The sequence below is a fragment of the Haliotis rufescens genome, unplaced genomic scaffold (genome assembly GCF_023055435.1).
Source record: "Haliotis rufescens isolate VD_foot unplaced genomic scaffold, xgHalRufe1.0.p SCAF_8, whole genome shotgun sequence".
NCBI lineage: Eukaryota > Metazoa > Mollusca > Gastropoda > Lepetellida > Haliotidae > Haliotis > Haliotis rufescens.
Window position 1 is genome coordinate 31,561,116 of NW_025964372.1, and position 121,896 is coordinate 31,683,011.

At 41.0% G+C, this 121,896-nt stretch overlaps 4 protein-coding genes across 4 annotated transcripts; 1 reads left to right on the forward strand and 3 right to left on the reverse strand.

Annotated features, from left to right (window-relative positions):
* Window positions 1-8,264: 8,264 nt before the first annotated feature.
* LOC124145499 (polypeptide N-acetylgalactosaminyltransferase 6-like) lies at window positions 8,265-10,294 on the reverse strand. The gene is made up of 2 exons (XM_046515279.2): window positions 10,143-10,294; window positions 8,265-9,171 (listed from the first exon to the last, which is right to left on the reverse strand). The coding sequence occupies exons 1-2, from the start codon at window positions 10,292-10,294 to the stop codon at window positions 8,265-8,267; spliced, it is 1,059 nt and encodes a 352-aa protein (XP_046371235.1).
* Window positions 10,295-15,012: 4,718 nt separating this feature from the next.
* On the forward strand, window positions 15,013-20,732 carry LOC125377005 (polypeptide N-acetylgalactosaminyltransferase 5-like). Its single transcript, XM_048389779.1, has 3 exons — window positions 15,013-15,185; window positions 15,955-16,605; window positions 19,811-20,732. Exons 1-3 carry the CDS (start codon window positions 15,013-15,015, stop codon window positions 20,730-20,732), a joined length of 1,746 nt encoding a protein of 581 aa, XP_048245736.1.
* Window positions 20,733-40,155: 19,423 nt separating this feature from the next.
* LOC124145520 lies at window positions 40,156-79,947 on the reverse strand. The gene is made up of 5 exons (XM_046515302.2): window positions 75,080-79,947; window positions 70,129-70,363; window positions 47,347-47,718; window positions 45,780-45,991; window positions 40,156-42,752 (listed from the first exon to the last, which is right to left on the reverse strand). The coding sequence occupies exons 1-5, from the start codon at window positions 79,629-79,631 to the stop codon at window positions 42,559-42,561; spliced, it is 5,565 nt and encodes a 1,854-aa protein (XP_046371258.2). The 5' UTR covers window positions 79,632-79,947; the 3' UTR covers window positions 40,156-42,558.
* Window positions 79,948-80,802: 855 nt separating this feature from the next.
* On the reverse strand, window positions 80,803-115,639 carry LOC124145498. Its single transcript, XM_046515278.2, has 4 exons — window positions 115,569-115,639; window positions 104,919-105,959; window positions 82,275-82,374; window positions 80,803-80,983 (listed from the first exon to the last, which is right to left on the reverse strand). Exons 2-4 carry the CDS (start codon window positions 105,940-105,942, stop codon window positions 80,803-80,805), a joined length of 1,305 nt encoding a protein of 434 aa, XP_046371234.1. The 5' UTR covers window positions 105,943-105,959; window positions 115,569-115,639.
* Between the last annotated feature and the right edge of the window lie 6,257 nt (window positions 115,640-121,896).

The window sequence follows — 121,896 nt, forward strand, 5'->3', positions numbered from 1 at the left end:
GGAAATATAATGAGCTGACAGAAGAGGAACTGAAACTGACATTTGTCGACAAAACACTCATCTTTCAAGTCAAAACCTGCAGTAATGCTAATTTCATGTATGGCGAATACCCTCCTAACCAACGTTTTAAGGATAAAATATCCATTGGAGGAGGGGGAAATACTTATTGGAAGGTTGTCGGCTGCTATCAGAAGAAGGAAAAGAACATTGTATCCTGCACGGAGTTCAGAACCTTCTGGATCAGGTTTCGTGGCAATACAGTTGCAGTAGGAAAGGGGGAAAGGGTGGGGGAGAGAGAAGTTTTATTGTGTTCCCAAAAAAGGATAAATTTAATCCATTTGAGGATTTCAACTTACGTTAAAAATGCAGGGACGTGGCTTTTCAAAATACATAAGGGGTTAGGTTAAAAAATGTATATATCAAAAATACATCAATGAGTCAAGGCAATGTCCTGTTTGATTGTCGTTGCTAATTAATAAAATTCATTCACTTTAAATTGCTGGACTTCCTGTAGTCTAAAAATTGTAATGGTATCTACCTTGAGGTTGACCAGCATCAAAATGTGTGACTTGGAGGCTTTGTGTATACAAGGTACATGTCATTTTTTCATCTTTATGCGTTGTTGCTACGATTCTTCCTCTAACGTGTTCTTATCAGGTTTTTACATGGGGTAGGCTAGGATATGACATTCGTATTAATATGGCACTTCCCGTGCTATGCTTGTATCCCGATAGCAAATATACTCATTGATACTGCATAATTCATAAGTTGATATTTATTGCATTGGGCATAGAAAATATATATCAACACCTATCAAGACTTAATTGGTGAAACAAATGGTCCTTTTACAGAAGCGGGTTTAGGACATGTCTGTGTGTGTGTGCGTGCGTGTGCGTGCGTGCGTGTGTGCGTGCGTGCGTGCGTGCGTGTGTGTGTGTGCCTCATGCCTGCGTGATCATTGGAATGTCGGCATCATACACGAGCAGTGTGCAAACGTCTTTATTACCCTCGGATGAGTGAGTAGAGGAGTAATGTCGGCAAAATGTCAGCCGTAATGTTACTTGAAGGTGTTCAACAGTTATACCAGATACAAATCTTTGAAGGACAATGCAAAACGTTTTAATATTTTACATATACATGTTTTTACTTATTTTGAGAATATTTTAAAGAGGAAACTATTACCCAACAACATAATACAAAAAAGGCTATAGATCGTCGGCAACCAAGGTTAGACCACCATACTAGGGACTTATGGTACTTGCATGGCTCCTCAGCAGGATTTACACCATCACTTTAGCTACTGTCGATGGCAGACAATTTTAGCCAGCAAATATAATTAACAAGATTAAAAGAGTGGTATGCTTAAATATACTTTGGGTGATTTGGAACTGAAATAGCCTGTCAGAGGGACAATATTTGTACACTTCTTTAACCTATTTCGGAGATATAGCCAGCTGCACCTTGCACCTTTGTCTTTCACACTTCTTGACATACGTGTAACACCAGTCAGCAACCACTCCCATAAAACAAGCCGTTGTCTGATGTGGGTAGTTTTACAACAGGGAGCTGTTTGATTTTCCAGACAGTATGGTAGATAAACAAGTCAAATTATCATTATTGATTCTGAGGATGTTTTGTGAAGCTTATTACAAGGGGGAAAGCGCTTACAAAATCATCAGTACATGCAGTATGGGACTGAACCATTTCAATATTGAATAGGATAACATGTGTGCTATGTCAAGTCAAACTTTACTGAATTGTAATGTATTTCAGGCTAACACCTCTATCTGAAACACCTGAATCTATCGCACCACTAAGAGGAGAAGAGTCACACTGAAAGTTATGTTTTAAATGAAGAGGTGTACCGATGATTGCAGAAAAGTCAAGTGAAAGGCCATGTTAAATAATGATGCAGGGATTAGAAGCCAAAAAGATATTTTGAAATATACATTGACTTTCGATTTCTTTTAATCCTATCATTTTCAGTCTCTGGGTGATGAAATAGAACATAAAAATCTTGGGAATTCGTTATCATAATATAATAAACGGAAAACTAATTGTAAAATGCCATTTTACACATCGACTGTAACATACACAATTAATTACAATAAGTTTGCATTTTTGCTCGAGACACATCCACATTGTTTGAAATAAATATTGTGTAAACCAAAAGCTTTTTGTGTGTGTTTTTATTTTATTTTAACAGTAACATATTGACAATTTACTTAAGGTTAGTTGTGCTATGTACACACTAGTCTGTGCATTTTGATTAAATGCAACTATGAACAATATTTCAGTTATATAACGATATATAGAGGATATTATATGAGTGTTCGTGTTATATGACACACGTGTCTAAATTCCGGTGTTTCCCGGGCGTCAAATAAGATTCGAATGACGTCAACAATGCCATCCGGATGACGGAAACAAAACACTGTTTCGTGACGTGATATGACCCCAGGGCACATATAACTTTTATGTTTGCCCTCGTAGGTAATAAATATGCTTAATGTGGGGGGAGGAACACTGGAAGTGATGCTTGTTTTACACCTTATATGTACACATTCACAAATATACACATGAGCATTAACTAAGCACCACCACCACCACCACAAAAAATTACAAACCTTGGTGTCAACCCAATTGTACACCTTTTAGATTACCTTGGCTGCCAAGTGATAGCACGATTTCAGTGTTGATGAAATGGACGTTTTTAGGCATTTTAACTCAGAGGAATGCGTACCTATTGTTGGTGTCAGTTTCATTATTTGTGTGATGGTATGGTAGTGCCAGGCCTTCTGTTTGTCACCTTACTACTCTTTTGTCGTGTTTCTACCAATGAATGACACTAGCCACTTTGTAATGGGCACATGGGGAAAAGTGGGTGGTGGTTAATTTGTGCGAGATGATATGAGTTGATACAAGATGTTGGTAACATATGTATATAACAACTTTAACTCTACTGGTACAAAATAGGTATCAAGGAACTGGTCATGTTATCTTCAACCCACAGACTGCTTTTATTACTTAGACGGATACAACTTCTGTAAAATGTATGACAGGAGGGATGACTTCAACGTTCGAGTAGTACACTTTCCCTATGTCGAGCAACATTCCAGTAGCCTTTGGTGTCTACATTGCACAATATTTGAGGTACAAGGTATATCATGTCAAACTCCTGATGATGAAGGCGCTCTTGACAGGCCGGTGTTGACTGCTCCAGGGTATAAGTGGTCGCAAATTGTGGACATTCGATTCTCTTTGAAGTTACTCACACATGATATATCTTGAGTGGGTGAGTTGGGTTTAACGCCGCTTTTAACATTATTCCAGTTATATCACGGCGTGTCAGCTTAATGTGTGAGGAAAGCCCGAAATGATGCAGGTCTCAGACATTTACCACTTCGGTGAAACCCACGAGCACGGGTATGGTGCTGACAAACCTAGAAACATAATCGGGGCGAACCGGGATTCGAACCCACAATCATTGGTTTCTGGCGTGCCCAAGGGACGCAACTCTGCACAGCGAATCGCGGCGCCTTAGACGACTGGGCCACCCGTGCCCCCTACTCACGCATGATATACCTTGACTTCTGTCAGAGTGGGTGATGTGTGGGGTGTAGAGATTGGGTGTATATACATGTGTGTTTCCTGATATGAAAACCACCAGAAAAGATATATGGTTGAATGGAAACCAGCCTTAAACCAGCAGTAAACTTGACATTTGTAAGTTTCTGGATATACAGGAACGACAGAAACCTAATATTAACTAGAAATAAACTGGTCTGAAAGTGGGTAATAAAATCAAGTCATAATCCGAGCAACGTAAATTCCGTAAACCCACAGCAGCATGATCGGAAATCCACAGATAACCGGGTAATTTTCCCAAGATCATAGAAACCGCCACCGTGCTCTAGTGGACAGAGAGTCTGCCCGGAGAGCGGAAGGTCCAGGGTTCGATCCATGGCTACGTCATAACACTTCTCAGTTGTTAAAAGACGTTAACAGATGATACTTGTTGTTACCCTGCCTGGGCTAAAACAAGGACTGTCGGCTCAGAGTCAGTATAGTGTGTCTGAGTGGGTATTCATGTTAAACTGCGGCATGGTATGTAAGTCGGCATTAATCCGGACTAGTACAAGCAGCCACACGAACACACACACACTTGCATGCACGTCGCAATATGAGTGCAATAAGCTTGAACGTTTTTTAGCTTGAATAGTTTGATAGTGCTAGCCCACTGAGATACCATTCAACCCATGAATACCCCACTCAGACCCAGCATACAGAGTCCGTACTTAAACAATAAAGTCTTATCCCAAATATAACATTGGACAAACCAGTAAAAGAACATCAAAAGCAAAACAAAATCGGCCGTGAAGCACGAGAAAGCTGCCTTCTGATTGGCTAATGTCGACTTCTTGTCAGTCATTCCATTGGTCGGTCAAAGTTCGTGCAATGTTAGTCTGACGTGACCCGTAATGGGGTGTCCTCAGATCTTTGTTTAGCGGTAGCGAGAACTAAGATCTGATTTTAATGAGATTGGTGAAAATCCAAAATGAAACAGGTTTTCAGCAACCCATGTTTGTCAGGCTAGCTGACTTTGTTGAGTATGTAGCCGTAACTTAATTGCTCGGATCGATGCTAGTAATATCAATCACTTGATTGTCTGGTCCAGACTCGATTTTATTACAAATAATAGATTGCAGCGACAAACAAACAAACAAGCTAAGCACGATATGACGATTGACATCATATCTTTTCATAATCACGATTGGTCCAACAAGTATCAAGTTGAAAAATAAAAACAATCATAAAGTGGTCAAACAGTTGTTATTAGTACTCGCATAGCAAATAACCAGGCATTTCAAACATCATTTTCTGCACATGTTCACACAAAATAAATTTTAAGTTCGTTATAACCGTAATTCGTTATAAGTTTATATACAATATATATACAGCATGAGATCGGTTCTTTATATCCGTCAGTTGGTTATCAGCGTGTTCGTTATAAACGTAGTTAACTGTATTTATCATCCAAAACAGGCTCACACAGGAGATATCGTTTGGGTGAAATCAAGTGTTATTACCCAAGTGGTGAGGATACAGGTAGTAAGAAACTTATTCCGTACGTCACACGTGTGTCGTACAAGGTTGACCTCGTTTTATTCGTTTTGATTGGATAAACGTGACCTCTGACACACCGAGACTACTTATTTCACCTGGAAACATATGGAACAAGTCATGGGACTTCATTTTTTCTTTGATGCGTCAAATTTGGAAATGTCTTCCATAAAGCTTTACTGGGACCTTGAATGTTGTAACCTTGGTCAAACAACTTTGAAACAAGAGTCGTATGACGTCCTTTGAAATATTCGTAGAAAGAGCATGCTCAAATGTACCTCAAAAGTTGTGAAGTTTAAACACCAAAGGCTTGAGCTGCTGGAGTATTACTCGATATACGGGGAAAGTTGACTATTGGCCTTGTGGAGAGTGTTTTGTCACTTTGAATCTTTTTGAAAAGATGAGGCAGTCCCACTGGTCTCCTTGGTTCAGGTGGGTAAATCACTGGAAGGGAATGGCTATATGATGGTTATTGAACAATATCAGATCATCGATGTACCTGAAGCTTTCGTTAAACTTCTTTGCCAGATTAACTTTAACGTCTTTGATAGGCATTTAGAAGTTGGAGTACTAAGTAAAGATAAGAATTTATGGATGAACAACTTCTTTATATTATGTATAAAGAAGTTGTTCATCCATAAATTCTTATCCTTACTCAGATTAACTTTCTTGGACTTTGCCAATCAGAGGACAAATTCCGATTCATGAAGAAACAGATCAGCAAGAAGGGGAGCATATGGGGACGCCTACTTCTTGGCTAAATGTCTTATCCCGTATTTTACATAAATGTTATCAATGAGGAAGTCCAGCATTTCACATAATGTTTTCTCCACCAACATCCGATGGCATTTGCTTTCATTTTTGACAAATTGCCCTGAACCTCTGAAGATTGAGTGATTGAGTGAGTGATTGAGTGAGTGATTGAGTGAGTGATTGAGTGAGTGAGTGAGTGAGTGAGTGAGTGAGTGAGTGAGTGAGTGAGTGAGTGAGTGAGTGAGTGAGTGAGTGAGTTTGATTTTACGCCGCTTTTAGCAATATTCCAGCAATATCACGGCGGGGGACACCAGAAATGGGCTTCACACATTGTACCCATGTCGGGAATCGAACCCGGGTTTTCGGCGTGACGAGCGAACGCCTTAACCACTAGGATACCCGACCGCCCCTCCTGAACCTCTGAAGATAGATATGTTACCATGGATCAAGGAATGGAGTTTTCCTTTAGTTTGCCATGTGGTATATCGGTGTACAACGTTAAAAACTTAAATGTTTCGACAGAATTGAACTTAGTTCTTTTCTGAGATTGCAAAAGGTCAAGCAAATCCTTTGAGTTTTGGGGAATCCACAAGGTTTTTTTGTCTATTCATGTTGTAAACATATACAATGTTACGAATAGGATTCCAACAGGTGAATGGTGAATGCATTTGTATGTATAATATAGACTTGACCGCTACCTTAATCCCCATTTCAAGTCAACGCACTTTATCTATGGGGTCACATGTAAATTTAAAAGAGTTAGCAAAAGAGAACCATTGAGTCATTGAGTCATGTGCTAATAACCTTCCCATATTTATATCCAATATACCAGTTAAAGGTTGTTAACACAGACCAAACCCGAAAAATGTGATGACAAAAAAAGCCGAAAAAGCCGGAAGTATAAATATATTTAAATATATCATTGTAAAAACATGGACTAAAAAGGACTGAAATCCACATTGTCCTCGAAATTGATTTCACGTAAAACAAATTCTAAGAATGAGGGTGTCCCCCGCCGCGATATTGCTGGAATATTGCTAAAAGCGGCGTAAAACCATACTCACTCACTCACTCACTAAGAATTGAGAGAGGGATCGAATATATGTATAATTGAATGGTACTTTCCTAGTTCAAAATCAACCAGCAACAAAAGCATTTTGCGACTGCCTACCTATTATGGAATCCTAGAAGAGACACTTAGACGTTGTCGCTTTTTGCTAAAGATGACGTATTATGGTTAGAACGTTTTCTAAAATGTCTTCTTAATTTTTTTTAGCTATCTGGGCGCTTTTTATTCAATAATAATTTGAATAGTATTTCAAATATATCACGACCACCACCACCCATACACCCAGGTCACATTGGCGACTAAATGGATCTGGTGGTCAGGTCATAACAGGCGACCAAATGGATCGTGTGGTCAGTTCACAATGGCGACGAAATGGATCTGGTGGTCAGGTCATGACAGGCGACTAAATGGATTGTGTGGTCAGTTCACATTGGCGACGAAATGGATCTGGTGGTCAGGTCACATTGGCGACTAAATGGATCTGGTTGTCAGGTCATAACAGGCGACCAAATGGATCGTGTGGTCAGTTCACAATGGCGACGAAATGGATCTGGTTGTCAGGTCATAACAATTGACTAAATGGATCTGGTGGTCAGGTCATAACGGGTGACTAAATGGATCTTGTGGTCAGGTCATAACAGGCGACTAAATGGATCTGGTGGTCAAGTTATAACAATTGACTAAATGGATCTGGTTGTCAGGTCATAACAATTGACTAAATGGATCTGGGGGTCAGGTCATAACGGGTGACTAAATGGATCTGGTGGTCAGGTCATAACAGGCGACTAAATGGATCTGGTGGTCAAGTTATAACAATTGACTAAATGGATCTGGTTGTCAGGTCATAACAATTGACTAAATAGATCGGGTGGTCAGGTCACATTGACGACTAAATGGATCGAGTGGTCAGGTCATAACAGGCGACTAAATGGATCTGGTTGTCAGGTCATAACAATTGACTAAATGGATCGGGTGGTCAGATCATATTGGCGACTAAATGGATCGAGTGGTCAGGTCGCAATGGCGACTAAATTGATCTGGTTGTCAGGTCATAACAATTGACAAAACGGATCGTGTGGTCAGGTCACATTGGCGACGAAACACCATACCTGTGCTCGTTGGTTTCACCAAAGTAATAAACATCTAAGACCTGCATCCTCTCGGGCTTTCCTCCCACATCAAGCTGACACGCCTTGTAAAATGACGACTGCCCGAAACGGCGCTAAACTAAACTCACTCACACATCAGGATACACAATGTTTATTTCGGTAAAAACACGTGCAACCATAATACCAGAAATGGTAACTGATTTCTTTCATTAACTATCATCTTTGAGATAATATAAACTAGCCCACATTTGTTCCAGATCGTTAACGTCACACACATTTAATCGTATTTGTTCAAGGTCAAGGTCGTGTGTCAGACACAACTTGCCTTCAGCGTCCGAGTACACGATTGGTCCCGTTGTGTTAACTCCGTACCAGAAGTGCTCAGTGTTAAAACAGTGTTCCTCGTTCATTATTAGATTCATCGTGTTCTTATTAGGTACAATACACCTCCCTTTGTGCCGAAACCTCCCCTGTGAGTCTACAGTAAAATGATTTTCAGGGACAATCACAAAGCTACCACACTTTCTCTTTGTCGGGACGAGAGTGTTATTTTCCACAGTTAAACAATGAGATGTGTTCACGTTGAGAAATTCACCAAAATACACGCTGTTGTTCGCCGGAACCTCTGCTTCAGGAAAGATGTGCTCCAGGTACCATGTGAAATTCTTACAATTCAGTTGTCGCCGTAAAGATCGTCGTTCATCAATTGTAACCATCTCCTGCTGTGAGAACAGGGGCAGGAACCCAAGCAAGCCTCTGATAGATCTCTCGACAATGTGTTTATATTCATCCATCCACACATTCGCGACTCGCAACAAGTTCTTGGCAAGAATCACCAGCGCCGGTCCCCCGAAGGAGTACGGAAGAGGTCTGTACAGATGTCCCACTGTCGAGCAAGGGATGGTCTCGACAAGTCCCCCACACATCCAGGTTCGGAACGCCAGCTCAAAGTGTTCCCCGCCCCAGATCTCTAGGTTGGGATCGAACCCGCCCATGGCGAAAAAGTGTTCCCTGTTGACAGCTATGGCACAGCCAACGAGTGAAGGGGAGGGGTACGGCTCACTGTCTGTACTCCGTATCTGTGACAAGTAGGGGGGCGGGGAATACCAGGCAAACCTGAAACAGAGTACACATGATTATTGTTCAACGCCACTCTCAGCAAAATTAAAACAATATGACGGAGGTCTGGAAATAGTCGAATCTGGACCAGATAATTCAGTGATTGATATTATGAGGAACGACCTACGCTTTCGGCGTATGATGACACCCTATCAAGCAAGTCACCGAGTCTAACCACCCGATCTATTAAGTCAACATTGACGTCCAGTATAGACTGCTGGAGATCTGTTCTAAGCCGGAATCCCCACTCGATACGTACATGTGTCAGGACAGGTGGGTATACCAGTGACTCGGGTACAATGTGAAAGGCCAATTTCTCGATATGGCCAGTGCCGTAGCCAGCCGGGGGGCAGGGAGGGCAGTTGCCCCCCTAGATTTTTTATAGAAAGCAGTTTTATTTCAATAAAGTTGGGGACAAGTGATACTTGTACAAATATTGGACCGAGCGCCAAACAGGGTTACAACAAGTACCATCTTTTAACGTCTTTTGGTAAGACGCGGCCGGTATCGAACTCCGGATCTTCCGCTCTCCGAGCAGACGCATTGAGACTGGACTACCACTCACTAATGCCAGCCATAACCGTGGGTTTCACCAAAGATTTATAAATCTAAGACTGCATCGTTTGTGGGTTTCCTCCCACATTAAACAGAAACAGCTCACTCACTCACTCAGAGACCCGTGAAGATCCGGGGTAGATTTGGTCTTCAGCAACCCATGCTTCCCGTAAATGGCAACTATGCTTGTCGTAAGAGGCGACTAACGGGATCGGATGGTCAGGCTCGCTGACTTGGTTGATGCATGTCATCGTATCCCAATTGCGTGGATCGATGCTCGTCATGTCAATCACTGGATTGTCTTGTCCAGACTCGATTATTTACAGACCACCGTCATACAGCTGGGATAGTGCTGAGTGCGGCGTTAAACAACAAACAAACAAACAAAACTCACTCAGAGCTATCTCGTTTACCTCAGATCCCAGCCGAACCCCGCTCTCATCTGCCGCTGTGTTATCCCGGCCTCCACACGCTCGAGCGTTGGCACCAGGGGCTGCAAAACTTTATTGGGAAAACTCCTGAGTCTATCAACCAATGGCTCCAGCCAGCCAGGAGAACACCGCATGTGCGCATCCAGAAACACAATTATCTCCCCTTTAGCTAACTTGGCACCCGCCAACCTTGACCTTACTACACCCTCACGTCGTGAATTTTTTAAGACTGTTATTCGTGAATCTAATATTTTTAAGTATTTATTCAAATGGGGATATGTCAGAAAACTGAAGTCATCGACGAGTATTATTTCTGTCAACAGTTCGCTAGGGGAGTTTTTAATCATGAGGTGTATGTGACGTAAGAGCATCGTCAAAGCCTCGTTGTGAAACACAATGACGACGGAAACGTTAGGCATGCCCGCCATTCTATAATGCACCTGCTTACACCAACTCGTCCTTGCATCGGGAATATTTTCGTCTATAGGGTTGCGGTCAAACTGGCTGACGTTAAAACCAAAGGAAATATTACTTGGAGGCTGGTATTCTTCCTGCATCAGGCGTAGTAGTTTCGTGAGAGTGGCGGTCCTGGTTGCCTCACTTGTGAAAGTCGAACTGTGGAAAGTAAACAAATAACATTATCATAACTTTGCTAAATATACATTTGGGTTTGGGGTCAAGGGTGGCCCAGGCGTGCCAGAAACTTTGGATTGTGAGTTCGAATCCCAGATTCGCCTTGATGATGTTTCTAGATTTGTCAGCACCATACCCGTGATCGTGGCTTTCGCCAAAGTGGTAAACGTCTGAGACATGCATCACTTCAGGATTTCGGGGGCACGGGTGGCCCAGTCGTCTAAGGCGCCGCGATTCGCTGTGCAGAGTTGCGTCCCTTGGGCACGCAAGAAACCTATGGTTGTGGGTTCGAATCCCGGTTCGCCCCGATTATGTTTCTAGGTTTGTCAGCACCATACCCGTGCTCGTGGGTTTCACCGAAGTGGTAAACGTCTGAGACCTGCATCACTTCGGGCTTTCCTCCCACATTAAGCTGACACGCCGTGATATAACTGGAAAACTGTTAAAAGCGGCGTTAAACCCAACTCACTCACTCACTCACTCACTTCAGGATTTCCTCAAATACACGCCGTGATATTACTGAATTACTGTATAAAAGCTGTAAATTGTGAGAATGATTTTTGTGATAATCACATCGGACCTCTTTAACCCGGGCGGTAACGTGTTGCGTGAAATTGTCCGGAAAAATAAGTGTCCGGAGTGACGAATGACTGGAAAGAATTTATTTTCCTTCAGACATTAACAGGAGTTACCAACAATGTCGCCCGAAGTGGTAAACGTCTTACACCTGCCCCCCTTTCCTCCCACGTCAAGCTGCAATGCCGCGATGGAACTGAAATACTTCTCAGGGAAGCGTCACACCAAAGTCACTCACTCCAGCCACAATGTTACAACAACCTGCACTCCTGATGTCAGTGTCAACGTTTGGTGAGTCGCTGGGTGGGATATATTTTGTATCGAGTACAGAAGCTCGATGGAGACATTTTGCAAACACACATAATACATCCCCAAAATGTCATCTCGAGATTATTCTGTAAAAACTTATGAGTGAGTGAGTGAGTGAGTATGGTTTTACGCCGCTTTTAGCAATATTCCAGCAATATCACGGCGGGGGACACCAGAAATGGGCTTCACATATTGTACCCATGTCGGGAATCGGACCCGGGTCTTCGGCGTGACGAGCGAACGCTTTAACCACCAGGCTACCCGACCACCCCAAAAAGTTATGACTAATATTTAGGCATTAACATTAGTTTAACCCTAGAAGCAGTGAAATACGGCGCCATCTGTAGACATTCGGATATATCATGTTACATCATACAATGTCTCCCCAAAGCGTCTTAAGGCAGTGTTTAGAAATTCTGATTATTAGTTCTATATAAATCAACAATAAAAGTCATCTCTTATATGTAACTGTTGCGAAGAATGTCTCAAAAAGAACAGCTTCAAGGTGACAAACAGCACACTGGAATCGTAAAATGAGTATCGGTATAATAAATTGTAATTCTCTCGCCTTCCCTGTATGTGTGGAATGTCCTTGGGAACAGGAATCGGTTGGACAAAATGGCGTCTGTGCATGAATTGCTACAATGTCCTAGAGCTCACCAATCTACTGTTGTGCCCTGGGTCCATTTGCAGAAAGCAAATTTTAGAGCTCTGACTCTATGTAAAAGAATGAGCGTTACGGTGGCTTTGTGTAAGCGGGCCCTGCTTGCTTGCGTGACAACCCCAATTACTTGGATCATGTGCTGACTCGGCAGGTTTTTGTTTTGTGGCATGGACGTTGCTGACTGTACAATATACCTATTTGCACCAGACAGATACGGGTGGCCCAGAACTTTATGCAGCTGCGTTCCCTTGGGCCATCCAATGATCATGGGTTCGTATCAAAGATTCTCCAAGATTGTGGTTCGTGGTTTGTCAGCACCATAGCCGTGCTGGTGTATTTCACCAAAGTAGCAAACGTATCTTACATTACCGTGCTATCAATGAAATAATAATCGCTAACTCACTCACTATTTGACACACAGAGAAGCTCTGAACACTTTGCTTGAAGTCACATACCTGAGAAACGAGTTATTCCCCTTGTCTTTCTCATACTTCAATCCAGTGCTCGGGTAACTTGGTTCAGTTTCTGATTTCGGTGATATGAAACGTCTTTGAACCGCCTCCTTCTGGTGAACCGAAATAGTTCGATCCCCTAAAGGCTCATTAAAATTGGTGAAGCTGACATTATACCCCAGCATATATACAGACCATAGCGAAATGCATATCAAAGCAACCATATGTGGCTTACACGTTGCCATTGGTAACTTGATTTTCTAACTAGAAATCAGAGATTGTCACTTATGTGTTTCATGATAGAGCTCTGTGAAGACTTCTTATGTCGGACACCATGTTCGTGAATCAGAGGTAAATGAAGCTCGTTGTTTTTGAATGCGATAAGGGAGACACGCCTGTGCAGCAACAAGGGAGATAACTCAAGGCTCCCACACCTGCCGCCAGCAGTCAACCATCTGTCTGAGATATAACGGAGATGGTGTTGTATTTATTTTCTCACAAGATCGGCATATTGCGATCAGATGTAGATTGTGGCCACCTGTTCTTATTACCGGCACCTACACATTGAATTCATTGAATTCATCGATTTCTTTCGACATTCTTCTCGAAACCTTTAACATTCCTGCTCCTGGTTTCTGGCAGATTACAAATGGCGCACTACTCCCGAATTCTGCTTATTGTTGTGTGTCTTGTAGCCTGGACTATTTTTAAAACAGGGTTAGATATTTCCACTGTTTATTCACCCAAATCCTTCCACAATAATGTACCAAAAACGACCAGCGTAGAAAATAGCCACACGTCATACAATGATGAGGAAGGCGAAAGAGAACATCGGAGAGACGAACAGAACGGAGCTGCCAGGACTCAGGTAACATACTATTTACTCATTATCACATGTGTGTCTCGACCCGTGAAGATCCGGGGTAGAATCGGTCTTCAGCAACCCATGCTTGCCGTAAAAGGCGACTATGCTTGTCGTACGAGGCGACTAACGGGATCGGGTGGTCAGCCTCGCTGACTTGGTTGATGCATGTCATCGATCCCAATTGCGTAGATCGATGCTCATGTTGTCAATCCTTGGATTGTCTGGTCCAGACTCGATTACTTACAGACCGCCGTCATATAGCTGGAACATTGCTGAGTGCGGCGTTAAACAACAAACAAACAAACAATCAAACAATCACACCAATAGTAAAGGGACCCGTGAATATCCGGGGTAGAATAGGTCTTTAGCAACCCATACTTGCCGTAACAGGGGACTATGCTTGTCGTAAGAGGCGACAAACAGGATCGGGTGATCAGGCTCGGTCACTTTGTAGATGCATGTCATCGTATACCAATTGCGTTGATCGATGCTCATGATGTCAATCACTGGATTGTCTATACTTGGATCACACACCACCTCGTCTTTCACGACATATCGAAATAAAGGTGTTTATGTGTATAAGGGTTCAATGAATATTTCCTTCATTGAAACATTGTCAATTTGATGTATTATACATATCAGCTATTGGACTGGACGTCATACTGATACGTTAAAATGTTTGCAAACATTATTTACTGTAAAAAAATGAATATTTTGGGGGGATTTCTTTGTCGTGACGACTGATCACACAATTTCAAAAGAAAATATCCCTCACAAAAATGCATGATTCCTAACTTGTGTTGTTTAGTATACTACATGTTTTAAGAGTTTGAAAAACATGTTTGGTGTACTGTTATTTGTTTTACTTACATCGTTATTGCCTGTGGAGAGAATCCATTGTTATATAACAAATGTTGCAGTATAGAGATCAATAAAACCTACTGGGCTGCTTTCGTCAGACCAATATACCAATCAAAATTGATATAATTATTATCTCGAATTTCAATTTCTTTGTACGTATTATACATGGTTTCTGAATGAAAGACCGTGCACAACAGCCATTTTTGTCGAGGGCTATTCGAACTGGACAGTAGATTTTTTGTTCTAACGTTTTTGTCATTTGCGGAACATGCAGGCGACAGAGCACGTCCACAGCAAGTCTAACATCAGACCTTTTTGTCGAGGGCTATTCGAACTGGACAGTAGATTTTTTGTTCTAACGTTTTTGTCATTTGCGGAACATGCAGGCGACAGAGCACGTCCACAGCAAGTCTAACATCAGACCTTTTTGTCGAGGGCTATTCGAACTGGACAGTAGATTTTTTGTTCTAACGTTTTTGTCATTTGCGGAACATGCAGGCGACAGAGCACGTCCACAGCAAGTCTAACATCAGACGGCGGTCCGCTCAGGAGATGGCCAAGATCACGTTAGCTAAAGATACCCGGATGAAACAGGAGATGACTAAGTACATCTCAAGAACTGAAGCTGAGAGACAGATCAAAGAGCTGCAGGCTGAGCTTAACAGGTACGTCATAATAAAAGGAATATTCTAATATATCTAAAGTCGTTCAACAACACAAGAAAACAAGGGAGACATCCCTGACACTTCCTACTCTCGACTTTAACTAATGAACTTTTTTTCTTTTTTTACTAACAGCTTATGGTTGTCAAAATCAAGTTTGTGCAATGGGAAAACTGAAAATCGCCAGTTTCCGCATTTTTCCAAATGATAGCCTAAAGGTTCAGCGCGGTTATTGGACGGATTTGTTTTTTTATGACGTCAATGGCACACTGGCCTGACGGGTCGATAAATACTAATATAACACGATGAACGGTAGATGAAGGTGTGTGACTGCAACATCTAATACGAGGGGTAAAGATGTAAAGCAGAGCATGCGAAATACAATATATACACACACACACACACACACACACACACACACACACACACACACACACACACACACACACACACACACACACACACACACACACACACACACACACACACACACACACACACACACACACACATACATACATACATACTAACCGACAAAAGAAACACGAACCATACAAACATTAGTAAAATAAGTACGTTAAGAAGAGATGTTTCCGATTTGAACCATTTAATGATTAACCAACAATCAGTCAAGTGTTTCAGTGAGAGTCTATATTCTCACCACGATATGCTGCTTGTCATAGGAGATGTTTATCTCATTATATGATTTATTATCATTAAATCATTATTATTTAACAACGTATTATGATAATGTATGTGTGTTTTTTGGAAGGTTGTTCAACCGCAAGGCCCAGAGCTATGACGAAGACAAGAACATCACACTAAGTCAAATGCTCGCCCACGTGAAACAGAATCATCAACCACCAACTAATCATGACTTCGGCTTTGATGTAACATCTAGTGACCACACGCCGGTTAATCGGACTTTACCAGACCTCCGTCACGATAAATGCAAACTCGCGAAATTTGATCTAACTTCCCTCCCAACGGTGACGGTAATTACGCCATTTCACAACGAGGCCGTAACGATGCTGTTACGCCACATACATGCTCTGGTTAATAACTCACCACCTCAACTGCTCAAAGAAATCATTCTCGTAGACGATGTCAGCAGTTTGGAAAATCTCGGCGAAGATTTAGAAACATATGTACGTGTGCTCGATAAAAGAATAAAATTAATTCGCAACAAGGAAAGACAGGGCGTGTCAAGGTCAAGGATGGCGGGAGCTGACGCGGCTACGTCGGAAGTGCTGGTGTTTCTAGACTCGCACATGGAATGCACTACTGGATGGCTAGAACCGTTGGTTGCAAGGCTTGTCAGCCAATCAAATCTGGTGGTACAACCACTGTTACCTAATATCTTTACTGTGGAAAACTCATATGTCGAAGAGAACATGAGGGGAGCTTTTGACTGGGACTTAAGGTAAAAGACAATTTACTTCAATAATAGGTTTTTTGGTTTGATTTGTTGTTTAACGCCGCACTCAGCAATATTCCAGCTGTGTAATCGAGTCTGGATCAGATAATCCAGTGATTACTATCATGAGCATCGATCCACTGAGATGTGACTGAGTGAATTAATGCTTTTGAAACACAATGCTAGACATGTTTAGGCCTCTAAACGCCACAACATTATTGGACGTGTTAAGGTTTGTGTTTAGACCCGCGAAGATCCGGATTAACATTGGTCTTCACCAATCCATGCTTGTCGTGAGAGGCGACTAACGGGATAGGTTGTTCAGTGACTTGGTTGATGCATGTCATCCAATCCCAATTGCGTGGATCGATGCTCGAGATGTCAATCACCGAATTGTCTGGTCCAGACTCGATTATTTACAGACCGCCGTCATATAGCTGGAATATTTCTGAGTTCGGCGTAGAGCAACAACAAACAAACAAACAGGTATGTGTTTAGTCTCTTCGTGAGGGAAGCAACCTACGTAGAAGATACTGTGAGGCGTTTGAGGTTCAGGGGGCGTTAGGGAACAATGTCAAAAGATCAAAATCGTCCTACATATCATTCGTCACCACTCGCCTCTTTCCGTAACCTGCAAAAAGACTCGTCCCCCTCTCGGTGGAAATACCACAAACCAATCCAATCCCTCGGGAATAATTTTCGATTTTACTTATTATGTCTTGCATCTAAAATTATACCCTAGATACAGTTAAATGTGATCATACTGTATAAAATACCATAAGTCCGATGTGTTAAATAGCATATGGACGATATGTGACATGGAGGAAATGAATCGTTACGCAACGAGCTGATAATTCTTTTAACTATGCCCGTTTGCGCTTCGACTAAACCCAGTCGCAAAAATGGCCACGAGAGGGGCACGAGTCGCTATTCAGCTTGTCCCGGAGTAGGTTACGAATGCCTTACATATGTGACGCCTGCAACAGGAGGGTCCATCGAGTCAGAGTCCCAAAACTACCTTCGTAAGGGAGTGAGTGAGTTTTGATTTTACGCCGCTTTGAGCAAAATATTCCAGCAATATCACGGCGGGGGACACCAGAAATTGGCTTCACACATTGTACCCATGTCGGGAATCGAACCCGGGTGACGAGCGAACGCTTTAACCACTAGGCTACCCGACCGCCCACCTTCGTGAGACTGAACATAAGGTGGCGCCACCATAGCTACACATATGTGGGATTCTCTCACTCCTATATTGATTAATTTATTTCAATTGTGTAACAATTCTGAGTAAAGTACAAATTCTAATACTTTTCGGTTTAGTGCCATCTCAGAGTGAGGTACCCAATTGTCAGCACACAAAGTGCTCCAATTGTGTAGCGTTGTGTCTATTTGTTCTTTTCGATGAATTGCAAGTAAACGGTTGACTGTATTCAGAATTTTTATTGGAAATCATTTAATAAGTGAAGATGTTAAGCTACGTGAGCCACAAATGAATGAATGTCAGGCTGTTTGTAAACCCCGGTGAAGAAATTACCCCATTAGCCCGTGAGGCGCAATGCTTATATAGTCAGCATCCCATTTCTTAAACATTTTTCTTAACTTATAAGCAGCAGAATTTCTGCTCTTATTATGCTACAGTGAGTGAGTATGGTTTTAGGCCGCTTTTAGCAATATTCAATCAATATCACGGCGGGGGACACCAGAAATGGGCTTCACACATTGTACCCATGTCGGGAATCGAACCCTGGTCTTCAGCGTGACGAGCGAACGCTTAAACCACTAGGCTACCAGACCGCCCCTATTATGCTACAGACGTAATTCATAATTAACAGTTTTTACTTTCAACAAATCTATAATGCGTAATCGTATCACTGTATTTTCTGGTCTATCACATGATTGTCTGGTCCAGACTCTAATGTTTACAGGCCGGCGTGGTCAGGCAACAAACAAGCACTCACTACTCTATGCAAATTGTGTTGGATGTGCTTACACTTTTCACGAACTCCCTGTATCATCTGATTTTCAATGATTCCTCCATATAATTTTCCCCGCTATTTTGGTTTACGCCCTGTGTAGTCTGTTTCGGCACGGGGTACAGGGTATTCTCTGGTGTTGACGTTCTATATTAACAGAGGAATATGACGGGCAGTCATCTTCTAGCATAGTTTTCCTCATCTTCACGAGGCAAGAGTGTTAACTGACTTTAAAAGTCCAGTTTCCACCCTTGCCGAACTAGACTGGAATTCCTGGGCTCGATCGTAGCGCCACCAGTGGCTATTATACGCCTCTCCTATGGACAAATCAGATCCACCTCTCGTATCACTTTCATTTGTTTCAAACAAAATGGCGACGCTTAGTCAAGACGATCTGATCGTTAATCAATGTCTATATTGCGATAAAACGGGTCGTACATAGCGAAGTGCATCAAATCATGCGAGCACCTTGATTACAAACATGAAAATATCTGGAAAATATCTGTTGACAACGAAATGGCGGTGCAAATGCTTTGCAAATCCAGCAATCGACCGAAATCTGCACGACAGTTTACGAACCGGATTTCGATTTCGTTGCGCGGTTTTGATTGGACTATGCATAGACTCGTTAGTCCAGCGAAAATGTTACTCCATAATACCAGACTATTTCGGCAAAGGTGGAAACTGGACTTTTATTGTCAGTTAACTCTCTTGCCTAGGGAGATGAGTTTTCCTACCTTCCTGTACTACCTAAGGTGTCATTCTGTTTGTACAGGTACTTAAGGGGGAGACCATTTGATAGTCTTAAGGATGAAGGGACTGAGATTTTGCATGGAGAGTTGATTTTTACTTTCAGCTACAACGGAAAAACCAGATATTTGTTACAATAAACTACGGTTATAACGAACACAAAGGGACCACTAATTTTAGTTCGTAATAACTGTAGTTTGTTATAAGCATATACAGCATATATGCAACAAATGGCCGGGACTAAAACATAAGTTCGTTATATCGGTCAGTTCGTTATAAGTGTGTTCGTTATAAACGTAGTTTACTGTATTAAAACCGTGAGTCTAAATAAGGTTGGAATATCAGATGTTCGGCCCCTTAGTACCTGCCGTTGTGTGTAACATGTAAAAGAAACTACTAACTAGTTTGGGTATCTTTAAGCGATGCGTCCTTAACTGGAAGTCTTTTGTATGTTATGATGTTAATGTTATGTATCTACTTTACAGTTATGCCTGGTCTCCCACACCGACGTACATAAAGCTACCCGCCGAGGCGCCTTTCCCAACCCCCGCTCTCACCGGCTGTGCTATCGCGGTAACAAAACAGTACTTTTATCATCTCGGGGGGTTCGACCCCGCGTTTGAGATCTGGGGAGGGGAACACTTTGAACTGGCGTTCAGGACGTGGATGTGCGGCGGGCGTCTTGAAGTTGTCCCTTGTTCTATGGTCGGACACTTGTACAAACTTCTCACACACGACTTTCTGGGAGACGGTAAAATCATACGGGCTAAGAACAACTTACGAGTTGCTGAAATATGGATGGACGAATATAAGGAATTCATATATGCTTCCTACAGATCAAAACTTAAATTACCGACCTTTTCTGAAAAAGAATTGAAATCTATCGAGGCCAGGAGGGAGCTCAGACGGAAGCTGAAATGTGGTAGCTTTAAAAACTATATAGAAATGTTCCCGGAGCTTATAGTCCCGCCGAAAGATAGTTTATATTTCGGTGCAGTGAAGAATACCAAAACCTCCTACTGCTTAGTGGTACAGCCCAATGGCTACGTTGGAGTAGGGGACAAGGAGTGTGGTGGTTGGAGAATACTCCCCGAGGAACAGTTCATTATTGATAGAGAGGGGAGGTTGATGCTTGGGGAACTGTGCATTGGTGTGGATGGAAATACGACGTTGTTAAGAGCTAATAAAAATAACTGTGATAATTCAAAATGGAAGTGGACGTTGAATTCTCGCAAAAGACTGGGCACAGGGTTGCTTGAAATCACCGGTCCTGCTGGCCGTTACTGTGTGGTGCATAATCGAGGTGACACCCAGGGAAAAGGTGTGGTTGAATTGGCATCGTGTAACACAACTTCTAATCAGGTGTGGTCATTTGCTCATAAATTTGATTTTGGCGTCAGTCGTTAAGGACTGTCGCACAATACATTTGTATAAAGTGAAACCCCGCCAGTCCGGACCCCTTTAATATGGAAACCCCACCTTCCTGGAGATTATTGTTCAGAACGTGTACATATACACAAAAGGATGATACTCAATAACCAGGGCGGTGGGGTAGCCTAGTGGTTAAAGCGTTCGCTCGTCATGGCCAGAGTTCGGATCCCCACATGGGTACAACGTGTGAAGTCCATTTCTGGTGTCCCCGCCGTATATTGCTGGAATATTGCTAAAAGCGGCGTAAAACCATAATCACTCTCAATAACCATCTTTCTTTAAACTTTTATTTCGGTTATCAGGAGGAGTTGGGGCGGTACAGTCTGCAGCAACGAGGTTTCACCGTATACATAACCGTGTGTTGTTCGTGAAAACCCAATGGCTTGTGAACATTGATCTGCAAACTGATTGTGCCCTGTAGCTGTTGTAACATCATGGCATAACATATATCTTTGTGTAAATAAAATCATTCATTGTAATTTCAAATATAAAGTGTTTTAATTTTTTAATATTCAACGTCACCCAATTCCCGAATCACACGTAATATGATCCCAGTTACGGTTGAGAAATAATGAAGGGAGGTGGCAAAGATCGATATATGCGTGAGAAACTGTCCTTTATGTAATCGAGATGTAGAGGACGAATATCATTTTCAATTTGTATGTGCTACTTTTGATGCTATCGGAAGTAAATATCTACCAAAGACATGTAAATCTAATGTAAATAAGCATACATTTAAAACAATAATTGCTACAAACGATACAGAACATATAAAATTACTGAGCCTGTTAATTTATCATGCGTATGAAAGAAGAAAGTATTTGTTAAATGTTTAAAATGATGTATATTGACTCTACTATACTTGCAAACTGGTCTTTGGATATGGCCTATGGCCTTCATACTGAGTGAGTATTTGAGTGAGTGAGTGAGTGAGTGAGTGAGTGAGTGAGTGAGTGAGTGAACAAGGTGTGACAATATCTAAAACAGAGCGATAACACTCTCACTCTCAGTCCTCTCCTGGTCCATGGAACTGCAGTCACTCATACAGATTTAGCCAATTTGGTAACAAAAATTAAAGAAATAAGAACCTGGCAAAGTTGCTTGGGATTTTAGGCTGTTTGATTTGACTCTTTTTATTGTCATTTGTGACATGTCTTTTGCAAAAAGGTCTCTTTTTCAGAGCCCCCATGTGTTGGAAAAGGTCTCCAGAAGTAAATGCTTGTCGTAGGGGCAACTTCATGTATCGGGGGTCGGGCTCGCTAACTTGGTTGACAGTGTGTCATCATACCTAGACGGCGTGAGATGTTGCTCATAATATCAATCACGGGTATGTCTCGATTATCTGCGGCGGTAAAAACACAAAATTGAAATCGACGACCTATTCAAATCAATGGACTGAACTCAGTATTTTCGCTAACTCCAAAGTGCTCGCGGTTAAGTTTTTCGTGGAAGAATGGAAATAAACACACTGTGTTATGTGCCCAGAGAGGGGGCATATGTTCTGGATAGTTTTCAGAAAGAAGTTATACATCGGTCCTTTCACAAACTGTATGAGCGCCAAGTCCTACAGCGAAGGGATCAAGAACACAATAAATATGTCATTATCGTTTTAACGTTTTTCATTAACGTTTTTTTCTCAATGGACCTTAGTTTAAAATGACTTTTCAAAATATATTTTCCGGGCATCGAACACTCACTAACATCCGCAAATCTGAAGAACACTTCGTGTTTATCTCCTAAGTAACGTAATTTAGGATTTCAGATCAGTCGACGACTAAACATTGAACCAATATCGGTCACTTGTTATTTGATTGTGCACATAACTGAAAAGTGTAACACAAAATATTCAACTGATGTATTATGAACGTCAAACTTGCATCGGTAAAATATAACATTTGAAACCATTTTAGTTCTAAGCTGCAAAAGAAAGTATACACTTGAAAATTGTATTTGACAATATCAAAAAGTTACAAGGCCGAAACACAACTATGATACCCGTATCAAAGACGTCGCCATCGAATAGGTCGGTCAAATATCTTGACTTTTACATTTGTAGCCACCAGCAAATGTGGGTGTATACTTTCTGTGGCCCGGCAGTACATTTCCGTCACTATTATGTTGAATCACTAGCTGGAAGAAGTTAAATATAGTCATCCATCCATATTTCGGCAACACGGAAAATGTTTTGGGTTATAATTTCACGCGCTGCATTATTATTTACATAAGGAGGACTCCGAAATAAGTGACCCACTTTCGAACATGAAACTATTTCAACTATTCGAAGTGTTCACCTCCCCATAGTTCAAGATGAGGATCAAATTCGCCATTTTTGAAAAAAGTAGTCCCTCCTCATAGCAATGGCACATTCGACTAAGCCTGGCGTAGGCATAGGCACATCGGCAGTAGGGTAAGCTTGTGTAGATAGGAAGGGAGGAAAAACATGGAAAACATGTAAATATATTACGTCAACGTCTCGATTGTCTGCCAGAACAGATTCCATTGGCAAAATAGCGGAGAAAAATATATGAATGGATCACTGAAAATCAGTGATGACACCAGGTGTTCTCGAAAAGGGAATTATGTTGAATCACTCGCTGGAAGAAGTTAAATAAAATGTTATTAGATATGTTTTCTTCTGATTAACGAGTGACATGTAATTGCATTCACAACTCGAATACATCAAAGGCAGTTCAGTACATTGCAACATCATACACATCAAGTCTTTGAAAGGCATTTAGAAGTGATACACAAAGGAAGAGAATGTATGGATGTCAACTTCTTTATTATAAGGAACACAACGTTTCGGAGTTTATACTTACTCCTTCATCAGGTGAATGAATGCTATGAGGTAGAGAGCATTTATATGTACACGTGAGAACAACAAAAGTAATAAAATAACAAAAGGTGGAAACTAAACAAGTGAAGCCAAAAGATAATTGGTGCTGATAGGTGATTAACAATGGGCAAAGGAAGACAACACTTTACAGTAATTAGCGGTGGTAGTTATGGATAAATGGAAGCCAGGACTTAATTTATACACGATGATATGATAACCGAACTTATGAATATCGGAATTGTTATTTATGTTTCCAGTCAAACTGATAAGTAAATCTCCAGAGCTTTCTTTTTGTCACACAGCTGTAGTTCAACCCATCCGATATTTCCTGCGGTAGGTGGCGCTGTTACAGCATGCGCGAGACACAACCGCCCTCTACTTCCTGTTTGCACGATTCTTCCGTAATTATCAGGATCCATAGTCCAAGACGAATTATTTTTTACTACATGACAATTTGCGTCACTGAGTTTTAATACCTGCGTGTGGTCATCTTCATAAACACATTTATTGTCATGCACAAATCTACCAAATCTGTCAATTGTAAAATATATTCCTGGTAAACTAACACCTTTTGGTAGTTGCATTTTCGTCAAACCAAGTTTATTTTCATCTGTCACGGCTAGAGCATATGATGTATTGGCATTCATTACCTCCCCGAAATACAGCGCGTCAGTAGACGGTATCCCAGCCTCGGGCATCACGTGTCTAAGGAACCAGTCAAAAGATTTACACTTAAGAGTCTTTCGAATCTGCCTCCGCTCTTCGATTCTGTCATCGCTGTGAAAACTGGGCATTCGGAACATCTTCTGACAGCATCCTCGTATGGCCGAGAACACGATGTCCTTATAGTCATCCATCCATATTTCGGCAACACGGAAAATGTTTTTGGTAATAATTTCACGTGCTGCATTATTATTTACATAAGGAGGACTCCGAAATAAGTGACCCACTTTCGAACATGGAACTATTTCAACTCGACCTCCGCACATCCACGTGCGGAAGGATAACTCGAAGTGTTCACCTCCCCATAGTTCCAGATGAGGATCAAATTCGCCATTTTCGAAAAAGTAGTCCCTCCTCATAGCAATGGCACATCCGACTAAGCCTGGCGTAGGCATAGGCACATCGGCAGTAGGGTAAGCTTGTTGTAGATAGGAAGGGAGGAAAAACATGGACATTCTGAAAAATAGTTATTAAAAGAATATTTATTTCAAAGACATCAATAATTATACTCCAACACACACACACACACACACACACACACACACACACACACACACACACACACACACACACACACACACACACCACACACACACACACACACCTTTTTATGTCTTATGGTTTCTTTGCTTGAGCACCCCACACAAAATCATTTCTTTACATTTGGCATTGATGATACTGATTTATGTTAATATATTACGTCAACGTCTCGATTGTCTGCCAGAACAGATTCCATTGGCAAAGTAGCGGAGAAAAATATATGAATGGATCACTGAAAATCAGTGATGACACCAGGTGTTCTCGAAAAGGGTATTATGCTGAATCACTCGCTGGAAAAAGTTAAATAAAATGTTATTAGATATGTTTTCTTCTGATTAACGAGTGGCATATAATTGCATTCACAACTCGAATACATCAAAGGCAGTTCAGTACATTGCAACATCATACACATCAAGTCTTTGAAAGGCATTTAGAAGTGATACACAAAGGAAGAGAATGTATGGATGTCAACTTCTTTATTATAAGGAACACAACGTTTCGGAGTTTATACTTACTCCTTCATCGGGTGAATATAAATGCTATGAGTCCGAGAACATATTTATCTACATGTGAGAACAACAAAAGTAATAAAATAACAAAAGGTGGAAACTAAACAAGTGAAGCCAACAGATAATTGGCGCTGATAGGTGATTAACAATGGGCAAAGGAAGACAACACTTTACAGTAATTAGCGGTGGTAGTTATGGATAAATGGAAGCCAGGACTTAATTTATACACGATGATATGATAACCGAACTTATGAATATCGGAATTGTTATTTATGTTTCCAGTCAAACTGATAAGTAAATCTCCAGAGTTGCGATCTGTTCTTTTTGTCACACAGCTGTAGTTCAACCCATCCGATATTTCCTGCGGTAGGTGGCGCTGTTACAGCATGCGCGAGACACAACCGCCCTTTACTTCCTGTATGCACGATTCTTCCGTAATTATCAGGATCCATAGTCCAAGACGAATTATTTTTTACTACATGACAATTTGCGTCACTGAGTTTTAATACCTGCGTGTGGTCATCTACATAAACACATTTATCGTCATGCACAAATCTACCAAATCTGTCAATTGTAAAATATATTCCTGGTAAACTAACACCTTTTGGTAGTTGCATTTTCGTCAAACCAAGTTCATTTCCATCTGTCACGGCTAGAGCATATGATGAATTGGCATTCATTACCTCCCCGAAATACAGCGCGTCAGTAGACGGTATCCCAGCCTCGGGCATCACGTGTCTAAGGAACCAGTCAAAAGATTTACAATTCAGAGTCTTTCGAATCTGCCTCCGCTCTTCGATTCTGTCATCGCTGTGAAAACTGGGCATTCGGAACATCTTCTGACAGCATCCTCGTATGGCCGAGAACACGATGTCCTTATAGTCATCCATCCATATTTCGGCAACACGGAAAATGTTTTTGGTTATAATTTCACGTGCAGCATTATTATTTACATAAGGAGGACTCCGAAATAAGTGACCCACTTTCGAACATGGAACTATTTCAACTCGACCTCCGCACATCCACGTGCGGAAGGATAATTCGAAGTGTTCACCTCCCCATAGTTCAAGATGAGGATCAAATTCGCCATTTTCGAAAAAGTAGTCCCTCCTCATAGCAATGGCACATCCGACTAAGCCTGGCGTAGGCATAGGCACATCGGCAGTAGGGTAAGCTTGTTGTAGAAAGGAAGGGAGGAAAAACATGGACATTCTGAAAAATAGTTATTAAATGAATATGTATTTCAAAGACATCAATAATTATACTCCAACACCCCCCACCCCCCACCCCTTTTATGTCTTTATGTCTTTCTTTGATTGAGCACCCCACACCAAATCAATTCTTTATATTTGGCATTGATTTATGTAAATATATAACGTCAACATCTCGATTGTCTGCTAGAACAGATTCCATTGGCAAAATAGCGGCGAAAGATATATGAATGGATCACTGAAAATCAGTGATGACACCAGGTGTTCTCGAGAAGGGTATTGCTCTGTCGGTAGCACCCGCCACTCACACCACTTGAATGAAAAAGTGAGAGTTTGTTTTTTTCCTGTCGCCGCACAGCAGTATTCCTGACACACGGCGCCGGCCCGTAAACAATATTCTCGTATGTATATTCCTGAGATTAACTTGACTTTCGTACCCTTCAGAGAAGGGACAAAATCTGCCCCCCTTGTATAATCACTGCTTGTATAAAGTTTGGGATAAATTTGGTTTGATATAATACATAAATTCATGCGTAAAAGTTCAGATTCTTATCTACCCTTGGAGACCCGAGTTAGAATTTATCAACCTATGCTTGGGGCGGTCGGGTAGCCAAGTGGTTACAGCGTTCGCTAGTCACTCCGAAGACCCGGGTTCGATTCCCGACATGGGTACAATCTGTGAAGCCCATTTCTGGTGTCCCCCGCCGTGATATTGCTGGAATATTGCTAAAATGCATCGTAAAACCATACTCACTCACTCACTCACTCACTCACTCACTCACTCACTCACTCACTAACTCAACCTATGCTTGTTGTGAGAGGCGACTAACTGGATCGGGTGGTAAGGCTCGCTGACTTGGTTGATGTATGTCATCGTGTACCCATTACGTAGATCGGTGCTAATGATGTCAATAACCAATTTGCCTCGTCCAGATTCGATTATTTCCAGACCGCCGCCATATAGCTGGAATATTGCTGAGTGCGGTGTAGAACAACAAACAATCAAACAAATCCAAATCTTATCAATCAAAATACAATCTGTCACACTGTTAAGTTAGATAAATGAAAGTGTTATGAAACTATTTCTCTGGCGTTGACGTTTCATCGTTACAACACATACACATTCTGTTAATAAGGATCTCCACATTACCCGACCGCCTTCGTGGGCTATTGGTAGAGCGTGCGCCCGGAGAGTGGGAGGTAGGGGACTCGATCCCCTGCCGCGTCAGACCAAAACACTTTAAAAGATGGTACTTGTTGGTTGTTTGTTTGTTTTGTTTCACGCCGCATTCATCACAGGTTCCAGCTATATGACGGCGGTTTGTAAAATAATCGAGCCTGGACCAGACAACCTAGTGATTGACAGTATGAGCATCGATCCACGCAATTGGGATCGATGACATGTAGCAACTTATTCAGCGAGCCTGACCACCCGAGCCTTACGACAAGCACAGTCGCCTTTTCCGGCTAGCATGGGTTGCTGAAGACCTATTCTACCCCGGATCTTGTTGTTACCCGGTCTGGCGTTCGGCATTGAGAGGCTAATATAAGGACCTGTCGACTCGGAGTCAGTATACTGCGGCATGGTATCTCAGTGGGCTAGCACTATAAAATCGGCATTAGTCCGGAGTAGTACAAGCAGACACGTCGCTATATAAGTGCAACAATCTTGAACGCGACGTTAAACCGAATTTCATCTTACCACCTCACCTCTGAATTACCCTCGTGCCTTATCATAAAGCAGTGGTGTTGATTCTCTTGTACATGTAGTTGATTGTATATAATTTTATTTTATGATTCTTTATTTACAAAATGATATGAAAAGGTAGTTGACTGTCTCCTACCTCATATCCCATCCAAATCCGCTCCGCAGTACTGGTTCCGGCTTTCCTCTCTCCATGCCGGAAATGGTGATCACGTGGGGCTGCACCACTAGCTTTGGATGGCTGCTAAGCCTGTCCAGCAGAGGCTCCAACCAACCAACGTTAAACTCCATATGCGCGTCCAGAAATATGATAACTTCCTCCTTTGCCGCCTTCGCACCAATAATTCGAGTTCTCACCAACCCCTCCCTGCGTGTATTCCGAAGAACTTTGATTCTAGGATCAAGAATCTTAAAATATTCCTCCAGGTCAGATCCGAGAAATGGTAACGTACTATTGTCATCTACCAATAGAATCTCTCGTAGGAGGTCACGTGGTGAGTGACGTATCAGTGAGTGAACATGACGTAATAACACAGTGAGGTCTTCATTATAGAATGGCGATACTACAGATACTCTTGGTAGGGTGGATATGTTGTAAATTATTCCCCTGCATTGTTCCGACCTAACATCTGGCATGTCTCTCGTTAGAGGTACAGTGCGGCTGTGACTTGTGTTAAAGTTAAATCGTTGATTATCTGGAGGTGGGTGTTGATTTAGCATGTGCTGATACATCTCAGTCAGCTGCCTGTTGTTGTCTCTGGTCACTTCTCCAGAAACATCCCTGGTGAGAGACGAAATATTATCAGTTCGGGCTATTTTGGTACACAGAGTGGACTCGTTGAAAATATATTGATCTCAGAAAATATGACCAGCGATATTTGTCATTGAATTTGTACGAAAAGAATTGGGAAAAATATAATGTGTGAAAGTCATGATATGTTGATGACAAATCAGGGCAGAACCTACAATCAGCGGATCCTTTCACATCTAAGGGACGCGACTATACACTACTAACAGCGGAGACGTTACACGGGGGGGTCATACATAGAACGGAGCATACCTATCAAAAATAGAATAACACGTTCATCAAGTCTCCAAATGACATTTAGAAGTGATACACACAAGGGAGAGAATTTATGGATGTCTACTTCTTTGTTATTTTTCTTTATCATTCAATTTGCTATTCCAATTGGTATTAGCTATCAGTGCCAATTACCCCCTGTCTCCCATTGTCCATTACCTATTACAAATCAGTGATAATTTAAGTCCCGTCTTCCAATTGTCTATTGCTATCGACTATCAGCACTAGTTAACTATTAAGTGTTGGCTTCCATTTGTCCATTGCTTATCGCCTATCATCTTCCCGAGGCAAGAGAGTTAACTGACTTTAAAAGTCCAGTTTCCACCCTTGCTAGGCTGGAATTACTGGGCTCGATAGTAGCGCCACCAGTGGCTATTACGAGTTATGTCCCTTCTAAGCCTCTCATATGGACCAATCAGATTCCACCTCTCGTATCACTTGCATTTGCCTCCGATAAAATGGCGGCGACCAGTCAAGACGATCTGATCGACAATCAAGATCTATATTGTGATGAAACGGGTCTTACAACGCGAAGTGCATCCAATCACTTGAGCATCTTGATTAAAAACTTGAAAAGATTTGGAAAATATCTGTTGACAAGGAGTTGGCGGTGCACATGCTGTGCAAATCCTGAAATTGACCGAACTCTGCATGACAGTTGACGTACCGAATTTCGATTTCGGTGCGCGATTTTGTTTGGACTATGCATAGACTCGTTAGTCCAGCCAAATTGTAACTCCATAATACCAGCCTAGTTCGGCAATGGTGGAAACTGGACTTTTATAGTCCGATAGCGCCCTTGCCTAGGGAAGATGATCACCTATCAGCGACAATTAACTTTTAGCGTCCCTTGTTAAGTTTCCACCTTTGTTATCTTATTAATTGTGTTGTTCATATATCTGCTCTGCTCACAGCATTTATCCACCTGATGAAGGAATAACTATATACTCCGAAACGTTGTGATTATCAAAATAAAGAAGTTAACATTCATAAATTCTCTTCCTAATACGCGTCATCGAGTCCGGTAGTGTCATGATGGTGTGGGCCGTTGCTCATGATTTCAGTCACTGGTTTAACAGGTTCAGACTCTTTTATGTACAGGCGTGATATAGCATGACTATTTGGACTCCAGCGATAAACATCATAACCCCAGTCACTATATAGAATTGATGAACCGCAGATATAACTAGGTATATGGCTCCTCTGAAATCACAGATTTTGAAACACATAGAAGCAACACAAAATGAGATCTCCAAACCACATTCACTCACCTTCCTTGTTGAAACTTGCGACGGTCCACCATTTGCACGCCATGAGTATTGCTGTTCGGTGTTCGTTTAAAAAATATCTGCACTGGATCTATTGTTTTATCGGTAGTAAGGAAGACGTATTTTCTCTGTTCCCAAAGAAACAAAAGAACAAGAATAATCAGTAACCTCTGCAGAAGGGAACTACGTCGACACAGTTTCGACATGATGGCGATGGCAGTCGGTGTGTGAGGACCAAGAAAGATACAATATTTTTCTAAATACACAAGACACAAGTTCATGTATTTTCAAACTATGATAAGTATTGGGAATAGAAGCAGTCCCTACACAGCTGTTGGTCCAGCAAGAGACCTTATCAGATATATTCCATCACAAGATACTAGTTACCAACAGCTGTTCACATTCACTGCATCGCTTCAGGCGAGACATCGGTGACTAAATGCATATGGATGAAGGGCGATAGTATGCGTCTTTAATTTACATCTCAGTTAAGATAAAATCCTTTAATATGCCGACAAAGTTCAAAATTGATGACACCGCCATAGATTGTTCCAAAGCTGTTGAGAAAGCCATATCTAATATTTCAATATCAGTTACTGGTAATTGACTTTTGCGACGTAAATGATCATAAGACTTCAAAGTAGCAATGAACAAGAAAACAGCGTGATCTCTAGCCCCTGCCGTGGGGCACATTTGAAATTGAGGTACTTACCTCAATGCTGATTTTCTAAAATCATGCAACGCAAACAGAATCTACTAAATCTAACGTATGAAGAAAGGGAAGATAACATAGAAACACACAAAAAATAACATATGCAAATAAAATAATTGTATTTGCGTTTAAGTTCGGTTTGTTCCCAAGGAAATACAAAATTTCATAAAATACCAAAACATGAAAAGGGGGCTGTTCAGCATGTGTTTGATAAATATACACAGTTTTGTAATAAGATATTGAACGGTTTCCGAGTTATGCTCCGAAGTCATTAGTCGATTTTTTTTTGCCATGGAAATAACAAAATCATTTTTTGGGAAAAACCAAAACACCAAAAGGCTCCACTTCACCATGTGTTTGATACATGTACCAAGTTTCGTAATAAGATATTAAACAATTTCCGATTTATGCCCCGTAAACGAAACGTGACGGACGGACACACGGACAACACCCATTCCTATATCCCCCTCCCACTCTGAGCCAATTTGAAACAGATACCATACTAAACAGCTCCTCTTCATATAAGTATATACTAAACGATCTAATACTTAACTGTACCCCTTCTTATAAGTATATACTAAACGATCTGATACTTAACTGTACCCCTTCTTATAAGTATATACTAAACGATCTGATACTTAACTGTACCCCTTCTTATAAGTATATACTAAACGATCTGATACTTAACTGTACACCTTCATATAAGTATACACTAAACGATCTGATACGTAACTGTACCTCTTCATATAAGTATATACTAAACGATCTGATACTTAACAGTACCCTTTCATATAAGTATATACTAAACGATCTAATACTTAACAGTACCCTTTCATATAAGTATATACTAAACGATCTGATACTTAACAGTACCCTTTCATATAAGTATATACTAAACGATCTGATACTTAACAGTACCCTTTCATATAAGTATATACTAAACGATCTAATACTTAACTGTACCCCTTCATATAAGTATATACTAAACGATCTGATACTTAACAGTACCCTTTCATATAAGTATATACTAAACGATCTGATACTTAACAGTACCCTTTCATATAAGTATATACTAAACGATCTGATACTTAACAGTACCCTTTCATATAAGTATATACTAAACGATCTGATACTTAACAGTACCCTTTCATATAAGTATATACTAAACGATCTGATCATGTGTCATACACGTGTCTACCATAAAACCTTTCTTTGAAAACCTTCCAAAGCCTTGAAGGCTGTACATAAAAACGACACACTTCATTTCAATAACCATAAAACAAATCTCTGCCTAAAGTCGGTTGTACGATTCCGACTATATTATAAGCATATGTTTATGAATCACCATGATGATACCAGGTGTTCGCGAAAAGGTGAGCGTATCCTATCGCGCGGATGATACCCATCACAAACACATGCAAAGGCAAGTCAATTGTTCACCTAAAAGAATATACAGAAATATATTATGGCACAAGACAAAACTAGGGAATTGCAGCGGACATACCACACATACAGGCATTATTCGCAGATTTGTAGCTCATCCATTTTTGACTGAAAGTCAAGTGAGCTTTTGTGGGGTTGTGTCGTCACCGTTCAAAAACATCTGGACCACTCGAGGAGAAATTACACATGCTTGTTCCATTACCGAAGATGCCATTATTCGGCCATCTCTGTATTACAACAGTGTGGGATACATGTGTAGTTATTTGCTTGCTTGTCTATTAACTGCTTTAGGGCTCAGTCACACATTCAGGATTTTTACTGCAGTCCTTGATAGGACCATTCCCGATTAAAATTTGTCAAAAGTTTGATCAAGATCCTGTGATTCGTGGCGGGAGATTCACAAACAATCAGATGTTGTTCAGGAAGCGTCTCGATTCAGCCGTTTCCAGCCGAATTCTTCCCGATTCTCCCGTTCTCAATCCGAATCTGATCCGATTTGTATCTTCCGCATGGTAAAAAACGACCGAATCTGTCGTGACAGCGTCCCGATTCTCCCGAACAGAGATCAGACAGTGATCGGGCAGTGAACCGACAAAGACGGTTCGCATTCGGCAAGATCTGGACGCAATCTGGACAAGTCATGCCCGTTCACCAGGACACCGCCCAGACAACACAGGACAGTGTTACAATTTTGATCCGATACAGCAGAATCTGTCACGACATATCCGATTGTTATCCGACTAGACAAAATAGAGTTTCCCGAATGTTACGGGACGCACCATACTGTCGGGAGTGCTTGGCCGACCTCTCTGGACATTTCCCGATCCGTAGGACTCTATTACGAACGTATACGACAGCGCTCAGACAATGATAGGACATTCCAGATCATTGAGGATAGTAATCCGACTTTTTACACTTTTCGTGTCCAAGCGCTGTCTGATCTTAAACGGGAGCCATAAACGGCAGTGTGTGAACCTGGCCTTACACTCAGCAATATTCCAACTGTATGACGGCGAACTGTAAATAATCGAGTCTGGACCAGGCAATCCACTGACTGATGAAACAAGCCACCGAGTCTGACAACCTGATCAATTTGGTCGCCTCTTCCAAACGGCATCGGTTGCTGGGGACCCATTCTAACCCGGAATCCCCGGGTCAGCGTAGTAGTTTGTGTATTTATTTGTGTGTTTGTTGTTTAGCGCCGTACTCAGCATTTAGCAAGCTTTATGACGGGGGTCTGTAAATAATCGAATCTAGACCAGACAATCCAGTGTTTGACATCATGAACATCGACCCACGATACGATGACATGCATCATCCAAGACAGCGAGCCTGATCACCCGATCCCGTCAGTCGCCTCTTACGACAAGCATGGGTTGCTGAAGACCTATTCTAACCCGGAAACCCCAGTGCCCGTAGTCAGTAGTGTCTGGCATTACATAACTAAATATTGTTCCCTGTTTTTCTATATTAGGAATCTTGACCCTAATTCAACCTTAATACAGGTACGCCCTTTAATTTTCCGAAAATGGAATCTTGGCTCTGTAAACATTTCTGTGCAACGGCTGTACCGATGAAGCCGGCATGTGGCTTGCTTGTTCCCTCGAATGATGACATCGTATTTTTGTTGGTTGGTTGGTTTGTCGTTTAACGCAGCACTCAGCAGTATTCCAGCTATATGACGGCGGTCTGTAAATAATCGAGTCTGGACCAGACAATCCAGCGATTGACATCATGTTGTCGGTCATGGGATCGATAACATGCAGCAACCAAGTCAGCGAGCCTGACCACCCGATCCCGTTAGTCGCCTTTTACGACAAGCATAGTCACCTTTTACGGCAAGCATAGGTTGCTGAACACCTATTCTACCCCGGGATCTTCACGGGTCTCGTATTTTTGTGATCATTGATGTTTTGTTGCAAGTATTTTTAAAATATTCCCTAGAATAACAACGGTAGAAGGCTGAAACTGTGAGAGATAAGAGTGAGTGAGTGAGTTGGGTTTAACGCTGATTTTAACAGTATTCCACTTACATGACGGCGTGTTAGCTTAATGTGGGAGGAAAGACCGAAGTGATGCATGTCACAGACGTTTACCACTTCGGTGAAACACACGAGCACGGGTATGGTGCTGACAAACCTAGAAACATAATCGGGGCGACCAGGGATTCGAACCCACAATCATAGGTTTCTGGCGTGCCCAAGGGACACAACTCTATACAGCGAATCTTGGCGCCTAAGACAACTGGGCCACCCGTGCCTGTGAGAGATAAGACCCAAGTTTGTTCAAGGCATGAGTATCAGCATTCGTCTTTAATGCCTTGTCAGTTTCAATGTGAATATGTCCTGGGATATCTTGCACCGGTGTTTACTAAACTCAGCACTCGTTTGTTACCATGATATGGTTGAAGTGTCATAAAATCACTGCGGTCAATAACACTGTTTAAGATAACTTTCTTTTTAACAACTTGTTTTTCAAAAGACATTACCTTAGTGTAAAGCATTGCATGAATGACAAGGACAATAATCATGCCATGATGTAAAAGGTGATCACAAAATAAAAACAGCTCACGAAAATTGAAAAAGCGTGGTTAGTTTCTGGTAAAATATTATTCATTTATCACATGTATATTATAGGAATAGTTTTTCCTATGTGAAAATGTTTTTGTCAAGATTAGTGAAAAAACAGTGATGGTGATGAGATGTTGACCAATCAGAATGTTTGTTAGTTTGTTTATTGTTTAACGCCACACAAGCAAAGGTTTTATGATTGCGGTCTGTAAAAAATCTAATTTTGGCCAGACAATCAAGTGATTGATATCATGAGCATTGATTTATGCAACTGGGATACGATGACATGCACTAACCAAGTCAGCGAACCTGCCCACCCAATCCTGTTTCTCGCCTCTTTTATGACAATCATGGGTTGCTGAAGACCAATTATAACCCGGATCTTCATGGGACCCTATCAGAATAAAGTATTTTCCAAAGTCAATGTAGAATATGGGACAAAAGCCACAACTGTTGCAGTAAGGGAAGGCAATGTAGAATATGGGACGAAAGACACAACTGTTGCAGTAAGGAAAGTCAATGTAGAATATTGGACAAAAGCCACAACTGTTGCAGTAAGGAAAGGCAATGTAGAATATGGGACGAAAGACACAACTGTTGCAGTAAGGAAAGGCAATGTAGAATATGGGACGAAAGACACAACTGTTGCAGTAAGGAAAGTCAATGTAGAATATGGGACAAAAGCCACAACTGTTGCAGTAAGGAAAGGCAATGTAGAATATGGGACGAAAGACACAACTGTTGCAGTAAGGAAAGTCAATGTAGAATATGGGACAAAAGACACAACTGTTGCAGTAAGGAAAGTCAATGTAGAATATGGGACGAAAGACACAACTGTTGCAGTAAGGGAAGTCAATGTAGAATATGGCATAAAAGCCACAACTGTTGCAGTAAGGGAAGTCAATGTAGAATATGGGACAAAAGACACAACTGTTGCAGTAAGGGAAGGCAATGTAGAGTATGGGATAAAAGCCACAACTGTTGCAGTAAGGGAAGTGAATGTAGAATATGGCATAAAAGCCACAACTGTTGCATTAAGGGAAGTCAATGTAGAAAATGGGACAAAAGACACAACTGTTGCAGTAAGGGAAGGCAATGTAGAATATGGGATAAAAGCCACAACTGTTGCAGTAAGGGAAGTGAATGTAGAATATGGGACAAAAGCCACAACTGTTGCAGTAAGGAAAGTCAATGTAGAATATGGGACGAAAGACACAACTGTTGCAGTAAGGAAAGTCAATGTAGAATATGGGACAAAGGACACAACTGTTGCAGTAAGGGAAGTCAATGTAGAATATGGGACAAAAGCCACAACTGTTGCAGTAAGGGAAGTCAATGTAGAATATGGGACAAAAGACACAACTGTTGCAGTAAGGAAAGTCAATGTAGAATATGGGACAAAAGACACAACTGTTGCAGTAAGGGAAGTCAATGTAGAATATGGGACAAAAGACACAACAGTTGCAGTAAGGGAAGTCAATGTAGAATATGGGACAAAAGACACAACTGTTGCAGTAAGGGAAGGCAATGTAGAATATGGGACAAAAGACACAACTGTTGCAGTAAGGGAAGTCGATGTAGAATATGGGACAAAAGCCACAACTGTTGCAGTAAGGGAAGTCGATGTAGAATATGGGACAAAGGACACAACTGTTGCAGTAAGGGAAGGCAATGTAGAATATGGGACAAAGGACACAACTGTTGCAGTAAGGGAAGGCAATGTAGAATATGGGAGAAAAGCCACAACTGTTGCAGTAAGGGAAGGCAATGTAGAATATGGGATAAAAGACACAACTGTTGCAGTAAGGGAAGTCAATGTAGAATATGGGACAAAGGACACCACTGTTGCAGTAAGGGAAGGCAATGTAGAATATGGGACAAAAGCCACAACTGTTGCAGTAAGGGAAGTCAATGTAGAATATGGGATAAAAGACACAACTGTTGCAGTAAGGGAAGTCAATGTAGAATATGGGATAAAAGACACAACTGTTGCAGTAAGGGAAGTCAATGTAGAATATGGGACAAAAGACACAACTGTTGCAGTAAGGGAAGTCAATGTGTCGTAAATGTCAACCACTATATTGCCAAACAAGGGTGTGTTAAATCAGAACAAAAAAATGTGATCTGAACCCACAATCAGCAGATCCTGTCACAACTAAGGGATGCAACACTGCACCAGATCGTGCACCACAGATCACAAGGCCACCATTTTCCATCCCAATAACATACAACAAAGTCAACATGATTTTGAACATTTTAATAATCCTCATTTTCAAAATATACAAAAATACAACTAGTTTCAGTCATAATTGCTTAGTGACGAGATATGTAAACGAGACATCACTCATTACCATACAATGACCACAATAACAAAAAATTCGTTGATGTGTATCCTTGTGAAAAATTGGATCTAAACTTCCTTAACCTTGTCATTGCATATTCATGTACATTTTATTAGCTCCTCTTAACACCTCATTCTGGAAGTGCGTTCAACAAATGTATTTTCACACCAAATGGTAAGTAAAAAATTAACGTTATGCATCCCCAATTATGCCAAGCATTTCAGAAACTACTCAAAACAAGTTATTGACCATTTGATCCTTTCATACTTTACATCATATTTTCACGGCATGCCAGATTCACTATTTTATAGAATTGCATGATCCTTAACTTTCTTTGAGTAGTATATATCAGATTATCATGACACTGTGACACCATCTTAGCATACAGCATGACAACCTGATAGTATGCAGCATGGCAATATTTGCATGTCAAATAAGTTAGTAAATCCACATTTTGATATTTCAATCCTGCGATTGTTGCATAAATTTATATTTTCCAACTGCACCATTATCAAACTCCAGTAGCAGCCATGTAGATGAGGAAACAAATTTTGATAATCTCTGTAGATTTGCATATTTGTATCATTGACCTCCAGGTATTTTTGCACACCCACTGAACAAAAAAAAAGAAATATTAAATATTAAATATTATGATTATTAAATAATAAATATTAAATATTTTGATCATTCACATTTTGCAGCATTTACAAAATTTTCTTTTGGTATCAATTATCAGTCTTATTCAATACAGAAATTAATTGTTCACCATTTGGGAAATCGCATCACTATAAGACAAAATCTGTAACTCCCTTGATAACAGAAGATGATTAGTTATAACACTGCACACAAATTATAGGTCATTTCACAATCAACACTTGTTCTTAAATGGAGATAATATCAAAACTGACAAAAGACTTGAGGTATTGTTTTCCTGTTATAAAAGGATTAATACCAATATTTGGGGAAAGAAATCTGAATTCTTGTCCCTTTTCAAATGATTAAAAATTATACTTGACAAGGGTCGAAAATCTGTTTGACTATTTGAAGGATTAATATAAAACTAGATTATACAGTTAACTCTCAGGTTGCCAGGGTTTATAATCCTTGCTGGTTCCACAGTAATGGTTTTAATTACAAATTTGCAGGTCTCATAAACTCTTGTGCTGTTTGTGTCGAGCAGGATCAAGTCAACAAGAGGGCGGATCTCTTCTGAATAGTATCTGAATCATCTAATACACTTTCTTAATGCAAGTATATTATCATTATCATATTATTTTTTTTGTTAAAAGGGTAGTCACTGCTCAAATATTAAAACATAATATCCTATTTGTTTTTTACGATATAAACTTAACCTGAACAAGAACAAGGAAAAAGTTTTGTACACATGGCCTACCAGTTTTCTTATAATCATTTTTCAGCGCAATGAGTATTATTATTATCATTCTTATTTGCTGAATAATATTCACTGAGTTTTAGTGATATAATTATTCATGATAAAAAGGCTTTAATTACAAAGCTGCTATTGCCATACACCCTCCTCCTTCTTTAAAGTGACATTGAGTCAATGAGTTTTCAGTGGACTGCGTCCTGACAACTCAACATGTCAGACCTCCTTCCCATTCCTTAAATAGAGTTATCTCCCTTGCACCATGCACTCACCAAGCTCCTCACAGCGATATCCCGTTCGTGGAGCTCTCGATACTATCGCTGCCACCAGTCAAAGCTCCCCACTGTGATATAGGTGGCTACGACCATGCTTGGAGTTGAACTCGCAGCCCTCTGTCCTTCATGTTTACAAACAAGTGATGACTGCCATGACGCCAAATACTCTTACCCATGCTAAATTATTTTCTTTGTTTGTCAATCTGAATTTCTATTTCATTTCAACCATCATGTAATGTATATAGTAAGAATGTAAGAAGGAGCTTGGTTGATTTTCCCTTCGTCTGCAATCACGAACCAATCAGATCAAACAAACAAAAAGGTAAATTCATCTGGGAAATCTGGTTAGTCATAAATCTTTTTAAAATTCACAATGATTGCATTCCCAAAGACATAAACAAAAGTATAAATGTTACTACATTTGGGGTTAAGAAGGCAAATTTCAAGACTCTTGTAATGGCCGTGCCCACACTGGTGGCAGCGATGTTACCCAGAGTGTAACGAAGGTGTCCTGGGAAGGAGCTTGATGCACTCACTCAGCATTCACAAACATAAGTTACATGAGTTCTTCTACTTATGATTACCGTATTCGACGTAATAAGCGCCCCGCTCTATTAAGCGCCCACGGCGATATTTGCTAATATACTGGCTAGTGAACAATCCCAATCAGCACCCCTTCCGATTGATCCATGTACACAAGACTGATTTATTCGTGAATAATACACACTCGTGTGTTATATCACCCTTAATTATGGGCAATTAAATTCTTGAAAAATATATCTGTCGTATGTAAACATTTCAGGCTGTTAGCATAAACCACGAAATTTACGATCTTTCAACTCAAAATAATATTCTAATAAGCGCCCCCTATTTCTAATTTTGAGAGCGCCCTGGGCGCTTATTACATTGAATACGGTATCACATTTAACACCAAATTTCAATCATAAATAATCTAACAATAAATAATTTCGACTACTAGTAGATGAAATTCAAAATATGTAAACTGCATATCGACATGGAATTCTTTGTGTGTGTTGACATATTTCAGATAAAACATTCATAAACTCCCCAACTGTTTTAAGTTGACATGGCTATATTCTCTAAAAGACACTATCAGCAATCCATTGATGAGGGTGAATATTCCATGGCATATCCTTATAGCTGCAGCTGAAAAGCACTGTGCATATCTCACATTGTTTAATATCAAATGGTAGGTTTTTCTACATATTTACAACATAAATACACTGAAGAATAAAAATTAAGAGACCATGAATATTTTGTGGGATATTTTTATAAAATTGTGTTTTCAGTCTTCACTTCAAAAAAATATCCCCAAAAACATTTGTCCCTAATTTGTTTTGTTCAGTATATATTGAATCATCATTCAAAACATGTTGATCTAGAATTCAATATCTCAGAAAATCTTTTCCTTACTGTTTATACACATGTTATAAACACTGCTAAGATATTGCCTTTGTCACAAAGTTGTGACGCGATGTATATAAAATACAAATAAATGCATATCAATATCAAGATTGATTTATAATGCTCTCTTCTGAACAGCATCTTGAATCATTTATTGAACAGTGTATCCTAATTATTATTATTATTTGCCAATTAATATATTCATTGCTAGAATATCAAAACAGCATTTTCGTTCTTAAAATAGGAATGTGTGTTTCAAGTACTTAAGGCAACAATATGTTTTTGTACATACCTGTTACAATTTATTATCCTCTTTTTCAAATTCAAGGAGTATTTCAACATTCTTATTTGCTGAAGAATTTCCATTGCACAAATAAAATATGAAAATCTCATTTTTTTTCTAAATTCTTTTCTTAAAATTAAAATAGAATTTGAAAAACTAAGCAACACCAAAAGTAATTCAGTTACAATTTATAATAGCATCAAAACTGGGTTCTCCATGTTCGAGGAACAAATAAGTTACAAATTCCCTAGATCTTCCATTCAGTTTCCATGGCGATAGGTATACACCCTATAGGAGTAACTTCTCTGAAACAATGTCTCTATTTCCTTATTTGGTCAATCGAGATTAAAACATGCAAGTTCTGATTTAATTACCTGAGAAAATACAGCATAGATCTTAAGTGACCTCAACATAGAAGCTCAGCTAAACATATGGTACTATATTCTATCCAACAGACTGACACAAAATTGTGATACATTGTAATCTAGTCTCCAGTCTATTCATTTACATATTTACATTACAAAGTAAATAAATATCTATGATAATATGTACAATTAAGATCAGTTTCAGACATCATTCTATTCTATGGGGTATCTGTGATGCATGAGCACCACACACTGGTGGTTTAGTCAAGCAGTGCAGCAGAGTTCGAAAGTTGTCTGACACTGCTAATCCTGAGACAAAGTATTTCCAGTTACAAACATCAAACAAACACAACATATTTCTGTCCTGCTGTTACTACCCATTTGTCTCTAGCCTCAAGGACAGGTTCTAGCTTAAGGACAGGTTCTAGCCTCAGGTAGGCCTACAGGCTCTAGCTACAGGGACAGGTTCTAGCCTCAGGGACAAGATCTAGCTTCCGGAACAGGCTCTAGCTTCAGGGACAGGCTCTAGCTTCAGGGACAGGCTCTAGCCTCAGGAACAGGCTCTAGCCTCAGGGACAGGTTTTAGCCTCAGGAAAAGGGTTTTGGCCTCAGGGATAGGCTCTAGATTTGGGGACAGGTTCTAGCTTTGGGGACAGGTTCTAGCTTCGGGGTCGGTCAGACTCTAGCTTCAGGAACAGGCTCTAGCTTCAGGAACAGGCTCTAGCTTCAGGAACAGGCTCTAGCTTTGGGGACAGGCTCTAGCTTCAGGAAGAGGCTCTAGCTTTGGGGACAGGCTCTAGCTTCAGGAACAGCTCTAGCTTCAGGAACAAGTACTAGCCTCAGGTACAGGTTCTAACCTCATGGACAGGCATCCAGCTTCGGGGACAGGTTATGGCTTCAAGGGCAGATCCTATGTAAGTAGAGGACCTATTTAACTTGTAGCAAAAATGTGCAAACAAATTTCAGTTCTGAAAACTGTTCATGTCCTTATCCCTCACATCAATGTCCAAACATTGACTACGTCAGCAAAAATGCATCAATGTTTAAAGTAACATTGACCAACCATTGATGTCCAAGCATCGATAACCAAGCAGCAATGTTCAAGCATCAAGCATTGGTCTTATTCTTCAGACTTCTTTTCTCGCTACGATTGGGAAGACTTTCATGATTGGCTTATCAGTCTCTGCCATGAGGGCATAAACATCGTCAAGGGATTTGTCTTGAACTGACTGATCATTTACTTCAAGAATTTCATCTCCCACTCCAAGAATCCCAGCAAAGAGTTTCTGCTGATCGTCAGTGAATCTTGACACAAAGATACCTACAAAATAAATCATAGTACATAAGTTGGGGCCGAAAGTGAGTGAGTATTGCTTAGCAATATTCAGGAAATATCACAGTTGGGACACCAGAGTGAGTGAGTGAGTTAGGTTTAATGCCACTTTTAACAGTATTCCACTTATATTGCGCCATGTCAGCTTGATGTGGGAGGAAAGCCGAAGTGATGCAGGTCTTAGACGTTTACCACTTCGGTGAAACCCACAAGCATGGATATGATGCTGACAAACCTAGAAACATAATCGGGGCGAACCGGGATTCGAACCCACAATCATAGGTTTCTGGCATGTCCAAGGGACGCAACTCGACACAGCGAATTGCGGCGTCTTAGACGACAGGGCCAGCCATGCCCCGGGAGACACCAGAATGGGGTTACACCTGGTACTCATGTTGGGAATAGAACCTATTGACTTTGGTGAGACAAATGAACACTTTAACTACTAGGCTTATCACTGTGGTTTGTTTGTTTGTTTGCGAACACAACACTCCACAATATTCCAGGATTATGACAGTGGCCTGTACATAATCAAGTCCAGACCAGGCAAACCAGGGATTGATATTATCAGCAAAGAGTCATGTTGTCAGGGTACATTGGCATTAGGGTTGGGTCGATACCAACGATCACGATGTACTTACCATAATCATAGTAAACTGTGCCCTTGGCAATATAGAAGCCTTTGCTGTACCCTCGTCACAATGTACTTACCGTAATCATAGTAAACTGTGTCCTTGGCAATATAGAAGCGTTTACTTTACCCTCGTCACAATGTACTTACCGTAATCATAGTAAACTGTCCTTGGCAATATAGAAGCCTTTGCTTTACCCTCGTAACGATGTACTTACTGTAATCAAAGTTAACTGTGCCCTTGGCAATGTAGAAGCCTTTGCTTTACCCTCGTCACAATGTACTTACCGTAATCATAGTAAACTGTGTCCTTGGCAATATAGAAGCCTTTACTTTACCCTCGTCACGATGTACTTACCGTAATCAAAGTTAACTGTGCCCTTGGCAATGTAGAAGCCTTTGCTTTACCCTCGTCACGATGTACTTACTGTAATCATAGTTAACTGTGCCCTTAGCAATATAGAAGCCTTTGCTTTACCCTCGTCACAATGTACTTACCGTAATCATAGTTAACTGTGCCCTTAGCAATATAGAAGCCTTTGCTTTACCCTCGTCACGATGTACTTACCGTAATCATAGTTAACTGTGGCCTTGGCAATATAGAAGCCTTTGCTTTACCCTCGTCATGGTGTACTTACCGTAATCATAGTTAACTGTGCCCTTGGCAATATAGAAGCTTTTGCTTTACCCTCGTCACGATGTACTTACCGTAATCATAGTTATCTGTGCCCTTGTCAATGTAGAAGCCTTTGCTTTAACCTCGTCACAATGTACTTACCGTAATCATAGTAAACTGTGCCCTTGGCAATATAGAAGCCTTTGCTTTACCCTCGTCACGATGTACTTACTGTAATCATAGTTAACTGTGCCCTTGGCAATATAGAAGCCTTTGCTTTAACCTCGTCATGATGTACTTACCATAATCATAGTTAACTGTGCCCTTGGCAATATAGAAGCCTTTGCTTTACCCTCGTCACGATGTACTTACTGTAATCATAGTTAACTGTGCCCTTGGCAATATAGAAGCCTTTGCTTTACCCTCGTCATGATGTACTTACTGTAATCATAGTTAACTGTGCCCTTGGCAATATAGAAGCTTTTGCTTTACCCTCGTCACGATGTACTTACCGTAATCATAGTAAACTGTCCTTGGCAATATAGAAGCCTTTGCTTTACCCTCGTAACGATGTACTTACTGTAATCAAAGTTAACTGTGCCCTTGGCAATGTAGAAGCCTTTGCTTTACCCTCGTCACAATGTACTTACCGTAATCATAGTAAACTGTGTCCTTGGCAATATAGAAGCCTTTACTTTACCCTCGTCACGATGTACTTACCGTAATCAAAGTTAACTGTGCCCTTGGCAATGTAGAAGCCTTTGCTTTACCCTCGTCACGATGTACTTACTGTAATCATAGTTAACTGTGCCCTTAGCAATATAGAAGCCTTTGCTTTACCCTCGTCACAATGTACTTACCGTAATCATAGTTAACTGTGCCCTTAGCAATATAGAAGCCTTTGCTTTACCCTCGTCACGATGTACTTACCGTAATCATAGTTAACTGTGGCCTTGGCAATATAGAAGCCTTTGCTTTACCCTCGTCACAATGTACTTACCGTAATCATAGTAAACTGTCCTTGGCAATATAGAAGCCTTTGCTTTACCCTCGTAACGATGTACTTACTGTAATCAAAGTTAACTGTGCCCTTGTCAATGTAGAAGCCTTTGCTTTAACCTCGTCACAATGTACTTACCGTAATCATAGTAAACTGTGCCCTTGGCAATATAGAAGCCTTTGCTTTACCCTCGTCACGATGTACTTACTGTAATCATAGTTAACTGTGCCCTTGGCAATATAGAAGCCTTTGCTTTAACCTCGTCATGATGTACTTACCATAATCATAGTTAACTGTGCCCTTGGCAATATAGAAGCCTTTGCTTTACCCTCGTCACGATGTACTTACTGTAATCATAGTTAACTGTGCCCTTGGCAATATAGAAGCCTTTGCTTTACCCTCGTCACGATGTACTTACTGTAATCATAGTTAACTGTGCCCTTGGCAATATAGAAGCTTTTGCTTTACCCTCGTCACGATGTACTTACTGTAATCATAGTTAACTGTGCCCTTGGCAATATAGAAGCCTTTGCTTTACCCTCGTCACGATGTACTTACTGTAATCATAGTTAACTGTGCCCTTGGCAATATAGAAGCTTTTGCTTTACCCTCGTCACGATGTACTTACTGTAATCATAGTTAACTGTGCCCTTGGCAATATAGAAGCCTTTGCTTTACCCTCGTCACGATGTACTTACCGTAATCATAGTTAACTGTGCCCTTGGCAATATAGAAGCCTTTGCTTTACCCTCGTCACGATGTACTTACCGTAATCATAGTTAACTGTGCCCTTGGCAATATAGAAGCCTATAGGCCCATCTGGAGGTTTAGACAGCTCTATGATCTGACTGCCATCAGGGTTGACTGCCTTCAGTTTGCCAATACACCGGAAGTGGGTCGGCATATCCACGGTACTGATGGGTGTAGAGATCTGTCTCTTCTTCTTGGACTTGAAGAAACCCCTTTCTTTCTTGCCTTTTCTGAAAGGAATGGAGTATTCTAATAATTAGTGCGATGTTTGGTTTAGCAAGCTGACAAACGATGAATTATTTAAATTTTGACTCTATATTATCGCAGTATCGGTAAATCTTGTAATCCATACCCACTGTTGACTGCTTAATTATGCAAACCAAACACAATATATCATTGCTTGATCGAATACAGGACTCGTTGCGGTATGTAACTGCTATTCGAAAGTATACACGTTAACTTTTTTATGATAGTTTCCAGAATGTTTTTGAAGTGGAATTACCCCTAACGCCATTCAAAATTGATTATAAAAGAAGCCATTTGTTTGGACAATGTCCCTTGACCCAACCTAGATCGTATGCATACAGATTATGCACAATCCAAAACAGGAAGTGATGTAAAGCACAAATTCCACACATATCATACCACAAAATAGCCATACCAAGTTAATTTTGATTTGCCACATGCCACAGTTTAGACACGGTATACTGACTCAAGCCGACGAGTTCTTGTGTATCCTGTGAATATCGAGTGCCAGGCAGGGCAACAACAAGCACCACCTTTTTATAACATATTTTGGATGACATGAGCGGGGATCAACACCAAGTTTTAAAAGGGTACCATTTGTGTCCAAATAGTGAACCAACAGTTGACATTGACCATAGCTTGTTAACACGATTCACAAATCGGGAACACTCAATGTACAGTTAATACCATCAGAACTCAAATTTAGTTGAAATGCATAAAACTTAAAGAAACCTTAAAATGTTATGGCTCAAGTCATTTGGAATTTAATAAAAAAGGTCCACGATCAAAACATCTAAAACATAAATTCAATATACAAACGCTCATGCACTCACACCCATGCAAACACACACACTAAAATAAACATTAAAATATCCAAAGATTGTCTGAATAATGAGAAACACCGGAAGGTTACTAAAGAGTTGGCCTCATTGTCATGAGTGAGTGAGTGAGTATGGTTTTAGGGTGTTTTTAGCAATATTCCAGCAATGACAAGGTGTGGGACATCAGAAATGGGCTTCACACATTGTACTCATGTGGGGAATCGAAACCCTGGTCTTCGGTGTGACGAGCGAACGCTTTAACCACTAAGCTACCCCAAAACCCTCATTGTCATAAGGGGCGGTCAGGTAGCCTAGTGGTTAAAGCGTTCGCTCGTCACGCCGAAGACCCGGGTTCGAATCCCGACATGGGTACAATGTGTGAAGCCCATTTCTGGTGTCCTCCGCCGTGATATTGCTGGAATATTGCTAAAAGCGGCGTAAAACCAAACTCACTCACTCACTCATTGTCATAAAAAAAATCAAATGTTCTCCCAAATATTTTCCTATGCTTCACTTACTTAACAGGTTCATCAATGTTTTCCTCTCCCTCACCCTCCACGGATGAGAGGCGGTCCCGATTCTTCCTACCAAATAATGAGCTCAAAGACTTCAGAGAAGGCGCCTTCTTCATCTTGCCATCACTCTTTTTCTTCTTCTCTTTCTTCTCCTTCTCTCCCTTATTCTTCTCCTTCACTTTCTCGCCTTTCTCCTTCTTCCCGGACTTATTTTTCTCGTCGTGGTTTACCTCGTCCAGCCCTCTGTCCATGCTCATTGCTTTACGCATCGTTTGAAACCGAACTCGGGCCGTGTCTTTGAAATTAGTGAACAGAGAAGACTTGGATGCACTGAGAGCTTTGGATGACCGCAAAGTGCTCTCACTTGAAATGCTCCTGAAAACAGAAAAATAATATTCATAAAGTTATTAATTAATCCTATAGATGAAAATATGCTGCACAGATTAACAATGGTGAGTTAACACTTCTCTGCACAGTATGTCAGATGTAACACAGCTAAGTGTCCACAACGTGAGAGGAACAATCTGAGGTGAGGTGAAATGAAGTTTAACATCGCGTCCAAGATTATTGCACATATAAAGCTACATGCCTGCACGTACGTGTGTGTGTGTGTGTGTGTGTGTGTGTGTGTGTGTGTGTGTGTGTGTGTGTGTGTGTGTGTGTGTGTGTGTGTGTGTGTGTGTCTGCTTGTACTAGTCCGGACTACTGTCGATTTTATAGTGCTAGCCCACTGAGATACTATACTACAGTTGAACATGAATAACCCACTCAGACACAGTATAATGACTCCGAGCCAAACAGTCCTTGTTTAACAACAAGTACGATCTTTGTACGTCTTTGGTATGACGCAGCCGGGGATTGAACCCCGGACCTTCCACTCATCGGGTGGATACTCTACAACTAGACCACGGGGTCGGTCAAGGAACACTCTGTGTCTCTGTGTGTGTCTGTGTGTGTGTGTGTGTGTGTGTGTGTGTGTGTGTGTGTGTGTGTGTGTGTGTGTGTGTGTGTGTGTGTGTGTGTGTGTGTGTGTGTGTGTGTGTGTGTTTGTGTGTGAGTGTGCATGTGTGTGTATACATATATACCCCAAAAGTATGACATTTTGCAACGATAGCACTCAGTCCATAATGTGTCCCAGTTTCCAATATCTGTGTCCTTTATCAATATTTCCATGAGATTGGCAAAGTGGCTTACATACTCTATCTATCATGCCACTCCACCATATTGTTTCCCTGGGGGCATGGTGGCCTAGGAGACTAAGGCACTGCAGTTCACTTTGCAGAGTTGCTTCCCTTGGACACACCAGTAATCTATGATCATGGTTTTGAATCCCGGTTCGCCCGATTATGTTTCTAGGTTTGTCAGCACCATACCTGTGCTCGTGGGTTTCACAAAAGTGTTAAATGTCTAAGACCTGCATTACTTCAGCTTTCCTCCCACATCAAGCTGACACACCACGATATAACTGGGATACTATTAATAGTGATGTTAAACCCACTCACTAACTCAAAATAAGAACTTTTTTTTTTATATTGAACACATCAGTAAACCATGTTATGACAATATTGCCATGTGTTCATTCTTTTGTTTCTATAATTCTACATCAATCACTGTCGTAATACTGGCAAACATATTATTATCACTTCATGAGTAAACACAAACAACTCAGCCTTAAACCCAACCACACACAACCCTCCAGAAGACATCAGTTCATGAAGCATGTCAACATCATCAAAATCTTTTGTTTCCACAATCTGAACCTCACGCCAAAATGAACAATTTGTAATGAAACAAATGAGGCTAGTTTGCCTAACATTATTAGCAATATTGTTAGCCCACTGAGATACTATACTACAGTTGAACATGAATAACCCACTCAGACATAGTATAATGACTCCAAGCCAAACAGTCCTTGTTTAAGCCCCTTAACAACAAGTACGATCTTTGTATGCCTTTTGGTATGACGCAGCCGGGGATTGAACCCCGGACCTTCCACTCATCGGGTGGATACTCTACAACTAGACCACGGGGGTGGTCCAGGAACAAACTCTGTGTGTGTGTGTGTGTGTGTGTGTGTGTGTGTGTGTGTGTGTGTGTGTGTGTGTGTGTGTGTGTGTAGGTGGTAAGAGTGTGTGTGTGTTTGCGTGTGAGTGTGCATGTGTGTGTATACATATATACCCCAAAAGACAGGCAGAACTGTTTGACATTTTGCAACGATAGCACTCAGTCCATAATGTGTCCCAGTTTCCAATATCTGTGTCCTTTATCAATATTTCCATGAGATTGGCAAAGTGGCTTACATACTCTATCTATCATGCCACTCCACCATATTGTTTCCCTGGGGGCATGGTGGCCTAGGAGACTAAGGCACTGCAGTTCACTTTGCAGAGTTGCTTCCCTTGGACACACCAGAAATCTATGATCATGGTTTTGAATCCCGGTTCGCCCGATTATGTTTCTAGGTTTGTCAGCACCATACCTGTGCTCGTGGGTTTCACAAAAGTGTTAAATGTCTAAGACCTGCATTACTTCAGCTTTCCTCCCACATCAAGCTGACACACCGCGATATAACTGGGATACTATTAATAGTGATGTTAAACCCACTCACTAACTCAAAATAAGAACTTTTTTTTTTATATTGAACACATCAGTAAACCATGTTATGACAATATTGCCATGTGTTCATTCTTTTGTTTCTATAATTCTACATCAATCACTGTCGTAATACTGGCAAACATATTATTATCACTTCATGAGTAAACACAAACAACTCAGCCTTAAACCCAACCACACACAACCCTCCAGAAGACATCAGTTCATGAAGCATGTCAACATCATCAAAATCTTTTGTTTCCACAATCTGAACCTCACGCCAAAATGAACAATTTGTAATGAAACAAATGAGGCTAGTTTGCCTAACATTATTAGCAATATTGTTAGCCCATTGAGATACTATACTACAGTTGAACATGAATAACCCACTCAGACATAGTATAATGACTCCAAGCCAAACAGTCCTTGTTTAAGCCCCTTAACAACAAGTACGATCTTTGTATGCCTTTTGGTATGACGCAGCCGGGGATTGAACCCCGGACCTTCCACTCATCGGGTGGATACTCTACAACTAGACCACGGGGGTGGTCCAGGAACAAACTCTGTGTGTGTGTGTGTGTGTGTGTGTGTGTGTGTGTGTGTGTGTGTGTGTGTGTGTGTGTGTGTGTGTGTGTGTGTGTGTGTGTGTGTGTGTGTGTGTGCGTGTAGGTGGTAAGAGTGTGTGTGTGTTTGCGTGTGAGTGTGCATGTGTGTGTATACATATATACCCCAAAAGACAGGCAGAACTGTTTGACATTTTGCAACGATAGCACTCAGTCCATAATGTGTCCCAGTTTCCAATATCTGTGTCCTTTATCAATATTTCCATGAGATTGGCAAAGTGGCTTACATACTCTATCTATCATGCCACTCCACCATATTGTTTCCCTGGGGGCATGGTGGCCTAGGAGACTAAGGCACTGCAGTTCACTTTGCAGAGTTGCTTCCCTTGGACACACCAGAAATCTATGATCATGGTTTTGAATCCCGGTTCGCCCGATTATGTTTCTAGGTTTGTCAGCACCATACCTGTGCTCGTGGGTTTCACAAAAGTGTTAAATGTCTAAGACCTGCATTACTTCAGCTTTCCTCCCACATCAAGCTGACACACCACGATATAACTGGGATACTATTAATAGTGATGTTAAACCCACTCACTAACTCAAAATAAGAACTTTTTTTTTTATATTGAACACATCAGTAAACCATGTTATGACAATATTGCCATGTGTTCATTCTTTTGTTTCTATAATTCTACATCAATCACTGTCGTAATACTGGCAAACATATTATTATCACTTCATGAGTAAACACAAACAACTCAGCCTTAAACCCAACCACACACAACCCTCCAGAAGACATCAGTTCATGAAGCATGTCAACATCATCAAAATCTTTTGTTTCCACAATCTGAACCTCACGCCAAAATGAACAATTTGTAATGAAACAAATGAGGCTAGTTTGCCTAACATTATTAGCAATATTAAACAAGCTCAAATCTGCGTTGAACCATCCGTGTGTGTAATTAAGAATTCAAGCTGCCCTGTGCTCAGCTGTGCTACAAATTGTCGTCAAGTCGTGGAATTTTTTAATGAGTCATGGGCAACATTCATGTCACCCTGCATTTTTAATTACATCTCTCACTTTGAGATTGCTTGTCTCACAGTCTCAAGAGTGCCCAACGTTTTAAATTTGTTTCCATTTTTTTGTTTCCATGGTTATTCTGTATTTGTATTCTACAGTTTGGAGAATTGGAACTTGCTGGCCCCATGTGATGCTGCTTAAAAACCAGAGCAAACATTTGTTTTGGGTCAAACAAGGAGGGAGGAGGACTTATTTGGACTCTGGAACTATTGCAGTAGTATTGTGGTTAAAATGTACTTTGACAATCCCTACCGTATATATCATAAAAAAATTACTGTTTTTTTACAAATGATTAATTGTAACACATGTTATATTTTGGATAGCACTTTCTGAGTAAAGTAGAGATTCTCGTACTTTTGGGGGGTTGAGTCCCATCCGGGATTCTAACCCACACTGCCAGAGTGAGGCACATAATCGCCAACACACAAAGTCAGTGATCCAACCCCCGAGGCTTCCACTCAGACACAGTAGACTCCAAGCTGATCAGTCCTTGTTTTGTCCCCTTTATGCCAAGTGCCAGGCAGGGTAACAACAAGTACCATCTTTTGGAATGACACAGCTTGGGAACAAACTCATGACCTTCCACTGTCCGGGCAGATGCTCGATTCACTAGACCATGGAGGGAGGCTGCCAGATTGCTAGAGAGACATCACAGAGCTAAAGGTCTAAAAGGAAGCTGCCAAGGGTTACCAAAATGCTGGCAGACCTATTGTAACATGACCTAAGTACTTATGTCAAAATGTAATTTCCCTTTCTGCAAACACAAGTTTTGACATGTGTTATAAACAAATTTTATAAATATAACAAGATTTTATCAAAAAAATCAATTGTCCCAAAAAATTAATGATAAAATTAACTTTAACATCCACCTACCGCTGTAGTCATATAACACAGCCATCCACCTACAGCTATCGTCATATAACACGGCCATCACATCCACCTACACCTATAGTCACATAACACAGCCATCCACCTACAGCTATAGTCACATAACACAGCCATCACATCCACCTACAGCTATAGTCACATAACACAGCCATCACATCCACCTACAGCTATAGTCACATAACACAGCCGTCCATCTACAGCTATAGTCATATAACACAGCCATCACATCCACCTACAGCTATAGTCATATAACACAGCCATCACATCCACCTACAGCTATAGTCACATAACACAGCCGTCCACCTACAGCTATAGTCACATAACACAGCCATCACATCCACCTACAGCTATCGTCACATAACACAGCCGTCCACCTACAGCGATAGTCACATAACACAGCCATCACATCCACCTACAGCTATAGTCATATAACACAGCCATCACATCCACCTACAGCTATAGTCACATAACACAGCCATCACATCCACCTACAGCTATATTCACATAACACAGCCATCACATCCACCTACAGCTATAGTCATATAACACAGCCATCCACCTACAGCTATAGTCATATAACACAGCTATCACATCCACCTACAGCTATAGTCACATAACACAGCCATCACATCCACCTACAGCTATAGTCACATAACACAGCCATCCACCTACAGCTATAGTCACATAACACAGCCATCACATCCACCTACAGCTATAGTCATATAACACAGCCATCACATCCACCTACAGCTATAGTCACATAACACAGCCATCACATCCACCTACAGCTATAGTCACATAACACAGCCATCACATCCACCTACAGCTATAGTCATATAACACAGCAATCACATCCACCTACAGCTATAGTCACATAACACAGCCATCACATCCACCTACAGCTATAGTCACATAACACAGCCATCACATCCACCTACAGCTATAGTCATATAACACAGCAATCACATCCACCTACAGCTATAGTCACATAACACAGCCATCACATCCACCTACAGCTATAGTCACATAACACAGCCATCACATCCACCTACAGCTATAGTCACATAACACAGCCATCACATCCACCTACAGCTATAGTCATATAACACAGCAATCACATCCACCTACAGCTATAGTCACATAACACAGCCATCACATCCACCTACAGCTATAGTCATATAACACAGCAATCACATCCACCTACAGCTATAGTCACATAACACAGCCATCACATCCACCTACAGCTATAGTCATATAACACAGCCATCACATCCACCTACAGCTAGTCATATAACACAGCCATCACATCCACCTACAGCTATAGTCATAAAACACAGCCATCACATCCACCTACAGCTATAGTCATATAACACAGCCATCACATCCACCTACAGCTATAGTCATATAACACAGCCATCACACCCACCTACAGCTATAGTCATATAACACGGCCATCACATCCACTTACAGCTATAGTCATATAACACAGCCATCACATCCACCTACAGCTATAGTCATATAACACAGCCATCACATCCACCTACAGCTATAGTCACATAACACAGCCGTCCACCTACAACTATAGTCACATAACACAGCCATCACATCCACCTACAGCTATAGTCATATAACACAGCCATCACATCCACCTACAGCTATAGTCATAAAACACAGCCATCACATCCACATACAGCTACAGTCATATAACACAGCCATCACATCCACCTACAGCTATAGTCATAAAACACAGCCATCACATCCACCTACAGCTATAGTCATATAACACAGCCATCACATCCACCTACAGCTATAGTCATATAACACAGCCATCACATCCACCTACAGCTATAGTCACATAACCCGGCCATCACATCCACCTACAGCTATAGTCACATAACACAGCCATCACATCCACCTACAGCTATAGTCACATAACACAGCCATCACATCCACCTACAGCTATAGTCATATAACACAGCCATCACATCCACCTACAGCTATAGTCATATAACACAGCCATCACATCCACCTACAGCTATAGTCACATAACACAGCCATCACATCCACCTACAGCTATAGTCACATAACACAGCCATCACATCCACCTGCAGCTATAGTCACATAACACAGCCATCACATCCACCTACAACTATAGTCATATAACACAGCCATCACATCCACCTACAGCTATAGTCACATAACACAGCCATCACATCCACCTACAGCTATAGTCACATAACACAGCCATCACATCCACCTACAGCTATAGTCACATAACACAGCCATCACATCCACCTACAACTATAGTCACATAACACAGCCATCACATCCACCTACAGCTATAGTCATATAACACAGCCATCCACCTACAGCTATAGTCACATAACACGGCCATCACATCCACCTACAGCTATAGTCACATAACACAGCCATCACATCCACCTACAGCTATAATCACATAACACAGCCATCACATCCACCTACAGCTATAGTCATATAACACAGCCATCACATCCACCTACAGCTATAGTCATATAACACAGCCATCACACCCACCTACAGTTATAGTCACATAACACAGCCATCCACCTACAGCTATAGTTATATAACACAGCCATCACACCCACCTACAGTTATAGTCACATAACACAGCCATCCACCTACAGCTATAGTCATATAACACAGCCATCACACCCACCTACAGTTATAGTCACATAACACAGCCATCACATCCACCTACAGCTATAGTCATATAACACAGCCATCACACCCACCTACAGTTATAGTCACATAACACAGCCATCCACCTACAGCTATAGTTATATAACACAGCCATCACACCCACCTACAGTTATAGTCACATAACACAGCCATCCACCTACAGCTATAGTCATATAACACAGCCATCACACCCACCTACAGTTATAGTCACATAACACAGCCATCACATCCACCTACAGCTATAGTCATATAACACAGCCATCACATCCACCTACAGCTATAGTCACATAACACAGCCATCACATCCACCTACAGCTATAGTCACATAACACAGCCATCACATCCACCTACAGCTATAGTCACATAACACAGCCATCACATCCACCTACAGCTATAGTCACATAACACGGCCATCACATCCACCTACAGCTATAGTCACATAACACAGCCATCACATCCACCTACAGCTATAGTCACATAACACAGCCATCACATCCACCTACAGCTATAGTCATATAACACAGCCATCACATCCACCTACCGCTATAGTCACATAACACAGCCATCACATCCACCTACAACTATAGTCACATAACACAGCCATCACATCCACCTACAGCTATAGTCACATAACACGGCCATCACATCCACCTACAGCTATAGTCACATAACACAGCCATCACATCCACCTACAACTATAGTCACATAACACAGCCATCACATCCACCTACAACTATAGTCACATAACACGGCCATCCACCTACAGCTATAGTCACATAACACGGCCATCACATCCACCTACAGCTATAGTCACATAACACAGCCATCACATCCACCTACAGCTATAGTCACATAACACAGCCATCACATCCACCTACAGCTATAGTCACATAACACAGCCATCACATCCACCTACAGCTATAGTCACATAACACGGCCATCACATCCACCTACAGCTATAGTCACATAACACAGCCATCACATCCACCTACAGCTATAGTCACATAACACAGCCATCACATCCACCTACAGCTATAGTCATATAACACAGCCATCACATCCACCTACCGCTATAGTCACATAACACAGCCATCACATCCACCTACAACTATAGTCACATAACACGGCCATCCACCTACAGCTATAGTCATATAACACGGCCATCACACCAACCTACAGCTATAGTCACATAACACAGCCATCACATCCACCTACAACTATAGTCACATAACACAGCCATCACATCCACCTACAGCTATAGTCATATAACACAGCCATCACATCCACCTACAGCTATAGTCATAAAACACAGCCATCACATCCACCTACAGCTATAGTCACAAAACACAGCCATCACATCCACCTACAACTATAGTCACATAACACGGCCATCCACCTACAGCTATAGCCACATAACACAGCCATCACATCCACCTACAACTATAGTCATATAACACAGCCATCACATCCACCTACAGCTATAGTCATATAACACGGCCATCACACCAACCTACAGCTATAGTCACATAACACAGCCATCCACCTACAGCTATAGTCACATAACACAGCCATCACACCAACCTACAGCTATAGTCACATAACACAGCCATCCACCTACAGCTATAGTCATATAACACGGCCATCACACCAACCTACAGCTATAGTCACATAACACAGCCATCCACCTACAACTATAGTCATATAACACAGCCATCACATCCACCTACAGCTATAGTCATATAACACAGCCATCCACCTACAGCTATAGTCATATAACACAGCCATCACATCCACCTACAGCTATAGTCACATAACACAGCCATCACATCCACCTACAGCTTTAGTCACATAACACGGCCATCCACCTACAGCTATAGTCACATAACACAGCCATCACATCCACCTACAGCTATAGTCACATAACACAGCCATCACATCCACCTACAGCTTTAGTCACATAACACGGCCATCCACCTACAGCTATAGTCACATAACACAGCCATAACATCCACCTACAGCTATAGTCATATAACACAGCCATCCACCTACAGCTATAGTCACATAACACAGCCATCACATCCACCTACAGCTATAGTCATATAACACAGCCATCACATCCACCTACAGCTATAGTCACATAACACGGCCATCCACCTACAGCTATAGTCACATAACACAGCCATCACATCCACCTACAGCTATAGTCATATAACACAGCCATCACATCCACCTACAGCTATAGTCACATAACACAGCCATCACATCCACCTACAGCTATAGTCACATAACACGGCCATCCACCTACAGCTATAGTCATATAACACAGCCATCACATCCACCTACAGCTATAGTCACATAACACAGCCATCCACCTACAGCTATAGTCACATAACACGGCCATCCACCTACAGCTATAGTCACATAACACGGCCATCCACCTACAGCTATAGTCACATAACACAGCCATCACATCCACCTACAGCTATAGTCACATAACACAGCCATCACATCCACCTACAGCTATAGTCACATAACACAGCCATCACATCCACCTACAGCTATAGTCACATAACACAGCCATCACATCCACCTACAGCTATAGTCACATAACACGGCCATCCACCTACAGCTATAGTCATATAACACAGCCATCACATCCACCTACAGCTATAGTCACATAACACAGCCATCCACCTACAGCTATAGTCACATAACACGGCCATCCACCTACAGCTATAGTCACATAACACGGCCATCCACCTACAGCTATAGTCACATAACACAGCCATCACATCCACCTACAGCTATAGTCACATAACACAGCCATCCACCTACAGCTATAGTCACATAACACAGCCATCACATCCACCTACAGCTATAGTCACATAACACAGCCATCACATCCACCTACAGCTATAGTCACATAACACAGCCATCACATCCACCTACAGCTATAATCACATAACACAGCCATCACATCCACCTACAGCTATAGTCACATAACACAGCCATCCACCTACAGCTATAGTCACATAACACAGCCATCACATCCACCTACAGCTATAGTCACATAACACAGCCATCACATCCACCTACAGCTATAGTCATATAACACAGCCATCACATCCACCTACAGCTATAGTCACATAACACAGCCATCACATCCACCTACAGCTTTAGTCACATAACACAGCCATCACATCCACCTACAGCTATAGTCATATAACACAGCCATCACATCCACCTACAGCTATAGTCATATAACACAGCCATCACATCCACCTACAGCTATAGTCACATAACACAGCCATCACATCCACCTACAGCTTTAGTCACATAACACAGCCATCACATCCACCTACAGCTATAGTCACATAACACGGCCATCCACCTACAGCTATAGTCACATAACACAGCCATCACATCCACCTACAGCTATAGTCACATAACACAGCCATCCACCTACAGCTATAGTCACATAACACAGCCATCACATCCACCTACAGCTATAGTCATATAACACGGCCATCACATCCACCTACAGCTATAGTCATATAACACAGCCATCACATCCACCTACAGCTATAGTCACATAACACGGCCATCCACCTACAGCTATAGTCACATAACACGGCCATCCACCTACAGCTATAGTCACATAACACGGCCATCCACCTACAGCTATAGTCACATAACACGGCCATCCACCTACAGCTATAGTCAATTAACACAGCCATCACATCCACCTACAGCTAAAGTCACATAACACAGCCATCCACCTACAGCTATAGTCACAAAACACAGCCATCACATCCACCTACAGCTATAGTCACATAACACGGCCATCCACCTACAGCTATAGTCACATAACACGGCCATCACATCCACCTACAGCTATAGTCATAAAACACAGCCATCCACCTACAGCTATAGTCACATAACACGGCCATCCACCTACAGCTATAGTCATATAACACAGCCATCACATCCACCTACAGCTATAGTCACATAACACAGCCATCCACCTACAGCTATAGTCACATAACACAGCCATCACATCCACCTACAGCTATAGTCATATAACACGGCCATCCACCTACAGCTATAGTCACATAACACAGCCATCACATCCACCTACAGCTATAGTCATAAAACACAGCCATCACATCCACCTACAGCTATAGTCACATAACACGGCCATCCACCTACAGCTATAGTCATATAACACAGCCATCCACCTACAGCTATAGTCATATAACACGGCCATCCACCTACAGCTATAGTCACATAACACAGCCATCCACCTACAGCTATAGTCACATAACACAGCCATCACATCCACCTACAGCTATAGTCACATAACACAGCCATCCACCTACAGCTATAGTCACATAACACAGCCATCACATCCACCTACAGCTATAGTCACATAACACGGCCATCCACCTACAGCTATAGTCATATAACACAGCCATCACTTCCACCTACAGCTATAGTCACATAACACAGCCATCACATCCACCTACAGCTATAGTCACATAACACAGCCATCACATCCACCTACAGCTATAGTCACATAACACAGCCATCCACCTACAGCTATAGTCACATAACACGGCCATCACATCCACCTACAGCTATAGTCACATAACACAGCCATCACATCCACCTACAGCTATAGTCACATAACACGGCCATCACATCCACCTACAGCTATAGTCACATAACACAGCCATCCACCTACAGCTATAGTCATATAACACAGCCATCACATCCACCTACAGCTATAGTCACATAACACAGCCATCACATCTACCTACAGCTATAGTCACATAACACAGCCATCACATCTACCTACAGCTATAGTCACATAACACAGCCATCACATCCACCTACAGCTATAGTCACATAACACAGCCATCACATCCACCTACAGCTATAGTCACATAACACAGCCATCACATCTACCTACAGCTATAGTCACATAACACAGCCATCACATCCACCTACAGCTAGTCATATAACACAGCCATCACATCCACCTACAGCTATAGTCATATAACACAGCCATCACATCCACCTACAGCTATAGTCACATAACACAGCCATCACATCTACCTACAGCTATAGTCACATAACACAGCCATCACATCCACCTACAGCTAGTCATATAACACAGCCATCACATCCACCTACAGCTATAGTCATATAACACAGCCATCACATCCACCTACAGCTATAGTCACATAACACAGCCATCCACCTACAGCTATAGTCACATAACACGGCCATCACATCCACCTACAGCTATAGTCATATAACACAGCCATCACATCCACCTACAGCTATAGTCACATAACACAGCCATCACATCCACCTACAGCTATAGTCACATAACACAGCCATCACATCCACCTACAGCTATAGTCATATAACACAGCCATCACATCCACCTACAGCTATAGTCACATAACACAGCCATCCACCTACAGCTATAGTTATATAACACAGCCATCACATCCACCTACAGCTATAGTCACATAACACAGCCATCACATCCACCTACAGCTATAGTCATATAACACAGCCATCACATCCACCTACAGCTATAGTCACATAACACAGCCATCACATCCACCTACACCTATAGTCATATAACACAGCCATCACATCCACCTACAGCTATAGTCATATAACACAGCCATCACATCCACCTACAGCTATAATCATTTAACACAGCCATCACATCCACCTACAGCTATAGTCACATAACACAGCCATCACATCCACCTACAGCTATAGTCACATAACACAGCCTCACATCCACCTACAGCTATAGTCATATAACACAGCCATCACATCCACCTACAGCTATAGTCATATAACACAGCCATCACATCCACCTACAGCTATAGTCACATAACACGGCCATCACATCCACCTACAGCTATAGTCACATAACACAGCCATCACATCCACCTACAGCTATAGTCATATAACACAGCCATCACATCCACTTACAGCTATAGTCATATAACACAGCCATCCACCTACAGCTATAGTCACATAACACAGCCATCCACCTACAGCTATAGTCACATAACACAGCCATCCACCTACAGCTATAGTCACATAACACAGCCATCACATCCACCTACAGCTATAGTCATATAACACAGCCATCACATCCACCTACCGCTATAGTCATATAACACAGCCATCCACCTACAGCTATAGTCACATAACACAGCCATCACATCCACTTACAGCTATAGTCATATAACACAGCCATCCACCTACAGCTATAGTCACATAACACAGCCATCCACCTACAGCTATAGTCATATAACACAGCCATCCACCTACAGCTATAGTCACATAACACAGCCATCCACCTACAGCTATAGTCACATAACACAGCCATCACATCCACCTACAGCTATAGTCATATAACACAGCCATCACATCCACCTACAGCTATAGTCACATAACACAGCCATCACATCCACCTACAGCTATAGTCATATAACACAGCCATCACATCCACCTACAGTTATAGTCACATAACACAGCCATCACATCCACCTACAGCTATAGTCATATAACACAGCCATCACATCCACCTACAGCTATAGTCACATAACACAGCCATCACATCCACCTACAGCTATAGTCATATAACACAGCCATCACATCCACCTACCGCTATAGTCACATAACACAGCCATCACATCCACCTACAGCTATAGTCACATAACACAGCCATCACATCCACCTACCGCTATAGTCACATAACACAGCCATCACATCCACCTACAGCTATAGTCACATAACACAGCCATCCACCTACAGCTATAGTCATATAACACGGCCATCCACCTACAGCTATAGTCACATAACACGGCCATCACATCCACCTACAGCTATAGTCACATAACACAGCCATCACATCCACCTACAGCTATAGTCATATAACACAGCCATCACATCCACCTACAGCTATAGTCACATAACACAGCCATCACATCCACCTACAGCTATAGTCACATAACACAGCCATCACATCCACCTACAGCTATAGTCACATAACACAGCCATCACATCCACCTACAGCTATAGTCACATAACACAGCCATCACATCCACCTACAGCTATAGTCACATAACACAGCCATCACATCCACCTACAGCTATAGTCACATAACACAGCCATCACATCCACCTACCGCTATAGTCACATAACACAGCCATCACATCCACCTACAGCTATAGTCACATAACACAGCCATCCACCTACAGCTATAGTCATATAACACGGCCATCCACCTACAGCTATAGTCACATAACACGGCCATCACATCCACCTACAGCTATAGTCACATAACACAGCCATCACATCCACCTACAGCTATAGTCACATAACACAGCCATCACATCCACCTACAGCTATAGTCATATAACACAGCCATCACATCCACCTACAGCTATAGTCACATAACACAGCCATCACATCCACCTACAGCTATAGTCATATAACACAGCCATCACATCCACCTACAGCTATAGTCACATAACACAGCCATCACATCCACCTACAGCTATAGTCATATAACACAGCCATCACATCCACCTACAGCTATAGTCATATAACACAGTCATCACATCCACCTACAGCTATAGTCACATAACACAGCCATCACATCCACCTACAGCTATAGTCATATAACACAGCCATCACATCCACATACAGCTATAGTCATATAACACAGCCATCACATCCACCTACAGCTATAGTCATATAACACAGCCATCACATCCACCTACAGCTATAGTCATACAACACAGCCATCACATCCACCTACAGCTAAAGTCACATAACACAGCCATCACATCCACATACAGCTATAGTCATATAACACAGCCATCACATCCACCTACAGCTATAGTCACATAACACAGCCATCACATCCACCTACAGCTATAGTCATACAACACAGCCATCACATCCACCTACAGCTATAGTCATACAACACAGCCATCACATCCACCTACAGCTATAGTCATACAACACAGCCATCACATCCACCTACAGCTAAAGTCACATAACACGGCCATCCACCTACAGCTACAGTCACATAACACAGCCATCACATCCACCTACAGCTATAGTCACATAACACAGCCATCACATCCACCTACAGCTATAGTCACATAACACAGCCATCACATCCACCTACAGCTATAGTCACATAACACAGCAATCACATCCACCTACAGCTATAGTCACATAACACAGCCATCACATCCACCTACCGCTATAGTCATATAACACAGTCATCACATCCACCTACAGCTATAGTCATATAACACAGCCATCACATCCACCTACAACTATAGTCACATAACACAGCCATCACATCCACCTACAGCTATAGTCACATAACACAGCCATCACACCCACCTACAGCTATAGTCATATAACACAGCCATCACATCCACCCACAGCTATAGTCACATAACACAGCCATCACATCCACCTACAGCTATAGTCACATAACACAGCCATCACATCCACATACAGCTATAGTCATACAACACAGCCATCACATCCACCTACAGCTAAAGTCACATAACACTGCCATCCACCTACAGCTATAGTCACATAACACAGCCATCACATCCACCTACAGCTATAGTCACATAACACAGCCATCACATCCACCTACAGCTATAGTCACATAACACAGCCATCACATCCACCTACAGCTATAGTCACATAACACAGCCATCACATCCACCTACAGCTATAGTCACATAACACAGCCATCACATCCACCTACAGCTATAGTCACATAACACAGCCATCACATCCACCTACAGCTATAGTCACATAACACAGCCATCACATCCACCTACAGCTATAGTCACATAACACAGCCATCCACCTACAGCTATAGTCATATAACACAGCCATCACATCCACCTACAGCTATAGTCATATAACACAGCCATCACATCCACCTACAGCTATAGTCACATAACACAGCCATCACATCCACCTACAGCTATAGTCACATAACACAGCCATCACATCCACCTACCGCTATAGTCACATAACACAGCCATCACATCCACCTACAGCTATAGTCACATAACACAGCCATCCACCTACAGCTATAGTCATATAACACAGCAATCACATCCACCTACAGCTATAGTCACATAACACAGCAATCACATCCACCTACCGCTATAGTCACATAACACAGCCATCACATCCACCTACAGCTATAGTCATATAACACAGCCATCACATCCACCTACAGCTATAGTTATATAACACAGCCATCACATCCACCTACAGCTATAGTCACATAACACAGCCATCACATCCACCTACAGCTATAGTCATATAACACAGCCATCACATCCACCTACAGCTATAGTCACATAACACAGCCGTCCACCTACAGCTATAGTCACATAACACAGCCATCACATCCACCTACAGCTATAGTCATATAACACGGCCATCCACCTACAACTATAGTCACATAACACAGCCATCACATCCACCTACAGCTATAGTCACATAACACAGCCATCACATCCACCTACAGCTTTAGTCATACAACACAGCCATCACATCCACCTACAGCTATAGTCATATAACACAGCCATCACATCCACCTACAGCTTTAGTCATACAACACAGCCATCACATCCACCTACAGCTATAGTCATATAACACAGCCATCACATCCACCTACAGCTATAGTCATATAACACAGCCATCACATCCACCTACAGCTTTAGTCATACAACACAGCCATCACATCCACCTACAGCTATAGTCATACAACACAGCCATCACATCCACCTACAGCTATAGTCATATAACACAGCCATCACATCCACCTACAGCTATAGTCACATAACACAGCAATCACATCCACCTACAGCTTTAGTCATACAACACAGCCATCACATCCACCTACAGCTATAGTCACATAACACAGCCATCACATCCACCTACAGCTTTAGTCATACAACACAGCCATCACATCCACCTACAGCTATAGTCACATAACACAGCCGTCCACCTACAGCTATAGTCACATAACACAGCCATCACATCCACCTACAGCTATAGTCACATAACACAGCCATCACATCCACCTACAGCTATAGTCATATAACACAGCCATCACATCCACCTACAGCTATAGTCATATAACACGGCCATCCACCTACAGCTATAGTCATATAACACGGCCATCACATCCACCTACAGCTATAGTCACATAACACAGCCATCACATCCACCTACAGCTATAGTCATATAACACAGCCATCACATCCACCTACAGCTATAGTCACATAACACAGCCATCCACCTACAGCTATAGTCATATAACACAGCCATCACATCCACCTACAGCTATAGTCATACAACACAGCCATCACATCCACCTACAGCTATAGTCATATAACACAGCCATCACATCCACCTACAGCTATAGTCATATAACACAGCCATCCACCTACAGCTATAGTCACATAACACAGCCATCACATCCACCTACAGCTATAGTCATATAACACAGCCATCACATCCACCCACAGCTATAGTCATATAACACAGCCATCCACCTACAGCTATAGTCACATAACACAGCCATCACATCCACCTACAGCTATAGTCATACAACACAGCCATCCACCTACAGCTATAGTCATATAACACAGCCATCACATCCACCTACAGCTATAGTCATACAACACAGCCATCACATCCACCTACAGCTATAGTCACATAACACAGCCATCCACCTACAGCTATAGTCACATAACACAGTCATCACATCCACCTACAGCTATAGCCATTTAACACAGCAATCCATCTATTGTTGTGAACCAAGTTGACAGGATTAACATACACTCAAGTCTCACAAACCAACTACAGTTCAGCATGAATTATTGTACAAATATTACCCAAGAGCTTTTACATTTTGACTTCAACCAAGATTGTACCAACTCCACCAAACTCTCATCCCTATCAGCACTGCAATTCCCATCAACAACATCTCATGAACTTGCACAACAGTTATATGGGTCCAATTCACCCAAATTGCATATTGAAATAAGATTAGCACAATCTTTCTTCAAAAACACGAATAAAAAAATAATCATAAACGAGAAAAATCCCCCGAAGTTTGGATTTCCATGTCACATTAAACTGCATTCTCCACACATTAGAAAACTGTTGAGTACTGTCTGAGACAATGAAATACCACCAGAACAATCAGGCTTACAGCTCAGCATGGGACAGCAGACCACTGCGACCTTGTCTTCCCTTGTACCAGTCTAATTCCCCAAAACCAGCCCTACTTACCAACAATGCACTTAAGGAAGAGGATGAGCCAGGTGCAGAGTGTCTGCAACAACGCTATCCGGTCATCTAAAGGGTAATATCACGTCTAAAACACTGCAGATATTTCAGGCAACACACAATACCAACAATTGCACCAAGCATTTCCATGCACACGAAAATCAATAAACCTGGAGATCCTGACAATTGGCGAGAGCTGTGAGCGAAGGCATTTATGACTCATCCCAGTGATGACCAATTCATCCATCGCCAAAACAGAAGTTTGACAAAATCAATACACTGCTCTAATTAGTCAGAATTGATTACAAGGAGAATTACACGGCACAAGTGTGAATCTGTCCAATAGCGAAGATATTCAAGTGCTATCCAAGGACAAGAATTAAGCCATGGAGGTAAAAATCAATATTTGCCCAAATTTGAATAAAATATTTTTAAATGGAGACTACACGCCATGGAGAGTTTTGCCTATTACAGTATGAGTGAAGACAAGCAGCTGGTGCCTTGTGTCAAACTTAGTTACTGTCTTCATGACATTAGGGTGATCACTAACAATTAAATTGATTCAACCTCGAATCCAACTTGCTAGGTTTGCCACTTTGCCAAGGCCTGGGTCTAGTCCGAGTTTAAATTACTCTGAGAGACAGTTTGAGTGTTATAAAGATCAAAGAAAATTAAGGAAATCTTCTTAAAAAATCAATATTGTTCACAGATTAGAAATAAATGAAACTAAATTATCAATGTTTCTTGCATCAGAATTTCTTTAGATAGATGATATAGGGGGAAATTGTCTTTCGCATATTTTCAGGGTCAAGAAAAAATAACACTTGGCATAAAAATGAGTTTGTTTAGTTTTAATTGCTTTGTTACTCTAAGATTAAAGTAAAATCATGAATAAAACTAAAAACGCTGAGATTATAAATTACAATCTACTCCTGTAAATTGCAGAATAATTTATTTTTGTCCTAAAATAATAATATCAAACTGGTTCTGAAAAATAACATCTTGATTCACAGAACCAAATGCCAAGAGGAAGGAGGTAAAATTTATTTAAAGAAATTCTCAGTGTTAAAGAATTCTTAAAACACAAACGAAAAGATGTTCAAAAAGTGTATTTCCAATCAAAGACATTTTAAACATTTTAAAACATAAAAAATAACTTGTACAAAATTTAGCACACTTGGAAAACAAAACATTTTAGTGGCCTGGCCATAACAAGATTTTAGTTTCAGCAGCTAAAATACCAATTATTATCTGGTGTTGATGTATAAGGGACTTTTTTTCAAAATATCCATTATGAATTCATTACAAATATACTGGGTGATTAGTTTCGAAATGTGGAAATAATGGCAACATGAGAATTTTGTTTCAACTATTTACCTTCACAACTAGGAAATACATGTATTCATCTATCCTGTATATTCCAGTTTAAGTTACAAGTTTGCATTTAAACATAAAACATATTGATAAGAGGGTCATCTGGCCTAAGTCGTTACTGCCTAAAATCAGGTAATTTGTGTACTCGGGTCGGGTGGGTCCTGAGTAGGACCCGGGTACCCACAGTACTACCCGGACCTGTGGTTAGTTACATGATGTATTGTTAAAGACAAAAACTCGCCATAGCTCAGTGGTTACACTACAAGTCACTAATGTTCGCATTTCTTTCTGATGATGCACACAATCCTTTTGACTTGAATATATTTGAGTAAAGATAAAGCTTCAGTCAACTTCAATGTACGCATGATCTGATTGTTTTATACATATGTATCTAAATAGTTTTGGCCAGGGCTGCGGTAAAATAATTCCCAATCAGACATTTTGTAAACAACTTGAGACTTACAGTGGGTACCCGGGTAGGGTTGGGTAATAGGGGGTCGGGTACCCGGGTAGGGGCAGGGTAATAGGGGGTTGGGTACCCGGATAGGGGCGGGTAATAGGGGGTCGGGTACCTGGGTAGTAAATCTGGACTCGTCCCCCCTACTGTTAGCTTATATTTTCCTACAAGTAATGGAAAAGAAAAGCTGTGTTTGATTTTTTTACTTTTATATTTTTCAGTCAAAATTAGCCAAGCTTCAGGGTTTCTGCAAATTCCACCACTGCATAGATACCTCATGCTAATGAAGACACCTTGCTTTATAACTTACTGTAACCTTCACAATATCAGAGTCTTGAGTGGGCTTATACTTAACAAAAACCCACCTTGCTAACCAAAACAGTCATCTCTTCTGTTACGCCACTTTCAGCAACATTCCAGTAATACAGCAGGAACACCCAGAGTAAGTGAGTGAGTGAGTATGGTTTTACGCCGTTTTCAGCAATATTTCAGCAATATCACAGCGGGGACACCAGAAAATGGGGTTCACACATTGTACCCATGTGGGGAATCGAACACGGGCCTTCGATGTGATGAGCTAATGCATTAACCACTAGGCTACCCCATGTCCCAAGTCTAGACAACCTATATTAGTTACTGTTCAACTCGTCCATGCAAGTGTGTGTGTGTGTGTGTGTGTGTGTGTGTGTGTGTGTGTGTGTGTGTGTGTGTGTGTGTGTGTGTGTGTGTGTGTGTGTGTGTGTGTGAGTGTGTGTGTGTGTGTGCGTGTGTGTGGTAAGTGTGTGTGTTTTTGCGTGTGTGTGTGTGTGGTAAGAGTGTGTGTGTGTGAGTGTGAGTGTGAGTGTGAGTGTGTGTGTGTGTGTGTGTGTGTGTGTGTGTGTGTGTGCTGCATATGTGGTTGCTTATACTCGTCCAGACTAATGCCGGTTTTATAGTACTGAGACACCATGCCGCAATTTAACATGAATACCCTACTCACACACAGTATACTGACTTATCCCCTTAATGTCGAGCTAGGCAGGGTAATAAAAAGTACCATCTTTTAACATATTTTGGTATGACGCAGCTTGTGATTGAACCACCAACCTTTCACTCTCCATGCAGATGCTCTATCCTCTAGACCACAGAGGCGTTCATCTGAGGGGGCAGTGAGGGAGTATATTTAATGCCGCTTTTTGCAATATTCCAGCAAAATATCGACAGGATACCTGAAGAGGGCATTTGCATGACAACCGATAGTTTTAACCACAGCCAAATTTATCTGATGAGCTGAACGTAGCGTCCAAGATTATTGCACTTACATAGCGACGTGCATACAAGTGTGAGTGTGTGTGTGTGGCAGCTTGTACTAATAGTGCTAGCTGATTTTATAGTGCTAGCCCACTGAGATACCATGCCACAGTTTGACATGAATACCCCACTCAGACACAGTATACTGACTCCGAGCCGACCTGTCCTTGTTTCAGCCCCTTAATGCCGAGCACCAGGCAGAGTAACAACAAATACTATCTTTTAACGTCTTTTGGTATGACGCGGCCAAGAATTGAACCCCAGACCTTCAGTTCTCCAGGCGAATGCTCTACCACAAGACCACAGTGGTGGTCAATTATCTGATGAACTTCAGTTGTGAATTAGGGATTTTACTACCTCTTGAAAATTACCTTCAGTATAGGAAATTGATTAATCAAAGGAAAATGTAAACATGGTTTCATTTTCACCTTTCATATCTTCGAGATGGAAGCGGCGGCCCTTCATCATTTGTGTCCAAGAGCTCCTCACAGCCTCCACAGGCTCCCAACAGCTCCTCTTCAGACGGAGTGGTGAAAGAGTTCTCTCCCTTTGAAGACTGGCTTGTTGATGAATTGAGATTCGTCTCATCTTTTGAGGTATCTGGGTCGTCTCCCTTAGACCGATCCTTCATCACTTTGGCATAGAGATCATCCAAACATTTACCTGAAGCAATCAAATATCTGCAGGTGTATAGTTGTTCTATTAGATCACCAGAAAATGTCACACAGAGAAATAGAAACCCAATTCATACTATTATAGTCATAACTAACACTATGGTTTTGAGGTGATTTGTATTTCAATAAATCGGAACAAGGGAGACAAGCATGGTGTACTCCACATAGCACAGCCTCCCAGTCAACAGCTTCCCCAGCTTCAGCCATATTCTCATCATCTCAGGTCAGGTTGGTTGGTTGGTTGGTTGGTTTGTTGTTTAACGCTGCACTCAGCAATATTCCAGCTATATGACGGCGGTCTGTAAATAATTGAGTCTGGACCAGATAATCCAGTGATTAATATCATGAGCATCGATCCACACAATTGGGATACGATGACATGCATCAACCAAGTCAGCGAGCCAGACCACCTGATCCCGTTAGTCGCCTTTTACGACAAGCATAGTCGCCTTTTACGACAAGCATGGGTTGCTGAAGACCTATTCTACCCCGGAATCTTCATGGGTCCTCAGGTCAGGAGTTAGTTGAATTTTAAGTCACGTCGGCATTATTTCAGCCATAATGCGACTTGAACAAGTTATACAATAAAAAATTTTAAATTGTAATCAGACAGTATAATATCACAGATTGACTTAAAACTACTTGTAGAACATTAAAAATATCTGATTATTTTCAACGACACGATATACAAATGGGGCTATAGATCGCCAGCGACAAAGGAAAGGTCTCCATACGTGGAACATTGGGCACTTACGATACTTCTGCTACTGGCATGGTTCCCCAGCAGAATTTATACCTTTCCTTTAGTTACTGGTGATTGTTGAGATTAAAACTGAACAAATATGCTGCCACAAAAATATAGGTAGATATAAATATACCTTGGAAGATGTGGTCTTACATACCCTCGCAGGGGCTCAACCCACGGCAAACGGGTTGCCCAATTTTGTCGCCTTTTACGACAAGCAATGTGGTACTGGGGACACATTCTACCCCGAGTTCCCAAGGGGCTAAAGTCAGGAGTATTCGGAAACAACAGACCTACTCCGCACAGTCTAAAGATGTCTGAACAGTATTTTCATTATTTAAGAAAGAAACGATGAAGGGTAGTTGTTTATCTACCAATAAAACACTGCAGGGAGAATAGACAATGATGGGCACAGTGTTTTATTATAAGGGTAACGCTATTTTTCAGGGCATTATCATTTGCAGAAGCCCGAGGTTTTCCATTAACTGAAAAGATTGAGGGCTTCTGTAAATGATAATGCCCTGAAAAATAGCATTACCGTTATTACAGCTAAAATGGATGGAATTTGTTATCAAATATAAAGAAAAAGAATATCGGTTTTGAAACATATACTGCAATCAACACGAATGTCACTGACCCACTTTTACAATTTCAATTATGGAAACGTCATAGAACAAACCAGATGACGTCACCATTGAACGTGACGTCACCTATCCTATCCTTTGATGTCACCTAACAACGCGGGTGATAATGGCCCGTCTTCAAGCAATATGAGGGCATTATCAAGTTACAGTGGCCCGCTCATTTCTGATAACATACGGGCGTTTTAATGATAATTCTATCCATTTTAGCTATGATGTATGATAAACATGATAAACAACCACCATGAGTACTTTATTTCTTATGAGATATCAACATTATTAACAGTCTCTCTTAGGATGTTTATACAATTTACAAGCTCCCTGAATACAATTTGATCTCGGCAATGTTGGATAAGACCATTTTATGAACAGCTGGGTAAAGAAAAGATCACCAACAATGAATATCTGTATAACGCTCTTTCCTAGAAGGTGGGGTCGGGATCTTGGACCCCGATGACAGCAGTAAATTGAGGAATCACTGTACATCCTGAATATTCTCACACACCTCAAAATAATGAAAAATGAGAATATATTGTTTTTTCTCAAACATACTCACTACCCTCTCCAAAATAGCATCGTCCAGCTTATGACATCATCAATTTGTGAGCATATGTTCGATATATCCAGAAATGATGTTAGATGGAGCCATGTTTTATCGTGAAATAAACATGCCTCATTCTTCATTGTTATGTGTGATTCATCTGTCTTATATATACCACAGGGGGAACGGGTGACCTAGTCGTCTAAGGCGCCACGATACCCGTGCTCGTGGGTTTCACTGAAGTGGTAAACGTCTGAGACCTGCATCACTTTGGGCTTTCCTCCCACATTAAGCTGACACGCCATGACATAACTGGAATACTGTTAAAAGCGGCGTTTAAAACTCAACTCACTCACTATATACCACAAGTGAACTTAATGCTGAATGAAAACTAACGTTGATGCATTTCTTAGACATTAAATTACCATAAGAAGTGATTTTTTGGATGTCAACTTCTTTATTATGAGGAATACAACGTTCTGGAATATATCCTTACTCCTTCATCAGGTGAATGAATATTGATGGGCCACTTTGGCGAAAACCACATGGTATGGTGCTCAGTTGAATATTAACATAAACCTGACTTTGCAATTTTGATTTATCTTCACATACTTATTCCTTTAAAACCTGCAGAATGAAAATAAATCTTTAGCGTGCCCACAAACGCATAATCTATACCCCTATACAAGATTGTGTTCTATTTCTTTGAGATTCCTTTTTAAAATATACGTCTCAATAGTCCACAGCTGCTCTACAACGTCATCTCCTATCAATAACTTCCATCTTGCAGATGCTGTGGTATTGGAAAAGTACTTGGACTAGAACGCTGATGAAACACTGGTCATGCTGATAAGTAGTTTAGCAGGTTTAGATTTCAAATGTTCAATAATATATGCTGCTGTTAAGGAGAGAAACTATAAGGAGTCTGAAATCTATGTTAACTACGTTTACTTTTCTAGCCATGTTTTAAAGAGGTTGAAACAAAAATAGTAGCTCACCTGGTTAGGTAGTCAAAAGTTTAAAATGTCATATTTGAGTTGAATTGTTTGATAGGCATTACTTAGAAGTTGACGGATGACAAAGTAGACACAATTTACAGATAACAACTTCTTTAATTACTGTGAAGGCGACGTTTCGGTATAGATCCTTATACCGTTATCAAGCCAATACCAAAACGTCCTATTTGAGTTTATTTGTCGTACTTGAGTTGCTGTGAAATATTTTCTTCACATATATTTCGGCCAAATTGACAAATCTGAATTCTTAATCCACAAAAATGAATGTACCATGGAACATCATATGTAGTGGCGACATTGACAATCAGATTACAACATACTGACAATCAGATTTAAATCACATGAAGAAGTTCATGTTTGGGAACAAGCAGGAAGAGTTTCAGCTTCATTCAGTGGTTCCTCAGTTAATTATTCTTACAAACCGAGAATGCTTGATGACAGAAGACAGAGCATAGATGAATTGGGAAGGTCATTTCAAGGCTATACGTGTAATTTCATTATCCCAGGTGTAGAAATTAACATTTTTAGCCCACTAGTCCTTATAATGATAACATATAGCAAAACCCTTTAAAATGGCAAATTTCTACTAGTCCTTATGATACCTTAACTATTGGGCAGTTTGGCAAGGACTACAGGACTAGTGCCAATTTCTAAGGCTGTTATCCTAAGCAATGAAACTCATATGTAGAGCCACACTAGTATAACCGCATTTATATGATTTTCCAATTAAAAATTGCTGTGTAAGGCTAAAAAAAATAACAGACTTGGTTCTCAGGGACCGTCCGCATCATCATAAGTTCGCTACATGTTTACTTTTTATTTTTCATTTTTAAAAAAACAAACAAAGTCCTTTAATATTCGAAGTTCAATGGTAGTAAAATACTGTATTCCAGTATTTTGCTCATCAAAGAATACATTTACGTAGGGAGGCCCTTTCCCAGGTTGATTGTACACAACTGTTTATCTGGTTAAACAACTGTTTATTTGGTTAACCCCACACAAAAAACACTGCCCACCCACCCACACTACATTTTCAAAAGCCATTGCCTGAGAACCAATTCTTTTAATTTCTTAAGACTAAAGGAAATAAAACGGTTGTTCAAATTGGCTTCCATGGTAGCTGTTTTGATAATCAGACACCGGACGCCAGGCAAACAGGTCAAGTTACAAGTGCACTTAACTTTCTGTCATGGGAGCTAAAATTGTATTGGATAGATACCGTACAACTCTTAATTTTGACCAAAATCAAAGACAATGTTATATTAAGAAATCTTACAACAAAAGTTATTAAAATTAAGATATACTGGATAAAATGATAGCTTAAATAAAACAATTTGGTTTCATGATATACAGTAAACTACGGTCATAACGAACTCAAAGGGACCACCAATTTTAGTTTGTTATAGTGAGTGAGTGAGTGAGTGAGTGAGTGAGTGAGTTTGGTTTTTACGCCGCTTTTAGCAATATTCCAGCAATATCTCAGCAGGGGACACCAGAAATGGGCTTCACACATTGTACCCATGTCCGGATTCTAAACCGGATCTTCAGCATGACGAGCCAACGCTTTAACCACTAGGCTCCCCGACCGCCCCTAGTTTGTTATAACCGTAATTTAGTTATAATCATATATAAAGTGTATATACAGCAAAGGGACGGGATAAAAAAACAGTTTGTTATATCCATCAGTTTGTCATAAGTGTGTTATATGTGTTATAAACATAATTAACTGTACTTCCAGAAATGTGAAAAACTTTCTCCTCACCTTTCTTACTATCCTCTTCATCTGCTTCATCTTCAGTTGGTGCTTCGATTCTTATCTCAGGAATTTTCATGCCACCATGACTCTTCCTGTCACCCACATCGACAGAACTCTGTGCCGACAGTTCCCCCGAAGCCTCCACCAGGACATCCTTAGAGGAGTGCAGAACACCATCATTTAGGTCAGCAGCAGTAACTTCATTCAGTGTTGCATATGGGTTTATATCACTTCCCCCTGACTTTCTACGATCAGAGTTATCTCCCTTTGGAGAGTCAATTGTCGCATAGGGATCATAAACTGGTTCAATCCCATCACAGCTAAGTTCAGCAGCTTTAGATTTATAGTGACTCTTAGGTGTGCTGGAAATCTTGGCAAGAGATTTAGTTGTAGCGTAAGGTGAAATAAAAGAATTCAAAGAAAGATCAAATGACTCCTCTTGACTATCATCTGAAATTGAACCATCTTCGGAAATCCTTGCATATGGATTTTCCTTTCGACGTGTTTTCCCTTTGACTTGATCTCCTAATTTGTTATCAGATTCAGGCTGAAGTCCTTGACTTTGTACCACATCCGGTAAGTTATATCTATTTTCTATCAAATCAGTTGGAGAAGCTGAATCATCAGATTTCGCACTATCACAGCTGTCACTTGCTTTACGATATGCATCAGCCCTAGGACTCAGGACTGACGTGAGGCTGCCTTTCCTCTCATTTAAGGTCTTGTTGTTAAGGTCATCGAACCACACTTCCCCTGAAGAACCACTTACATCCATTTCTTCAGAGAGACTGACCTCAGCTTCGGGAAGGTCTGTTTGGGTCAAATGCCGAGGTGAAACATCTTCGGATCCCATTATGAATTCAGGAGCTTGGTGAGCAGAATTCTCCGATCGTGATGATGCAATATCACATAAACTACTAACTGTACTTTCAGAAACATCATTATCTACAGGACCAATTCTGTTTGCACCATCTACCACATCAACAGAATCTTCAAATAATTCCTTGAAATTATTTCCACTCTGATGTGTTGTCTGTCTTTCGTTTTGTGCATGAAGAGTGAGTTCTGCTGTGTCCATATCCTCACTAACACACTCCCCATGACTCTCCCAGTCATCTTCAATTACCTCCCCTTCATCATTCACTTCATCTCTTTCTACCTCCTTTTGACGCCGAAGAAGAGCTTTCTTTCTGTCCATCTCACTCTTCTTTATGTATCTCTGACTTATTCCTCCACTAGATCTGTCACTGTAAGCTTCTTTGATTAAACCCAAGGAGCCTTTCTCATCCATCTCTGGATTATCTAAAGTCTTTTCAGTTTCAGACTTGTCAACAGCCTTTGGTGACACTGAAGGAATGATTTTGTTGACATCACTGTTAAGTTCCACTGATCTGTAGCTTACATCAAAAGAACTATCTGGAATACTGTCTTCCATAGCTGAAGATTCATATCCTCTTGGCGTGCTCTTTTCTGAAGACGACAAGTCAGGAAACTTCTCCCATAGTGGGAGCTTCAGCTCATCTGCCAAACTCGATCTCACCAGGCCACCGCTGGTAGCTAAATTGGATGATTTAATACTCACATCATCCCCATTGCAGTCAGCTGATACAGTGAACGTTCTATTGAAAGGATTAATACTGGCATCCAGATCCTCCTCCATAGGTCTTGGAGTTGTTGCTTCATCATCATCATCAACATGATTCTCCGGCAGCAACAACATCCCCGCCCCTACCATGGTTTCCTCATCCAGAACATCCAGGGGCGCATCTATCTCACTGCCGTTATCCGAGTCCTCAACATTGGAGTGATGTATGTCCACCTGGATCTCAACGTGGATCCCGGCTGGTTTAGGATCCACTTGGAAACTGGAGTCATCATCTTCGGATATAGTTGGAGGAGATGGGGGCTTGGAGTCTTCCCTTTCAATTTCAGTGACCTCTTCATGAATAAATCCTTGTTCAAAAAGTAGGTCTTCATTCTCACTGAGGAGGCTTTTCCTCAGGTCAGATAGAATCTTGATGGATGATGCCAAATCCTCGTCTTCTCCACTGTCCTCTTCCTCTAATATTCTGAGTCTATCACGGGCAGAGGTCAGAGCCTCAACTTCTGATGATGAACTGAGGAAGTCAAAGGCAGATCGGATAGCCTCGCTTTCTGATGACATCCCCATCTCGTCACTCTCATACAGCTTGGATGCTGTGGATCCTGCATCTGCAATATCTTCTATATCATCAGAACAAGTACTAGAAGTCATCTGGCTATTTCCTTTACAGAGTCTTGAGGGAACCTTATTTTTGGACATGGGTGGAGACTGATGAGACAGCTGAGGAACTATAGACTCATCACATATCTCCCCACTTTCACTATCAGATTTCACTTTTATAGGTGAATTTGCCTGAAAGGCCACAGGTTCAGCTTCTTCAACAATATCATTCATCCCTTTCGAATCAAGTACAACACTGTAATCGGTGTTCAACTCCCCAAAGGACAAGGCATCATCCACAGCAGCAAAGGTGGGAGGGTCCTTAGCCATCTCAAATATCCTATCCACATCTTCATCATTCAGATCTACAGATGGATGCCTGGGTATCTCCACTATAACCTTGCTGTGATTCGATTTCTCTTCATCACTGAAAGGCTCATCCCTTGTCTCTGAAGTCTGGCGTGAATTTTCTGATCCATATCCAGAAGATTTTTCCTTTTCTTCTTTCAAGTCACCTTCTTCTTTAATTTGACAAGATGGCTCCTTACTTTCAGTACTCCTGGGTGTGAAACTGCCATCAAAGACATCCTCAAAACTATTATCTGCCTCCGTTAGGTCTTTGCATTCACTCCATATTGATCTGGCTGAGAGGGAGTTATTCAGGTGATCTGACCCACTGACTGAAAAACTGCCGTCAAACCTTTCATCAAATGTTTCAAGATGATCAAAACCTTCTGAGAAATATGACATGTCATGATCCGTTGTGTTGGAGGCAGTATTGTAGGTTACGAAATCAGGATCAGTTGTATGGGAAATAGTACTGCCGAGTTTTACATTCACATCAGTTTTGTGGGAAGCAGTATTGATAGAAGATTCTACATCAGTGTCAGTTGTGTGGGAAATGGTATTGCTAGTTTCACAGCCCACCAAAGGCTTTTCTGAGGATGTCACGCTGTCAAACATGTACGGAGTTGATTGATCAGTTTGTGCTGAAAACCCCGACATGCACACTCTCGACATGTCAGGATCTGATACAGCGTCTAGTTGTGGTATGTTGTCATCAGATACACCAAGATCCAAACAGGATCCTCTCCCTGATGAAATCACCACTGGACTAGCCAAAAACACACCGTCCTTTTCATCTCTGCTTATCACATCAGCCGGTTCATGCCTGTCTCTTAACACAGATGATTCACAGGGTGTAATTCTTCCTTCTCTAAGCAGACTCCCACTGTAGCTCTCAATACACGTATCATCAAGAGTTCTTTCAACACTAAACCTCACATCCTTCACAGTTCTCTCGACTCTTACCTCCTTTGACTGCTGTGTCAAATGCCGAGTATCAGTAATCTCATCATTGCAATTCCTTGACTGTTGAGTCAAATGCCCAGAATTAGTAATCTCATCCTTGAAATTCCTTGACTGCTGAGCCAAATGCCCAGTGATCATCTGATCAACCACACTTTCACCTAACTCTTCCTTGACTAGGTCAGTCTGACTTTGGTTGGCATGTTCCTGGGCCAGAACAAGATCTGGTGCTGCAGTTTTCACTGCTTGTTTTCTGGGTACCTGCCGGCTGTGGCCTCCAGCAGACAATGGGGGCATATCCTGGGCAGACGGGCTATACCTACCCTTCTTGCCACCAAACAGTTTTTGAAATCTGCTTTTCTTTGGTTTCATAGCCGCATCAAGGAACTCTGCTTCCATGAAGAATTCGGTATCAGTGTCCTTGATCCGTGGACTGAAACTCGGATCACTGTCACTAGTTAACGAATTCTCTCTGGAAGCTCCAACATTCCGAGTTTGGCTTTCCGAATGTTCATCTTTGACGGTTTTCATAATACCCTTATTATCATCAAATAACTTTGGGAATACTGTTATTTCACTCACATACTTCTTTGGACTTTTTTCCTGACCTGAGATTGTCTTAACTTTGGAATAAACAGGGGATTGTTCACTCAAACTGGAACATTCAAGTGATGACATATCTTTGGAGTCATCAGAAAGGAGGTCCTCTGTCTTTGATTCACCAATGTCGTCCATCGCGACTGTCATTTGTTCATTCGTTTCTGACCTAGGACTGAGCGTAAAGTTGTCATTGATGACATAATGTTCATCACCATACAATGGATAGTCTGTTGAACTGCTATAGGTATCATTTAATATGACCTCAGAGTTGTAATGTGGACCACCATTCTCAAGCAACAATCGTAACCTTTTCTCCACATCATTTTGAAATAAATCGTTCAGACTTTTCGATTTTAGTGAACCTGACTCAGATTGGCTGCTTTGCACTGAATTCTCTGTTACATAAGACACGTATTGTGATTGGTCAAAGGAGTTACTGAATCTCATATCAAGAAGAATGCTTCTATCTGATTGCACATCACTGTCTGACTTCTGTGGGGTCACTACAGGAGTAGCCCTGCCGAACAGGGGTGAAGTGGTACGGGTTCTGACCCGATACACTTGCTTCTTCCCTTTCCGGTATCGCTCTGCCACGATTCTCTCAGAGTGAGAGGCTGAGGGAGCTTGTAGAGAAGGATCTGTGTCATCCAGAGCATCTTCCACCGTGTCGTCAACAGATCTCTGTGATGGCAGAGTTCCATTGGGTGATGTCAGAGTCCTCAGATGGATGTCTTCCAGTTCCCTGCAGGAAGAAGACAAGATCACATTTCATGTCCGAGGAACCAAATCATATTATAGTTAATATGTACAAAGTTGTTAAGGCACTTTGTTATTCAAGTTCATATCAGTTGCATTGTCGCTGGGCTGAAACTTTAGGTACCTTTGATGTCAGTGAAGCCAAATTACTGCTGCAAAAAATCCTAACAAAATGATAAGTCTATATCAAAACTTTAAGAAAATAATAAAACTCCATTTGAACTTTTTCAGTTGAACAGGAATTTGATGACCAGAAAAAGAGAATGAGGTTTTAAATGGCAATCAGCAATGGTACACCACAGAATCTTGACAGGATTAATTCAGGAGGGTCTCCAACTATACAATTGGATGTTGGGGAGGTCACCTCACAAATAGACAGCTAACTTTAAAAGTTATCTATTTTTATATTATTTAAATTTTAAATTCATATGTTTTCTAAACAAAATCTTTATAAGGAGACAATTGTATTAGGTAGACAAAAAGTAATAAAGTCTGTCTCACAGTCATTGAACCATATTATGTTCCCTTCAGACGTTTTGAAATAAGTCATAGATTTTTATAATTGGTTTACAAACATTAAAACTATGGGATATTTATATTAATATTTCATTTCAGCTAAACAAAAAAACAAAATAATCCATACATAACTTTCTTTTGTCATCATATGTTCATGTATGATCTAAAACTTTGTCAGTACATAAAATTAAACAAAGTTGTATTATAATGTTATTTAGTTACTTCTGGTGACACCTTTTCTCAATTCCCCAATACAATTCAATACAGAACTTTATCAGAAAAGGTTGGGCAGCTAGTAAAATCACAGAAAGGCTAGAGGATTCTCAAGAGTTACAGCTGACATACTTTAAATGTCAAACTCTGTGTGATCAAAATATTCTTGCCTGTCAGAGTGTCCGATGCTGGAAGTGCTGGAGCAGAGGCTGTGGTCAGCTCTCATTGGCCCACACTTCCGTGGAGTTGTCTGCCCCTGCAGTCTGACCCTGCACGGGCTGACCAGCGGGGAGCCAGACTTGGGGGTTCCAGGGCTGTCAACAAATCAGCACTGATGACACACATGTCATTTAACAGACACCAGTTGCATAAGGACTTGACACATGGTTTGTGAATACTTTCCAGGGACATTCCACGTTTCTTCAGTAATGTACCGGACTGTTAATCAGTGTGTCGAGAAATATGTTATCAATCAACTTTCATTCATCATTCAGTCAGTATTCCTAAACAGCAGCCTGACATCAATCATACACCGGTACATAGTCCCATTAATACACGACCATGACGAGTCAGAAATGTCTCAGTGAATCAAGATTTTTGTTATTTGGTTAAAAATGAATGGACTGCTTTTGTTAACATGGACATTATCAAATTAATGATGTGATAAATGGAATAATTATCAACAACAGATGTTCAATTATATTTGTGTAGATGTTCCAGTCAATGAATTGATTGATGGCATTTCTTGACGGCATTTCCAGTTGACGGATGAAAACGTAGACACAATTTATGGATAACAACTTCCGTATTTACTGTAATGGCGACATTTCGCTATAGATCCTAATACCGTGGTCAAATAAGATCCTTGCTTGACAATGGGGGTACAATGGACGCGGCAAACCCCCATTCTGAAACCAGTTTCACATTAAACAAACTCTCATCAGAAAATGTCTTTTCTGAGAAAGATGGTGACAACGCACTCGAAAATATTAATGATGATTTAACACTACAATCAATCTTATCCATATTTCTTACTCCCTCAGTGAAAACGATCAAAATGAAAATGAACGCAGAATTCCTGAATGCAGAATTTCGACAAAAGACTAACGAGTTTCTCCTGCTTCACGCGGGCCATCTGTCCTTCCGCCATTTTGTCTACGAACTGGGAAAATGCAACCAGAGTAAACCAGTTTGGTATCAAATGGAATGAACTTGGCCATGGCGTTGGCACCGAACAGTAGGGTACATTTCTGGTGACCAAATTCGGACCTGGTATATTTTTGTGAACAAAAGGTTACCTAAGGTAGTTTTATGTACTACGTCATAAGACAAAGACCTGGTCAGACCCAGCCAGCCAGCCAGCCAGCCACTCACTCACGAACGAACGAACGAACGAACGAACGAACGAACGAACGAACGAACGAACGAACGAACAAACGATTCTGATCAGAACATATGGACTATTAGCTAAGTTCACTTAACCCAAATAAATTTGGCTATACTGGCAGACCTGGGTGTCAAAAGTCACAGACTGAATGAAATCGTGATATATGAAAACATAATACAACATGAGACAGGATGGCTATATAGGTTCGTGTGTGTCACCTTCTGGGTGATGAGGACTCATCACTGGAGCTCTGTTCTCTGTCTGTGTGGAGCGACTGCAGACTTCGGATTGCCAAGTCACCCACGAAGTTCGGAAGACCTGAAGATAAAGATGAATCAGATAGAAGACAGGAGAAACCCATATTTTGAGGTACTGGTAGCCTAACATCTAGTCTCTGAAATGAACATATTTTACAGAAAAAACAGTTGTTAAATTATAGTATTAAAATATAACAAGTATTTGTCACAGAGTGACGAAATATCCCCCGCCTGTACACCATAGTACCAAATATGAAGACAATCCAGCGATTAGTTCTTGAGATTTTGTGGCAACACCATTTTCCAACTCCAAAAACAGATTTGCCTGCTGTGACCTTGAAAATGGGGTCAAGGTCACCAAATCTGACAGGTGTATGCGGTGTCTGTATATACACTATAGTTCCAAATATGAAGACAATCCAGTGTTTAGTTCTTGAGATATCGCGGCAACACCGTTTTCCAACTCCAAAAGCAGATTTGCCTGCTGTGACCTTGAAAATGGGATCAAGGTCACCAAAACCGACTGGTGTCTGCGGAGTCTGTATATACACCATAGTTCCAAATATGAAGACAATCCAGTGTTTAGTTCTTGAGATATCGCGGCAACACCGTTTTCCAACTCTAAAAGCAGATTTGTCTGCTGTGACCTTGAAATTGGGATCAAGGTCACCAAAACCGACTGGTGTCTGCGGAGTCTGTATATACACCATAGTTCCAAATATGAAGACAATCCAGTGTTTAGTTCTTGAGATATCGCGGCAACACCGTTTTCCAACTCTAAAAGCAGATTTGTCTGCTGTGACCTTGAAAATGGGATCAAGGTCACCAAAACCGACTGGTGTCTGCAGAGTCTGTATATACACCATAGTTCCAAATATGAAGACAATCCAGTGTTTAGTTCTTGAGATATCGCGGCAACACCGTTTTCCAACTCCAAAAGCAGATATGCCTGCTGTGACCTTGAAAATGGGGTCAAGGTCACCAAAACCGACTGGTGTCTGCGGAGTCTGTTTATACACCATAGTTCCAAATATGAAGACAATCCAGTGTTTAGTTCTTGAGATATCGCGGCAACAAACAGGTGGGACGTACGGACGTACGTACGGACGGTCGTGAATACTATATCCCCCGCTTCGCTATCGCGTGGCGGGGGATAATAAAAAGGAGCCCAGAGACTTTCTTCATTCTCCTGATACTGCAGAAATCTAGACTTGCCAAACATTATAGACTTGCATGGGCTGCATTGGATATATTTGTTTCAGGGTCAGTATGACACACTAACGCACTGGTCAAACCAGGAACAATAAATACAGAACAAAAATAGTTAGGGATCTTAAATATTTTGGGGATATTTATTTGTAGTGACCACACAATTTAAAAAATATCCCCCAAAATATTCCTGACCGCTAACCTTTTTCTTTGTTCAGTACATATAAGAATGTAAAATAATGCAGGTGGTTGTTAGTTTCTGTACATGTAGGTTACTGCTGCTAGCCTGTCTATTTGTATGCTAGGCAAATACAAATTATTGGAACAGCAAAAATACAAGATATATTTATTAATGGCTTGTGGTAAGGATTGGAATAAGTGAACACGTGAGTAGGAGGGAGGAAGAGAAGTGAGGTGGTGAGTGGGTGGGTGAGTAAGTGGATGGTGGGTGATTGGTTGGTGAGTGAGTGGATGGTGGGTGATTGGTTGGGTGAGCGAGTGGATGGTGAGTGGGTGGGTGAGTGAGTGGATGGTGGATGATTGGTTGGTGAGTGAGTGGATGGTGGATGATTGGTTGGTGAGTGAGTGGATGGTGGGTGATTGGTCGGGTGAGTGAGTGGATGGTGGGTGATAGGGTTGGTGAGTGAGTGGATGGTGGGTGATAGGGTTGGTGAGTGAGTGGATGGTGGGTGATAGGGTTGGTGAGTGAGTGGATGGTGGGTGATTGGTCGGGTGAGTGAGTGGATGGTGGGTGATTGGTCGGGTGAGTGAGTGGATGGTGGATGATTGGTCGGGTGAGTGAGTGGATGGTGGGTGATTGGTTGGTGAGTGAGTGGATGGTGGGTGATTGGTCGGGTGAGTGAGTGGATGGTGGGTGATAGGGTTGGTAAGTGAGTGGATGGTGGGTGATTGGTTGGTGAGTGAGTGGATGGTGGGTGATTGGTCGGGTGAGTGAGTGGATGGTGGGTGATTGGTCGGGTGAGTGAGTGGATGGTGGATGATTGGTCGGGTGTGTGAGTGGATGGTGGGTGATAGGGTTGGTGAGTGAGTGGATGGTGGGTGATTGGTCGGGTGAGTGAGTGGATGGTGGGTGATAGGGTTTTGTGAGTGAGTGGATGGTGGGTGATTGGTTGGTGAGTGAGTGGATGGTGGGTGATTGGTCGGGTGAGTGAGTGGATGGTCGGTGATTGGTTGGGTGAGTGAGTGGATGGTGGATGATTGGTTAATGAGTGAGTGGATGGTGGGTGATTGGTTGGTGAGTGAGTGGATGGTGGGTGATTGGTCGGGTGAGTGAGTGGATGGTGGGTGATAGGGTTGGTGAGTGAGTGGATGGTGGGTGATTGGTTGGTGAGTGAGTGGATGGTGGGTGATTGGTCGGGTGAGTGAGTGGATGGTGGATGATTGGTCGGGTGAGTGAGTGGATGGTGGGTGATTGGTCGGGTGAGTGAGTGGATGGTGGGCGATTGTCAGGTGAGTGAGTGGATGGTGGGTGATTGGTCGGGTGAGTGAGTGGATGGTGGATGATTGGTCGGGTGAGTGAGTGGATGGTGGGTGATAGGGTTGGTGAGTGAGTGGATGGTGGGTGATTGGTTGGTGAGTGAGTGGATGGTGGGTGATTGGTCGGGTGAGTGAGTGGATGGTGGGTGATTGGTCGGGTGAGTGAGTGGATGGTGGATGGTTGGTTGGTGAGTGAGTGGATGGTGGGTGATTGGTTGGTTGAGTGAGTGGATGGTGGGTGATTGGTCGGGTGAGTGAGTGGATGGTGGATGATTGGTTGGTGAGTGAGTGGATGGTGGGTGATTGGTCGGTGAGTGAGTGGATGGTGGGTGATTGGTCGGGTGAGTGAGTGGATGGTGGGTGATAGGTCGGGTGAGTGAGTGGATGGTGGATGATTGGTTGGTGAGTGAGTGGATGGTGGGTGATTGGTTGGTGAGTGAGTGGATGGTGGGTGATTGGTCGGGTGAGTGAGTGGATGGTGGGTGATAGGGTTGGTGAGTGAGTGGATGGTGGGTGATTGGTCGGGTGAGTGAGTGGATGGTGGGTGATAGGTCGGGTGAGTGAGTGGATGGTGGATGATTGGTTGGTGAGTGAGTGGATGGTGGGTGATTGGTTGGTGAGTGAGTGGATGGTGGGTGATTGGTCGGCTGAGTGAGTGGATGGTGGGTGATAGGGTTGGTGAGTGAGTGGATGGTGGGTGATTGGTCGGGTGAGTGAGTGGATGGTGGGTGATTGGTCGGGTGAGTGAGTGGATGGTGGGTGATTGGTCGGGTGAGTGAGTGGATGGTGGGTGATAGGGTTGGTGAGTGAGTGGATGGTGGATGATTGGTCGGGTGAGTGAGTGGATGGTGGGTGATAGGTTGGTGATAGGGTTGGTGAGTGAGTGGATGGTGGGTGATAGGGTTGGGTGAGTGAGTGGATGGTGGGTGATTGGTCGGGTGAGTGAGTGGATGGTGGGTGATAGGGTTGGTGAGTGAGTGGATGGTGGGTGATAGGGTTGGGTGAGTGAGTGGATGGTGGGTGATTGGTTGGGTGAGTGAGTGGATGGTGGGTGATCGGTCGGGTGAGAGAGTGGATGGTGGGCGAGTGTGTGGATGGTGGGTGACTGGGTAGGTGGGAACAGTGGACAGATAGTTGGATTGAAGTTTCTGGTGGTTGTGGTCATGAATGAGTGGGTGTCTGAATGTTCCTAGCGGTGAGAGAGAATGTGAGAATGTGATTTAGTGAAACAGAGAAAGTGACAATGTTATTGAGTGAGTGAGAAAATGATAGTGAAGGAGTGAATAAGAAAATGATGTGAGTGAAAACGTGGAGTGAGAATTTCTTGGACGGAGTGAAAATTTGCTGGAGTGAGTGAGAATGCAATTACTAAATCGAGGCTGTGTCTGAGGAAGTGAAACATCACAGAGTGTTCTTGTAACTCGGAAAATAAAACAATAAAATTGTCAAAGCAAAACTCTAACCTGATGATCAGTCAAGAAATTCAGCTGTGTATGTTACAAATCTTGGCAAGAGGCCTACTTCCTATATGCTAACATTTCCTTCCCTCACCCACTGCTGGCTGTGCACATTGCAAGACATCACATAACTCAATGTTAAAATCAATGTTCTGTTCTACACAACAGTGAAACATGTTTCCTAAACAATCTACATGCACCAAGAAAAATAAACATGTTCCTACCCTTTGCTTCCATAGGTAGCCAGGGGTAGCTGTTGACTGAATAAAATCAATCAATGGATAATTTGAATACAGCCAACAAGAATATTGTAAGCTTGGTATTGTCTTAGAACAAAGCTTGAGAAAATCACTTCCTCAATATTTATAATGAAAATACTGGTAAATACTAAATAATTCATGACAGTTAGTGACAAGTCTTTTGGCCATCATTTGGATTGTCCACCACAGTCAAACATTGTAACCGTGAACACAAATGTACTAATATGTAGCAACTTGTTAGTCGTACTCGATGACTGGAAACTTTATCTGTATTGGAAAAGCACTGTTAAACTCCAAGTCCAGGTATACGTTTTTTTTATATAAACAAAGCGCTGTACTGCATGCCAAACCTGAAAGTCAGCAGTATACCATTTTATACAAACTACCATATTCGACGTAATAAGCGCCCAGGGCGTTCTCAAAATTAGAAATTATTAGAATACAAATTTGGTGAAAAAAAACAAGAGTTGAAAGGTCATGAATTTCTTGGTTTATGCTGACAGCCTGAAATGATACAAAAGAAAAGGTGAGGTGAGGTGAAATGGGGTTTAACGTCGCGTCCAAGACAAAAGAAAAGCCTGTGTGTATTAGACACAACAGATATATTTTTCCAGAATTTAACTGCCCATAATATGGGGTGCATATAACACATGAGTGCTTGTTATACAGGAATAAATAAGTCTTGTGTACATTGATCAATTGGAAGGGGTGCTACTTGGGATTGTTCACTAGCCAATATATTAGCAAATATCACCATGGGCACTTATTTGAGCGAGGGCTTATTACGTCGAATACGGTATATCAAACTGTATACATATTGTCATCAGATACTTATGGTTTTAAGTCAAGCATCCAACTTTTATTTATCCAACTGCAATTTCATCACTTTCTTTACATTTTCATTTTAGGCCAATTCATTTACTTTACAAACCTTCCCTTCATATTGAAAAAAATTAACAAAACTAGTTAAAGTTTAATGCTGTGGATGATGGAAAGTAGGCATATTTTTTTAAAAGCTTTTATTTCCATACTTGTTGGGGGAAATTATTCTCAAATCTACCTTGCCAAAACTTATATTGTTTTTATTTCGTCCTTTCCCTTTGGCACATTGACCAAGAAAATGTATCAAAAATATAACAAATTTTTAGGACCTAATACATTAATTAATAATTATTTTATTAATATTTTCTGTTGAACAGGTTGTATAGCAAGGGAAACACCATGAGGAGAGAAAGGTATGGTAACTAGAGATGCTCTGAACGGTATTTTTGATCAGGTCATTGATGCAGCAAAGTTGTAGTGAGTTAATATTTAACGTCACATTGGCAGTGTTTCAGCCATATCGTGACGAGAGCAATGTTGTAAATATGTTAAAGTTGTAATAGTTCACAGCTGATACCAGAATGACATAAAGAGCCCTGCTTGACAAAATATAATTACTTCTGAAATGTGTTAACATAAAGGATGCATTTTAATTAGAATGTCTTTCTTTGGTGGCCATTTTGAAATTTTCAAAATAAGTGAATGAGTGAGTGAGTGAGTATAATCTATGCTGCTTTTAGCAATATTTCGGCAATATCACACCAGAAATGGAATTCACACATTGTACCCATGTCAGGAATCGAACCCAGGTCTTTGGCATGACGAGCGAACGCTTTTATCATTGTTTACCACGAGGCTACCCCACCACCCCAAATGAATGAATGTAAGTTTTTGTTATTTAGCTCACAAGTAAACTTTTGTTACAACTCTCTGTTTCAAGATTGAGATAATTGCATCAGTAAATACCAGTCCATCATCAAAGAAGCATCTTCCTTTCCAACCTGACCTACATCATTTTATTTCTAAAATAAGGGAAACGTTCTGACAAAATAAATCATTTCACATAAACTGCTCATAAATATGTCCTCACTGACTATGCCACATCACAAATATATCTCAACAAAGCCATGAACAGAATTAATCAAGTGCACTTCCGCTGGGACCAAAGTCATTACCTCATTCTAAACCATTTTCATGCTTGATACATTTTTGATGGCACATTCTTCAAATTTATTTTAGAAAAGAAACGTAAAGACATTAATTATTTGTTTCCAGGACTGCAATTAGTAGATAAGGTCTTCATTTAACAGACTGCCTCCGTGGTCTAATGGTAGAGCGTCCACCCGGAGAGCGGAAGGTCCGGGGTTCGATCCCCAGCCGCGTCATACAGAAAGACGTTAAAAGATGGTACTTGTTGTTACCCTGTCTGGCGCTCGGCATTAAGGGGCTAAAACAAGGACTGGTTGGCTCGGAGTCAGTACTGTGTCTGAGTGGGGTATTCATGTTAAACTGCGGCATGGTATCTCAGTGTGCTAGCACTATAAATCGGCATCAGTCCGGACAAGTACAAGCAGCCACACACACACATACACGTGCATGCACGTCGCTATATAAGTGCAATAATCTTGCAATTTCACCTCTCCTTCATTTAACAGGCTTCCAATGACCAGGCCTATATGGGGGTGTATCAGACTCCCACAGTCTCGCTGATGGAAGCATGGAGTTAATTATTAAAGGTAATGTGTGCAAATGGTGGAAAGTGTATTGGGTCTATCACCACACACTTTCAGCTCAATGGATGAAACACTTGCTGAAACCCATCTGGTGGAACTGCTGAACTCATAGCACATAAAACTGATTCTTCTATACTTTCATTCATTTTTTCTTAAATATTGAAACAAAAACGTTTGTTTGTTTGTTGTTTAATGCCACACTCAGCAGTATTCCAGCTCTATGACGGAACTCTGTAAATAATCGAGTCTGGACCAGACAATCCAGTAATTGACATCATGAGCATGGATCCAAGCAATTGGGATACAATGACATGCATCAACCAAGTCAGCAAGTGTGACCACCCGATCCCGTTACTCGCCTCATATGACAAGCATAGTCGACTTTTACGACAAGCATGGGTTGCTGAAGACCTATTCTACCCCAGACCTTCACGGGTGGAAACAATAAAGTACTCTGTCACAATTTGCAAATACATATTTCCTAAATAACTATAATTATTTTAATACAAATATATTTCAACAAAGCAAGGAATTTTTTTTTTATAAAGGTGTGTTCCTTCCACTGACCAAAATATTTAATGCCAGAGTTAATATTTAGTTTGTTAAAAAATAAGAAAATAATAAATTATTTTCCAAATATATTATTAATATAAGACCAAATTACATAAAAATTATATTTCACAAAAAGCTATTAAATTGATATTAATTCCACTGAGTGAAATATTTTACCCAACAGTAATAATTCAACGAAGAGTCCTCACAGCTTAACACAAGACAAGAGCCAGGAACAGTTCAACCAGGCACTGAATGGCCACGTTCTGATGTCCTGTAAACACTCACAATCATGTGTTACTTAAAAAACATACAAGATGTACATCATGTACATGCCTGTGAGAATTGGAAACAATGTCCTATTTTAATGAGGCTGACAAGCTCATGCTAGATTGTCCCAGTGTGAGCAGACATGGGGGTGTTGTTGGAACAGCCTGATGTTGTTTGAGTCAAGCACATCTCTTATCCACTCCTCCAACAAGCACCTGCTAGTGTCTTGTCATTTTAGACATCACAAGTTTATTTTGTAAAGGCCTTTGATGATACTGCTTATAATTAGGCCACACATTTTTTATTTTTCATTTCATGGGCCTGCCGCCCCTACTGAAATGCAGTCGGTGTTAAGAAATAAAGTTAACATAAAAATAATTTGATTATGTCTCCCGCTACTAATATAGATCCTCTAACACAATACAAAATGTTATATATAAATATAATGTTATCATCACTATCTGTGATTCAAGAGGCCACCTGTAACTCTATGGAAGAATAATTTTCATATAAATAAATAAATAACTGACATTTGTATTTATTATTATTTTTATTTCGAAAAAAAATCTCTCAATTGCCTGTTGTAAAATTCTGACTATAATGATGAGCATGTGTTTATACTTCACCATCAAATAGTGATGATATCAGGTGTTCACAAACAGGTAAATGTATCTGCCCAACTAGTGGAACCTATCACAAACACATGCAAAGGCAAGTCAGTTAAGCACCTGAAAGAACAGAGTAACATGTGGTACAAATGAAAATAAGGAATCCTAGGATAGTGGGTTTGAATCCCAGATTTGTTTCTAGGCTTGTTAGCAGCATGCAAAATGATGGTGAGAAGAATACATACAACAAGATAAGACCATTCCTGCTTTGATACAGCTGGGTTATCCATTAGAGCTGGCACAGATAGGGGGTAGGGCATGTGGGTAGTAAATTTGGACCTGCCCAAGCCCTATTATCCACACAATCAGAATGACTTTTTAAAGGAATAATTAACAATGCACAATATTAAGCACAATATTACACAGGTATACATATTGCGTTTATTTCAAATGCAATTTTCCTGGTTGCCAAGCAATATTTTAAGATCTGCCACATTTTCATAAAAACTCAAATTCAAAATGAAATAATTTTGAGGCTTCAAGACACACATTAATTTTTTACTCTGTACAATATCTCTATTTTATGGGTTATCAGTCCACTGTGGAAGATCAATATCCCAATTTAATGAAATTAATATTTGAACAATCCTCAAAAGCTTTTGATATAACAAGTTATAAGATGACTTTATTATTAATCATGGAACTTAATGCAGATCCTGGTTATATTGGTGACCCAAATGGTTGCCAGACAGATATCTGATATTAATGCTACTTGTCTGTTGCCATAAAAAGAAAAAATTAATATACTTTTGACCTTACCTTCGGATTGGGTTAATCCAACCACAGCCTCAAGTTATTCATATTATATTACATTATTCATTGTAGCTCAGTTAGCTACAGATATGCAGATGTTTCACATCACGGCTCCAGTTTACTTAACAAACTGTGTGACAAAGGAAGCTCTTTATGTCATACATGTTAACAAAGGAGCATATAATCACAACATATCAACGGGTCAATTTACTTCCTCACTGATACTTTTGATTGTTAGATTAGCAAAAACTACTTAATTTACAACCAAATATCCCACGTGTGACATACGGATGTTATATCCTGTTCAGTAGATAACACTGCCCAGCTGGATAATTATTTGTTTCAATAAAAGGGGACCTGGACTGCAAGATGTGTCATACAATCTCACACACTCACTCTCCAGTGTATTCATTGTACCGTATTTGCTCTAATAAGCAGTCTGGCTGCTTAGAATTTTCACAAAGGAGGACACTTATTAAAACCACACACTAGTTCAAGTTGTCAGAGATTGAGCCGTAGAAATCAGACAGAGTTGAAATGTTGTTGAAACTAAAACTTGAATCAATAGTTACAAGGATATTACTGCCTTCCACATTGCTAAGTTTTCTGTACAAGAATTCAAATACCATATTCGACGTAATAAGCGCCCAGAGCGCTCTCACAATTAAAAATAGGGGGCTCTTATTAGAATAGTATTTTGTTGAAGAAAACAGAGTTGAAAGATTGTACATTTCATGGTTTATGCTGACAGCCTGCAATGATACAAAAGAAAAGTCTGTGCGTATTATACACGACATATATTTTCCAGAATTAAATTGCCCATAATTGATTTATAAGGGTGCATATAACACACGAGTGCATATTATACACAAATAAATATGTCTTGTGTACATTAATCAATCGGAAGGGGTGCCAATTGGGATTGTTCACTAGCCATTATATTAGCAAATATCGCTGTGGGCGCTTATTAGAGCAGGGCGCTTATTACGTCGAATACAGTATACACAAGAAAACATGGCTTGTCATGTAAATACAGGTTTAATACAGGGCACCTTGATAGATTCCTGCCATCATATAGCTGAAATATTGCTGAGTGCAGAGATAAAAACAAAACAAACAAAAAATCATCGATTACTACAGACTGCTCTAGAAGTCAGTCAGAGGGCGCTGCTTGACTTGGGGCATGTAATACAGCGACTACGGTAAGTAATTCAGCACATAATGGCAACATTGCACCAGAGATACCAACACATCATCGGTGTCTGGCACCCTCAGCTCTGACCCATGTTTATCAGAGAATCCCAACTCTCAGTCCCCAAACTAGATTCTCAAAATATTTTGATAATGTGGCACAGGCAGCGTGTGTAACTAACTGCACATGCCCCAACTGACGCCGATGTGTGAATAGTGCACTGTCTGTTTGCCTACACCTAGCTTCTCCGCATGCTGATTATGGCAAGATAGGCAGCTAGGTAAACAGGCATGGCCTTTTCCGAGGACCAAGCTAATTGGAGACATGGTGAAGAAAGGGTCTGTAGCACAACTTCTGCAAGAATGCATACTGTGAAGAATCTTTTTTGCAAAATGGCTGCAATAATGCTATTCAAATGATCGTTTTCTATGATTATACGTTTTGATAATAAGGGTGAGTGAGTGAGTTGGGTTTAACACCACTTTTAACAGTATTCCAGTTATAGAACGGCATGTCAGCTTAATGTGGGAGGAAAGCCCAAAGTGATGCTGGTCTCAAACGTCTACCTATTTGGTGAAACCCACGAGCACGGGTGCCAGGTGCTGACAAACCTAGAAACATGATCGGGGCGTACCATGATTCAAACCCACAATCATAGGTTTCTGGTGTGGCCAAGGGATGCAACTCTGCACAGCGAATCGCAGTGCCTTAGACGACTGGGCCACCCGTTTGATTTTACGCCGCTTTTAGCAATATTCCAGCAACATCACGGTGGGGGACAACAGAAATGGGCTTCACACATTGTACCCATGTCGGGAATCAAACCCGGGTCTTCGGCGTGACGAGCAAACGCTTTAACCACTAGGCTACCCTACCGCCCCAGGAATTATTTGATATTCTGGGGTGGGGCCTGGGGTTTTGTATGGAGACAAGCTATTTTTTCAGCTACAGCTACAATAACAGATCTGTATTGAGATTACTGCCTTGGGTCTGTTCTTTCCACAGAAACTAGGGCTGGGACAAGTCCAAATTTACTACCCGGGTTCCCACCCTCCTATTACCCGACCCCACCCTGGTACCTGCTGTAGGTCTCAAGAGATAGATACGTGACTAACCACAGGTCCGGGTAGTCCTGTGGGTAAGCGGGTCCTACACAGTACCCACACAACCTGAGTACCCGAGTTACCCGTCCCAGCCCTAGCGGATACTATACTGTTAGGGGTTTTCGACATTGATCTTCAAGCATTATAAGGACAGACAGTAAAAAAATCACTGATTTTCTTATGTTTTCAAAACTTAAAATGGTAATATTATTTTGGTGCTTTTGATTTATTCAGTGATAATGTTGAATGCACATTTCCAAGAGCTTTTCATATGTCAATATCACATGGTACAGTCTCCAAAAGGGATCACATGACCAGATGCAGTTTTGGAAATTACATTTGAACCCGGTTTGGATATTCAGAGAACATTGGTTTGTTACCCCAGAATCACATGTTCGTATTCAACTGAAAAATGATACCAGTCTCCTTGAGGACATGCTAGAATATCTAATTACTAGTTTCTGACCACCACGCCATTCTGGGGGCCACCTGACTGACATAGAATTACTGCCATTATCTACTGCGACTTACCAAGACGTACTATATAATCACTGCACTACAAACACCCAGGAAAGTCTGAACTCAGGTTACTAAACACAAGCTGAATCTAGATTTAAATGTTAAAAAAATATGTACGCTAAATGTTGATTCAGTATATTCAGTAAATATATATGCTAAATATTGATCCAGCATTTTCAGAAAACATGTATTGTAAATCTTGATTTAACATAAGGAAGAGAACATATGGATGTCAACTTCTTTATTATGAAGAACACAACAGTTCGGGGTATATGCTTACTCCTTCATCAGGTGAATGAATGCCATAAGGCAGAGTGCATATATACTGAACTGCAAAAGAAACATCACCCCAAGTAACATTGCATGAAAAGTTGTCATTTAAATATCTGGGTAATTTTTGTCAAAGTTTCTCAAATTTACTATTACCCTGTCCGGAAAAATGAAATGTGATGATAACAAAACAAAGCAGAATACAATAAAAGCGATCGCCCAAAAGCATCACGGCAACGGCCATGGTAACCCGATACACATGAGTTCCATGCAAATTGAAATGCACATGCGTTCCCCCATTTCTTGCTCTATAAAAATCCACTCAGATCGGATAACATACATTCGTTATTGAACTGCCACCACATACCAAGATTGACAAGAAATCAGCGACACCAAGCCCTTGGACGATTGCAAGCTGGACAAACCACCCGGCATGTAGCCAATGCATTTCAAGTCCACGTAAGGACTAGATACAGGCTCCAGCAACAGCACCAGACCACCAACACTACAGATGACTGACCACGTAGTGGAAGACCAAGGGTCACCACCCGACATCAGGATCGTCAGATTGTGCGACAGCATCTTCAAGATTGCTTTGTAACTACTGCGGAAACAGCTCGACAGACAATTGGGGACACACCACTGACACATTAGTGGGGACACTGTGAGTCGAAGATTGAGGAGCAGACACCTCCACTGTCACAGGCAACACAGAGGACCCATTCTGACACCACGTCATCGCCGGGACCGTCCTCAGTGGGCAACAGAGCACCCACATTGGAACCACCAGCAGTGGAGAAGAGTCCTCTTCTCAGACGATAGCCTTTACTGTATCTCAACAGCAGATGGCAGTGAGAGAGAGTCTGGTGACGCCGTGGAAAACGTTATTCGGATGTTTATGTTGTTGAGAGAGACTCGTGGGGTGGTCCGAGCATCATGGTGTGGGGTAGAATTGGTCTTGCACAGAGGGTCGGCCCTGTGGTCTTCCAGAACATCGGTCCAGGGAGGGGCAATGTACATTGGTACATTGATAAAGTCTTGAGACCACACGCCATACCTCGTTTGGCATGTCGCCGCAACCACAAGTTTCAGCATGATAACACCCGTGCCCACACTGCGAGAGCAACAAGAGACTTCCTCCAGCAGAATGGCATCAGAACCATGAAGTGGCCTGCTCTCAGTCCCGATTTAAATCCCATTGAGCACCTGTGGGATGAGATTCAACGACGACTGAATGACATCCAACCAAGGCCCACAACTGAAGCTGAACTGTGTCAGGCGTTCCTCCGAGTGTGGGCTCAAGTGCCTATGGCCTTCATCAACCGCCTTATCCATTCCACGTATCGACGTTGCACGGCAGTCATCAATGCACATGGCAGACACACGAGATACTGACTTGTGATGCCATTTTCTCAGAGACTAGAGTTGTGTTTCACTTTAAGAACATTTGACACTTTAATTTCAACCTTGATGATCAGTTTTGCCAAGTTTCATCTTTTCAATATGTCTCATAGGATGTTTACAGTGTTTGGACAAATAAGGTTTCTCATATATCTATCCATGGTGACATTTCTTTTGCGCTTCAGTATATATGTACAGGTAAGGACAACAAAATAATAAGAAAACAAAAGGTGGAAAATATAAAGGGTAGAAACTGACAAGGGAAGCCAACAGATGATTGGCGCTGATAGGTGAATCTCGGTCACCCGATGAAGGAGTAAGCATATACTCCGAAACGTTGTGTTCCTCATAATAAAGAAGTTGACATCCATATATTCTCTTCCTTACGTGAATCACTTCTGAATGCCTTTCAAAGACCTTGATTTAACATATTCAGAAAATATGAGTGAGTAAGTATGGTTTAGCGCCGCTTTTAGCAATATGCCAGCAATATCACGGCGGGGGACACCAGAAATGGGCTTCACACATTGTACCCATGATGGGAATCGAACCCAGGTCTTCGGCGCGACGAGCGAACACTTTAACAAACTAGGCTACCAGCTCTTCATCGGTAAAAAGAAGCAAGGGTCCCGTAATTCATGTGAGTGACAGTCCCTCTGGACTTGCAAATAAAGTACCTTATAAATCTTTGCTGTTGAACAAAACATCAGCGATAATCAGTGAAGTAGTGACTGAACTTTGTGTGAATGACATGTAAATCTCACTAAGTTACTCACAGTATTGTTGATGATCTTGAAAGAATTAAAACTAGGTCAACGTTAGGACTGACAAAAATTGGTGGGGACGTAATTTTTAGAGTTGGAAGTCCACCGGGACTGGCAGTTTCAAAAGCCAGCAAGAACAAGGTAGTTTTTACAAAATTTCTAATTTTGTAGTGATATGATTTCTATTTTCGTATATTGATATAATTTCATTTTTTATCTTTGGCTGCTCTGTTTATATACATTCTAGTAGCTGTCCATCTCTCAGAAATCGAGTTAGTTTGTTCTTCGATATTGCATCTCTTGGCTTCAGGAGATCTACGACAGATCTAACTGCAATTCTTGTTTTAACCGAGCCCGGGCTGGGGCATGGTCTTGACATTCCAGTAACAAGTGAGCAATGGTATTGAATGGGCCCTGGGTATTTATCACAACTCTCAGTGTTATTGAGGATGACTCACTTTAGGCATTTGAAAAACCACACTTAATGATGTCATACTCCATTTCTGAGTTAGAGAGTGCTGACATGTGGATTTCAACCACCTTATAACAAGTTGTCAGGTAACACTGACCCTTCACACAATGTACATGTCGACTACAACCCTTCGTTGTTCACACAGAACAGCCATATTTCCAGACTATATGATTATCTCTTCAATAATGTTAAAGGACAAGCTATAATAGGCACGTTTTATGAGTAGCACATACACTTATGTCGACAACAATGAAATAAAAGACTTTTCTGTGTACGCTATTACGCCTTCAAGAACCACTTCACATCAGATCGTTTTCTCACAACGGTTTTGAATTTCAACCACTTATCTTTAAACTATAGGTTCATATTTTGAAATACTTTTCAGGAGAATCCTACAAAAACTTCTATCGGAGGAGCTTCCTATTATTTACGATTACCATGGCAACTGAGTTGGTTACATTTAACAGGATTCTAATAATCCTTCAGTGATACGTTTTGATTTAAGTCTGAGATCTAAAAATATCTAAAACTTTTAAAAGCCAGGCCAAACTTATTTCAGCACAGACTTGTATCCAAGAAATAGCTGAAGGCTGAAGAAGGTAAATAATTTGTTAACATATATCAATGACTCAGTTATCATGTTGATTGCTGCATTGTGTCGCTAACCATATTTCACTGTGTATAATACACACACACGCTCAGTTTATGGGTGGAACTAATGCTATTCTTTCACTATTGGTTTGCATGGCCGTGGGTACTGACAGACTTAATTTATCGTTGAATATAAGATATCTACGCGATAAATCGCAAAGAACAATCAAGAGAGAAGCGTGGTTTATTTCACAATAAAACATTGTTCTATCATGATGTCATTTCTGGAGATTCGAACATGCGCTCGCTACTTGATGACATTATGAAGTGGATGACGTTATTTTTGAGAGGGAAGTGTCGAGTGAGTTGTTCCCCATAGATGTAGCTGGGCAAAGGCAATGGCCAAACGATCGCACCTAAAGTGAGAGAGATATGACAATAGGTATTGAGAGAAAAGGTTCAGGTAATCGACGTGAAAATTGGGAGAATATGTATTACAAAACTTAATGCCCCCTGTACATAAAATGGAGTTGTCCAACATTGCCAAGGTCAGAATGTATTCGGGGAGTCATCATTATTCAAATATGGGTAAATGTTTTAAAAGCTTGTACAATTTACTGACATCCCTAAAAAGGTTGTACAAAATGTTGATATTTCATATAAGAAAAAAATAACTCCCACTCGTTGTTTATTTCTTAATTCAAGGTCAGAAAAGGTCCCCAACCCAATGCTTATGACCTGGGTCAGAAGAGGCAATTAAAAAGAGGAATGAGTGAGTTGGGATTAACGCTGCTTTGAACAGTATTCTAGTTATATAACGGTGTGTCAGCTTAATGTGGGAGGAAAGCCCGAAGTGATGCAGTTCTCAGCTGATTACCACTTTGGTGAAACCCATGAGCACGGGTATGGTGCTGACAAACCTAGAAACATAATCGGGGCGAACCGGGATTCGAACCCCCAATCATATGTTTCTGGCGTGCCCAAGGGACGCAACTCTGGGTATGGCTTAGAATGAGAATCAGATGATCACAAAGTGTGTGCTCATTCTTTCAACCACTGTTGTAACTGGTCCACTGTTGCTTTAAGTGTTTAAGAGATCGCCTTCTGCCTTAGCAATTTCGTCTGACCTGTCCCTCTTTAAGACTCATGTGTGTGAGTTGGGTACACATATCTATTGTGAGTTTTAGCATTCATAAACTTTCTGTTTATGTATTGATAAGATTTCTATTTTCGTATATTGAAATGATTTCATTTTTTACATTTGGCTGCTGTTTATATACGTTCGAGTAGCTGACCATCTCTGAGAAATAGAATGAGTTTGGCCCCATTGCATCACTTGGCTTATATGAGATCTATGACAGATGGGGATCAAACTACAATTCTTGTTTTAATCGAGCCTGGGCTGGGGCATGGTCTTGACATCGTCCAAGATAAAAGCTACTTTTGCGCGTGTCGGGAGTGAGTGAGTGAGTGAGTGAGTATGGTTTTACGCCGCTTTTAGCAATATCCCAGCAATATCACGGCGGGGGACACCAGAAATGGGCTTCACACATTGTACCCATGTCGGGAATTGAACCCGGGTCTTCGGCGTGACGAGCGAACGCTTTAACCACTAGGCTACCCGACCGCCCCTTTAGAAGAAGGAAGCGACATGATAAAACAGCAACTCAGAGTCAGTCAGTGTTTTTTAAACGATAGATTCATGTGTTGTAATTGACAAGGGAGGTTGGAGTAGCGTGTTTATCTAACAGGGACTGCCTGGCGTATGTCTGGACTACTCAGTGTTACGTAAGCAACTTGATGTAATGTGGCAGGTTAGTGAACTTAGACTAATTTGACTGTTAACACTATGTGACAATGTGTACCTAGGGAAACTGGATGTGAGGGATTATTTTTTTCATCATGTGCTAGCTGGTCTGTGGAAGTGAATGAAAGAAATATACCTCATTTACATTTTTTGTTTGTTGTAGGTGTGCCAAAAAAACTGGGTCATGAAACCATTGTGAGTGCGTGTCTCTTGCAGTTTTTCACACTACTTTTCGAATCGCCAAAATGTCCAGATTTACAGTATTCAAAGCATGCCACCAAGACATGTCTGGAATATTGCTGACTACAGCGTTAATAACTATTCCCTCACTCACTCGACTCGCAGTTGACCTTCATATATGAGATGACTAAGTGTTTGAGCTTAGTGTTCCAGCCAATACGCATGTACCTGAAACTGGTTTGAAAAAAAAATATTGCCTTTGGCCTATTTAAAAAAATGAGTTACTTCAGCTATATGATGGCGGTCTGCAACTAATGTAATCTGGATTGATATCAAGAACAAGGATCCACATGGTCAGGTATGATGACACGCAATCAACCAAGTCACAGCGCCAGAGCACCCGATCCATTTGGTCGCCTCTAACAACAAGCATGGTTGCTGGGGACCTATGTGAGCCAAGAATCCCGACTAGGAATAAAATGATTTTCTTCCAATTACCTGATCTACCATATATAACGCGAAATCTTTTCCGTGACAGTTATGCAGTTGAATATTTAATAGTCCAAAAACTATTATCTTTACAAAAGTTCTCCAACATAGGTGAAGATCCGGGGTAGAATAGGTCTTCAGCAACCCATGCTTGACATAAAAGGCGACTATGCTTGTCGTAAGAGGCGACTAACGGGATAGGGTGGTCAGGCTCGCTGACTTGGTTGATGCATGTCAACGTATCCCAATTGCATAGATCGATGCCCATGATGTCAATCACTGGATTGTCCACTGGTCCAGACTCAATTATTTACAGACTGCCGTCATATAACTGGAATATTGCTGAGTGGGGCGTTAAACAACAAACGAACAAACAACCAATATCCAACATAAATGCAGTTTGTATATATGTTTGAAAGTGTGTGTGTGAGATTTGAAACCACAATTACAGGTTTCTGGAATGTCTAAGGGACACAACTCTGCACAGTCAATAGCAATGCCTAAGATCATCATCAACCTGATCATCAATGTCTCGCTGGTGTATATAAAACATTATAGTAGACATAAGTAAACCTACGATGGGATAAAATGTGCACAACCAATCGCTCAGGGATTTACGAGAGACAGTAAGAAATGTAGCGATAAACACACATTTTAAAAAATATCACATAAAATTTTACCATAAACAACACGCTAAAATGCTAACCTATATAACATTTCTGTCTGCTTAGATAAAAGAGAATAGCAGGTCCTGTCAGTATAAAATATAAGATCCGGGGTTAAAAATCTGGTTATCTGGTAAAAGATAAAAATCATACATCTGGGCCACCCATGCTATGAACTAAATGAAATCAGAACCACATTTTTTTATGATGCAGTCACTATCAGAAACAGGGAGGTATCTAGACCAGCCTAGAGGCCATTATTTCGGCCCCAAATCTGCAGCAGATGTTGGTCAAGATTTCCAAATTCATGCTGTACAAGCAATTGTTATGGGCTTGTCGATGTGACTTGTATTTCACTGATAACAGGGCCAGTATAGAGGAAGTGGCTTTAATGCTTCGTTTAACATTATTGTACTGGATTCATTGTTAAATCTCAATATCAAAATATCCATGAATGCAGGGATATACAGTTTTTAAAAAATCCCAATTTTGAATGAAACAACAATTTTATTTTCAATTTAACTGCCAAGTGCACTTAGTTTGGAATCCGAATTGAATTCCTGGGTATAGACAAGCTTCTTGCACATAAGTTGGGATGTGGCAATGTTGCATTTTGAATGTTGGTGTAAGATGGGAAGTTGCAGTTTGCATGCTGGTGTAAGTTGGGATGTTGCAGTTTGCATGTTGGTGTAAGTTGGGATGTGGCAATGTTGCAGTTTGCATGTTGGTGTAAGATGGGATGTGGCAATGTTGCAGTTTGCATGTTGGTGTAAGTTGGGATGTTGCAGTTTGCATGCTGGTGTAAGTTGGGATGTTGCAGTTTGCATGTTGGTGTAAGTTGGGATGTGGCAATGTTGCAGTTTGCATGTTGGTGTAAGTTAGGATGTGGCAATGTTGCAGATTGCATGTTGGTGTAAGTTGGGATGTTGCAATGTTGCAGTTTGCATGTTGGTGTAAGTTGGGATGTTGCAATGTTGCAATGTTACAGTTTGCATGTTGGTGTAAGTTGGGATGTTGCAATGTTGCAGATTGCATGTTGGTGTAAGTTAGGATGTGGCAATGTTGCAGATTGCATGTTGGTGTAAGTTGGGATGTGGCAATGTTGCAGTTTGCATGTTGGTGTAAGTTGGGATGTTGCAATGTTGCAATGTTGCAGTTTGCATGTTGGTGTAAGTTGGGATGTGACAATGTTGCAGTTTGCATGTTGGTGTAAGTTGGGATGTTGCAATGTTGCAATGTTGCAGTTTGCATGTTGGTGTAAGTTGGGATGTTGCAATGTTGCAATGTTGCAGTTTGCATGTTGGTGTAAGTTGGGATGTGACAATGTTGCAGTTTGCATGTTGGTGTAAGTTGGGATGTTGCAATGTTGCAATGTTGCAGTTTGCATGTTGGTGTAAGTTGGGATGTTGCAATGAAATAATGGGAACCTTTTCTATTCCAGCATTCAACACAGAGAGAACATTTAAAATTCAACATGTTATAGACCTGTCAACATATCTGACCTTTGGAAATATAATGTGCTCTAACATAACATACTCTCACAAATGATAAACCTGCAATGAAATATGGTTGATATTAATATTTCAAACACTCTAGGGGTTAGTTTCCTTGTACCTGCATGTCGGATCGACTCAACAAATATTTGATATCACAAATACACACATAACCCATTCATGACAAAGCTGGTCAGATCACAACGCCTTCCTGTCCTCATGATCATATAACGGTCAAGTATGGCTCACTTGACGGCACTGACATTGAAAACAAGGGACCCTTGCCATATTAATACTCAATGTGAAGACAGATACCTTGGGGTCATCTCATGGTCCACTTAAGGTATTCAAACATGATGTGTTGTCTGACTAGTAGTATATGCAAAGATCTTTAACCTGATCTCCATCCAGCGCTCTCTGATGGAATTACAGTTAATTGATCTACCGCTTTTGTGTTGCTAAACGTCTTTGTTCCGATTTAATAAACACAGGAATGCTAGGAATGTGGCTGATAAGATCTTTACGACATGACACCACACAAATATTTCCTCTGTCTGTCTGGATCTTATTGTCAGGATCATGCATGTTAAGTTTCAGCTTGGTTCATAGCTTCTTATCTGATAGAAATACTTGTACATGAATGCGAGGTAATCACAAATAATAACGGTATGGGAAAACATGTTTTGCACTTAGTTGTTAATTGAAATGTAAAGCATGTTCTAAAAAGGCACACCAAACCTGCACTGAGTGAGTAAGTGAGTATGGTTTTATGCGGGACACGGGTGGCCCAGTCGTCTAAGGCACTGCGATTTGCTGTGCAGAGTTGCAGACCTTGGGCACGCCAGAAACTTATGATTGTGGGTTCGAATCCCGGTTCGCCCCGATTATGTTTCTAGGTTTGTCAGCACCATTCCCGTGCTCGTGGGTTTCACCGAAGTGGTAAACGTCTGAGACCTGCATCACTTTGGGCTTTCCTCCCACATTAAGCTGACATGCCGTGATATAACTGTAATACTGTTAAAAGCGGCGTTAAACCCAACTCACTCACTCCTAGTCAGAAAAAGTCCCCAGCAACCTGTGCTTATCATAAGAGGTGACTTAATGGCACTGTGACTTGGTTGATGGCGTGTTATCATACCCTGATGGGGTGGATCATTGCCACTTATCAATCACGAGATTGTCTGCTCATAACTTATTTACAGGCCGCTGTAAACGAGCGAACGCTTTAACCACTAGGCTACCCGACCGCCCCTTAAACCTGAACAGACATTAGTTCAACGCAAGTTATAGGATCATTGACAGCATATCAAAGTTTCCAAGCGTTTGTTGTTAACCCCCAGCTCAGCTGTAATATCTTCCAGTTAGATCTATACTATCCATTAATCATTTCTGTTCCTTTCGGCTTGTATGTGTTTGTTCTTTAACGTTGCATTCAGCAATATTCCAGCTATATGATGGCGGCTGTGAATAATAAAATCTGGACCAGACAATCCAGTGATCAATATTGTCATCAATGATCCACACAGGTATTACAGATTTAATGGACATAACGGTTAAAGCTAAAAGTGTTATAACTTTACTTATGGTAAATCTCAATATTTATTGGTTAAGTGAACTTATATCATATCATATTACTACACTGTTGAACCCCAAGAAACTAGGGTTAGAATGTCCTAAGAGGCAATTAACGGAATCAGGTGGTCCGACTCGCTGACTTGGTTGGTGCATGTCATCGTATCCCAGTTGCATAGGTCAATGCCCATGATGTTAATCACTGGATTGACTGGTCTAGACTTGATTCTTTACAGACTGCTGTCATATAGCTGGAATATTGCTGAGTAAAAAGTCAAGCAACAACATAAACAAACATACAATACTGTTGATATGACATCATCAGTTGTTTAGAAAACCCCGAACTGATAACTTTATCCCAGTGCATCAAAAACCTAATGAGAAGTTTTAATGCAGCTTTCTCTTTTTCACACATTTTCCTATATGTTCTTTCTTCACATGCCAACAAGTCGTATACAGAAGACTCTATACAAAATGAAAGTAAATCTGGAAATTTAACACTTATCATTTTATTAAATTTAGTAAATAGTCAATTCTTTACAATCACCAAAATGGTTCCTTTACGTTCTTCTAAGATTATCTGAATATTTGCCAAGTGTGCAGTATTAGTAATAAGCTTGAATATTTGCCAAGTATGCAGTATTAGTCATAAGCTTGTCTTGTCAGGAAGCTATTGCTACCTATGGTCTTGCAGTGAAACCTGTTGTATGCATACTTTTTGTGGTGAACCTGTAATTTTCAGCAAAAAATATAAAAAAGGCGTTTGAGAGACTGTATTCTTTTTTGCACATTTCAATTTGAAGGCAGGGGAAATCTGATAGCCAATTTCAAAACAATCTCTTCCCAAAAGATATGAAAATACTCACTAGATAAGGGCCGATTTCTGACCTCGTTATCCTTGCAATGTTTTTTGACACCAAAGGTAGATAACTCTGTATTTTCTCTTTCGCCGAGTCCATTAGATTCTGTGTTGTAGCAAGAGGGTAGAATATCAGATGTACACTCTGAAGATTGACCTCCGTTACGTAGCTCCGACATCTCTGATTGCACCGATGCCGATTCCATATCAATAGCACTATCAGCCTGGGACTCTGGACTCTGCAACGGTGACATCACTGTCAGCTGAGTCATCTGGACATCATGGAGCCTTGAAGCTTCTGTAATATCTGAACTTCTCCGGAATGTAGTGTTGAAGATAAAATCCGAATTTCTTTCCCTTTCACCCTTATCCTGACTATTAAATATCCTTTGGCACAGCAAATTAACTGAAGGGTCCTTCTTTGACAAATGCCCATTTTGAATGTTGGTCAGAATTTTCAAACTCCCTTCACTATTTCTTCTGTCCTGTTTCAATTCATGCTGCCGGTCAACATGATCAGCACCATTCCACACCACTTGACCATTCTCTCTCGCAGTTGAGCTGCCATCTTTACCAGAGAACGGCGACTGGTGGTACAAGAGGTCATTCAACCTTTCTGCATTGCTCTTGAGTCTTTCTTTCAAGGCATCTGACTTACAGCTTGGTAACATGTCTATTGCAGGACTAGTATTTCGTCTTTGGTAAGGACTTTTCTGATTTGACAACAGCGATTCAACACCATTAACGTTTCCCACAATCTCCGGTTCAATCTGCATTCTGCCTGTATTACCAATAATGCATTCAGAGTGACGTCTGCCTCGAACATCTCGACCAAAAGATCTGTCATCTTCATTATCAAAATGAACCCGTGGACTGTGGTTAGTCGACTTTTTGGAGAGTTTCAGTGCCTCTTGCCTTGCTTTCCGTTCTTTCCTACGTGTGTAGATCTGTGGATAGCGTACCTCCAGTTCCCGAAGGACATCCTGGTCTGTAGCTTCCGATGCTCTGCTATCTGTATCTAGACGCAGCATCTTCGACCATGCTCACTCTGGAAAACAGAACACTTAATTACATAATGGACGACAGACATCAACAAACAAATTAAAACTGTCTCCAATGAATTCAACTTTCTCGTATACAAATTGCTTTCACTCAAAACAGTGGACAAATCAGGAAACAATGAATATCAAGTTGTAGATTGAGATGTGACGACACTTCTCAAACAAAGCCAATGAGTCCTGTGCCCTATTCCACAAATGGACTTGGACTATCATAAGCCTGTTAAACAGTTCTCGATTTTGATCCTTGAAAAATACCCTTGGTTCCGTTACACAAAAGGTGGAAATTAACAAAGGGTAGAAACTAACAAGGGAAGCCAACAGATGATTGGCGCTGATCGGTGATTTGCAATAGGCAATGGAAGCCAACACTTTACAGTAATTTTGTTATCTTATTAATTTTGTTGTCCTTACATGTACATATATATGCTCTCTGCCTAATGGCATTCATTCACCTGATGAGTGAGTGAGTGAGTTTGGTTTTACATCGCTTTTAGCAATATTCCAGCAATATCATGGCGGGGGACACCAGAAATGGGCTTCACACATTGTACCCATGTCGGGAATCAAACCCGGGTTAGGCGTGACGAGCGAACGCTTTAACCACTAGGCTACCTAACCGCCCTTCACCTGATGAAGGAGTGAGCTTATACTCCGAAACGCTGTGTTCCTCATAATGAAGAAGTTGACATCCATATATTATCTGCCTTATGTATATCACTTCTAAATGCCTTTCAAAGACCTATTTATATTAGTCTTGAGACCTTAGAAGCAGTATGACCATCACACATTTTCCAACAAGATTTATTTTTCACCCAACAAAAAAATATATTATGTCTGTCATGAATTCTCCATGGTCTTTGGCACACATACTTATCACTGTGATAAATCTCACTTAAACATCTTTGATACATATTTTTAGGTGTGTTTGCTGCTTTAATCTTTTATTAACGAGTATTGTCATTTTGTACAAATTCAAGGCCTTTCAAGCTATTTTGGTGATTTTCAAGCTTGACAAAAAGCGAGGCGTTTCAAGAGGGGCCTTACAATTCAAGGCTTTTTTAAGCCTGGCTGAATGACAAAACCATGCATAGGTAATATGTGCATCTTAGATGCTACTATTATCATGATTATAAAGAATGCTTTCTTGTCGAGCTTCAGGAGACAAATATTGACTCGATGCCAGACTTCAGTTTGGCATGAACATATATGCACTTACTAATTACAGTGTGGGTAACAGTGATCAATACAGACAGGAAACACAGAATGGGATACTACAAAGGATACTACAAAGGATACTACAAGGGATTATACATGAAAGATATCAATAAAAGGAAACACACTTGAGCGTGTAACTACATCTTGTGAAGGCCAGATAAAACATATTCTTGTTTCTTGTGATTTTTTTCAATAGTCCAGCTATATGATGGCAGTCGGTAAATAATCGAGTCTCATGTCCTGAAAAAATGCGTTGTGAAAAATAAAATTGTTTGGTTTGTTCTTTCATAGAAAAATTAGGTTGCACTGTACTAGCTATATCTAACTTTTTGTTTGTTGTTTAATGCCACACTCAGCAATAGTCCAGCTTTATGACAACGATCTGTGAGTATTCGAGCCTGGACCAGACAGTCCAGTGATTGACATCATGAGCATCGATCTATGTAATCTAGATATGATGACATGCATCAACCAAGTCATTGAGTCTGACCACCTGATCATTTAAGTGGCCTCTTACAACAAGTATAGGGTTTAACACCTGGTGTCATCACTGTTTAATGGTGATTCACAAACACGTGTTTATGATAAAGTAAGAATCGTACAATGGACTCTATTTGTTTGTTTGTTGTTTAACGACGCACTCAGCAATATTCTAGCAATATGACAGTTGTCTGTAAATAATCGAGTCTGGACCAGACAATTCAGTCATTGACATCCTGAGCATCGATCTACGCAATTGGGACACGATGACATGCATCAACCAAGTCAGCGAGCCTGACCACCCAATCCCGTTAGTCGCCTCTTACGACAAGCATAGTCACGTTTTACGGCAAGCATGGGTTGCTGAAGACCTATTCTACCCCGGATCTTCACGGGTGGAAACGAAAAAGCACTCAGTCACATAATTTGCAAATACATATTTCCTAAATAACTATAATTATTTTAATACATAACAAATATATTTCAACAAAGCCAGGAAATTTGTTTAATAAAGGTGTGTTCCTTCTACTGAGCAAAATATTTAATGCCAGAGTTAATAATATTTTAGTTAGTTAAAAAATAAGAAAAACATAACAAAATGTTTTCCATTTATATAGGACCAAATTACCGTATTCGATGTAATAAGCGCCCACGGTTTTCAAAATTAGAAATAGGGGGCTCTTATTAGAATGTTATTTTGGTGAAGAATACAGAGTTGAAAGATAAATTTCGTGGTTTATGCTGACAGCCTGAAATGTTTATGTACGACAGATATATTTTTCCAGAATTAAATGCCCATAATTAAGGGTGCATATAACACATGAGTGCGTATTATACGCGAATAAATAAGTCTTGTGTACATTGATCAATCGGAAGGGGTGCTAATTGGGATTGTTCACTAGCCAATATCTTAGCAAATGTCGCCATGGGCGCTTATTAGAGCCGGGCGCTTATTACGCTTAAAATTATGAGTGAGTGAGTGAATATGGGTTAACGCCGCTTTTAACAATATTCCAGCAAGATCACTGTGGGGGACACCACAAATGGGCTTTACACATGTCAGGAATCAAACCCAGCCCTTCGGCGTGATGAGCGAACGCTTTATCCACTAGGCTACCAACCGCCCCCATTAAAATTAAGAGTTTTCTTGTTTATGGAAAGAGTTGTGTCGCTTGTATCTTATGCCCCTTGTATCTTGTACGTCCATGCTTACATCATAAAGAGGCAGGACCAAGGCTGTAGTGACCACAATTCAGTTCAACTATGAATGAATGACACCTGATGAATGGCTTGGCTTGAGCAAAAGTTGGAATCTAGTCCAAAAACGAAATTTGCCTTGAAAAAGTCATTTTTAACAGTGCATGGCAATTGTAGGATGAATGGGTTGAGGGAAACAATAAATTTATTTGAACAAGTCTAACGAGTGTGTCACATCATAACCGGCTGGGCATACAAAGGAACATGTCTACATGCTTCATTTGTTCATTCATTCAACCAGTTAACATCCCTGGTGAACCCTTCATCATGTACTCCAGTAGTCACTTAATGTTGCTGTTTTGTATTAGTCGGCAATATTCCAGATATATTACGACTGGCTGTGGTCAATGGGATGTGAGTCAGCACTGACTCCACTGATGGCATCATCAACAATGTCACGGGGCACCGGCGGCCCAGTTGTCTAAGGCAGCCGTCGCTGTGCAGAGTTGCGTCCCTTAGGCATGCCAGAAACCTATGATTGTGGTCCGAATCCCAGTTCGCCTCAATTATGTTTCTAGGTTTGTCAGCACCATACCCGTGCTCGTGGGTTTCAACGAAGTGGTAAACGTCTGAGACCTGCATCACTTCGGGCTTTCCTCCCACATTAAGCTGACTCACCACGACATAACTGTAATACTGTTAAAAGCGGCGTTAAACCCAACTCACTCACTCAACAAGTCACTGGGGCATCATTACACGCAATCATTCAGGTCTCGTATGGACTCTTAAGGGACAGGCTATTGGGATTCTGAATGGAGATTTGGTATCTGCAAAACCAGATATTTTATATAAGCACACATCTTGCAAGGATGTATTTTTGTGACAGACAATTTCCTTTATTATCAACAGTCTGAAGCATAACTTTTTTTTCAAGGGGTACAATCATTTGGGTGCTGGGGACCTATCCTGATCCAGAATCTCTGAGGGACACAATCATTTGGGTGCTGGGGACCTTTCCTGATCCAGAATCCTTGAGGGACACAATCATTTGGGTGCTGGGGACCTAGTCTGATCCAGAATCCTTGAGGGACACAATCATTGGGGTGCTGGAGACCTAGTCTGATCCAGAATCCTTAAGGGACACAATCATTTGGGTGCTGGGGACCTTTCCTGATCCAGAATCCTTGAGGGACACAATCATTGGGGTGCTGGGGACCTAGTCTGATCCAGAATCCTTAAGGGACACAATCATTTGGGTGCTGGGGACCTAGTCTGATCCAGAATCCTTAAGGGACACAATCATTTGGGTGCTGGGGACCTATCCTGATCTAGAACCCTTGAGGGACACAATCATTTGGGTGCTGGGGCCCTATCCTGATCTAGAATCCTTGAGGGGCACAATCATTTGGGTGCTGGGGCCCTATCCTGATTCAGAATCCCTGAGTGACACAATCACAGAATGTTGGGAATGGTTTTGTGCTTAGGTCTTACATCTTTTATTTATTGGCTAAGATCAACTGGAGCCCAAACCTCTTAACATGATTAATATTAACATAAAAGGAGGTACAAAAAATATATCTACACTGCATAGGAAGTATCCTAGTAAACATACATGGCATCAATTATTTCCAAACCCTACCAACACAAACATTGTCAAATGATATTGTATAAATTCAGAATTCTGATATTATTATTTTAATTTTTTTTATTTTGTTTACCCAAAGTCTTGAGTTATGATCTATAAACCATAAATTAAAAAAACATATGAAAAACAAGTTGTATTAATCATGCTTAAAGTCTGTACAAAAATTCACAATGCAGGGATAGGTTTATCAGACATAATATTTCCCAAATTGACTTGAATTCAAAATATTATTGTATGTAGGGGATTGATGCAAAGTGTGCACACCGTTTTTTACGATTATACATCCATAAACACACAAAATATTGAGGTCAATTCTTAATTGTCTGTAATCATTGTACGTTAAATATTCAGTTTCATAAATATTTGAGGTAAAAACTTTGCCTCTCTTTATTTACCCTGCATTAATTCTGCGATCCAGAGGGTACAGTTGTCATGGAAACATACATATATCACATCATCCTTTGTCATAGCAAGATCATGCCATAGCATTCTATATTAATGACGTGTCTGTTACACCTGAGGGTTCACGTAAATGAGCCATTGTAATTAACAATGTTGCTTGTCGTATAAAGCGACTAACGGGATCGGGTGGTCAGGCTCGCTGACTTGGTTGATGCATGTCATCGATCCCAATTGCGTGGATTGATGCTCATGATGTCAATCACTGGATTGTCTGGTCTAGACTTGATTATTTACAGACAGTGCATATAGCTGGAATATTGCTGAGTGTGGCATTAAACAACAAACACAGAAACAAAACCATGCTTACTGAGCATACAATATGAGGTGAGGTTCAAGATTATTGCACTGTTAAAGTGATGTGCATGCTAATGTGTGTGCATGCATGCTTTTACTAGTCAGGACTATTGCTGGTTTGATAGTGCTAGCCCACTGAGATACCATCCCAGTTTTACATGAATACCCAACTCAGACACAGTATAATGACTCAGGTGCGACAAGTTCTTATTTATCCCCTTGATGTCGAGCGCCAGGCAGGACAACAAGTACTGTCTTTTAACGTTTTGTGGTATGTAGCTGGGGATTGATCCACAGACCTTCATCTCCCCAGGGAAAGGGCTCTATCCTCTACACCACAGAAGCAGTCCCATACAAGCGGGGAACCAGGAAAGAGGGCTGGGACGGATAACTCAGGTACTCGGTTGGGTGGGTCTTGAGTAGGACCCGGTGACCACAGTACTACCCAGACCTGTAATTAGTCACGTGATATATTGCTTAAAGACAAAACCTCACTATAGCTCAGTGATTCCACTACAAGTCGCTAATGTTCGTATTTCTTTCTGATGATGCACACATTCCTTTTGACTTATATATGTTTGAGTAAAGATTGAGCTTCAGTCAACTTCGGTGTACGGATAATCTGATCGTTTGATACATGTATCTGAATAGTTTTTGCCAGGGCTACAGCTAAACAATTCCCAATCAGACATTTTCTACACAACTTGAGACCTAGAGAGTGGGTCCCAGCCCTACTAGGAACATCTGATAACCCTGCCTAACGTCATAGGTTTGAAATTTCTGGTTATCGAATACACAATAACACTGAAAACACTGCAAACACATGATGACTATAATTTAAGTTATGCCTGCAATAACAAAATGACCCTTTTTATCACAACTCTTTCTGTGAAAAAAACAATCTCCCAGATGGGTAGCACTGTGGAAATAATCAATACATAACAACAAGAAGTAATAAGTGACATGTCAGGCACAGCTTATGAAAGATTCCCAAAGGAAACAAGCAAACAACAATAAATGTCCCATTAGAGCTCTATCTTCCTGACAATGACGTGATTATAATCCAGCAACCTAGCCATGTCGCCATGTCGCATACATACAGAGTAGTAAATATTAGTAGTTGTCAAGAAAACAGTATTCACTGTGTTGTCATGGCAATACATCAATGATACATTGTGTCCATGTATTTACTTTTTAAAACATGACTTTGCACAATTAATATTCGGTTAGGATAAAAATGACTAGACTAATAAACTAGATAATAGTAATGTTGAAAAAATTGAACAGTTTGTAACAGAATATAGAGATCTCACACCTAAGAAATGATTAACATGAGTGACAGTGCAGTCGAAACAAGAGATTCTGCTTAATCAAATGTCCCCTTCATTTACTATGAGGAATATTCATTGATACCTATTTCTGAATGATAGTTTAATTATGGAGTTATCCTCATGATTTCTTTATGAAGATTCTCTTTGCAGCCTTGATCAGTTGTACAATGACAGTCTGTACCTCTTCGTTCGACCCGTGAAGATCTGAGGTAGAATAGGTCTTCAGCAACCAATGCTTGCTATGCTTGTCTAAAAAGGCGACTAACGGGATCGGGTGGTTAGGCTCACTGACTTGGTTGATGCATGTCATTGTATCCCAGTTGCGTGGGTTGATGCTCATAATATCAAACACTGGATTGTCAATTATTTACAGACCACCGTCATATAGCGGGAATATTGCTGAGTGCGGCATGAAACAACAAACATACAAACAAACCTCTTAGTTCAGAACACCAAGTCCAACAACACAACCTCACAGTGAAACTGGCCACAAGAGTTCAAATTTGTTCATGTTTTCATTTCACAGAATTCTAATTCCAGTTCTCTCCGATTTTGTTTCCAGGTTTGTCAGCACCATACCCGTGCTCGTGGGTTCCACTAAAGTGATAAATGTCAAAGACCTGCATCACTTTGGGCTTTCTTCCCACATTTAGCTGACACACCGTCATATACCGTATTCGACGTAATAAGCGCCCTGCTCTAATAAGCGCCCATGGCGACATTTGCTCAGATATTGCCTAGTGAACAATCCCAATTTGCACCCCTTCCGATTGATCAATGTACACAAGACTTATTTATTCGCGTATAATACGCACTCATGTGTTATATGCACCCTTAATTATGGGCAATTTAATTCTGGAAAAATATATCTGTCAACATTTCAGGCTGTCAGCTTAAACCACAAAATTTATCTTTCAACAATTTTTTCACAAAAATAACATTCTAATAAGAGCCCCCTATTTCTAATTTTGAGAGCACCCTGGGCGCTTATTACATCGAATACGGTAGCTGGAATAATGTTAAAAGCGGCGTTAAACCCAACTCACCAATCCACCCAGTTATCTAATCCACTCATCCACCCAAACACAACCACCCACTCACTCATCTCACAGAAATTCTGCAAAATCCTACAAATGTGACAGCGACCATCACGTTGTTCAACAAGGGTTAAAATGGGGGTTTATGTCTAAAGCAAGTGAACTGTCAAAATCTAACTGTCTGGAATTAAAGGTGCTTTACTTAAATTTATGCACTCAATATGGGTTGCAACTTATGTCAATTCATTGATTACTATTTACACTTCAGCAAAATGCTTGCCAAATGGCACACCTGAGATTTTGTTTGGTGCATCTTAGTTTTAATGTCAACATGAACCTGGTCTGTCTGTCTGTCTGTCTGTCTGTCTGTCTGCCTGTTTGCTTGTCCAAGTCCAGACTAATGCCGATTTATAGTGCTAGCCCACTGAGATACCATGCCACAGTTTAACATAAATACCCCACTAAGACACAGTATACTGGCTCCGAGCAGACCAGTCGTTGTTTTAGCCCCTTAATGCTGAGCGCCAGACAGGGTAACAACAAGTACCATCTTTTAACGTCTTTTGGTATGATGGGGATCAAACACCACACCTTCTGCTCTATGGGCGGATGCTCTACCACTAGACCACTGGGGCGGTGTGGGTACAATGGCACTGCAATGGGGTACCCCCTGTAAGGATTCAAGTAGAATAGGTCCATTGCATCATGTGGTTTGTTAGAACATGTTTCTTTTGTCATACTTAACCTCCAGTCAACACTGACCATCATGGCATTAATGTTGTTTGTTTGTTTGTTGTTTAACGCCGCACTCAGCAATATTCCAGCTATATGACGGCGGTGTGTAAAATAATCGTGTCTGGACCAGACAATCCAGTGATTGATATCATGAGCATTGATCCACGCAATTGGGATACGATGACATGTATCAACCAAGCCTGACCACCCTATCCCGTTAGTCGCCTCTTACGACAAGCATAGTCACCTTTTACGGCAAGTGGGGCGGTCGGGTAGCCTAGTGGTTAAAGCGTTCGCTCGTCACGCCGAAGACCCGGGTTCGATTCCTGACATGGGTACAATGTGTGAAGCCCATTTCTGGTGTCCCCCGCCGTGATATTGCTGGAATATTGCTAAAAGCGGCGTAAAATCATATTCACTCACTCACTTTACGGCAAGTACTGGTTGCTGAAGACCTATTCTACCCCGGATCTTCACGGGTCGGCATTAATGTTGAGAAAATCATAATGGAAATAGGAAACAGGCCTGATCATGCAGTGAAACGCAGAGGCCAAGTAATGGGGTCTTGTCTAACATGGTTTTGACAACAAAGTCTGAAACAACAGGATAAATAGGCTCTGCACTAATGGTGACCAGAATAATTAGAATTTACAGGGTCCAGATTAACAGGGTCTGGATTTACAGGGTCCAGATTAACAGGGTCTAGATTTACAGGGTCCAGATTAACAGGGTCTGGATTTACAGCATCTGGATTAACAGGGTCTGGATTAACAGCATCTGGATTTACAGGGTCTAGAACTACATGGTCTGGATTCACAGGGTCAGGATAAACAGGGGCTGAATTTACATGGTCCTGATTAACAGGGTCTGTATTAATAGGGTCTGAGATTACAGGGTTTAGATTTCCAGGGTGCTAACTAACAAGGTTGCACAAACCTGATCTGAACTAACAAGAATTTGATGCTTATAAATATTATCAAAGCCTAATTTTTCTCCCAACAAACTTCCAAAAATGGACTGTCCTTTAAATCAATCAAAGAATCTCGAGAAAAGAATAAACACGAACCCTCACCAACACAATTAATCCCAAACACCGACATCTAGCAGCAAGAACAACACCATTAAATTTGCCCGTGTCACAACTGAACCAGAAATGTATCTCTGTCAAAGAGAATTTATCATACAGTAAAGATCTCCTACCTGATACAATCTGCTTATAACACAGCCACAACATTATCACCAATAACACTGAGTGTATCCGCAGATACGACTTCCGCGGGGGCCATCTCCGTCTACCTGATGATCCGAGGTGTTTGTGGAGTCTGCATTATATATGAATGTCACAACCTCATGTGTGACATGTCATGTAGCCCCATGCTTGTTGATGTAGGTCAACCTCATTGGCTTGAAAAATAGACTGTATTTGTGAGTGAGTGAGTGAGTGAGTGAGTGAGTGAGTGAGTGAGAGTGTGTGCGTGCTTGCGTGAGTGAGTGAGTGAGGTTTTACGCCGCTTTTAGCAATATTCCAGCAATATCACGGCAGGGACACCACAAATGGGCTTAAAACATTGTACCCATGTCAGGAATCAAAATCAGGTCTTCGGCGTGACGAGCAAACACTTTAACCACAAGGCTACCCGACCGCCCCGAGTGAGTGAGTGAGTGAGTGAGTGAGTGAGTGAGTGAGTGAGTGAGTGAGTGAGTGAGTGAGTGAGTATGGTGTTTTTAGCAATATTGCATCAATGTCACGGAGGTGTGCACCAGAGATAATCGAGTCTGGACCAGACGATTCAGTGATTGACATTATGAGCATCGATCCACGCAATTGGAATACAATGACAAACTTGCCGTAAAAAGCGACTATGCTTGTCGTAAGAGGTAACTAACGGTTTGGGTGGTCTAGCTCGCTGACTTGGTTGATGCATGTCATTGATCCCAATTGCAGGGATCGATGCTCATGATGTCAATCACTGGATTTGCCTGGTCCAGACTCGATTATTTACAGACTGCCGTCATACAGCTTGAATATTGCTGAGTGCAGCGTTAAAGAACAAACGAACAAATGGATCAGGCAAGCTTCCATGACCATTAATATTAACATCATTAGAGACCTTGATCACAGCGAGAATTTATGTTACAAAATGTTTCCATATAATTTACGCAGCAAATTATTTGATTGATATTGTTATCAGTTACCTGTTAAGTTATCTTTGTCTATTCTTGTGTTGGTATGTAATTATTTAGCATGCTCAAAAACCTTTGACATTCAGAATGCATTTTATCAAGTTTTGAACACAAATCAATAGCCTGTTATCATTTATTAACACGGCATTGATAAACTATAAATAGACCACCCACTTAAGTGGAAAGAAAATGTTTTTTGACATTTATTCATCTTGAGAATAAGAATATCGGCGACCTATGCTTGTCATAAGAGGTGACTAACGGGACCGGGTGGTCAGACTCGGTGGCTTGGTTGATGTTCAAGATGTCAATCACTGAATTGTCTGGTCCAGACTTGATTATTTACAGACTGCTGTCATACAGTTGGTATATTGTCGATTGAGCCATGAAACAACAAACAAAATATCATCAATCAATCATTTTGAACAATATAAAATATTTATTTTGGGCATATTTAGCTGTTAAGGTATAAAATATGTCTGTACTGTTTCGAAGTATATACTTATTGTTTAACAGTGCACTCTAATATTCCAGCTGTGTGACGGAGGTCTGTTAATAATCAAGTCTGGACCAGACAATCTAGTGATTGATATTATGAGCCACAAAGTCACTGACCCTGACCACCCAATCCATGTCGCCACAGCAACGGTTGCTAGGGACCGATTCTAACCAGAATCCCCACAGGCCGTTTCATAAGCAATATATTATCAGCAGATTTAGTTGTGATTGATACATTGATAGTGTGATTGTTGTGTTACTTGATACACTTGGTACCAGTAGATGCCAGTACTTCCACTATGAATTAAACATCATCATTTATTGCCATGGCTTTCAGAATGGCATCGTTGTGGGACTTAAACTCAGGACATTTCCCCAGAACCTATTGATTGATGTTAGAGGTTAACAGCCACACAGCACAACCCTGTCCACGCAACTAACTCACCACCACCTTGAAACCACTGACCTTGGAGTGGCTTGAAATATTAATTTCCTATATGGGATAAACTCCTTGTTGACGTGTGGTGTATGAAGCGTGTCATCATGCAGAAGCTATAGGCTTTCACCCTGTCTTGTCAAGCTTGTAGGTAAAATGGATTACTGCTGATTATCCACATCGGTATATTGGATCAACTAGCATGGAGGACATGGTGGACTTGTAACACGTACAGAAAATACTGTTATCATTCTAATATTAACAATCTAATATCTGTACAAACGTGAATATTTTGAATTTTGAATATGTTACTGCAAAAATAAAACAATCTCAAATAAATTATTAAATAGTGTGTTAATTTTGTTTTTTAAAGATCTTAATTTTTTATTTTCATATTACAATTCTTCAATTTTAGATTTTCATCAATAAAACTGAAAAATTAATCATAAAGGATGGAAAATAATAAAAAAGAATTCTCCTACTATTACACTTCATTCAACAACCACTTCAATCAACGCTTCCATATTCAGTCAGACATGTTTGTTGAATATAATAACTTGAAAACATAAGTGATTAATTCCATGATATGATAGTCCAATAAATGAAGACATTGAAAGAAGAAATAAACAGGTTATGTTTCCTGGACATGTGTAAGGCTACACACCGGCTCCATATATATCACTGCTGTGATGAAGATACATGGGACACACAGATGGCATGGGATAGAATGCATGTCACCAATGAACCCTCACTTTTGAGGTGAATAGACTGAGAGTGAGTGAGTGAGTGAGTATGGTTTTACGCCGCTTTTAGCAATATTCCAGCAATATCACGGCGGGGGACACCAGAAATGGTCTTCACACATTGTACCCATGTTGGGAATCGAACCCGGGTCTTCGGCGTGACGAGTGAACGCTTTAACCACTAGGCTACCCGACTGCCCCGAATAGACTGAGAGACTTGGCTGATTGCACCTGGTGTCATCACTGTTTAAAAGTGATTCACAAACACATGTTTATCATAAAGTAAGAATCGTACATTGGATTCTGTTTGTTTGTTTGTTTGTTGGTTGTTTAACGCCGCACGCAGCAATCTTCCAGCAATATGATGGCGGTCTGTAAATACTCGAGTCTGGACCAGACAATCCAGTGACTGATGCCATGAGCATCAATCCACACATTTGGGATACGATGACATGCATCAAGCTACTCAGCAAGCCTGACTCCCCGATCCTGTTAGTCGCCTCTTACCACAAGCATAGACATCTTTTACGCAAGCATGGGTTGCTGAAGACCTTTTCCACCCCAAAAGAAATATATCTGATAATTCAGTCGACAATACCTGAACTCTCAATTATTGAAAGGAAATACTGTTTCAAGAACACGCTGTACATTCTCTGCCTTCACATACAGTATTGAGCAAGTGTAACACAATACAATCAAGCTCAATAGTCGAGATGGAAACAGACATGAAAAGTAGCCACAAAATCAATCAAATGGATTAAAGGATGTTCAACATTTACTAGAGAATTGATTTCAATACTTTTGCGTTTATGGCAGTACTTATAAACGTAAAAACGGGTGTGCACACTCTGCGCAAATTGCATGGATAGCATCAAATGTCATGGAAACTTTAATACAAAACAAAAAAACTGTTGCCATAGTAAACAGCAAAGTATCTCTATAAAGCTTTTTTTATGTATATTTTACAACTCCTAGTGATAACTGTTAATCAATAACATTATCACCGTTGTTCACAGTCAATGACTGGTTCCAGGAAAATGTCAGTTTCACAGTGTGCTTGCCAGATACTTCCCTTTTCAACAGTAGACTTGAGAACAAGCTGTTGGGTAGACCTAGGTGGCCAGGACATTATATCTGGTGAAAAAACTGGGGGCGTAACGTTTCATGACACCCACACCTCAATTACAGATGTTACTTGAATCGTCAGTTTGTGAAATCATTATGTCCTATGAAAAGAAACTGAATGAGATACCTCCTGTAACAGCCGAAGTAGCACAGCGCCACCTGTAAGCATGGCAGAACATACAGACTTGGCGTTTACAAGGGGGACACACCCACTGCATTTTGTCTTTAGCATGTTTAGCTGGCACATATTTGGTTTGAAAAATTTTCAAACAGAGAAAGGTTGTATAAATGTATGAAGCAAAGAGTTTTAGAGTTGCATTTCAATGATTTCATCATTTCTTACTATTTGTTGTGGTGTATCGTGATACGAGTGGTATCGTCAGTCTAGATCGTGATACGAGTGGTATCGTCAGTCTATATCATTATACGAGTGATATCTTCAGTCAATATCATGATACCCGTGGTATCGTCAGTCTAGATTGTGATACCCGTGGTATCATCAGTCTATCTCAGGATACCCGTGGTATCGTCAGACTATATCATGATACCTGTGGTATCGTCAGACTATATCATGATACCCGTGGTATCGTCAGACTATATCATGATACCCATGGTATCTTCGGTCTAGTTCGTGATATCCATGGTACCGTCAGTCCATGAGTATTTTGAAATGAAGGAGGGGATTACCAATATCAGTGACAAGGAAGGGGGCATAATTACATCTTTTCAAGGTTTCAGAATTACATCTCCTTATTATCTAGATTTGGTAAAATGGCATCCACTGAGATCGATGATGGTTCAATGTCATTCGTCTAGTTGGCCCACTTTAAATCTAAAGAGTACTGCTTAACATCTGCATGATAGCCCTGTGACACTTAAAAGACAAGGTATTATACCCCTGCTGGTACTCTGAATGCAGGTGTGTGAAGACGGATGGAACTATCGACATGATCGATGCACCGTAACTGAAAACCAACCAGATGGCACTACATTGAAGCCACACCACACGAATCTATAGTATCAATAGACATTATCAAATTCTCAAAACATTATTTATCATTTACCTGGATCCTGGTAGGGATCACCAATAACTTTGGGTGGGCATGTTTAAAGGCTTTTTCTTAAACATTATGAAGAAGCAGTCCAACAAACAACTACAAAATATGAGTGGTTAGAGAAACAATGCAAAAACAACAGTCTAGAGAAACAAACAACATAATTCTCGTTTATAAGTTTATGTCAACAATGAAGTCAATATTAGGAGCAGGGCTCCACACTGTCAGATAGAATGACAAGCGATCAAGTCAAGGAATCTTACCACCTGATCCATTTGTTTGTTTGTTTGTTTGTTTGTTTGTCTGTCTGTTTAAAGCCTCAACAATATTCCAGCTATATGATTATGGTCTGTAAATAATCGAGTCTGGACCAGTGGACAATCCTGTGATTGACATCATGAGCATTGTTCCACGCAATTGGGATATGATGACAAACATTAAGCAAATCAGCAATCCTGATCACCCGATCCCTTTAGTCGCCTCTTACGACAAGCATAGTCGCCTTTTACGGCAAGCATGGGTTGCTGAAGACCTATTCTACCCTGGATAGATTGCTGAGAATATTGCTGAGTGCAGTGTTAAACAACAAACAAACAATACTATATGTAAGTAAACAGGTGTAACTAGGTCAACGCATGCCAGTGAGTATATGCTAGGGAATATATGCTTGGGAATATATGCCAGTGGGTATATGGTTTGGGAAAGACACACTAAGGAAAATTTGCCAGGGAGTATATGGTCAGAGGAAAATTCACAAAGGAATACACATGAAGGAAAATTTGCCAGGGAGTATATGGTCAGAGGAAAATACACAAAGGTATACATGCTAGGGAATATATGCCAGGAAGCATATGGTACAGAATATACTTTAGGGAATATATGCCAGGGAGTATATGGTACAGAACACATGCTAGGGAATATATGCCAGGAAGCATATGGTACAGAATATACTTTAGGGAATATATGCCAGGGAGTATATGGTACAGAACACATGCTAGGGAATATATGCCAGGGAGTATATGGTACAGAATTCATGCTAGGGAATATATGCCAGGGAGTATATGGTACAGAACAAATGCTAGGGAATATATGCCAGGGAGTATATGGTACAGAACAAATGCTAGGGAATATATGCCAGGGAGTATATGGTACAGAACAAATGCTAGGGAATATATGCCAGGGAGTATATGGTACAGAATTCATGCTAGGGAATATATGCCAGGGAGTATATGGTACAGAACAAATGCTAGGGAATATATGCCAGGGAGTATATGGTACAGAACAAACGCTAGGAAATATATGCCAGGGAGTATATGGTACAGAATATATGCTAGGGAATATATGCCCGGGAGTATATGGTACAGAACAAACACAAGGGAATATATGCCAGGGAGTATATGGTACAGAACATACGCTAGGGAATATATGCCAGGGAGTATATGGTACAGAACAAACACAAGGGAATATATGCCAGGGAGTATATGGTA

Excerpts from the sequence above, each read along its gene's own strand:
- LOC124145499 (XM_046515279.2), bottom strand. The coding sequence starts at position 10,294 with ATGCGGTGTTCTCCTGGCTGGCTGGAGCCATTGGTTGATAGACTCAGG. Across the intron at positions 9,172-10,142 it reads GGGTTCGGCTGGGATCTGAG|GTTTGCCTGGTATTCCCCGC; the intron begins GTAAACGAGATA and ends ACTCTGTTTCAG.
- LOC125377005 (XM_048389779.1), top strand. The coding sequence starts at position 15,013 with ATGCAGGCGACAGAGCACGTCCACAGCAAGTCTAACATCAGACGGCGG. Across the intron at positions 15,186-15,954 it reads CTGCAGGCTGAGCTTAACAG|GTTGTTCAACCGCAAGGCCC; the intron begins GTACGTCATAAT and ends GTTTTTTGGAAG. Across the intron at positions 16,606-19,810 it reads GCTTTTGACTGGGACTTAAG|TTATGCCTGGTCTCCCACAC; the intron begins GTAAAAGACAAT and ends TCTACTTTACAG.
- LOC124145520 (XM_046515302.2), bottom strand. The coding sequence starts at position 79,631 with ATGAGATTCAGTAACTCCTTTGACCAATCACAATACGTGTCTTATGTA. Across the intron at positions 47,719-70,128 it reads CCATCTCGAAGATATGAAAG|GAGCATTTCAAGTGAGAGCA; the intron begins GTGAAAATGAAA and ends TTCTGTTTTCAG. Across the intron at positions 42,753-45,779 it reads CACAGTTAACTATGATTACG|GTATCTTTGTGTCAAGATTC; the intron begins GTAAGTACATCG and ends TTTATTTTGTAG.
- LOC124145498 (XM_046515278.2), bottom strand. The coding sequence starts at position 105,942 with ATGCTGCGTCTAGATACAGATAGCAGAGCATCGGAAGCTACAGACCAG. Across the intron at positions 82,375-104,918 it reads CAGAAATCGGCCCTTATCTA|GTCTTCCGAACTTCGTGGGT; the intron begins GTGAGTATTTTC and ends CTTTATCTTCAG. Across the intron at positions 80,984-82,274 it reads GAGTCCTCATCACCCAGAAG|CCCTGGAACCCCCAAGTCTG; the intron begins GTGACACACACG and ends ATTTGTTGACAG.